This window comes from Pleurodeles waltl, chromosome 4_1 (assembly GCF_031143425.1).
Source record: "Pleurodeles waltl isolate 20211129_DDA chromosome 4_1, aPleWal1.hap1.20221129, whole genome shotgun sequence".
In the NCBI taxonomy this organism is placed as follows: Eukaryota; Metazoa; Chordata; class Amphibia; order Caudata; family Salamandridae; genus Pleurodeles; species Pleurodeles waltl.
The window spans coordinates 652,097,873-652,242,051 of NC_090442.1; the positions used below are offsets into that span (position 1 = coordinate 652,097,873).

The following is a 144,179-nucleotide window of genomic DNA, read 5'->3' on the forward strand; positions in this document are numbered from 1 at the left end:
TGCGTGTAGTGTTATGTACGTGTGTAGTGAATATACGTGTAGTGTTTGTGTTATGGTGTTATTTGGGCTTTAGGGCGGAGCGGTGGTTTACGTTGGGGTGACTGAGGGAGGGGTGTTTTTTTTTTTTTTTTTTGCGAAATGGAGCGGCACTTCGCTCCACTACTTTAAAAAGGTATAAACCGTTGCTGCATTTAGTCCTGTTTATTTTTTTAATAGAACCAGCACCTCCAAAATACATTTTCAAGTGGACTGTTGCGTGTCTCGCAAACCTGCTAACATAGTTAAACGCTATTTATAAAACTACGAGGTGGCAAGTGAGAAGTATGTTTTCATTTTTATAATTTAAAGATGGGTGCCAGTTACTTTTAGAAGCGATGTTTTGAATTTTAAAAGTAAATAATAATACCCAAAACGTAATGCTTATATTTCACTTGATTTCTCGTTCCGCGAGCACTGACTGTGATTGTAGAAGCGGATAGAGCGCCCACTGGTGGTTGGAATATCGACTTCTAGGAACTGTATTGCCCCGGAACTGTTTACACACGTCTCGGCAGGGACAAATTACTCAGCTGCACAGCTCACCGGTTAATTTCAACAGCAAAGATGGCAGAGTACCTCCAGGTTTTGCGGCGCGCCTGGGGCCAGGTCACCGGTCACGGCGGAGTCCGTGGGACCATCTGGCAGCTCCTCAGGTAAAGGCAAGCGGCTGCGCATCGTGCCTATAACATGCCCTTAGATGAATTCAGACTTTCGAGTGCATCGCTTCCCCTATGTCACTTGTGTCACCTTGCATGGTACAAACTAATTGAAATGAAAAAGGGACTATATTGCTAAATAAGAGAGTGCTTTTTGGAATAGCAAGAGTCCCGGTACTCATAGCAGGATCTAACTTAAAAAGGTTCACTTTAAAGTTTTATTTTGTATTCGTGTGAGTAAAACAGGTTGAGATTAGATTTTGAGAGTCCCTGTATTTTGACCCTTTTTTCGGTAAGCATACCATCTAATAGTTTTGCTCGTAGAATGCTTATTTGTTATTACTCTAGAGGTAGCAGAGTTTGACATTGTTCGTAATGGTTAAGCGTTGTGCATACATAAGGCTTTCATATTTATTCTTTCTTGTCTTTTAACGTTTAGCACTTGGCAGAAACCCTCAACAATATGGCCTCCTCTGTTACGCTATTCTTAGTTTAACAGTCTGCAGTACCTTGGAAAGAGTATGCTCAAATCTAAAAGACAGTTTGATAGCTGTCATTCAGTAGCTTAAACGTTGTCTTAACTTATTGCTAAAAGTGTATGTGTGTATGTATGTGCTTCAGTAAGAAACTTGGTTGTCAAACGACATGTTAGATACAGTTTTCAACCCTATGAGCGTTTTAGGAATGTGAGAGCGAGTGGTACTGATGTGTAGCTCTGTTGAATTGGACAGAGATGTTTAAGAGTTCTTTAAAGGGTGACGTTTCGAGGTGTTCAGGGCGGATAATCCCCTTGTGGCCTACGTGAGGCGTTTGCTTGTTTGGAAGGTGAAGGTAATTTCAAGGAGAATGACCCTCTGACATAAGGATGAGTTCAGAGGCGTGTAAATAGCTACCAGGTTTTCAGTTTGCTTATGTGTGATATTTCCATGTTTATTTTGTGTTATGTCTGACATTATAATGCCTTGTATAGTTCGTCTCGTCATGATTATTAATTCTAATGCCCTGTGATTTAAAGTGGATACCACTTGAATGCATTAGCTTCCTCTCTCCCCCCTCTGTAGTTAGACGAGGACATTTCTTGAATAGATACGCCATTTCTATCGGGTATACATCAGAGGCAGAAGTTCGAGTTAACCCCTTCTCTGCCAGACCTTTCCCCCCTGTGCTGAGCCTTTTTCCCCCCCGCTATTTTTTTTTGGGGGGGGGGTTCACGCTTAGGCCCTCATAACTTTTTGTCCATATGAGCTACCCTCCCCAAATTTGCGTCCTTTTTTCCCAACGTCCTAGGGATTCTGGAGGTACCCAGAGTTTGTAGGTTCCCCTGCAGGAGACCAAGAAATTAGCCAAAATACAGCGAAAATGTCATTTTTTTAAAACAAAATGGGAAAAGGGGCTGCAGAAACAAGATTACGTTTTTCCCCCTGAAAATGGCATCAATAAAGGGTTTGAGGTGCTAAAATGACCATCTTCCCAGTTTTCAGGAACAGGCAGACTTGAATCAGACAACCACATTTTCCAACACAATTTTTGCATTTTATTGGGACAATACCCCATTTTTACTATTTTTTGGGCTTTCAGCCTCCTTCCAGTTAGTGACAGAAATGAGTGTGAAACCCATGCTTGATCCGGACAGCTAAACATTTCTGATTAGTAGACAAAATTCTGAATTCAGCAAGGGGTCATTTGTGTAGATCCTTCAAAGTGTTCCTACTGAAAGTAACAGCTAAAATAAAAAAAAATTGAAATTGAGGTGAAAAAAAGAGCAATTTCTGTTCACGTTTTCTTCTATAACTTTTTACAGCTATGGCAGATTTTTGAAAGCAATACACGTTATGTCTGCTGGACTCTTCTGGTTGCGGGGATATATAGAGCCAATAAAGGAGGTGCACCTTGCAGTGGGTTTTCACTATATACTTGATATGCAGCAATTAATTTGGTGAAATATAAAGAGTGAAAAATAGGTAGCAAGGAAATCTTTGAATTTCCAAAATGGGCACAAGATACGTTGTTGAGAAGCAGTGGTTATTTTCACATCTCTAAATTCCGGAGTTCCCATACTAGTATGTGAATTCCAGGGCATTTCTCAAATAGACATCTTTTTTACCCACTGTCATACATTTGGAAGGAAAAAATGTAGAGAAAGACAAGGGGCAATAACACTTGTTCTGCTATTCTGTGCTCCCCCAAGCCTCCCCCAAAAAAATGGTACCTCACTTGTGTGGGTAGGCCTAGGACCCGCAACAGGAAATGCAACATGGACACATCACATTTTTATATTGAAATCTGACATTTTTTTTTAGAAAGTGCCTAGGTGTGGATTTTGGCCTCTAGCTTATCGGGCTATGGAACCCTACCAAACCTGTGCATTTTTAAAAACTAGACGCCTAGGGGAACCCAGGATGGTGTAACTTGTGGCGCTCTTGCCAGGTTCTGTTACCCAGAATCCTTTGCAAAAACCTCAAAATATAGCAACAAACACTTTTCCCTCACTTTTCGGTGATTAAAAAGTTATGGAATCTGAGAGGAGCCACAAATTTCCTTCCACCCAGCATTCCCCCAAGTATCTCGATAAAAATCGTTCCTCACTTTTGTGGGGAGGCCTAGTTCCCGCAACAGGAAATGCCCTAAAACACAACATGGACACATCACAGTTTCCCAAAGAAAAACGACCTGTTTTTTGCAAAGTGCCTCCTAGCTGTGGATTTAGGCCTCTAGCTCATCCGGCACATAGGAAAACCCAGCAAACCTAGACATTTCTGTAAACTAGACACCTAGGGGAACACAGAATGGGGTAACTTGTGGCTCTCTCACCAGGTTCTGTTACCCACAATCCTTAGCAAACCTCAAAGTTTGGCAAAAAACACTTTTTCCTAACATTTCGGTGCTGCAAAGTTCTGGAATCTGAGGAGATTCACAAACTTCCTTCCACTATGCATTCCCACACATATCCTGAGAAAAATGGTACCTCACTCGTGTGGGTAGGCCTTGTGCCCGTGACAGGAAATGCCCCAAAACACTACATGGACACATCAAAATTATCAAATACAAAACTACCTGTTTTTGTGGTGGTGTGGAGGGGCACCTTAGTTCTTGGTCCTGGGCTCAGCAGTCATCTATGAAAACCTACCAAATCCAGACATTTCTGAAAACTAGACACCCGAGGGAGACCAGGGAGGTGTGACTTGTGTGGATCCCCAAGGGTTTTCTTACCCAGAATCCTCAGCAAACCTCAAATTTAGCTAAAAAAAAAATAAACCACATTTTCCCCACATTTCTGTGTGCGTGCACCACACTGGCACAAATTTCCTACCACCCAATGTTATCCTCAATCTCCCGATAAAAATGATACCTCACTTGTGTAGGTGGGCCAAGTGCCTATGACAGGGAAGAGCCAAAAACATACCGCAATTGAGGGGGAACCAAAGTGGGTCCAAAAGGGCAGTTTGGAAAAAGAAACGTTTTTAGGCTGACAAGTAGGGCAGAATCTTTATCAGTTTAGATACAACAATGCTGGGTGGTAGGAAGTTTGTGGATTCCGGAAGGTTCCATCACAAAAATGTGTGATTTCCAGCAAAGTTGGTGGGTTGCAGGGCATTGTGGGTAAGAAAATGGTGTGGGGTGCATGTGAAGCACACCACCCTGGACTCACTCAGATGTTTCGTTTTCAGATGTGTCTAGGTCTTGTAGATTTTTCTACATGGCAGCATCCAAAAGTCCAAAAAGTGCAGCCCTCACCATTCCAAGTGGGACGCTTTTGAGAGTGGGACAAATGTAAAACCAAAATCCAAAAATAATCAAATGTCATCTTGCTTGCCGTTTGGCTAAGATCTTTTAGTTTGCGGTGGGAGAGCTGAAAGACTGTTACCCCCTTCAGTTGGGGTGGGGGCATAACCATGCCCATACTGGTTGATAGCTACCACCCCACTATTTTTTTATTTCTTTTTAATTCCCTGGCATCTAGTAGCTTTCTGCCCCTCACCCCGGGAGAGGATCGGGGGTAATTGCCTCATCTGTCCACTGGTGGGCAGAACAACTTTGTCCCCATTTATTTGGGGTGGGGGTATGGCCACACCCTCACCCTCTTTTTTTTAAAACAATTCTTCCCTGGTCTCTGCTGGGCTTTCTGCCCCCCCTTTGGGGACAGGTGAGCCTTAAAAGGATAGGCTGATCTGCCCCCAAGAGGGGCAGAAATGGGCAACAGTAATGGGCCCCCACCCCAGGGAAAAAAAATATTTCTCTCTTTCTTTCTCTGTTTTGTTACAACACCTTCTGGGGGCAGATCGGCCTAATAGAAAGAGGCTGATCTTCCCCCGAGGGGGACAGAAATGTCCTAAAATAAATTCACTTCCCATCTGTAAACAAAAAAAGAAAGAAAAAAGCCCTGGTGCCTAGTGGTTTCTGCCCCCTCTTTGGGGCAGACCGGCCTAATTAAAATAGGCCGAACTGCCCCCAAGGGAGGGGGGGCAAAAATGGCCTAAAATAAATTTGCCTCCCAGGGGAGCGACCCTTGCCCAAGGGGTTGCTCCCCACTTATTAAAAAAATAAAAATCCCTCTAATTAAAATAGGCCGATCTGCCCCCGGGGGGACGGAAAAGGCCTAATTAAAAAATGCCCCACTTGGGAAGTGGCCCTGCCCAAGGGGCCACTCCCCTTATAAGTAAATATAAAAAGGGTGCCCTGGTGGCTAGTGGTGGGCATTTCTGCAGCCCGATCGCTTTAACCATTACGTCCCTGGCACAGAAGTGGTTAAGGCAATGCACACACTTCCCTTAGCCACAAGCCTCATGGTGGCTAGAGGAAAGCCATCCGTGCAAGAACGAGAAGGATTTTAAACCTCATTTAAAGCACTCACAACGAGTGGTGTCTTAAATTAAGGACTTAAAGAAGAAAACTGTGGTCTTTGGGCTCTACACTTGAACAGCACACAAGAGGGGTGGGCTTTACTCACTGCACCTGCACAGTATGTAAATTGGTTTTAGTGCATTTTGTTAACATAAAACAGTACCCCTGCAGGAGTACACAGACGAAAAGATACATCTAATGATTTGACATCTGACAATTGTTTCATAGAAGTAAGACATAACAACATAGACAATTGTGCAAAAGCATTTTCAAGGAAAGATCTGCATTTCCAGGCTAAGAAATAAACAAAGCGAATACCAAGTTACATCCCGTAGTTTTGTATATTTTGGAGGAGGAGGTTTGGAACGTTTTACTCCCTTCAATAGAAGACAGATTAATGGGTGTTCTCCCAGAGGTTTGTCATTGTTAAAATGATAATTCATGGAGATTGCTGATCTGTATATATTGATGGTTCTGTAGGACTTACCTGAGCTAGCTTCTGCAACTAGGAAATTAATGACATAGATTATATCCATTGAAAAAGAACTGATGCATCTTCCCACACTCCAGCGTGACCATAAAGCCCATGCTGATTTATAAGCCTTGGTTATTCCCGGGGCCTGGTGTTGTTAATGAATTCTGAAGCTTCTGACAAAATGAAGATGCCGTGTTGGGAAGACCTAAAACTTTCCAAGCTGAGAGTGTTAGGAAATTGTTGATTACAAGGTTGTGGGGAGATCCTGATGGATCAGGAAGAAGGTAAGGAAAAGACTGCAGAAGGACTGGGAAGTCCATTGTTAGTTCGAGAAGAGAGGGAAACCAGACTTGAGATTGCCAGAAGGGGACCACTATGACCAAAGTAGCTTTTTGACGTCTGACTTGGCCCAATACTCTGTTCATGATAAAAGGAGGAAAAGCACAATTGATTGCATTGGACCAGTCTTGCAAAAAAGCATCTGTTGCTCGCGCTAAGGGATCTCGCCACCAATGGAAGAAGCCTGGTAACTTGGAATTTAGGCAAGACGCAAAGAAATCTGTGTTGAAGGGGCCCCATTTGCCCATCACAATTTGAAATATCGAAGAATGGAGTTTCCAATCGCTTGAGTGTTTGAGATGGTGGGAGTGCCAGTCTGCAATGGAGTTTTGAATATCTGGAAGATACTCTGCTTCGAGAGAAATTATGTTGGAGAGACAGAACTCCCATAGGCTCTTTGCTAACTCTGCCAAAGGTTTTGATTTGGTACCCCCAAGGTGATTGATGTAGTGGACAGCAGAGACGTCCATGCAGAGAAGAATAGAACATTGTGCTTTGTGTTTTGCAAGGCTTTTGATTGCAAAGGAGCCTCCAAGCATCTCTAAACAATTGATGTGCAATTTCGACTCCTCTATGGACCATGTACCGCCAGTCGATATTGGTCAACAGTGGGCGCGCCAGCCCGTCAGGCTTGCATCTGATTTTAATACAATATCAGGTGCTGAGGCAAAGATGGTCTTGCCGTTTCAGGCGTCTAAATGGTCTATCCACCATTGACGCTCTAGACGGGACTCTGTGTCTAACTTTGAGGTCAGAATAGGCTAAACCTTTGCGTAGATGGAGAATTTTTAAACGTTGTAGAGCCTGATAGTGAAGGGGGTCCAGAAATATTGCTTGGATGGAGGAAGAAAGAAGACCTGCGATTCTTGCAAGGGATCTGAGGGGGATTTGATCTTTGAGGAGGGTGTCCAGGGGTTCTTTTTTGATTAAACTTACCTTTGAAATGGGAAGGTGAAGGGTAGAAGTAGAGGAATCTATTAAGAAACCTAGGAACTCTATTTGCTGAGTGGGAATCATTATTGATTTTTCAGAGTTTATCACAAAATCCAGATCTGAAAGAAGTGAGCTTAAGATGGGAGTAAAGTATTGGGAGTAAAGCATTTGAACAATTTGACTCATTAGGAGAATAACGTCTAGATATAGTATGAATCTTAGCTTCAGTATCTTCGTGAAATACCAGGGAGCCAAAGGAAGGGAGGAAAATTGATAGGCTTTTGTCTGCCACTGGAACTGAAGATATTTCCTGTGAGATGGATGAATGGGTATCGTGAGATAAGCATCTTTTAAATCTAGTCTCATCATCCAATCATCTGAGATTGTTCACAGGTCTTAGCTTTTTGTGTTTTTTTTGTACAAGAAAGATGAAACTTATGGGATCCGGAAGAGAGAGTTGAATTGCATTCTTCTTTTTTTTAAAGGGATTACATTTCTAAATATATGAGATTGGTCATTTCCGGGGAAAACTTTAGAGGGGGAGGAAAGACATTTTGAAATGGAGGAGAATAGAATTCTATGAGCTATCCCTGTATTGTATTTAGAACCCAAGGATCTGTTGTAATTGTTTACCATTTTGATAGAAAATATAGAAGAAGGGCTCCCTATGAAAAGGCCAGAAAAAAGGCTTACCTTGGAAAATATTGGACTTGAAATTCCATTGTCCATGGCCATGATATCTTCTGGACCTCTGAGGATAGAACTGGACGTTGTAGGTTGTGTTGAAGGAGCCTCTCCATCCCTGGTTGCGGTAGGCACAGCCTGTAAAGCTGATCCTGCCTCTACCGGCCCGTGCAAAAACCTGGTGATTGAAGACCTTTTTTAAAGATTGCTGTGCCTTGTCAATGGACGAAGATGTTGTGATGTCGTGACTGAGGTCTTAGAAGAATGAGTCGCCAAGAGTTGACCTTCTGCTTGTATAACAGGATCGAGGGTGGCTAGATTGGCGAGTTTCAGGTCTAATTTTAATAATAATAAACCTTTCCTTCCTTCATGGATAATAGCCTAGTTGCCATTGCCCAATAAAGAAAATGCTCTTTGAATCCATAAAAATAGGTCTGAAGGACTGATGTGGGCATTGTCCAATCCAGCTGATTCAGCCAAATCAAAAATATGTGCGAGTGGGCCCACCACATCCAAATAACTTATCCAGGCAGGTTGACCAGTATGTTGACACCTTTCTGCAGATCTTTTCCAAATTTGGAGAAAAAAGTAATTAGGAATTGGTCGATAGAAGGAGTAACAGTGATGTTGGAAGGTACAGAAGGTCTAATACATTCAGATTTTAGTTTTGCTCGTGTTTGTCTAATGGGAGATGAAGGCGAGAAGAAATATATTCCCCAGCATGGGAGGCCGGTAACCTCTCTGTATAATTAGGGTGGTGAATGAGGGAAACGTCAAACATAGGAACCCCTTCGGAATCCTTAATGGTATTGGAAAGAAAAGGATCAAGGTTGATTAATTTGCTTTTCCTAGAAGGAGGAGGGGAAGCGATAGCATCATTGTCACCAGCCATGTCGGATTTGTCCATATCGTCATCTGTGTCCAAGATTTTTGAAATAATTATTATTTTTGGCACTTCATCCACGTTTTATTTTAGAATGTAAATTGGAAGAATTTTTTTAAATCATCAAAAGTATTGTCCTCAGGGATGTGGAATTCCTATCACCTGACGCCCGGGACATCTTGTTTGGGGTCAAGGGCAACAAGTTTTTATGTTTACTTTGTCCTTGGGACAAGTAGGCCCAACCCCCTGCAGCACAACCCCTTTGGCTGCCTGTTTACAGAGAGTGGAACTCTCTGCAGTTGAGGTAATGTGTTTCCAAAAGATAATGCTGTTCGAACTTGTATTTATGGTTCATTATTTGAAAGCCTTCATTATTAGGGTGAGTGCTGTAAATAAATGTTTTAAGGTCACACTTCACTACTGACGTTGGTTCCAGTACAAAAAAAACAAAACGTGTACACACATGTTGTAAAAGTTTAGGCTAAGTATAATGCTCCCAGAATGCTCTCTGATTATATGCAAATGAAGTGTCATTTAGTAAAATGTGTTGATGCATGCTAGTATTTCCCAAAAATATTTCTAATGGAAAATCAGTGTAACCATTTTCAACACGATTATGGGAAGCATGAAAATAAACAAACACTGACAAAGCCAACTGATCTGACATATTTTTATAAGTCTTTTAGCTTCATCAATGCGTGTCTTGTTTTGACATGGCTTTTGTAACACTTTATTGTTGTGGGAGCTACCAGGCCCTCAACATTGTAACAAACATTGGCAAAACCCCCCCCAAAAAGTTTTTGAACTCTTAAAGCACACGTTGCCACCAGCGGCATAACGAAGGCCCCGCAGCCGCCCTCCTGGGGGCCCCTTCAGCACAGCACCTGCCCTGAGTGAGTCTGGAGAGGGGGCTCCTCCATGTTCTTTGCATAGGGGCACCCTCCAGTTTCGTTACGTCACTGATTGCCACTGTAGTTTCTGACACTGAACAAAACTACTTTGTGTGACAATATGCTCCTTGTGGAAGAGCAGAATGCGATCACTCACAGTAAACCCAGCGGAAAGAGCGAGAAATAGAAGTTTAATAAAAACAAAATGTCTTTGTTAACACCAGACCTAATTAGGGACCAAGACCCACATCTAGGTAGCTTTTTGCATGTCGCAAACAGCGACTTTCGCTGTTTGCGACGTGCAAAAAGCACATTGCGATGCACTAACCCAGTTTTGCGATTCAGTAACCTGGTTACCGAATCACAAAACGGGTTTGCGACTCGCAATTAGTAAGGGGTGTTCCCTTCCTAATTGCAACTCGCAGTGCAATGTAGGATTGTTTTGTGACCGCGAACGCAGGCGCAAACCATTCGCAGTTTGCACCCATTTCAAATGGGTGCTAACACTTTCGCAAAAGGGAAGGGATCCCCATGGGACCCCTTCCCCATTGTGAATGTCACTGTAAAAAAATTTTCAGAGCAGGCAGTGGTCCTGCGGACCACTGCCTGCTCTGAAAAAATGAAACGAAAACGTTTCATTTTTCGTTTTTGTTATGCATCTCGTTTTCCTTTAAGGAAAACGGGCTGCATTACAAAAAAAAACCCCAAAAACTGCTTTATTGAAAAGCAGTCACAAACATGGTGGTCTGCTGTCTCCAGCAGGCCACCATTCGCGAGGGGGTCACAAATTGCGACCCACCTCATGATTATTCATGATGTGGGCATTTGCGAAGCCCTTGCGAATCACAGATGGTGTCAAGGACACCATCCTACATTCGGATTTGCGACTCGCAATTTGCAGGTCACAAATCTGAACCTACCTACATGTGGCCCCAAATTCTTAAAGAAAGTCACAAAAGTGCACCCATGGTATATGTCGTACCCCTATAAAATATTTGTGAACTGTATTTTAGCATGGGTAAATATGATGTGTAGATTTGCTCATGTGAAAATCTATTGAGCATTTGCAAGTTCATTTTCCCTCCAGGCACTTTCTTCCCAACCCTGGAAGAAGTTCTAATTCTGCCATTGTCAGGAGTAAATGTCCAACCTTTCTTATTATGGGAAAATATTAGAGAGAAGCTGGTAAAAAAATTTAAAACATGCAGGTTGGTAGGTTTGCAGACTCAAAGGCATTCCAGCCCTGGAACTATTGCTTACTGCTTCCTCCAGCCCCAGTATGCAGATCTGCAGAAAGGTGGCAAAATAAGGAAATTGCTACAGTAGGGATTGAAACTCCAAGTATTCAAGCCCTACTATAGTAGTAGCCCTGGCATAATCAGAGAGGCTATTAATTGCTGCCATAATTTGTCGCCACACTACATGGCACCAAAGGGACAAGTAGATCTTTTTACAGGACAAGTAGATTTGAGAAGCAACCTGTCCCCTGGACAAGTAGATATTTTAATAAATTCCACACCCCTGCTCCTCCTTGGAAGGAGGCCTTGGAGGAAGTAAGTCCTCATTCTGGTGTGAGAAAACCTTACTATTCGATCGCGTGCTGTCGTTAGTGGTACATTTCTTTTTTTGTAGGTAGCGGTATTCGCGTTTTCTGCTCTCCCCCGCAGAATGGGCCAATAAAATCTTGGACATCATATTTATTACGATATTTTCAATGTTCTTAGAATTTTTTTCCATTGAAGCCTGAAGGGCTTGTTCCACAGAGGACTGACTAAAATTATTTAATTCTTCTTTATAAGCTTTCCCATCGTCATCCATGTTGGGCGTTAAAGGGGAGCTAGCTAATGCCATTTTAACTATGAGCAGGGTAAGATTGTTGGCAGGTAAGAGGCTAATCCAGCCAGAAAGCAAAGAGGCGGGGAAAAATGAAGAGAAAACACTCCCCTGAGGCGTGTTCTGGAGGATTGAAATGCCGGTTTCAAAGAAAAGAGGCAGTGACTGAGGCTGCATCCCTTCCGATGAAGCGGAGATCAGAAAAGACGGAAAACAGAGACCAACAGTGTGGCAATGAAGCAGGGAAGAGGAGTGTGAAGCAAACGGACAAAGCGGTAAGGCGTTGCAATGGTTGAAACCGTGCAGATGCGTGAGCTGTTAACAGAGGAAAATGGTGAGCGCGAGTCCCGCAGAAAGGAGGAATGGGGGCACGTCTGGAGGCAAAAATAAACAGAAGCGCAGTGCGTCAGAAAACGGAACGAACGGAAAACGTTCCGAGATTATAATACCAGTAGCACAACATACATAAATAAAATGATCATATAACCTTCAAATAATGAATTCACAAGGAAATTAGAGCACTTATCTTGACTGTGAGCAGCAAGAAAAGAGGGCTGCTTGCAGTTAAGAGTTTACTCTATAGTCAATTGTATTACCTTATTGGTGCTTACTATCGTTATGATCTTATCCCATTGGCCAGCCTGTTGCTGAGCATTTTGGGTATTTGTAGTTCTTGACTACTGCTGTAATATTATAGCAAGATTAGAAGGCATAATAGGAGGCTGTGGTCTTGACATAAAATTTAGGGTACCGACACATAGGGCCTGCAGCTTGCCAACGCATCATACTGAAATTATGACTAACAGAATAAAAGCCTTCCAGAAAAGCACATTCGTTCAGCAGGACATGTTATGTCCAAGACTAGGTTCAGATCAAAAGACCCCCTTTGCAGCTGCACTGGAGGAAATGGTTGCATCACGTCTGTCACATTACTTTGAGGACCTTACCTTGATTCCTGTTAAGGTAAGCCTTATGTGCTGTCTATAACTGTCCACCTGCACTTTTGATTTGTCCACAACCTGTGCTGTGAGGGGGTTTGACCATCCACAGAGCATGTGAGGAGAGAAATCTTCTTTGGAAGGGTCACATAACCAAATACTAGCTACTTGCTCCAGTGTCATGCTTTGGTGAAGGATTTTGTGCAGCTGCCAGATTGTCTAGATTTTCTTTGGAGGTCCCCAGATGAGCAAAGCCAATCTGTGGGAGCCAAATGCTCATGTTGAGCAATGGCAGGGAGGCAGAAGTGGTGGCCCACCTTTCATGGGGAGGATCTTCCTCTCCTAAGGAAGGCAGATATGCTTTCTCTGAAACATATGGAGAAGGTGTGAGAATCAGTCTTGGAAGCCCATTTCTGATCCACAGCAAATACTAAGCACCTTAGGTTGTTGTTTGTTCCTGGTATTTCTTGGGGCCCTGGTAATTAAAGATGTTGGAGGCAAGTCATAAAACATCTTTGTGGATCTCACACTAGTGGGAAGAGGGGAGACTAATGCTCAGGTTATTGGCCCTGGTGTTGTCACTCACATGAACAGACAACAGTAGAATTATGCCATGTTTGATAGCCTGTCCTACAGCTCCATTGCTACCCTCAGATTTAATGGATCATGAGCCCCTTAGTTTTCAAATAGAAGGCAGTGGTGCTTTCCGTGGGCACCATCCCAACTCTGGATGTAACCACTGGTTAAAAGCTTTAAGTGATATTGCTATGAGGGCCTTGCATGTTTATAGGAATCTAGGCATGGGATCCTAGTGCCAATCCTCAAGTATGTACCAAAGGACAGATGTAACCTCAAGTTTGTAATTTGACTCCAGTGGAAGCCTTTGTGCTCTTTTGGGGAAAATAGGGCATGGTATTGAGAGAAAGGAGGGAAAACAACTAGTGTCTCCCTGGGGTAAGTAAGGCTTTTTAGGCAGGCGGGCATTAACTTGCAGGTCTCATCAGGTCCGGATTCACACACTCCCCATACAACACAGAAATTATATTTAAATGATTGACAAGAATGATTAGCATGGGTAAACCAATGTCCACTCTTACAGAATGTTTGGATCCAGAAATGACTATGTTTTTCAACACAAACAACGGTAAGAAAGCAAAGGAGTACCAGTGATCCCTCCTGCAATGACATCACGCTAATTTAGTGGAGTGCAAGCTGTGGCTTGTTTTTATTAATGAAGTTCCCTAAATGCTACGCAGCAATGCTTTTTGCAGACCTGTGCATCCATATAACCAAATGCAACTAGCCACGACGTGAAAAGCCATGATTTCAGACTATTTATGTCTATTGATGAATAGCAGCCAGTGTGCTGGTTTGATGTTGAATTCTACATGCAGATTGTAACGAGGTTATAACACAGTGCACTAAAGCAGACTGATACCAACCGGTTGGATTATTACATGCTGCATGCCCAGGGCAGTGAAGGAGGCCTCCCCAGGCTTCTCGTTTATTTACCTATGGTAGTCTCCCCGTTTCTCATCGTGGAGAAAACGTCAGATAACATGAAAGGCGCACCAAGGCTTCTCCTTCACAGCAATATCAGGACCCAGTGATTACGTTGTCCTAAATGATGCATCTGGTATTACTTAAGATTTATCTTTATTTCGGAAGAGTTGGCACCTTTCCGAGAAAAAATACTGGTTATTTGTTTGCTGTTACTTGTGTTACATTTTCGAATTCTTTCGTAACATGGCAGTTATTTCGCTTTACATCTAATCCTTCTGAAACGTATTAGACAGCTGTGTTTTTTTTTTTAACCGATTTCTTTATGTACGCTATTTAGGTTCATGTTTAAGAATAGAAACAATAATTTTCCCAGTATTTTTACTGTCCTGCGCGTAAAAATACAGGCCAGGCTGGTACAGATCCAGCCAGATGGCAATCCTATTTGAGAGTTATTTGCAGAAACATTTCTTCCATGAGTTATTGCATTTGGTGAGGAAATAGCATAAACTAAATTATGATACATCTCTCTGAGCCCTATGTAATTATTTGTTTTTATGGACTAGATTTTTTTGCAGTTTTAGATTTTTTTTGGCTTATCAGCCGAATAAAGGACAATAGCTCACCGAGTTAGCAAAAGCTTTTTCGAGGTGCTGAAATTGTTTTCTTGTGCTGCATGCATGCCAACAGTCCCGATATTTTTTTTAAGCCACGTACATAATCCTCCATTTCATTGTACGTCAATAAGGAATTAATTTCGCACAAATAGTTTTGTAAATCTTCCTCATCTATTTCTCAAATATTGGCATGTATCTGTTGCAATATGAATCTTTCATACATTTGTTCTATGTTATATCATTACTTCTGAACATTGCTATACGATCCCTCTCAGACAGTAAGGAAAAAAGCCAAGAGATTAACAGTTATATGGGCTGAGGTGTATTTTTGCAAGCCCAATGCAAGTAAAACAAAACTGACCGATTGTAGGGACGTACTGTGGTGACCTCATTATCCCCCCCTCCCACAAATCATGAAAGTGACAACTTCTGTGATGGCCTGGATCTTCCTATGAGTAGAAACACTATGACTTGAGTAGTGACCGCTAACGTGATGTGGTCTAGTGGCACTCTGAAGTAGCATTGCTGCTGCGTAGGATTTCAAAGCCACCCAACATCCCGACCTTTCCCATCTTCTCAATACATATCATCCTCTACTTTCCTTTACTTCCTGTTTAGCACGAAAAAGCAGCCTTCAGGTGGCATAGCCACAAATGTTCTCTTTTCCTTTCTCTGCCTTCCCACATTCCTTTTTTCTAGTTACTATATCTGTTCTCTCTCAATGCTTTGAAGCCATCTTGGAAAGTAGCATCATTGCCAAAGGAACAACTAGCTTGTTCCCTTTTTCCTTATTCCTCCTTTCTTTTCTTTCATAGCACTGTAAAGCAGCTTAAGGGTGTCCTAAGGCGTATGCAAGCAAAAGCATGTATGTAGTGATAAAGGTCGAAGCTGCGTACATTTAATGCAGCTTATTGTAACTGTGCTAGACTACCCTGCTGTAGGATGAGAATCCAGGATTATGCACATTCAGTAGGTAATAAATGGGACCGTCTGTTTTGTTACAATTTTTTGAAGTCTTGTCTTCCTAATATCTGTGGAGTAAAATATCCATTACATCGTTGCTTTGCTTGTCAGACCATAGCCCTTAAAACCATGACATTAGTAAACTGCCTCAAAACCATGACATTAGTAAACTGCCTCAAAGCTACTTCCAGCTAAAATTAATACAAATCCAGAGTTTTTTTTCCAGATTTCAAGCAGATCTTTGGAGTGGTCAATACCGCTGGTTTTGGTAGATTATATGCTGCATTCGCTTGCTTAGTGAATTGTTGTACACATAGTCTTAATTGCAGTGAACAGAGACCCTTCTTTGCCACACGCATAGAAAAAATATTAGAGGGAACATTGCTTGTGGTTAGTGCGTTTGTCTTGTTCCGTTGCTTCTATGTAATGGTTATGGTTATGAGCTGTTACATAGGAGTTCCCTTGATGTTTTTGGGTTTGTAGTCTAATTGAGGGCTTCCTTTGCCTTTACCCCCTTTCTTCGTTATGATGATTCCCGGAGTCGTTAGGCTAGACAGGACTTTAGTCCTATTTTTCCTCTTTTGCAAATCGTTGATTCCTATGTTTATTGTTTTCAGGGAGATACTAGTCAGACTGGAACATTATTGCAGCTAGATAGCTACTATATTTGGAGTGTGCATGATATATTTAGAACATATGTTCTTCAGTAGCCATCTATCCTATAGTTCCCAGTTGGCTCCAGTCGGGGCTATACCAGTTTGCTTAGAGGGTGTTATTGAAGTTGTCCAGTGTGTGTTGCTGCCTAGGTTGGATTAGAATGGCCTCTGCTACCCCGAGTACCTATTTGTTATATTAGCGAAGGGTAATAGCTTAGGTAGCTAGATGTGTTCTAACCTAAGAAGGTTGTGTTAGTGGTCTCCTGTAGTTCTCGTGGTTCCCAGCTGGTTTCAGCTGGCTCTGTGCCACCTGACCAGACTGAATCTTGTAGCTCAGTGCAGTTCAAATGTAAATCCCCAGTTTAGTTTAATAATCCTGGGATGATTGCTCAGGACTAGTTGGAGCAGCCAGTTAGGGTAGCCCCTGTTTAGTTAGGCTTGCCTAATTTGTTTAACATGCTTAATTGTTCTAGCAGTGTATGAGTATCTACAATAAGTAAGTAGGTGCTGACAGTGTGGGTCAGGTGGTTTGGGGGGGGGGGGGAGGGGGAAGGAGAGCCTGCTGGTCAAGATGCATTATTTTCGATCTTTCTCGTTGCAGGTTCTTTCTTGGTAGCTTGGCATTTACATTTGCATGTCTACACCTTGTTGCTGCCTTTCCCTCGCTGTACATCAGTCCACCGGGACTCGTGGGTGGGGAGGTGTACTCTCAAATATGCTGGGGCTTCTGTTTGGGATGCTTTGCCCCTGCAGCTCATTGTTTGCCATTCCCAGTCCTGCTGTTCGCAGTAGCTGCTTGTCTTCTCCGATTGTGAGGAAGTGAGATGTAGCCTTTTGTGATGCAAGGGAGCGCCAATCCACTAATCTGCATCGGTCCAAGTTAGGTGCACCTGCCTTGCCATGTGCATCGTCCCAAATAGAGCTGCACCTGCCTTGCTTTATGCATTGGCCCGAGGTTAGGATGCACTTACTTTGCCGAGCATCTGCTCAGAAGTAGACCACGATTGAGGAGGATGCCAGTCTACAGCACTAGAGCCATCCGAGTGACACTTGCTAACGCGTCCCTTTATGATTAATTTACTCACTTTGGGACTTGTTTTAGGCCAATAAATCTTTTGACCCTGATTGAAGACACCTTAGGACGAGATAGCTAATCAGCATGTCAATCAATATGTCAATAACGTCATCAATATTTATTATAACAATGCAATTCACCTTAGTTAATGACATTTAATGAAACTCATAAACACCATGACCTTTCAGTCATGAATAACCACACCAGAATAATATGAATTTTGTGATATTTATTCCCTATTGATTACAATTCTACTAGTAAGTTTATTAGTCTCAAAACCAAGAAACACATTAGCATAGTCACAATATGGCAACACTGATAAGATTTCATCAAAGCAAGAATCACGAACATTAGAATATAACACGGCGTCAGCATAGGTTATCCTCAGCAGAATATCATTATCACGTTATTCAACAAAGCATAGATTCAGTCATTTGTCTATTTGCGTCAGTTTAGTGAACCCCTCTCGACTAACCTCTAATTAGCATTGGCATGTTGGGCTTCATGCAAGACAATATAGTAACATCAATTTGGAAAAACATCTAACTATGGTCTCTGTCAAAAGAAGCAGTTGGTACCTAGAAAGGAAAAGCAAACAGATAATCACAATTTCATTGTCATATAGTTACCCTCAGTTTGGGGTCAGCACTCAGGTTCGGTCTTCGTCCTCAGGACATCAGTTGAGTTGCCATCAGGAATTCAGCAATCAGGTAAAAGGGGGCACTTCCCTCATAAGGGGGTAAAGTGTATACGGGCAATCTAAGGGCAAGGATGGTTCTAACAAAAAATAGCAAGTCACTAAGCAAAGTGACAAAGTGTCTGGATCATAGCAAAGCGCATCAGCATCTCCCCCTCTCCTAGTCTCCTACTCCCTAGTTCTAATTTACTTCCTGGTGTCAAGGGTTTTTATCCCCTTTTCGTTGTACATTCCCCTAAAATCTGGTTGGACAAGGGGTTGCACCCCACTATCTTTAACCAATTAACTTCACATTAGCTCATCGAATTTGTCACCCCATAACAGTTCTCACGTATTTTATTGGTCCTTATGATTGACGTCTTTAGCGGGTGGAATGTCCGGTATGATTTCATAGTCTTGTGGTCCTTTGCACATCTTCGGTCAGTGGCTCCATTGTCTGTACCGGTTCAGGCGACCTTGTACCTATGACTGGTCTACGGTGTTGCATTCAGCGAAAATGTTTCTATAAGCAAGTCGAATTTCATGAGAAAGGATCTACTACAGTTACATTCAGCTGCTAGTCTAGAGAAAAAAAAACAAGAGTTCATGTCCTTCAGCAAGTCAGCACACTGCACGTTAGAAAAACATAATTTAATATGAGAGTCAGGCAGCTAGGCCTTGACTCATGCTAACTAAGGCCTAATGATTTATTAGCAAAACTCTTACATATGTCTATTATTATTAGTGTAAAATCATATAATTTCAACATTATTAGTCAGTTTTTTTTAGTCCCCGTATATATTGGCGGCCACCCCCCGTGGGCACATTTTAAGCGCACGTTATAACAAAATATATTAATACAGTTTCTATGCGGCATTATTATACATTAGTTCATAAACATTTCATGTTAATATAGATTATATAAGCTACGCTCTCTGTCCCTCCTCTGATGACACTTGTCATCACACAAACCTTTCCCTTAACCTTTCACCTTGCACATAATGCGCATTTCAATATCCTTCCTTTGTGTGAGCTTTCCCAAATTTCATTAAACATTTTCTCCCTTTCATTTTCTTAATTTCTTTTATTTCGTTTTGTCAAATTTCGTTTAATTCTTTCATTAATTTTGCATGATCCCCATAATCCCAATAAACAAATCAGATCAATAGGCCCCCTAATATTTTTGCAAGAACCCCATTCCAAATATTACTAAACCAATTCCCTACTCTGGTAATTCCTTTCCAAACTTTCTCCCAAACTCCAGGTTCCTTCAGTTCCTTCAAATCTGCACTATCTCTTGTTAGGTTAGGAAGCATACTTCTAATCTTTTTGCTATTATCTGGTATGAACGCACAACAATGGCGCTCATTAAGCATCTTACAGACTCCGCCGCTCTTCGCTAAAAGAATGTCTAAAGCAAGCTGTTTTTGAAGAGTCATAGCCCTCTCCGCAGCAAGTTCAGTATCCATCAGGAGCCCCTGTGAAGTTTGTCAGCATGTTATCCACAATAGTAGACAATTTTTGAATCTTTATGGAGTTTAAGATAACCCCTACTAAAGGAATTATGGCTCAAAATATGTCAACAACGACAGCAGCCGCTGTCTCTCGTTTTTGTCTAGCATGTTGTAATTCATACATTTTAGGAATTTGCTTTAAGTCATCAATCTGGTAGATCTTTGGGAAAACTATTCCCAAATAACATGTCCCATACCATCCCTTTGGAAGACGGTAATAAACATTAAGTCCACATATGTAATAGATCCCAGGGATCGCTGTATCCTGTCCATTTAACATGAATGTCCATTTACTCTGAAACAAAAACACATGCCTGCATTCACTCGTTCCCACAAATGAAGTGTTGTGCTAAGATTTTGGACTATATATACAAAGCCTACCTGCATGTAATGCATCTATAGCTAACTTGCCCTGTGTCTTTATTGCAGTGCAAGCATAATCATTTGCATGCGTGCGTTTTTCGAATCCATTTTCTAGCCTTTCTTTTAATGCCTTTCGTCTATCATCAGTGTGATCTAAAAAGCTCTTCTCTGCAGGTGTTAGCAAGGAGGTTAGATTATTGCGGTGCGCATAAGCTGTCCCAAATGTTCGTGTCGGCTCAAATAAACCTCTAACTAATTTTATGCTGTGTTCTTTAGCTAATTTGTTTAGAAACTCAATCACAGGTACAAAAGAAAACACTACATCGAGGTTAGAGTAGAAGTATTGCACATGCTCTTGATCATAGAATCTTGTTAGTAGCAAGCTACAGCTTATCCTGTAAGTTAGCGACCAGCTATGATAGGTAACCCCTTATTGTACTGACGAAGGAATCTTTGTGCACACATAACAATTCTTTGCATCCATTGTGTCAACATATTCATTCAACAAGCGATAGAAAACATTAGTAGATAGTTCCCCTTTTGAATTAGTTCCCTCATGCAAGTATTTTGCATCTTGCCCAAACTTTTTCCACGGTGTTAGTGTAGCAGTCTCACGTTTTGAAGCATTGTTCGTCACTTTCTTTTCTATCCATGGCATTCCCACAATCACACCTATAATTATTATTGCACACACAATACCTAGAATAACACTCAACCAACCACACATTCTACCCTTTTTACTCTTACTCTTAGTGTAACTCATGATCTGTAAAGAATCAGATAGCAGAATAATATAAGGCAAACAATCAACTTGAGGACGATATAAAAGCTCTTTTTTTTTGTCTTGTGCAAAGTCTCTCTCTCTCTCTCTGCGAATATTTATAGCGTTTCACTCACTCCAGGACCCTTTGTCAAATCAGGTTTAGCAGTTTGTCATAATCGGTTTTTAAAGTCAATTCAGGTATCAGTGTCACATCCGGTAATTTATCAGTCTCTTTTTTCAGCTTCTCAGCTTTCAATTTTAATTTCGATTATTTTAACACAGTCTCTTTCTAAAGCTGAATTCAGGTGCCGTAGTATTGACCTGGTACCTCACGATCAAAACAGAATGCCAAGAATTCCTGTTGCCATTCAGCTGTTGTTGCGTATGCCCATTCAGGACCTGCGTACCTCCTGTTTGCGACTCTTTTTCTTTTCAGTCTGCGTTCACTTTGTAACTCTCCTTCACTGAGATCCTCTTTTCTGGTTGTGTCAACTTCTTCCTCTATTGTGTCTCCTGGGATCACTTTCTCTATTGCAGCTTGTTGTTTCGGCCAGTTATCTCCTTTATGCGTTTTCTTCTTGCTTGACTTTTCAGAACGTTGAACAGCGCCCTCCTCTTGTGCTATGGTTTTTTCTCTTGATGGACCTGCAACCGGCTCAGGAGGAGTCAGTTCACTTTGACCTCCCTCTGCTTCTTCCCCCTCGCCTTCAGGGTCTGTTACGGGCTCAACTTCAAACCCAAATCCGTCTGCTTCTGGGAGAACCTCTCTTTGCGTCGGTTCCCCTGTTACCTCAGCTGAGATAGGCTCATTGTCATCCCTCTGGAACTCACTTTGAGTGACCGAGCCGTCCTCAGTGGGCTCTCCTTCAGTCTCAGTTCCCCTTTGAATACTCTCCGGCCCTGAGACTTCCTTTTCTGCAACTGTTGTCTTGGATACTTCAAGTTCCTCATCAGTTGGACACGTCACCCTCTTTGTGTGACTGGCATGTATCCAATTCGGAACACCTGCACATTTCACAGCAGTAGTGGTAGTCAGTATTACTTGATATGGCCCCTTCCAACGCGGCTCCAAACACGACTTCCTCACGTGTTTCTTGACAACAACCCAGTCACTGGCTTTCAAGGTGTGAGCTGGATCACTGATCGTGGCAATGTGTTAGACTCCACCTGGTGAGAAAAAGAGCGGACCACATCAGCCAGACCCTTGCAGCAGTCCAACACCCTATCATCCGTGATATTTACAAGAGCATTTGCAGGTACTGCGGGCAATCTCATCACTCTGCCCATCAGTATCTCATGAGGAGATAGTCCTGTTTTCTTGTCAGGTGTATTTCTCATTGACATCAGCACTAAGGGCAATGCATCTGGCCATTTCAAATTGGTAGCTGCGCACATTTTTGCCATTTGTGACTTCAAGGTACCATTCATCTGTTCCACTAGTCCTGATGCTTCAGGGCGATAGCTACAATGCAGCTTCTGCTTAATGTTCAGTGCAGCACACAAGAGCTTTATCACCTCATTTTCGAAGTGTCTGCCCCTATCGGATTCTAAAGAGATCGGGAATCCAAAACGTGGTATTAACTCTCTAAGCAACAGCTTTGCTACTGTGAGACTGTCATTCCTAGGTGTGGGGTAAGCTTCAATCCAATGACTGAACACACACACAATCACCAACACATATCTCAGTCCTCCACACACAGGCATCTCAATGAAGTCCATCTGCATCCTGCTAAATGGACCGCCAGCTCTCCCAACGTGGCTCATATTCACCACCGTCCCTTTTCCTGCATTGATCTGTTGACAGATGATGCACCTGTGACAGATAACTTCTGCAGCTTGTCTGAATTTTGGATTGAACCAATCAATTTTGAACAATCTGATCATTGCATCTCTCCCTATATGGGCTTGGCCATTATAGAACCTTGCAAACTGTGATAGGAGACTGTTTGGCAAAACCATTTTCCCCTCATCTGAGACCCATATATCATCAGCTCTTTGTACACAGTGCATTCTCTGCCAGGAACGTTTCTCTTCTTTGCCAGCACGTCCCTGCAGTAATTTTAGCTCGTCTAATGTGTCAACCACCGTCAATGCGAAATTCACACATGTTTCATTTTCAGTTTCAGGTAACAATTCCCACTGATCTTGGAACGATATACAGTTCAATGCGCAAAACCTTGCGACTTGATCTGCATAGCCGTTTCCCATTGACGCAAAGTCCTGTGACTTAACATGAGCATTGCATTTCATCACGGCAATTTCAAGAGGTAACTGAATCGCATGCAACAAATCCTTAATCTTTTCACCATTTTTCACTGGTGAACCAGAAGAGGTCATGAAACCCCTCTGTGACCATAGTTGGCCAAGATCATGTACAATGCCGAATCCGTATCTGCTGTCAGTATAGATAGTGACTTTCAGGTTTTCAGCTGCGTGGCATGCCTTAGTAAGGGCAATTAATTCAGCCACTTGTGCAGAGTACACTCTTTCGAGCCAGGAAGCTTCTAGAATACTGGTGATTGTACACACGGCATACCCAGCTCTCAGTACTCCCACTGAGTCTCTCAAGCATGAACCATCAACAAATAGAATGTAATCATTTTCTTCCGAGTGTCTTTGATGTCAGGTATTGGTTTGGTGCATAGTTCTGTTACCTCAAGACAATCATGTTCACTTCCTCAGCATCATTAATGTCTGCATTTTCAATAGGAAGTAAAGTTGCCGGGTTCAATACAGTACATCTCTTGAGGGAAACATTCTGAGACCCCAGTAGAACGGTCTTGTATCTAGTCAGCCTAGCATTTGTCATATGCTGTGTTTTGGTTCGGGTTAGCAAAATTTCAACTGAATGAGGAACCATTACAGTTAAGGGATGTCCAATCACTATGCCTTCACACTGTGTGAGGCTTTGACCAACTGCTGCAACTGCACGCAAACAACCCGGTAAGGCTGCTGCGACTGGGTCCAAAGTAGCTGAAGAATATGCTACTGGACGGTTTGCACCTCCATGGACCTGTGTTAAAACAGACAAAACATGCATCACGTTCATGACAAAACAGTAGAAAAGGCTTTGTGTAATCAGGCATACCTAAAGCTGGTGCCCTGCACATACATTCCCTCAACTCCATGAATGCTTTCATTTCTTTTTTGGACAAGATTATGTTACCCGGGTCATCCTGATCTTCCCTGCCTGTCAGTTTTATCAGTGGGTTGGAGATAATCGAGAAGTTGGGAATCCACTGACGACAGTAGCCCACCATTCCCAGAAACATTCTGACATCTCTCTTGGTTGTCGGGGGATTCATCTGCAGTATGGCTGTCACTCTTTCTTTGGATATTTTTCTCGACCCTTTCTCAATTAGGTGACCTAAGTACTTCACCTCTCTCTGGCAGTATAGCAGGTTTTTTTGGAGACACTTTGTCTGTTCTTTCCCAAATGGTTCAGTAGGGCAATTGTGTCATACCTGCAGTCGTCTTTTGTTTTGGACGCAATTAACAAATCATCAATGTACTGTACTCGAGTCAAACTGAAAGGCAGTTCTAAGGACTCCAAGTCCTTCTTCAATATCTGATTGAAGATGGAAGGTGACTCAGAAAACCCTTGAGGAATTCTGCACCAACTGTACACTTTATCCAGGCATTTGAAACTGAAGAGAAATTGGCTGTCCTCATGAAGAGGCAGCGAAAAGAATGCTTGAGACAGGTCCACAACCGTGAACCACTCTGCATCACACGGAACCTGAAACATGATCACAGTTGTGTTTGGCACTATGAGGCAGCATTTTACCACAATCTTGTTTATTTTCCTCATGTCCTGCACAATTCAAACCTTCCCACAAGGCTTTTTCAAACCCATTATTGGTGAATTACACGGGCTGCTCATCACTTCTTTCAGACCTTGCTTCACAAAGTCTGCAATTATCTGCGCTACCTGAATGAGGACATCTTGTGTCATGTGGTACTACGGCACCTGCGGAAACACTGCATTTGGCTTAACCCGTACTTTGACCGGTTCTACTCCTTTTATCAATCCCACTTCTTTTCCTGTCAGGTCCCAGACTTTCTCTGTTACTGTTCCTTGCAACTCTGGTGGCAAGTCAAGTACTGTAAGCATCGGGAATAAGGTTTTCAGAGGGTAATCTTCATTTGTAGTCTCTGTCTCTGAAAACTGCCCATCGTCCGCTTCATCATCACTGTTTGTCTGGACTTCAATTCCTTCATTGGAACAGGTAATGGAACACCTAGTTTTGCACAGCAAGTCTCCTCCCAGTAGGGATACTGGACTAGAATCACAAACTACAAATTTGTGCAGTCCCTGGAAGTTGCCAATCTCAACTTGGACCGGGTCTGCAATTGGATTTGTCAGGAACAGATTTGCTACTCCTACTACCCTTATGGTACGCCCCGAAAGTGGTAATTTCGGAACCTCTGCACTTCTGACTGTAGAGCGTGTAGCTCCTGTATTGACTAGGAATGAAACCTTATGACCCATCACCTTCCCCTCTACATAGGGACCCCTCTGATCTATCTCTAGGGATGCTGCAAGCCTGCACTCCTCAATGTCTAAACAATCATCCAACCATTCATCGTTTATTCCATCCTCACCACGCAATGGGAACTGTTGTACTGTATTATTTTGACTCATCATTTGGCCTGTGACCTGTTGAGGAAGCATCACCTGTTGCTGTCCCATTGGAGCTAATGGTAATTGCATTTGCTGTCTAGGTACCATGGGAACCTGCTGTTGTACCTGCTGCATTTGTGCTGGTTGAACACGCGACATTTGCATTTGCTGCATGGGCTGTAACCCCTGCATCTGTACCATGTTATTCTGGAAGTTCTGATTTTGACCCCTCAGTTTTGGACCCCTCACATTTTGAAAGGTAACGACATCATTGCTTTGTTGAACAACACCATCCTGCACCATCATTGGGCATTCCCGCTTCCAATGCCCCACGCCCCCGCACGCGTGACATGGTGACACCTTTTTCATCCCTTGCACATCGTTTTGAACCACAACAGTATTCAGGTCTGGACCACAGTTCACAAAACCCCAACCTCGACCTCTCGGTTGTGCCTGAAACATGCCATTCCCTTGCGGTTGCTGCTGTATCACCTGCTGTACTCCATTTCCCTACATCCCTGCTTGCGCTGCCTTAATCTGCATCACCATCACCTTCCCTTTCAACTTTCTCTGCTTCAGCTCAATCTCGTCACTACAGTATTTTGCATACTGCAATACCTCATCAATCGGCTTTGCTTGCCAACAGATCAAATGATTCTTAATCATCTGGCTAATCTCTGGTCTCAGCCCTTCAACAAATCTGAACACAAGAGGGTTCATGACTTTCGGCTCAATAGTCTCAGTGTCACTGTAGTGTTTGAATGCTTTCAACAATCTCTCATAGTAGGCATGAATTGACTCTTTGGCCTCCTGTGAGGTTCGATCGATTTTCTGCCGATCAGTCACTTTTGGCGACACTTTCTGCTTCAAAAACTCAATCACTTTATGATAATACTTCATCACCTCCTCAGATGGTGCTCCAGTAACCTTATCCCTTGCCGGTTCCTGTGTCGGCCAATCCACACCTCTCTTACACTCAAGCCATAAGTCAGGTGGAACTATAATCTCAAACAGGGTATTCAAATCCTCCCAGAGACATTTCGCCAGCTTCACAAATCTGTCTGTTTGCTGGTACCTTTCTATCGGCTTCTCCCTCAACCTGGGATAATCATTTGTGAATGACAGGATGTCTCCCCTAGACCACGGTACATGGACTAGCACCCCTCCGGCTGTTTCTCTCATTGGTAACATTTTTATTGTTCCCGTGTCCGGTGCGGCTTTAGCCTGCTTTGGTTCCGGATCATCCCCTTTCTCTTTATCTCTTTTCTTTGTCCATCTGCCTTCCCATTTCTCTAAGGCACCCCAAATTTGCGCACTTTGCAGTATTTCTTTAAGATGCGCTTTCATTCCGATAGACCTTGTGTGATAAAAATCTTTAGAACCAAAGTCTAATCTGTAGCTTCTTTTCAAATGTGTAGTATTCTCAATATCAATGTTGTATTTATCCGCCAGGTTTGCCAACCTTGGTGCACCTTACTCACTTATTTTGGAATTTTGGGGCACAGGTACCTCAATTCTGCTTCTGTGTATGTCTCTAATCTATTCACCCCAATTGATCCTTCCACCAGTTCTGCAGCTTCTACACCCAGTCTCACAAAATCCAGGTACTCATCCCTTTCTGACCTCTCTGCGGTCACTGTAGTAGTTTGTGAAGCGTTGATCTTTTCTAACTACTCATTCAACTGTTGCACGGAAAAGCCTTGCAACAAAATGTTTCCTGACTGCCTCAATGGTGACTGTGACGTATTTGTACTCAGTGTCTGCGGGGCTAGCACACTTAGCCCTGCTTGTCTCATTGCCTCTAAAGGAGCCCCAATCGGACTGAGGTCTAGCAAAGATCTGAGTCCTTCTGCTGCTTGTTCCCTTGGTGTCATTAGCTGGGGAGTTCCTGTGAACCCTCCTCTTATTACCTCTTGGGTCCTCACTCCCTGATCACACACACCAGGCTTACCCTGCGCATACAACAGTACTGGTGGGCCAACAGTAATTGGTAATGATATGGCAGCTGGTGTCTGACCAGGTCCCAAACCCCGTGGAGCAGTAACTCCCAAAGCTTGACTCACCGTGGCTGGTGCATGTACTGACTGAGGTCCTGCCACTGGATTATAACTCGGAATCAGCTGTTGCTGAGGCAGCAATTGCGGAGTTGGCTCAATCTGCACTAGCTTTGATCTCGTATAAATCGGATCAGGCGGCACCATCAGACTAGTATTTGTCTCTAGTACTGGGACATCTGGATAAATCCTCTGTATCTGTGGCGGAGGTTGCAACTGTGTCTGCATATCTGGTGCAGTGGGTACACTGTCACCATTCCGTATCAAAACTGTATCGCTTGTCTGCACTGTACTTGTAATTCTCTTACTCTGTGTCGAATCCTCAGGACCTGCACTAGTGCTCGGAGCAGTGTCATTTATAGCATATAGTGGTGGGCGATCATGTAACAACTGATTAAGAAACTCTTCATCATCTGAATCATCTTCATCTACCCAAGACCTCTGAGTCTCTTTTGTCTTGCTAGAGCCCTTGTCTGTTTTACAGGTGGCTTTCTTTCCCTGTGCCTCATCTTGTGTTCTTGCCAGAAGCAATTTAAGTCCGTCAACTATTCCCCTTCTCCACATCCTGCTCTTGTTGTCCCATCTAGCCTCAGCTAAAGTTTTCTCTGCCCTTTTTATTCTCCTTTCAAGTTTTTGCTGTCTTTGTCGTATGGCCATTAAATCCCAGACTGCTAATCCCTCATACTGAGGTGGTCTCGGAGGAGGTTTCTGTACACTTAACATCCACCTCAAGTTCTCTTGTATTAAATGTTACATGCTCCGGAAATGCTAAACATCCCTCCTTCTCTGTTAATTTACGCCACTGCTTCATCCAAAGACATGGCGCGACTCCCTTTTCCTCCATTACAATATAAGCTGGAGTACCCTCAGGCGGTGTAGGCTCCCCTTCACTCGGCCTAATATATGTATCTCCCTTCCAGGCACTCTTTAAAGCCTTGAAAAACTTCATTTTTGCGTCTTTTATTTTGTTTTGAATCTACTCAGAAAGTGACTTTAATTCCCAGAACACTCTTCACCCACCTATCTCGACCTATTGCCTCTCATGGACGGCTGCCAATCCGTGCGTGATCCCTCTCGGCAACTAACCTATCCCAGCGCGGCACCACTGACGTCACACACACTGCAGCTGAGAAAGTCTTGCGGCTTGTCCTCTTCACACACAAACTAATGCAATATATTGCAAGCACCTTTTAACAACAACACCCAAATTTGCCGGTTTACTATGGGAAGAACTTTACAGAGATTTCACTTGAAGCCTCAGCCGCTACTCTCTCCTTCTCAGCTCCTGCACTTGCAAGCAGAATTCGACCCACAAATCCTACTCTCGACTTGTCAATGGTTTGCTCTAGTGCACTTTAGAACGTGCCAAATCTCCATCGAAGGTTTCACTCACACAATTGACTCAAACTCGACTTGTCAACCATGCCCAATTGACCTATTAAACCGCACAAATTACAACATAAACCCAAGTGTCTCCTACACTTATCAATATACTCCGGAGTCTTAGACCAAGACGGGTCCGTACATCACCAACAACAACCATGTGGATAATTTTTTAGCACAAAGCGCCACACTCACATGTAGTTCGCCAACTTCCCTACTCTCATACTGCGGAGTACACCCACTCCTAGTAAAACAACATTACCTGACCTAAATCCACACAAACTTCACAAAACACCTGCAATATGCATAAGCTGAGCAAGCGCAAATTCTATACCACACATGCTAAAACTCTGAGAACATACCCAACTCACTTAGGCAGGCTCCGAGATTCCGGGAAAGTCATGGGGAATTTAGAAACACATCATACCTCTAATTTGCGTTATCTCGAAAAAATAATTTAAACAATAGTCCTCCGTCCTAGGGCCCCAAAAGGCCTAAACCGTCGCTCTGCTACCAGAAATGCTAACGCCACCCTTTATGATTAATTTACTCACTTTGGGACTTGTTTTAGGCCAATGAATCTTTTGACCCTGATTGAAGACACCTTAGGACGAGATAGCTAATCAGCATGTCAATCAATATGTCAATAACGTCATCAATATTTAATATAACAATACAATTCACCTTAGTCAATGACATTTAATGAAACTCAGAAACACCATGACCTTTCAGTCATGAATAACCACACCAGAATAATATGAATTTTGTGATATTTATTCTCTATTGATTACAATTCTACTAGTAAGTTTATTAGTCTCAAAACCAAGAAATACATTAGCATAGTCACAATATGGCAACTCTGATAAGATTTCATCAAAGCAAGAATCACGACCATTAGAATATAACAAGGCGTCAGCATAGGTTATCCTCAGCAGAATATCATTATCACGTTATTCAACAAAGCATAGATTCAGTCATTTGTCTATTTGCGTCAGTTTAGTGAACCCCTCTCGACTAACCTCTAATTAGCATTGGCATGTTGGGCTTCATGCAAAACAATTTAGTAACATCAATTTGGAAAAACATCTAACTATGGTCTCTGTCAAAAGAAGCAGTTGGTACCTAGAAAGGAAAAGCAAACAGACAATCACAATTTCATTGTCATATAGTTACCCTCCGTTTGGGGTCAGCACTCAGGTTCGGTCTTCGTCCTCAGGACATCAGTTGATTTGCCATCAGGAATTCAGCAATCAGGTAAAAGGGGGCACTTCCCTCATAAGGGGGTAAAGTGTATACGGGCAATCTAAGGGCAAGGATGGTTCTAAGTAAAATTAGCAAGTCACTAAGCAAAGTGACAAAGTGTCTGGATCATAGCAAATCGCATCAGCATCTACCCCTCTCCTAGTCTCCTACTCCCTATTTCTAATTTACTTCCTGGTGTCAAGGGTTTTTATCCCCTTTTCGTTGTACATTCCCCTAAAATCTGGTTGGACAAGGGGTTGCACCCCACCATCTTTAACCAATTAACTTCACATAAGCTCATCGAATTTGTCACCCCATAACAGTTCTCACGTATTTTATTGGTCCTTATGATTGACGTCTTTAGCGGGTGGAATGTCCGGTATGATTTCATAGTCTTGTGGTCCTTTGCACATCTTCGGTCAGTGGCTCCATTGTCTGTCTGTACCGGTTCAGGTGACCTTGTACCTACGACTGGTCTACAGTGTTGCATTCAGCTAAAATGTTTCTATAAGCAAGGCGAATTTCATTAGAAAGGATCTACTACAGTTACATTCAGCTTCTAGTCTAGAGAAAAAAAACAAGAGTTCATGTCCTTCAGCAAGTCAGCACACTGCACGTTAGAAAAACACAATTTAATATGAGATTCAGGCAGCTAGACCTTGACTCATGCTAACTAAGGCCTAATGATTTATTAGCAAAACTCTTACATATGTCTATTATTATTAGTGTAAAATCATATAATTTCAACATTATTAGTCAGTTTCATTAGTCTCCATATAAATTTGAGGCCACCCCCGTGGGCACATTTCAAGCGCACGTTATAGCAAAATATATTAATACAGTTTCTATGCGTCATTATTATACATTAGTTCATAAACATTTAATGTTAATATAGATTATATAAGCTATGCTCTCTCACACTCATCTGTCCTGGGAGGCTACACTTGTCAAAGACGTGGGCTGCTCCTACCCTCCTACTTTGACCACCCCAGGGCAGCACATGAACACAAGGGCCTTCCCCTTTAGTCAGACCATGCTGCAACAACACATTTTTCTGGACACATGGACTTAAGACTGCTCCGTCAAATTAAACTTATGCCTACAACCAGATGGAGACATAGTTAAATTTAAATTATGTGGGTCAACCAAATGGTCAACTGGTTAGACAGAGATCTGAAGTGCTGAACCAACACCTCTGGAGTAATCACATTGTCTGGCTCAGAGCAAGGTGTTGCTTTGCACCACCCTCTACTCACTAAATACCAGAATTTAGTATGGTCAGCCAATTCACATGCAACTTTAAGATCCTGCCATCTATTTTCCTCCTAGACTTTCGTGGCATGCACCTGGGCCACCTTATAAGATGCCCTAAGCCTGGAAACACTATTCCCTTCCTTTGAATCTCATGGCCTTAATCAAATCTGCCCTAGCTAGTCTACAACGTTTATCATCCCAACTTGCATGATTGCATGTTTGAGATTTTCTTTTCTTAGATACCTCTTGGGCTGTGAAATATAGTCTAATACCATCAGAGGGCTGCATGGATGTTAGCCGAATCAGCCCAGCTCCCCTCTCCTGATGGCGTCACATTCAACACACACAGCCTGGAATTAACTTGAGTAGAAATCTCTCGGAGTACTTAAGTTTTTAGGGCAACTTTCTGCTACTTAAGGCGGAGTCGATCATTAGTGAGGTAAGGCTCTTGGGTACAACTAAAAAGGCGTACATCACGTATGCAAAGCCCCAATATTGGTTTCATTAAGAGGCACAGAGGACAATGATCACTCTCAACAATTTCTCTTATTGCTATATAAATAACAAAGGCCCTCGATCTAAGGTCCAGCAACGTATAATCTATTCTGCTAGAGCACTTATGACCACAGAAGGTACGCAACCCAGCCTGGTCACTCGTGGTTCTATCATTCAAGGCTCTTAGCCCGAATTCAAGAGTAATGGCCTTCAACTGTATTGCCACCCTAGTCAAATTTTTTTATAGGTGCTAAGCTGAGACCATTGTTTATCTTTCTCTGCCGTAAGGTTTACATCATCGCTGTCTAAGGGTTTGAACGTGGTGTTGAAGTCGCCACCAATAATTAAAGAATGCCAGGGCAGCATCTAATCTAAACTAGCCTCTAACCACTGCAATGTGTCAGACTGGAAGCCACCTCTCACGCCCCTCACATTGATTATAGATGTCTAACCCATTATTTGACCCTTTTTTTTTTTTTTTTTTTTTTTTTTTTTACCCGAATGGCCAAAATATCTTGGTGAGCCACCAAAAGCAATTGAAAAGTACACTTCAATTCAATTTTGGCCGAAAGCAATAGCCCACCAGGAGGCCTGCCTTATGGGCCAGAAATGGCAGGACAGGAAAAAGTCAAACAGCCTTGTCGGTTCAGTACGCCAAGTCTCCCGGAGCAAACATGCAGTGCTTATTGGACCTGTATGGCATTTCTGTTTGGGCTTAACAAGGGCATTTGGCAGGAGGACAGGCAACTCTCATTTTGTTTGATGCCATTCGTCATGGTATGTGGGCGTCGTGCCCTCTTCTTGTTATTTGGCCCTCCCTTAGTGCAAGAACCAAGTACACGTCTCTTCCACTGCGCCAGGTTCAGGCCATCTCTCTTATCCGTGGTTCTGCTTTTCTCTTTAACCCCTCTGCCCCCGTCTGTTCCTCCTCTACCCTCCCTCCGCTTTTCACCACCCGTGTAGAACACACCTGTATACATGTGGACACACAGCCCATGAGTGTAAACTATACATATGTGTACACATACTTAAATGCATGCTCGTGTACATAAATGAATGCATTTCTGACAAAGTGGTTAAATCAAGAAACACTACTTGCTGGCCAAAATGACAAGGCAAGCTAAGTTTTACATAGAACACATAGGTACCGTAATATAGATGTTTTACTGTTCTCATTTTACGTGTGGGGTTGATAGCACCCACTTACAAAGTTTGGCTCAATGATAAAACATTCAAAAACTCCTCCAACACTTCAGCATATGCTCAGAGCAGGTTTCCAAGGCAACGGCGTGCCCAGGTTGCATTATGTAAATTTGTTTTTTTAATTTGTCCTGACATGTGCATGCTCCTCTCACTGTTTTCAGTGATGTGCGGGTATATTTGCCTCGTTTCATGTATTATTTGTTTTATCACGGTGTAAGATTACAGCGGATTATTAGCAGTTTTTTGCTGTAAACAACTTTCCTGTCGCACTCATTGTCTAAGAGCTGCTATAGCAGCTCTCCACGAGCCGCAACCTTTTCAGAGATACAAAGAAGTCTGTAGCCCTGGGCTGCGCACTCAAGGCAGAGCTGCAAGCAGCCTGGGAGCTGCAGTCGCAACTGAAATACCAGTTTGGCTGTCTCCCTTATCCGTGTGGCTGCTTTTCTCTTTAACCCCTCTAATCTGTCTGTTTCTGCTCTTCCCTCCCTCTCGCACCCCTGCCCTTGATTGAGTTCGACTTTTCTCCACCCATTTCCCTGCCTTTCATTACAGTTATCGGTGTGTGAAGCACTTGTCCGCTATTTGGTCAGTCAAACCCAGTTTACAACGAGCGTCAGTTATAATCCGGCCATATATGTACCTGGCGGAGTCAGCTGTAAAGGCATGTTCCATACGTGTAGTTAAAAAACATTAACATTCACACCACTAATAGGCCTTGGATTGTCAAGACCTATTGGCCTTGGCAATGCTTGTTTTAGGGTAGTGATGCCTTTGTCACTTTTTTGAACCAAGAAGCCACATGACCATTTGCATAGGTTTTTGGAATCCAGACTGGGGCAAATCCGGGCTAGATGGAGGTGTCTAAAACCTGAACATCACAGGAATTCTGAGCACTGAGAAAAAAGCCCATGTATCACTTGTAGTTGAGGTCCAGTGATGGTGCTGGAGAGAAAGCCTTCCTGGGACAGAGAAGACCTCCAGCAGTGCTGCTGAGGAAGGTTAGGAATCCCTGGGATAGTCAAGGGCAAGTCTTGGCTTCTTCCAAGGCAAGATGTTAGTCATGTCCTTCTATCAGAAGCTGCCCTCTTGGACAGCTGAGTGAAGCCTAAGGAAGAGCGACATTCGCCAGATGCTTGGAGACTACTGGGCTCCAAACACAGTTTTTGACGTTGATTGCCAGTGGCGTCGGTCCTTCTATGGCTCTGTAAACTTAGCCAAGTCCAACACTGTCTACAGTGGACTCTAAGCATAACGCAGAAGAGCAGTCACTAGCTTCTCAGGGAGCTAGCATCGGTGGCACGAGCTTACGAACAATCAACCAATCAATCAATCAATCAATCAACCAACCAACCAGCAGACACAATAACTTGCGATCCAGCCCAGTGCTTGTGTTTTTGACAAAGTACTGTTAATCATTCAACAACCCACCGCAGGCTGAGAGGAAATTTCTGGAGCAGTCTGCATGACGTTTTTCTTTATGCTCTGAGTGCAGGAAGGAATCTGATTTAGGGAATGAGGACTGCACAAGGCAATGCATGCATTTGGATCCAGTTGGAGCTGGCAGCCACCTACTCTTGATTCTTTGGATTAATTAGTTCTAACAGTTACATCTTGAAAGTAGGTATTGGTTATTTTTATTAAATCAGTAGAATTCCCCTTGGTTGTCTGCAACAAGTACAGTCCACAGTCCAAAACAAATATTCTGCAGATGGACCCGTAAATAATATTTGTATTCAATATGTTCAATACGGTGACCAAATATGCTTGAAATACATTATTATAGAAACATATAGGGTCAGTATGGGGAATTGGAGATGAGGATAGTGCCAGTAACAACCATGCAGCGCTTATTGGGCGTGCAAACTAGTTCTGTTTAGGCTTAACAAGAACGTTTAGCAGGACGACAGGTAAATGCTTTTAAAATCCTTTCCTTTTTGAAATCTTCCATCTTGTGTCATGTAAGAATTAGCACTATAAACTTATGAAGTATTTTTTGTGGCTAAATTCCTGATTGAAAATGGTGAATGTTGGATTGAATGTTTTAGAGCAGTAGTTCCTAACCTGTGGTCCAGAAACCCCTTGGGGTCCGCAAGGCCTCTTCAAGGGGTTTGCAACTGTTTTACAAAATTAAATAATACTAAAATTAATAAAGTGTATATACATTTTAAAACTTTTCCAAATGTGATTCTGAATTAAACTAAATATTCCAATATTTGAACATTTGTTTGGTGTATAGTATTTTTGTATTTGTGTATATAGTTTTATGGTTCAAATGATAGAAATTGCTTAGCTTGGGGATCCCCGGCTTCCAATAATGACTCGGTGAGGGGGGAATCCCTAGATTCCAGGAATGATTCAGTGGGGGGCCCAGCAGTCTAAATGTTAAGAATTGCAGCTCTGAAGTATGCAGAACAAAAGGTGACTCTGTGTGTGCCAGACAAAAGCTAACCTTATGCATTTTCTTTCAGGGTCAATGATCTGAAGACTGGGCCACTGGTTGGAGTTGACAAGTATGGAAACAAATACTTTGAAGACCAGAGATATTTTTTTGGTAAGTGTCCTACAATTGTCGCAGAATTATTAGCGATTTGTTTTTCTTCATTTAAAGAGGTATGATTTATCAACAGGTTAAATACACAGATCTAACAAAATCGAAACCGTATAGTGTTTAGGTTGGCTATGTTCTTCTTAAATACATGCACACAAGTTTATCTCTTTGTGATCCAGTGCCTTTTATGCAGTAAATTGGAGTCAAAGAGATTAAATGTCAGTACTATGCACAATATAAAAAGTGGCTCAGATGCAGCAAAGACAATGTTATTCTTATTGTACAACTTTTCTGACTACTTCTCCGGTGATCCATCATATTTCTACTACATGGTTCATGGACATTTTGTTTGCTCTTTTTTTAAAAACAGAGCTCTACCTAGAGGGAAATCTTTAGTTTGAAAATTTTTCACGTTGTGGCTGCCAGCATAGAAGGCTTTCTAACAGGCCGTGTGATATCTGAAATAATCTGCAGCCGACTTTTTCATTATGATTTTGATCTAGCGACCTTTTATGTTGTGTTGATTTGTGTAGCGCACTAATTACCCGAGATGGTATCCAGGCGCTTGGGCAGGGTGTGTAGGTGTGTGGTCTCAAGGTGCTTATATGAAGAGCCTGGTTTTCAGCTTCTTGCGGGACTCCAGTAGTGGGGAGGAGGCTTTGATGTGTTAAGGGAGGTCATTCTATGTCATGGGTGCAATGTAGGAGGATGAGCGTTCTCCAGTTTTGCTTTTGCGGATGCAGGGAATGAGTGAGATTGAGGCAGAGCACTGCTGTCTGGTCGGTTGGTAAAAGTGTATGCAGCTGTTCAGGTATTCTGGTCCTGTGATGTCAGATTTGTGAAAGCAATATACTGTTACGTCTGCTGGACTCTTCTGGTTGCGGGAATATATAGGGCTTGTAGGTTTGTCAAGAACCCTAGGTCCCAGAGCCAATAAATGAGCTGCATCTTGCAATGGGTTTTCATTTTATACCGGGTATACAAAAATTCATTTGGTGAAATATAAAGAGTGAAAAATAGGTATCAAGAAAACCTTTGTGTTTCCAAAATGAGAACAAGATAAGGTGTTGAGAAGCAGTGGTTATTTGCACATCTTTGAATTCTGGGGTTCCCATACTAGCATGTGGATTACAGGGTATTTCTCAAATAGATGTCTTTTTTTACACACTGTCTTACATTTGGAAGGAAAAAATGTAGAGGAAGACAAGGGGCATTTTTGGTCCTGGGCTCAGCAGCCATACAGGGAAACCTAACAAACACAGACATTTCTGAAAACTAGACACAGAGGGAGTCCAGGAAGGTGTGACTTGCGTGGATCCCCTAGTGTTTTCTTACCCAGAATCCTCAGCAAACCTCACATTTTTCCCACATTTCTGTGTGGGATCACCGCACCAGGACAAATTTCCTACCACCCAATGTTCCCCTCAGTCTCCCAGTAAAAATGATACCTCACTTATGTAGGTGAACCAAGTGCCTGTGACAAGGAAGAGCCAAAAACATATCAAAATTGAGGGGGAACCAAAGCAAGTCCAAAAGAGCAGTTTGGAAAAAAACATTTTTAGGCTGACGAGTGGGGTAGAATTTTTATCGGTATAGATGAGACAATGCTGGGTGGTAGGAATTTTGTGGATCCCTGTGAAGCGTAAATGGATTCGGCTGGACCACTAGACACGAAACATGTTGACCTTTTGATTAGAGGTTCTATGATAGTTTTGGGCCTCTACGTTTTTTTCCGAAAGTACATGAGCATCACCACTCAACCTTTACTTTCAATTTGTTTTTAATCTTGGCCTATATCTCATTCTAGCTGATTAAACCTGTGATGTTTTTTTGAGATTTAGAGCCAATTTTAGCTTTTCTCTCCTGATTTTCTAAGTGCCTGTAGAAATGTGTTGGCCTCTATATAGTCAATCACGCCAGTCACTATAAGAGAACTTTGGCAATGAGCCCCCCCCCCTCTGGGGAGCCCGTCAGACATTGCAGTGATGAAGCTAGACATCCATTGTGATGCGTAAGGGCTCTTTCTCCTGAAGAGTCAGGTTTCCCTGTTTTTCTATTCTGGAACAGTGTCCTCTTTTGGTTTTTGTGATTAATTACTTTGGGAGACTGTACACTGGACCACTAACCTCCCTGTCCCTCCTTTGGTGTTTGATTTAGTATCGATTGTAGCCTTCTGTAACTGCCAGGGAATACAGTAGTATGTAATATTTTATTATAATGTAGTATATAGAGTCTTTTAAATTATTGCTGTCTACTAGCGGATATATGACATCTTTTAGTGTGTGTCGTGCGGGCAGTTCTCCGGCCTTTGCACTTGTTTTCTTGTCCGAAAAAACACAGTTTTAATTATTCTATTTCCCCATCCTTGGAGAACTATCCAGGACGACAACTCACGGATGTTTGCGTCTGGTTTGGTTTCTTAATAATAAAAGCAAATTCTTGTTTCAGTAACTTTATCTTAAATCTTTACCTGCAGTGTAAGTATGCGCCTTTCTGTTTCATCAAATGTCTGTTTGTTTGATGTTCCAGGTCGCCATCGATGGGTAGAATACACTAAGGAGATGAATGGAAAAAACACTTTCTGGGAGGTGGATGGAAGCATGGTTCCCCCTGAATGGTAAATAAGTTCACTCATGGTAAAATGTAGAAGTGTGACTGCCCTCATCTTTGTAGAAACATGGTTTGCTTCGTGCAACATCAGCATTTACCACATCGCTTACATTCTGGGATTTTACATCTGCATTCAAAGGTATGTTCACACGTTAAGAACATCTGTTCGTGTCTGATACTTCTATTAATTCATCTGTCACTTCTTTCAGTTTTAAGAAGACCACTGCTGTCTTAGCCCGGCATCCTCTGTAGTTTAGTTTAGTTAAGTTTAGTTCAGGTTTTTCAATGCGGCTAATACATGACTTGGGTCTGTCTGGGGACACCAAGCTAAATACCAAATCAAGGTCTACTTAACATATAAGAATCTGTAGCCATAACATGAATCGCTGGGTTTTCACTTCCAAAATCTTTTGCTTTCACCTGTACTAACATGTTACATATTTTTAGACCCAGGTTCCTGCAACTCTTGCACTCATTATGCTTTTCTGAAAATGTTAAGTAGTCGTTTTTCCTGTAGATAATGATCTTAGGATTCTGCCTGGGACGTGAAAAGGAGAGAGGTATTTTATAGACAACTGAGAAATAGAATTCCAAATCCTTTATCACACTATGAATATGTTTGCTCTATTAAGATGTTACACAAATGAAACCTAGGGTGAATATAAACATCCCTTTAATCCTAAATGAAGTGTAACAGCTTGATATGCTATTCAGATTCTTCGTACGCCCGATCAACATTGGCTCAGTTTTAAGCCATGTAAGATTGATCTGTAATTTTGAATCCTTGTTTTTATTGCAAGGCATGGAATGTTTGCTCCCTAGCATCCTTACCATAGTGTTCTGAAATTGTAAAGAGTAATAACATATCATCTCAGCTGTTAAAATCGGTTATCAAAGGCCATTATGTTTATCTTGGAGAGCAATGAGGAAACTGGCGGCCCTTGTGACACTTTGCCCGGACTCCATTCTTTATTGTCTGCTTTACCATTTTCTACTTGCCACCCATCTGGAGTCTCCAGGCAGCTGTTATTGGGGGTGTATTTATTTTGGATGTGCTTTACTTTAAATGATTGAGTCAAAGAATGAGAGGCGAGGAATTAGTTTGGCAACAGCTTATTGTTTTACGAGGTATTCCCTGGCACTCTTCTGTTTTTTGTGTAGCAGTTTTTCTCTGGCACCTGTGCACTGTATGCCCACTCAGATTCCTCTTCCTCAGGTTCTCTTGCATGGTAGAAGACTGACTCACCTGCTTCTGAAAGCTATGAAACATACAGCTATCTGGCACAGTGACAGATGCATTGGCTAGGTTCGCCATTCACTGATCTAACTGGCCAAAGTGAACTACTGTATTAGTCAGTTTCAAGCCATCTTGGTCTATGGCTCTTTCTGAAGGCTATTTGGCTAAGTCTCACCATTTTCTGAGATGTGACTTACTGCTTGGAATATGTAGTTCCCTTCCACGTGGGCCGACCAAACAAGCTGGATCTCTAATACCTGCTCTGTTACTCAACAGTTCTCATTTCTGTGCCTCTCACCCCGATCTCTGCTGCTCACACATATCCCAGCACACCTTATGCATTATACCAGTTATAAGCATTTCCCTGTTCTGGACTGAGGGGAGCAGAGTTTTATGGCATTGTATTGGAAGGACTCGTGCATGCAGCAGGTCTTCACCTGAGGCACTCTAGTCATGCCTCTCTATGAAATGGAAGTGATTTCACCAAATTTATTTTTAAGTTGAATTTGTGTAGTCAGATCTTGAAAGATTTTAAAGGATGTCTAGGACCTTGTCCACTAAGCAGGCAACTTGGTTCATGCCTCTCTGGAGGTCCATGAATTCTTTAATCCAACACACCAAACTGGTGTAAGTGTGTCACTTATGGACAAACTAAAGGTATGGTGGATGCCAGACAAATCCTGCCACATTTTTGGTTGCCTTCATCTGACTTATCTATAAAATGGGCCAGCTTTATTAGTGGCTTATCCGCCACAGAGCAGCTGGCTTGTTAGCATAGGAAGGCCTCTTTTTTGTGTGCTGAGTTTTCCGTCCCGGAAACAGCCGTGAAAGGTGACTGTCCTTAGCAGAAAAAAAATTAAAATGTCTCCGAAGTGCATGAAGAAAACTTCTACCATTGTTGGGGCATTTTTTTCTTTAATTTTCGGAAACACATCCTCCCTTTGTTGTCAGACTCCACATTTGAAAAGAATGGATGAAAAGCACTATTATTTTAACATTGGTAGGCCTTGGCATGGTTTTGAAAGATTCTACAAAGTTGTGATCTGAACCCACAAATACCGTTAAAGCGGATGCAAAGCATAATGTTACCCTTGTTGCCTGATTTTGCAAGCATGTACAACACCCTGATGCTTTAACTGACCTGATCGCTCTATCACAACAATACATATGAAGTAAGGTTGGTAAGAAGAAAGTCTCATCACCTGTAAATGGAGTGTTTTGCTGACATTATGTTGGTTCATTAAGAACCAACTATATGAATCCACTTCCAGTTGACATTGTTAATCTTGTTATTTGGAAAGTTCACTCTTCACCCCAATATATCATGTCTTCTTTCAAACAGACATGAGGGAAAGCTATGAAAATTCCACTCATGCATCAGCATCTGCATTGTTAGACCAGCAATTCTATGGTATAATTATGCCATAAACATTGTAAACTGCTTCTATTCTGGTGTGTCCCCCCTATATATTTCGAGGGAAAAGTAAAACCTGCAAAGACGGAAAGGGACAAGGGTGGTTAAATTCTTCAGCTAGGACACTGGGATTCACTGGTGCCTATGTCCACGCTATCTTCCACTATTTTTGAACCTCCTCCTCCTCTGACATATGTAGACCACAAATATAGGGTTACTCTGACCCTGCCTTGTCCTTCTCATCTCACTTTCGAGCTCGCTTTCTGTACCTAAGTACCACCTGTATAAGATCCAAAGGATTTCTCACTGGGTAGCCTCTCCTCGAAATAAGGTACCGGGTAGCTGTATGAAAGATGGCTGTGATGGGCATGCCACTGGGCACATTGTATGAAAGAATCCAAACAAAGTGCCATGTGACATATGGGGATACTATTCTGGCTGTGTAGTAGGGTGTTGTATGGGACAAGTTGTGCATGCTGGGCTCAGAACTTGTAACAATGTAGGTAGTACCTTGTAACAGAGTAAGACTGGCCTTGGTATTGTGTGTTTATGCTTCATGTATAGGCAGATAATGAAATAGGGAAAGTGAGTTGGTTGGTAGTTACTGAGAAGCAGCAGAGCTTATAGAAGCTGCATTCAATATTGCTCTTGAGCCCTGTCAGTGTTTGGAGGGCCCCAAGGGCTATCACTATTTTTTAGATGTTCTGGGTCCTCTCCTTAAAAAAAAGTTGAATTCCGCGTACCTTGACCCTGGAGCAGACGATGGGGAGTAGCTGCTGATTTAATTGGTTTCAGGCAAATTACACAATTTCAGTCTTATGCTCCATTGAGTACAAAGCTTGGGGAGGGAAGACAGTGATGGACGCTGACGAGTGAATATGAGGGAATATTTCATATACCAACTTCACAGTTGCCCAGGGGGGTGTGAATGTAGTGGGAAGGTAAATTCAGTATATGCAGCTGTGGTTTCATTAGGTGTGTTGGTCAGATACTTCTCTTGAATGGGATGGTGGGCAGACCAGTAAACTTGTTTTTGTATTACAGAGCAGACTCCAGAACAGAAATGTTTTCATTGCTTTGAAAGACTGGTTTCTTAATGTTGAATTTGCATTTGGTGTGGTAGCGAGGATGAAGTTGAAGACACTTTGGCCCTCATTCTGACCCTGGCGGTCGGCGGAGAGACGGCGGTCGGACCGCGAACAGACCGGCGGTATTAAAAATGGCATTCTGACCGCGGCGGTCCCCGCCGCGACCGACCGCTACTTCTCCACTCTGACCGCCACGGCGGTCATGACCGCGGGGCTGGAGTTAGCGCACTCCGGCCCGGCGGTCGTCCCAAGACCGCCAAGGGTATTATGACCCTGCCTACCGCCGCGGTTTCTTGCGGGCGGGAACCGCCGTGCGAACCATGGCGGTAAGCACTATCGGGGCCAGGGAATTCCTTCCCTGGCACTGATAGGGGTCTCCCCCACCCCCCACTACCCACCCGAGTCCTCCCCCCACACCCTCAACCCCCCTGCCACCCCCCAGAGGTGGTACGAACCCCCTCCCCACCCCCACCCCGACATGCACATACATGTACCCCGACATGCACACACCCCCAACATGCACATATACACACCCCCTACACACACATACACAACGGGGACACATACCCGCACACATACATGCCGACATGCGCACCTGCCGAACAGCACACATTACCCATAGACACAGCAGCACCCCCCGCCCGCATACACGCACTCACACACCCCCTCTACACACTCACACGCACACCCCCATGCACGCACACATCACACAACACCCCCCCACCCCCTCCCCTCACGGACGATCAACTTACCTTGTGCGTTGGTCCTCCGGGAGGCGACGGGAGCCATAGGGACGTGACCGCCAACAGAAGACCGCCAACAGAAGACCGCCACACAGAAATGTGGGTCGTAATTCTGTGGGCGGTGTTCTGCTGGCGTGGCGGTGGAGGTTGACCAGTCTCCACTTTCCCGCCGACCGCCAGTGTGGCTGCTGGCGGTTTTCCGGCGGAACGCTCCCAGCGGTCAGAATGCGCACAGCGGCACACCGCCGCGGTCGGCGGTCTTCACCGCGGCGGTAACTCAGCGGTCTTGCGAAAAGACCGCCAAGTTCAGAATGAGGGCCTTTATATGCTGGTGTAAACTGGAGGAAACAGCCGTTTCTCCAGCTGTACCAAGAAGAGGGGCAAACTATCAACTTGCTGGAGGAAGGATGCACCTTGTGCAAAAGCGTTAGAGCTGCCAAATTACTCCAATAAATGAAGGAAGTAATTGTACTCAAGCCACGAAGGCGCTCGTTATGAGTCCATTAATTCCCGCTGGGGTGGATAACACTGGTTCCGGCCCAATTAGGAATTATGAGCCCTTTGAAAAGACTGTAAAGCTCTTGTGTTTCTCCTGGAGATTTTGAATTTCAGGGGAAACTGCAGTTGAAAATGAGAAATTATCTGGGGAATGGATCTGGAGTTACCGAGTTTAATGGTAATTCCTCATTTTTTTGGGGGGGGGATTCTCAACGTTCAATCAGGAATCCTTGCTACTTCTGTGTTCCTGGAGTTAGCAGGTCCCTTGGTTTTGTTGTTTTCCGGCATGCAGAATTAACATGTCTTGATCCCGGGAACTTGCAAGGAATCCATAAACGTGATAGAACCTAAACACGAAAGCCACATATTAAACTCAATGGACAGTGCAACTGCGTCCTGTAGTGTCCGGCTGGACACATTCTAGTGTTTACACCAGCCACTCAGCTGAGGGCTGGTCTTACATACTTACCCCACACCCACCCAACACAGGCGTCACCGGTCAGGTGACCCTGCCAATAAAAGAGGCCGGTCGCACGTGCCTGGGGCCAGTTTGCAGAACCCTACCTCTAGGTCATATCTTTTAGTAGCATGAGGGCCTAGGGCCCCAACACTACATCAGACCTGAGAGTGGGCGCTACAGCCCCACTTGGCTGCCGACAAGAACTTTGCCGTTGGGTGTTGGGGGGAGGGGGGGAATGCGTCTGCATAAGGCGCCCCCATGTATCCTGCCGGCACAACACCGACCGGCGCAGGAAGAACAGTAGAAGGGAGAAGAAGGCCATTGCAGCCCCAGCCCCGCAGGTACATGGGGAAGTGGTAGGTGCCTGGTGACCCACCATAGAGCGGCCCGCAGAATTCTGGATATGGCGGAGGTTTCTGCAAAGAAGAAAGCGCTACTACGGCCACGAAAGCAGAAGCACTATGGTGCAGACACGCACCACAAGGAACGGTGAGAAAGATACCGTCCCGCAGCACTGCCAGTACGTCTGCGGTCGCCGTAAATGAGGCACGAGGAGCCCTCCCCTCCCGTGTCAGCTGAAGCACAGCCCTCAGCGTGTGAAGGCTGCTGGGGCCGTGCATAAGGTGGGCAAATGGTGCTGTCGGGAAACTTGATTAATTAATGGCCGAGGCCGGCCGCCCCCATCTCCACCCCAAGAAGGCAGCACGGCCCGTAGCGTCAGCTATACTGCTACGGCCGCGCAACAAAAATGGTGCTGTTGCGCACTGTAGATTATCAGAAAAACAAAACAAAGGGAACCTCAAACTATGGCCAGGGCCCGCCGCCCCCGCCACCAACCCCGAGAAGGTAACGTGGCCCACAGTGGGAGAAATGCCCCTGCCGCCGCGTAACAAAAAAAAAGTACTGCTGTGTGGTGAGGTGCTGCCAGGCACCACAAGAAGAAAAGAAAAGTGCCTAGGACAGTCCCCCCCCCCCCCCCCTTCCAAATGCAAAGCCAAAGAGAAATGCCCAGGGCCGCCCCCTCTGCACAAGTGACCCGATCGAGCGGTGCTGCCATGCACCGGCAGAGGAAAACAAAAGTACATTCAAAGTGAACAGCTGCCTGCCTCTTCATCATGAGGCAGTGTGTGAAGAAAAAAATTTAAGAAAAAAGAGAGAGAAAAGTGAAAATAAATAAAAATGCAACTTACCTGCAGCTCCTGCAGCCCCCTACAGCCTGGTGAACTCCTCCTGGCAGCATGGCTCCTCTCCGGTGTCTGCAGGCAACAAATGAGGCATGGTGGGAGGAAAGACTGTCTTCCAGCTGGAAAGAAGTGCAGTAGTGGCACCTAGTGGCCAAAGTAGGTACTGCACCCTTGTTTCTGCTTTTCCAGGGAAACAAGCTGGGTTGTAAGACAAGTTCACAGCAACACCCCAGAGAGTGACTGTGCCAGACCAACAGCGCACCCGCAGACGGAAACAGTGCAGAAGACGGAAACAGCGCAGAAGATGGAAACGACATGTACGACGCTGCACAGCGAAGGAGAAGACTTCAGCTGTCCCAGCCAAGCTGCAATGGTGAGAAAAGGATGCAAGTGCCACGTGAGGCACAAGGAGAGTGTGCATGGACTGTGCAACCCCTGGCGGGCGTCCGCTGCCACTGCCAAAAGAACGCCACATGCCCCAGGAGTGATGGACATCATCGCTAGATAAGAGAGGGACATGCCAGGCATCAACAAAAGCCGCCCAGAAGGAAAAGGGACAAGGTCAGAGGTACACAGAGAGCTGCGCCATCAAAGCTGACAACACGGGCAGGAGCCCGAGAAGATGGACAGAGACCCGAGAGCGTGACATAATGCACAGGAAATGAGGCTGTGCCAGCCGGCCTTACTACGGTACAAGATGGCCACCGTTGGCCCATCACACAGCAGGTCGAGAGAAGCGACCAGCCCTGAAAAGTAGCCCAGGTTCAAGCAGGACCTAGCGCTGCGACGGTGCTGCCTTGAGGCGCATGCACTGTGCCCTCAAGTGAAGAGGAGGCGGGAAAGGGACGTGACCCGCCGTCACTACCCTGTAATGGGCCCGAGACTAATCAAGGAGTGTCCTCCCCCACACTGCCTCAAGACGGACTTGGCAGCAACTCGCAAGAGGAGAGTCACACACCCTGAGTGGCATGATGCCACCACTGCAACTCGGGGAAGACCCCCTATTCCTTGGACAGGACAGGACCTTCAAAAGGTCCGCACAAAAGGAAGAGAGGTGGCCAGATGCCACAACAAAGGAGAAGAAAGGGATGCGCAACACCACGCTGTAAAGAAGGAAGAAAGGAAATTGTGTGAGAACACCTGTCACACTGCAACACCTAACGACCACAGGAGAACAAGAGCGTAAGATCACAGGGTGGAGAGATGGAGGACTCATGCCACGAAGGAAGAGTACACCCACAGACAAGACAGCCACCAGGGTGCAGCGATGTCACTGGAGACAGCTCAGCAGGAGTACCAAATTTAAGATGCCATGCATGAACCGCATACTTGCCCCACGCTTCACAGTGTGACTGTCCAAGCCACCTGTCACCGGCTGCTTGAAGCAGATGGCTCCACTGCTAACATGTGTACATGAGGAAAAAAAAAAAACTACAGTCCCTCCAGTCAACCTCACCCCAGCAACTTCCCTCATCGTCCAGGTCTCCGAATGGCAAGCACCATCATTGCCATGTGCATCACAGTATCCATCCTTGGGCCAGTTTGCAGAATCCTACCACTGTGTCTGTGTCATATCTTTTAGTAGCATGAGGGCCTAGGGCCTCAACACTACATGCTCAACACCGTATACTTATTGGAGGCTAGAAGTGTAACCTTATGCTCGTGATGCAATATGGTAAAATGTAATATCAAATTATGTGGAGTGCTAGAATATTATGGAAAAAATATTTGCTGCAAAATTATGAAAAAAACTAAATATTAAGGTAAATATATTATGTGGGTTATCTACATTAACCACCACATATACCTTGATATATAAATCTTTGAGGTAGCTGTTGAGTTAAGAATAGTAAACCTGTATTTACTTTAGTATACGTATCTTGACGATATTTAGGCTGCAACATTTTTGTAGCACAATATTTATGGCCACGATACTCTGGCATATAAATGTCCCAGTCCTTATGACAGATGGCTATAAAGTATACCACCCATGTGTGAAGTTAATAATTCTTTTATTGGTTGATAAACATTCAATATTTGGCTCTTTTACTCAGAGAATTCACTGACGCGGCATAGCTTCAGGCCGGTTCCCTGTGGCGATGACCTGTTGAGCTGTAAGTTCTGGCTTCTCACTTTAGCATTCGGTGAGACGGGTCTCGGCGCAGCCCGGCTGGGTCCCACTTAGGGTAGAACAGGGTATACCGTACTGAAAAATAGAAAAGAAACCAGTATAGGGTTTGAAATAATAAACTTGCGTGCTGAATTCATGTAGTTACTTTGGCTCCTTCACCGAATCATCTGCCGCAGTGAATCCACTTTCATAGTTTCTCCATTCTGTACCTGATTTGAAGTTAAACATGAGAACATTTCTATTTACTTAAATTTCCTCCAGTTATTCTTCTCTTCGTTTTCTTTTCGTATCGTTGTTGGCCAAGTTCTGCATTGCCAAGACACGTGTGGTACACTCGTTGCACTCTCGGAAAACTGCCATCAATCAGTATAATCGAAACAGAATTGTCAGTGAGTCAAAGCTACTCAGAAAAGAAATGGCGGCACTGAAACCGCTTTACTCCATCCAGCTTATTGGTACCTCTCACTGCATGGTGTCACAGAGTAAAGAGCTCGAGCCTCCTATGCCTAGCCGTGTGTCAGAGGATGAGGAGATAATTCCTTAGTAACAGGAGCGAAAGACACTCGCCTTACTCAGGCCTTACTCAGGTCCAAGATGGACTATTGTTCCTCTCTTCACCTTGGCGAACCCACTTATTCTTTTTACACCGTTTCAGCTCATTTCTAACTCCCTTCCTTTGTTCGAACTTTCATGTTCACATTTTTTTTAATTTTGCCTCCTCACTACAGTATTCAAGTGAGCTAATAGCCTTGCACAGTATCTGTCTGCCTTGATTTCTGTTACCAGTCACGACACTCACCCAACAGGTTTCACTGAGTTCTCATTCTCCCTGTGTTTAATCATACAATGCTGTCTGAAGGTGTTTAAAATGGGATTATGTACCCATTTCATTTATTTCCACACCCATTCTATGTTTTAGTTATGCCTTAAAATATACTCTGTACATGTACCCTTTCCGTATAGTTTATTGTGTAATCTCTCATGTTATGCAGATGTGTACGTGTCTCTCATCTGGGGCAATATCCTGGTGCCTTAAAATAGGGGAAACTGCTCTGACCAGGGCCCAGGGGAAAAAAACGTTTTTCAGTTTTTGCAAAATTGTGTATTTACCATGGAGCCTATGGTTAGCAGGGGCGCTTTTTTAAAAACATTATCATTTTCAGCAAGCCACAAGAACATACAAGAAACCACCCACAGCGTGGATAACATTGCATAATGATTGTAGGGCTCTCATAAATTCAGAAGGGCCAGTAAAAGTAGTAAGCATACCACAACAACCTAAATGTGTTCGGGGTAAGGGAAGGGAGATGGGGGTGATGGTAGGCTTAGCACATTAGAGAACGATTACAACAATACGTAGGTGAATATGACCAGTTCAGTTAGTGATATTCAGAGGTCTGTCATCAAGCCATCTCTGTAATCTGCTTACAGTGCCCTTTCATTCACAATCCTTTTCCTTTCCATTCATGTCCTGGAAAAGGTCGAGGAGCTGCCAGAGCTGTTCCTTTTCATTCAGCACAGTCGGTTTCCTAGCAACTGTCTTCTCATTATTATCGAAATGTCCCAGTTCATCAGTAGTTATCATTTTCTGTAATTTTGTCTGGTTCGCAAATGAAAATGCCTCTAAGGTCTGTCTGTAGCAGTGAGAGAGCTTGCAGCCGATCAGTAGACCCACTGTACTGTATCTGTTTACAAATCCACTAATGACTTGAACACATCACACCCAGCAGCAAGGTGAGAGGCTAATTCTAAAAAGTATTGTTGGCGTGTACATAAACCTGCTTTCTAGTTCATTGAAAAGATAATTTATACACAAGCACCAGTCCTGAGTTGTCCATGGTTTATCGTGTTGTTGTTAAATATTAGCTCTTCCTTTTGTAGCCAGGTGTCCTCCTTCCTGATCAACTTGGGTGATTTCTGTAGTAGATCCCATACCTTTTGCTTAAATGCCTCTCATGGTTCTGTTGGAAGAGCTGAAAAAAAAAAATTGTCATTACGTAAACAACATTAAATGACAAATTTGTCTTTACTGCCATTGACTAGGCCATCTTGATTGACAGTGTGGCACAGACCTTGTGTACTGGAGAACTGCCCTTTCCTTTGTCACCTTTTTTCAAACTGAACCCTTTTTACTCCATCTCTGCTATCATCATTTGAGATGCTCTTTTAGGAATCTGCTCTTGCTGATTGTTTTTAATTGATCAAGACGCTACTTGCTTATCTGACTGAAACCTACGTCAGTTATCACTGTATATGAACACGGTCAACTCCATCCTAACCTAAATTAGGCTTACCAAGTATTAAAACCAGTTCACAGTCTGCCTGCAGCACATACATCGTTCAATGCATCAAAGCAGATTTCTCCTATGTAATGCTCCTGCTCCGGGGCTCAGTTGATTTAGTGTTTCTCCTATTACACTACCAAGATCAGCTCGGTCTGCCATCTATACCAGCACAGGGTTGCCATTTGGGAGTTCAGTTTGAGTGCACTCACCCCTCTGTACCTCAAAATGAACATAATCCTCAAAACCCATCCACCATCCATGGCTGCTATGTGAGCTCCTCTAGGGCCAGATGTAGCAAAGGGTTTTTCCCGTTCTGTGTCAATGGGAAAATGTGTTCGTACATATGGCCCCTAATTTCTTCAGCTACAGCAGACAATTGCATTGATCTCTGAAGTGGTAATTCCCCACCCCTTTGGACTCCTATACTGACTTAAACCCACATAGACATTCGGTTGATCACATAACCATTTCACCCAGATCATATTGGATCTCCGATGTTTAATCATATCGCATACAAATTGAAGACGCTCTGTTGGCTGCCCAGCAAAGAATGGCCACAATTCAAGGCTATTTGTTTAATAGAAAAATCACTAAACAGTCAAACCTCTGTAGCTTTATAAGAATACTGAAGCCTGTGGCCTGCTTCCTTAACCTCTACGCATACACCACCACCAGTAAGACATTTGGCGGTAGATCTATGCATGTGATGTTCACAGCCTTCTCCACCACCCTAGCAAAGCATCTAAGACATAAAGATGGCATCTTGAGATTCCACAGGGATTTGAAGACCGACTTTTTTGGGGTACCTCCTGGAGAAGAGCATACAACAGAAAGAGACCACCTAAAGGCATTGAAGAGACAACAATCAATTCTGTGATGGCTAGGGATAGAAGAAGCTGTGCAGTGAAACGTTTTCTGGTAAAATACGTCCTTGTAATGGAGTAGTGGTGTTCTGATGGGTTTGAAGCCACTGCCCCATTACCCAGATCAATCATCTCTCTTCATCTAGAGATGGTGAAATAGGCAATTAGAGGGATGCTGTGTCAGTTCATCTGAAGGGTAAGAGGTGGGCATAAGTGGTCTTACTATGGCCATGCAAGACATTGTCAAAACAGAACTGTTTACGTAGTTCCTCCTCTATCTAGTTACTGAAATGTAAAGGAGTGGAAAGTGCAGAATAAAGGACCGACTAAAGAGTACTGCATTCTAATGAGAAATTGGATGTAATGCACATGGGCCTATGGAATAGTGCAGTTCGATAGTGTGAAGGATTTTAACTAGTACTGGGTCTGTCACGGTGAGGTGAGGTCTACCACTATTTATCTAAGCAGGAGAGGCTTATTTTCTGCCCTTAGCTGACTACAATATTAACTCTATTCCCACCAGTTTCCCCACTGCCATCACAGAGCCGTTCTGATGATTTTGAATTGTGTTTTGCAAAATGAGAGGGATATCTATCCCTGAATTTGTATGTAAATTAAGACTGCCATCCCCAGTTTACATCCCTTTTCTGGAACAAATACTTTCACATTGAGTCTATTCACAATACTGGGAAAGCCTCCCCTAAGCAATTCCCCACAAGTGACCTTTGTTGTTAAATTGTTAGGCCATGTGTCGATTTCAATTGCACAAGCTTTGGTTTCTAACCAACTTCCTGCTTTAGATTACTGTAGCATAGATGAAAGTTGTGTTCCTCTTGCATGCCTTTTTTGCACTTCTTGTATGGCAAGAATGTTGTTCTTTATTGACATACATCAACAAGCAAGTGGTGCATGACAGCTTTATTATCTGTGGAACTGAGCTCTTTCCCTGTGCATGTATGTGGACGTTGAGAATCTATTTAGCAAGGTCTTAAGGGCCTGATTTAGATGTCGGCAGAGGGGAATGCTCTATCTCAAAAGTGATGGATATCCTGCATGCTGTATTACCATCCCGCTATATCCTATGGGGATTGTAATTGGGCGGACGGGATGTTCGTCATTTTTGTGATGGAGTATTCTATCCACCAACATCTAAATCAGGTCCACAGTCTGTTTAGACTTGTGCACCTCAAAATTAGTGGGATCGCCCCAACTCGATAGTATTCTTCTTCTGTCACTGTGGATTTATCTACATTCACCAGCCTCTAGAGGCAAGATTCTTCTGTCCTGAACTTCTGGTACCTTTTATGAAATCTCCATTTAAGAGAATTTGGGTGACATCGTTCTCGACAAATTACTTGTCAGCATTGAACCGGATTCATCTGATGTTGGTGGGTTTGATTCTCTTTCTAGGTGCAACTTGCCTCTTGCAGGATTTTTTTTCCTCACAAAGGTAATTGAAAGCTATGTAGCTTCATCACTAAAAACAAAACAACTGACAATGAACTTGAAGCCGAATTTTTATCAGTTTTTAGATCGGGTTGTATCAACGTCATGACTTTATTTATTTATATATTTATGCACAGACTGCCACCCAATGGGATCATGTTGCTAGGCCAGAAAATGAAGCAGATGAAAAAGAAACAGCAAAAAAGTGAAACGAGCAGTGGGAAACTGGGATCAACAGAAAAGTCAAGTTTTCAGCTTTTACAGAAAGTCATAAATTGAAAGGTCTGTTACAGTTCCAGTGGCAGGCTGTTTCAAAGTTCGGAGTCTTAGACCCAGAAAGCTCTACCTCTAGCATGTGTCTTTCTGTAGCACAGGTTATTCAGTGCAAAATAAATGTAATGTAAAGGTCTGGAAGGAGCATGTATTGCCAGCATCTGTAAAAGATTTTTGGTTCTTTCTGGTAGATGGTCCAATGACTTGGCAAAGGGCCCTAAATTGAATCCGCTGCTTGACTGGGGAGCAGTGTAGATTATGGTGAGCAATTCTAAATGTCAGATTTGTACAGGCCAGTGACTAGCAGAATTCCCATAGTCTGAATCTTCTGTAATTATTTTTATCTGAGCCTCTGGGAGTCCAATGTAGACGATTGTCATAATATAAGTGAGGGAGAATTAGCCACCTATCAGAGCACAAGGCATTTATGGGAGGAAGTGAGTGTGTTTCTCAAGGCCCAGAGGACCTGGAAACAGAAAGTCTGGAATTCGTGGATTTGGAAGTAAAAAAAAAAAAAAAGATAGTTATTGAACCAAGCATCTAGGTTTTTGACCCTTTGTGCGGGAATAGGTAAACTACCTGATGAAGGCTGACGAGAAGTCACCAGGCAGTAGAATCATCCCTGCTGGTAAAGATTTTAGTCTGCTTACCATTGAGCCTTACCAAGGGGGGAGCCATCTGTCCCTTAACTCCAAGAAGACAGTCCTTAAGTGTTTGGACCTCAGTGTCCAGTGGACAAGCCAGTTTAAGGGGCAGGCAGGTGCCATCTGCATAGGATGGAGAACACCCAAACTTACTATTTCCCCAGTGGTTGGACATGCACATTTAAAAGAATAGGGGATAGTATGGAATCCTGGTGGAACCCATTGCAGACAATGATGTCCTTGGAATGGAATTGAGATAGTGTAACCAGATGGGTCTGGCGTTTAAGAAAGGAAAAACACAACAGGGAGTATGGGGTTCATTTATTACAACGAGGGATGGATCAATGGTGCATCAATTGTGCCACCAGATCCCTCGTGATCCTCTAATCTATCTATCTAGATGAAGGTCACCCTGTGAGTCCTTGTTCTCACAGAGGTGTCCCAATCTTCATTTTTAACCACACCAAACAGAACCTTTTATTAAATACTTACACAGGTATCTGTTTAGGCGTTTTTATTCCTTAGATTAGCTGGATCCCTCTATTTCCAGAACCAGAATTAATTTACGCACTCCCTCCTGTTCCTTTAACAGTGCGGTTGAGTCCGCCCAGGTGGCACTGTCCTACCTGGGTGGGGCTAGGTGGTCATATGATGAAGCATGACACTATATAGTGTGTGAGACCACCTAGTCCGTAAAGGAAATTCCTCCCCCCCTGTTCTCCAGACCCTCTGCAGTACCACGGCTTACTGACACCCCGCCTCCATTAGAGGATCATGAGGGATCTGGTGGCACAATTGATGCACCATTGATCCATCCCTCGTTGTAATAAATGAACCCCGTACTCCCTGTTGTGTTTTTGTAGCTATTTTGGGAGCAGCGTACGGTTGTGGTCTCCTTTTCTCCCCCCCTCTCTCCCTCCCCCCCCTCTCTCCCACTTACTCTCTCGTTGTGTATTGATGGCCTTTAAGAAAGGAACAAAAATACTTCAGAGCCAGTCAAACATAGATTCCCCAGCCATGTAATAACTCCAGAAGTCAGAGAGACCACTTACTAGAAAAATTGGCATCTGCTGTATGGTGAGAGAGTTCTGGTGCCAGTGATTTTAAGATAGATTATGGACCCCTCTCTCCCTGAGCGATTAATAGCACTGGGGACTCCACCACCCCCGAGCCAGCTCAGTAACTATGTCTCGGGGAGCCCACCCCAGGGACATAGCGGTTTTCCAGCCTGCACTTTCGTGGTTAAGGAAACCTTTGCCAAAACAAACTCCAGGTGTGCTCCCGGGGGCGGGAGCTTTAAAAATGATCCTGCCTGTTGGGTGTGGATTTTTGATCGGTTTCCCTGTAGCACTGATGCAGACATGGAAACAGATCAAAATATTTCTCCAGTCTGGAGGAAGCAGCATTAGTAGTAGCTCACTGCTTGGGGTGGGGGAGGCAATGCCGTCTCCCGCTGCATGCGGGGAGCCGGCTGGGGATGTGGGGGCCTTTGGGCTCTCACTGTGGCCCCAGAAAATGTATGGCCTAATGAGACTTGGGCAAGAGCGCCACACAACCCCCACCCTATAAAATATATATGGCTCTGGGGGATGTAGTTCCATAATTGGGGATGGGGGCGAACGCACCCCACCCTCTTTATAAAAAATAAAAAAAAGCCATGGGGGATAAACTCCCTAGGGCCAGGCCCTATGGGGCCAACCTCCGCGCCGTGCATTGCCAAAGGTCCTGCACATGATGTTGGATACATGTCTGGCGGGGGAGGGGGTTGTGTTTACATATGGTAATTAAATATTACTTTAAAAACCCTAGAAATTCACTGTAAAAAAACTAAGGTTAAACTAACGTTAAAGTTAGGTGTGATTAAAAAGATCTGTTTTTGTCTAGGAGAAAAAAAACTTAAAAATTCACAGAAAGAAACTAAGGTTAAAGTAATGTCGGGGACAACATTAACATTTGAACTTAAAAAACAAACCGCATACTTTCACCAGTTAGTTAACAGAGCTAACTATATCTTGTGCTTCGGCCATGCACTGCTTATGACCTCACATATTACTTCACTCATGACTTGTTTTATGACATCACTGATGAACTCTCAAATGACATCACTGATGACATCATCCACGTTTCTTTTGTACACATTGCTCTATAAACAGTTACAGCATTAGAGCTCTGAAAGTAGGTACAAAATAGCTCAGAAGAATAGGAGGGATCATTAATGCCATCATAGAAACAACTCCCTTCAGTGTGGAAAGCATGGGTTATGTTCTACATTGACCATATACCATACACTTCACAGGGAGCGTAGTTTACATAAACAACCACAGATATATGGAAAACCTTAATGCATACAGTGTTCAGTCTGTATACAACTGTTCGGAGGAATCCAAGTTCTTATAAATACTGACCGTCTGTTCCAAAACAAATTTCCTACTGTGGACAGATTTTATCTGCATCAAACCCCTGACTGTCACCAAACCTACAGTGAGAAATAAAGTTGATATGAGTAGAGAAGTGGGTACTGTAAACCGTGTTTATTCTTTTGAGAGACATTACCTTGTACCACACCCTTTGCAGACAGCTAAACTCTCATGAGAAATTCACTACAGAGCTGCAGATACACATGCTATGCATATCCATTCCGACATCTAGTGTTGGGCTTGGAATGTTACAAGTTGTTTTTCTTCGAAGAAGTCTTTTCGGAGTCACTGGATCGAGTGACTCCTCCACTCAGTTCCATTGCGCATGGGCATCGACTCCAATGTTAGATTGTTTTCTTTTCGCCGTTGGGTTTGGACGTGTTCCTCTCGCTCAGAGATTTCGATTTGGAAAACTTTAGAAAACCTTCCCTTTTTGTTGGTATTGTCTCGATTGCGTTCTCCATCTAGCATCGAACCGGTAGTACCGTCGGAAAATCACTTTGTTCGCCCTTCGGGGCACTCGCGCCCAACTCTGGTCTATTTGGGCCGACCGTGTGGAGAGCCTGATGGATCGGACTCCATTCCGATTCTGCCCTCGGTGCCACACCAAGTACCCATATACAGACCAACATTTGGTTTGCAACTTATGCCTTTCTCCAGACCATCGGAAGGAAAACTGTGAGGCCTGTCGATCGTTTCCATCAAAAAAGACTGTTAGAGATCGAAGAGCACGAAGGCTTGAAATGGCGTCGAAAAGCAGTGAACATCTCAACGCCACCGAAGAAGAGCAGGCGCAGACAGCAGTCCCTGTCTGAGACACAGACTCCGAACAGGAATCCGAAGACGACAGACCTATCGCAGCTGGCCAGCATGTGAGTACATCTGCCCCTGCACCCCCACACAAGAAACATCCTAAGGCTTTGGGTACAACACTGCCGGAAGGCCATGGTTTAGCCCGAAAAAAAGACTGTCGGCGACAGACCTCTGGGTTCGGCACCGAAAACGGCACCTCGTCCGACTACTTCGGAGTTGAGTAAATCTATAAAGAGCTCCATTTTGGACTCCAGCAGGAAACACCAAGTTTCTGAGTCGAAAATTAGAAAGGCAGCTTCGGAGCCAAGGCCTTCCACAACATTTTCGAAACTGAAAAAACAACAGACTTCGGAACCGAAAAAGACATCTTACAGAGGAGCAAGGACTTTCCAAAAAATTACGAGAAAGCCATAAAACCTCTGAGGAAGAGTCTGACATTGAGCCCATTCTACACATTATGGATGAGAGACAATCTAGAATACACATCCATAAAGAGACAGGGAGAATTATTACAGCACCTCCTCTAAAAACAAAGAGAAAGCTGGCATTCCAAGATGAACTGGACACTGCACATCCACCAGCTAAAGTGCAAAAGCAAAAAGAAAAGCCAGTACCTCCTCAATCTTCTCCTCCTCATTCTCCACAGCTATCTGTCTCTCCTCACACCAGCCCTCCACCAATGCCTTCTCCAACACACTATTTTTATTAGCATGAAGACATAGTAGATCCGTGGGACCTTTATGATCCTGATCCCATCCCAGATAACGACCCAGATATCTACCCATCCAAACCTTCTCCACCTGAAGATACCACAGTATACAATCAGGTCATAGCCAGGGCTGCAGCTTATCATGGGGTAACAATGCACACTGAACCATTGGAGGAAGATTGTTTTGTTTAATACATTATCTTCAACACATTTTAGGTACCAATGCCTCCCAATGTTAACAGGCATGGTAAAACACGCAGGCCAAATTTTTAATGAGCCATGAAATCCAGAATAATCACACCTAGAATAGAAAAGAAATATAAGCCTGCACCCTCTGACCGAGATTATATTACTCATCAGGTGCCTTCTGATTCAGTGGTAGTTAGTGCAGCACGAAAGAGGGCAAATAGCCAGTCTTCAGGAGATGCACCCCCTCCTGATACAGAGAGCAGGAAATTTGATGCTGCGGGGAAAAGAGTTGCATCTCAAGTGGCAAATCAATGGAGAATAGCTGATGAGATGCAGGATATCATACAGCATCTCGCTAAAGAACACCAAAAGCGGGCACAACAAGTAGTAGAGGAAGGGCAAGCCACCAGTAACAATCAAATAATGTTTGCCCTTGATGCTGCTGATACAGCTGCAAGGAGCGTTAACACAGCCATTACCATCAGAAGATATGCATGGCTGCGATCCCCTGGTTTTAAACCAGAAATCCAACAGGCTGTGTTAAACATGCCTTTTGATAAAAAGCTCCTCTTTGGGCCAGAAGTGGACACTACAATAGAGAAATTACTAAAAGACTGATACAGCAAAGGCAGTGGGTGCTCTGTATAGTACACCATATAGGGGGTCATTTCATAAGCCTTAGCAGCTACCTGGTCAAACCCTTATACATTTACTAAACACTACTGTGTTGATGTTTTCTCACAACAACAAGCCACTGTAGGACAAGCTGTCCTAAGAACATTATTTCAAACAACTTCAACTCGTACAGGCTAGCCACTGTTTTTTCGGAGGGCTAACTGCTTTGTAGTCTATGCATAGCATGTGTGTTGGAAATGGCCCTTTTTGCAGGGTCATCCCCAGTCTTTTTGCCTCCTTCCTCTTATTTTTTCTGACCTGTTTTTGTTGGCTTTAGGACTCCGGGCACTTTACCACTGCTAACCAGTGCTAAAGTGCATATGCTCTCTGTTTAAAGTGTACTGTTGATTGGGTTATCCATAAGTGGCATATTTGATATACCTGTAAGTCCCTAGTAAAGTGCACTAAAAGCGCCCAGGGCCTGTAAATCAAATGCTACTACTTAGCCTGCAGCACTGGTTGTGCCACCCACGTTAGTAGCCCTGAAAACATGACTCAGACCTGCCACTGAAGTGTCTGTGTGTGCAGTTTTAAACTGCCAATTCGACTTGGCAAGTGTACCCACTTGCCAGTCCTCAACCTTCCCTTTTACTATATGTAAGGCACCCATAGGTTGGGCCCTAGGTTGCCCCATGGGCAGGGTACAGTGTATGTTTAAGATAGGACATATACTAGTGTGTTTTATATGTCCTAACAGTGAAATACTGCCAAATTCGGTTTTCACTGTGCAAGGCCTATCTCTCTCATAGGTTAACATGGGGGCTGCCTTTAAATATTATTAAAGCGCAGTTTCTCTTTGAGAGCAGATAAAAGTCTGGAGTTTAGGGTCTCTAAGCTCACAATTTAAAAATACATCTTTTAGTGAAGTTGGTTTTTAGATTGTTAGTTTGAAAATGCCACTTTTAGAAAGTAGCCATTTTCTTGTTTAATCCATTCTGTGACTCTGCCTGTTTGTGGATTCCCCGTCTAGGTCAGTTTGACAGTGGGGCTGTTCACACCTCTCCTGTAGACAGTGACACAAAGGGGGCTGGGGTGTAGCCTGCATATCTTGATTAGTCATCTGTGCTGGAGGGGAGGGGTGGGAAGGGGAGGAGTGGCCACTCACACCTGAAAGGACTGTGCCTGGCCTCACACAATGCCGTCTCCGACCCTCTGGTGAGTGTCTGGGGCCTAGCCTGGACAAGGAAGGATCTTGCAAACACTTGAGACTTTGCTTTGAAATTTGCCAACTTCAAAGGCAGAACTGGGTATAAGAAGAAGACCCAAGACCCCAGACTTTTAAAATCTTTCTGGAATCAAGAGGAACCTCTGCCCAGGAGAAGAGCTGAAGAGCTGAAGGAGGAGCACTGTCCCTTTGCTGTGTTGCTTTGCTGGACTGGCCTGCAGTTGCTGCTTCTGCCTGAAAAGAGTGCAAATGGTGAACTTTGCTGTGTGTCCTGCTTGAGAAAGTTCTCCAAGGGCTTGGAGTAGAGCTTGCCTCCTGTTGGAAGTCTCAGGGACACCAAAGACTTCCGTTTCCTCGACCTGCAGCACTGGGAACTGTGTGTTTTGTGTTGTTCAAGAGGAGAAACTACTGTGCCGCCTCCAAGGACACTGCTGGCCTGCAGTGTGACCTGCCGAAGCCACACAGAGTCGCATTTCCCCTTCTTCACACCGCAACCCTGGTCTCCCCGACGCCGTCATTGTACGACTTCACCGAGCCGCTGCTCGCACCGCGACCTATGGGCCCCGCACTCCGGCATCGCCTGCTCACACTGCAGCCTGGGCGTCCCCGGCGCCGCCTCTCCTGCTGACACCGGCGCTGCTGTCTGCACCATGGCCTGCGGACACCGCTCGTGAGGTACACAAAGCACCGTCCCATCCCGCACTGCAGCCCCGGTCCACCGACGCCAGCACCATCGACTCCTGTGTCATCACCAGGCATCCTGTCTGCACCGTGGCCTGTGGACACTGCTCGTAAGGGTCACAAAGCACTGTCCCTTCCCTTCCCGCTGGCTTGGGCTTACCGACAACAGTGCTTCAGCAATGACTATGCCGCTGCCTGCACTGTGACATGTGGATACAGCACGTCGCACTGCCCTGCTTCACACCGCAGCCCTGGTCTCACCAACGCCGCTGGACGCCCTCACCGAGCTGCTGCCTGCACCGTGACCTGTGGGCACCGCACGTCGCATCGTTCCACTGCCCTGCACCGCAGCCCCGATGCCATCCACGCCGGCGCACCTGACTTCATCAGCCTGAAGTTCGACCTGCAACGCGTGTGACCTCAAGGGCCCGATGACTCCTGCACTGACTCAGGAACCGACACCGCAATGTCAGTGATGCCGCTCTCCGGATCTCACCGCGAGGATCATGACGCCCTGCAAATCCAAGGTACTGTTTGCGGGTCTTCCCGACACCATAGATGGCCCGCAACGCCGCGGCCGGCCTGAACTGTTGGTTTTGTTGATCACAACGCCATGATAGCCCCAGGTGGAGCTATCGACTTCAAGGAACTGTATTTTTAGTAAATCTTGCAGAATTCATATTTTTCTTACTGTATGTTGGATTTTCATCATATTTGGTCTCGTTTTATATAGATAAATATTGGCTATTTTTTCTAAAACTGGTGTGGTGTCCTTTTGTAGTGTTTTCCCTTATTACTGTGTGTTATTTGCAAATGCTTTACACATTGCTTCTGAGATAAGCCTGACTGCTTGTGCCAAGCTACCAAGGGGGTGAGCAGGGGTTATCTGAGCGGGTATCTCCCTTATCCTAACTAGGGTGAGGGTCCCTACTTGGACAGGGTGCAAACTGACTGCCAACTAGGGACCCCATTTCTAACAATGTGTATCTGCAGCTACACATGCCATCGAAAGGAGGAAAATGTGACTTACCCAATGTACATCTGTTCGTGGCATGTTGTACTGCAGATTCACAAGCACCCTCCCTCCTCCCCGGAAGCCTGTAGTCGTTTAAGTTAATAACATTTGTACATAGGTATAAACATTTACATTTGCATGGACATCTTTTTTAGGATCGAGGCTGCGTTGCATGCGTATCGCAGCGAGACGCTTTAGGTATTAGAAAAGGGCTCGGAGCCCTTTCGATGTCAGGTCAGTGCTTTTCATTGGTTCGTGGGCTTGCCTATTAAAATCTGCTTGCTTTCATTAGTCGAAGGAATGCATACGTCATGCCTTTTCCGGTGGCTAGCCCTCCTCAAGCGCATCAACCAAGTACAGAAAACATGCGAGGCTCGCTGTTTTCTGTCCGGCTCGTGGACTACTTTTTTTCTCTATTTTACTAGCACGATTTCGCTTGGCAGAAATCGAGCGCTTTACACAGTTAATTGTACTTTTTCGGGCTCCGTACATAAATGCACTTTTGCCGATAGGTGAAAAGTCGGGTTAGGAGTTTACAACGCTATCAGCTCTAACATGAGCAAACACGAGACCCGTTGCATTGCAAATGCTTGTTCTCTTATATACTCTATCACTCCTTTCTTCACCCACTGCGGGAAAACAATCTAACAATGGAGTCGATGCCCATGCGCAATGGAAACGAGAGGAGGAGTCACTCAATCCCGTGACTCTGAAAAGACTTCTTCGAAGAAAAACAACTTGGAACACTCCGAGCCCAACACTAGATTTTGGAATGGATATGCTTAGCATGTGAATCTGCAGCACAACATGCCACGAACAGATGTACACTGGGTAAGTAACATTTTCCATATATTTACCAAATGCCACAAACATGATGCCGAACTATTAATGAATGGGTGCTCTTTTTGTGGCTGTGGCTACCACACGGTTAAATGTCCAACAATGCTCCTCATGGAGTTTAAAGAGCACTCAACGGGTTTTTCTCATACAGCTTTAATAACCCCAAACACGTTTCGGCTTCTCGCTTTTTTCAGTGCCAGTTAAGACCAACTGATGTCACATTTCAGGTTTAAATGCACCAAAAGTTATTCTCATTGGATGGCAATTCATGGTAATCAATGACAGACCAATGTCTCTGCATTCCTTAACCAGCCGCCGCCATCATTACATGTGGAATAGTTTACTTTAATATACATGCATACGGGTTATTTTTCCTTAAGTAGATGTATTTTCCTTTTTGTAAATACAAGCCCAGTTTGTGTCTTTAAAATATGCGTGCTGGGTATTTTTATAACATTCACTGCCATTCAGTCAATCTTCAAGCAAAGGTGCTTATTCCTGTGAAGTTCAGGTTTGTACCCTCATTCAGCCGCTCAGTGGCAACTTCCATTTGCCACATACCTTCAAGCGCTTTTCATCGTGATTCACGCCTGGTCATTTAGTAATGACCTGATATTGCATCAGCTGGTGTGCCAACTTGCTCCTGGCTTTGCGACAGTTCTGGCATTGCTTCACCAATAATGTTTACCAAATGTCGAACTCCTTTTAATGAACGGGTTCTCTTTTTGTGGCTGTGGCTGTGGCTGTCACACGGTTAAATGTTGAACAGTGCGCCTCATGGGGTTTATAGAGCACTCAACAGGGTTTTCTCAAATAGCTTTAATAACCACAGACGCCTGATATATATACCCATCTTACTAGTAGGTAGTTAGACTTAGGACCTAATTTCAATAGGAAAAGCGTTTTTTTGACTTGCCTATAACTTTGGCAACGTTTGATGAATCTTCACAAAATGTTCCCCCAAAAGTTTACTACTATGTCTTATTGTGCATGGTACGTTTTGGGGTGATTAATTGAGTGGGGGCTGAGAAAAAGGGGGGAGGTCAAAAAAGGTGCATTTCCCATCTTATTTCCCATAGGGATTTTGAACACGATTACAGCGGAATTAATCCAAATTTGGCAGAAAGCTAGCTCTTGGTCCAGAAAGCGTGCTTTTAGTGATTTGGTGAAAATTTGCTCAGTAGTTTTTGAAATATTAAAGGAAAAAGAAATGATGTCTGGGTGGAGCCTAAACAGATCTCATTGTGAGATCTGATTGTCTGTCAGCACTTCAACAAGAAATTGCTGGCAGCCATCTTGGGATCAATATACATGATAGCACCCATTGAAATGCATTGTAGTGAATGGCAGGTTTTAGAGTCCCAAAAAGGAGAATGTATTATGGGTGATAGAAGATTTTAATTGCAATATAAATCATTTGTTGCTAAGGTGATTTTACCCTGTGGAAAAGCCTTCTGCTGGGATTCCATGAATCACGGTTGAACGAAAACAGTTTTCTCATGATTTTCCCGTAGAGGTTATGGAAGGCGCTCTAGCAGCAAAAATGAGAGCATATTTTATGTAAAGTCACACTATCGTTTTCAGCCATATGAGAGTAAGGTCTGACATTCTCAGTAAAGCGTGTACTTACAACAGGAGCAGCCTGTCATTTGATTCCCTTGTGTTCTACTGCAGGCTTTGTGTTTTCTAAATAACAACTAGAGGGCTAACAGTCTTTCCTAAGACAATTGTGGCACACCTGAAACCATCTTCATTGAATCAAACTGATACAACTTAAAACATTTAATTTAGAAAGGAAGAAAATGAGGGGTTTCATTTTGTCATAGAAATTATGGTTAGTGCTGTACAAAGAAAAATGAGGACATGTTTTGAGTGAGTTGTCAAATTATCTTCCTTGTCTATTTCATTAAAACATTCTGACGTGTAGACCGACACATGGACTTTTAACACCAGCAGCAGACTACCATTTAACTTCCTGATGATAAGTAGCTTTACTACAGTGTTGTAATGAGCAACTAGAGTGCTAACATTCTGAATTTATGTCAAAGGTGTGGCACATCTAACCGCCATCTTGATGGAATTTAACTAGAAAACTGAAAGCACATTCTACTGAGGATACTGCAATAAATGAGAAGATTAGGGAGCTTCATAACAAATAAGTCTCCCAGAGAAAAAAGAACCCAAATGTAGCCCAAGTATAGCCCATTGACAGAAGTGTACAAAACACTTTTTTTGTTTCTTTATTTGCAGTTTTACTTAGTGCAGACTTGACCCGAAGTCATTGGAGTGCTTTACATAAACATCAGTTACATTACACAAGGGCACATTCCTTTTGGGTTTTTAGGCATGGGGAGGTTAAGTGATTTTCCCAGAATCACAGGATGTCAAGCTGACGCCGAAACGCAAACCTGGTTCCCCAGTTGCAAAGTATGCAGCTCTGGCCATAACGCCACATTCTCTCCCCTAAGAGTAACATATAATCAGGTGATCAACTGTTTAAAAAACATCAAGATAACAAATACAGGAAGCTCAACACACCATGGAGGCTAATAGTGAGGCTATAATTGCATACACACAGACAATGGAAGAAAGGTGGGAGGTGGTCAGGGACAACAAGCTGACCACACAGTGCAGTTCAGAGGGGCTTTGTCAGCACAGAAGGCCATGCATGGCAAGCGGGAGGGTTAGTGGCATCACAACAGCCATGGTGGATAAGAGGGAGGGGTCAGAGGCATGCATAACAGGGATTGGTTCGGGACAGTACACAGATGAGAGGGCAGAGGAAGGGGCTTCACAACAAACCACGCAGGGTGGGCAGGAGGAGAAGTTGCAGCACAACAGAGCATGGAGTGCAGATGCAAGTGGCAGCAAAAAGGACCATGGAGGACAGGAGGGAAGAAATAGGGGTATGGAACTCAGAGGCAGGTGGAGATGTCGGGGATAAGCAGCCAGTCATCTGCCCATGCTAGGCAGGTGAAAGGGGCAGTGTGCAGCTCAACAAAAAACACTCAGAGTATACGGCAGGAGCATTGGTAGGTCCATAGAACGTGGTGGGCAAAAAGGAGGGAGCAGGGGCAAGCACACAGACATCAGAGGGCATGGGGAAGGAGGGAACGGGCAGGAAGCTAAGCACAGAGGCCAAGCAGGAGGGCAATAATGGGACATAGAGTTGGGCAATGGAGAGCAGGAGGAGCAGGAGGAGCAGGCAGAGACATCAAGCTAAATGGAGGGCAGTGGCAGCACATCAGACTATGCAGGGTGGGGGTTGGGGTGAGGTGGGAGTTGATAGATGGACTCGGACAACAGAGGGTAGGGAGGAGGTGAATGGGGCAGCAAGCTAACTGTTCAGGGCAGGCAGGTGGGAAGGGCAGAACAACAGCCACACAATGATGTAATGAGGGAGCAGGGGCATCGACTTGGACAATAGATAGTAAGGAGGAGGGGCGGTCACCCATTGTGCATTGCCATGACGTTATGTTCAATATTTTAAAAAATAAATTCACTGAAAAAAACATAGGTTACAGGGACATTATATTTAGGAAATAGAAATTAAAAAAACAAAACACTTAGAAATTCACTGACGATGACACGAGTAATAGTTACCTTAGGGCACAAGTTAGTTACTTGAAATAACTCTGACTCTAGCAGCTGAATTTCTATGGTTTTGTGCTGTTCTGTTAAAATCTGAATCTAACTATAACACCCCTGTAACCATTGTGTTTTTGTGTGTGTGTGTGTGTGTATGTGTATATATATATGTCAGCTCTTGCCATGGTTTCCCCTGTCTTTTTTGGCTTCTGGCCTCCTGTTTTTGATCTGTGCTAAATTTATTTTAAATAATTTTTGCCGGCATTAGGGCACTCCACCACTGCTGACCAGTGCTAAAGTATTGTATTGTATTGTAAGGTATTTGTAAAGCGCATTCCGGCCACAGCATCGAAGCGCTGAGGAGAAACCGGTGAGTCACAAGGATCGAAAACAGAAAGGAAACCGTCGCCACGACCGTTCCATAGTCACCGCCTCCCTAATGGGAGAACAGCCAAGTTTTCAATTGCTTTCTGAAACGGAAATATGACTCTACCTGCCTGATGGCTGGAGGGAGGGCGTTCCAGAGATTTGCTGTCCCCCCCCCCCCACCCCCATCTCGCCCTATGGCAGCGAGGCACAGAGATGAGCTGCAGAGAAGATCTAAGCAACCGGACAGGCTGATAAGGCTGCAAAGCCGAACTAAGATAATCACAGCCATCTTGATGGTGGGCCTTAGAAGTTAAGCAGAGTGTCTTAAACTTAATCTGTTGTTCACTGGAAGTCAGTGGAGTTGTCTAAGACTCCTGCTGGCTGATGCGGAGCGTGGTAAATCTAGGACCAAATGGGCCGCTGCATTCTGAATAAGCTGTGGCCTATGGAGTGCGGACTTGCTAATATTTAACATTAAGGCATTGCAGTAATCCAGTTTAGACATCACAAGCGCCAGGACCACCACAACTTTCAGGTCTCCCTGAATAAAGGGAAAAATATTCTTAAGCATTCTCAATGCCCACTAACAGCATTTAACCACCTGGTTAACTTGTTCCTCAAATGAATCTGTCAGAAAGTGCAAGTGCTTTCTGTCTAAGTGGTATTGGCAATTGGTTTATCCATGACTGGCATATTTGATTTGCTAGAAAGTCCTTAGTACAGTGCACAGAGTGTTCCCCTGTAAATCAAATGCTACTACTGGGCCTGCATTACTGATTGTGCCACCCACATGAATAGCCCGGTAAACATATCTCAGACCTGCCACTGCATTGTCTGTGTGTGCAGTTTTAAAACTGCCATGTTGACCCTGCAAGTGCACCCACTTGTCAGGCCCATACCTTCCCTTTTACTACATGTAAGTCATCCCTAGCGTAGGCCCTAGGCAGCCCGCAGGGTATTTAGTTAGGTAGGACATGTGCTGATGTGTTTTATATGTCCTGATAGTGAAAGTGGTTTTCAGTATTGCAAGGCCTATATCTCCCATGGGTTAACATGGGGATTGCCTTGAAATATCTTTCAAGTGTATTTCCCATTGGGAGGAGATAGAGATTTGGAGTTTGGGGTCTCTGAACTCACAATTTAAAAATACATATTTTGGCGAAGTTGGTTTTTAAATTGTAAGTTTGAAAATGCTACTTTTAGAAAGGGTGACGTTTTCTTGCTTAACCATTCTGTGCCTCTGCCTGGCTGTGGAATACACATTTGTGTCAAGATGACAGTTGAGCTGTTTGTGTATTCACTCTAGACAGTCACACAAAGGGGGCTGAGGTGTGCCCTGCATATCCTGATGGGTCTCCCTGGGCTAGTGTGTTGGGAGGAGCCGACACTTGAACAGGGCTGTGCCGGTCCTTACACAAAGCAATTGCTACCCCCCTGGAGTATGTCTGGAGCCAGGGCAAGAAAGAGAGGATCCTGTGCACTACATAGATGTTCCTTTGAAGTTTAGCTTCTTCAAAGGCAGAACTGAGTATAAGTACTGGACCTCTGAGACCACAACTTTAGAATTCTTCCGGACTGAGGACATTCTGCCAGGAAGAAGAGCTAGATTCTGTAGGAGGGACTGTCACTCTGCCTGCTACTTTGCTGTGCCGGCCTGCTGCTTCTGCCTTGGGAGTGAAAGGACTGGACTTTGCTTTCTACATCCTGCTTCCAAAAGTTCTCCAAGGGCTTGGACCGAGCGTGCCTTCTGTTAGAAGTCTCAGGGACATCAAAGACTTCCATCGGTCAGTACCTGGTATTCCTTGCGGAGAGTTCTGACTTGCCAAGTGGCACCATATCCATTCCTTGGGAGCAAGTCCTGGTGTAAACAACAAGAAATCAAGTACATCTACTCCAGAGCGACTTAGAAACCAGTGCTGTTGTCTGACTCCACAGTGCTGCCTGCACCGGAGCAGTGGTCCCTGCTGAGTGCAGCAACTGTGACCATTGCCGCAGGCCCGTTGCCACAGCGCCTCTGAAGTCCTGCCAGGGCATGAGTCCAAAACGCCATGGCACTGATGTCTGGGACACATGACTCCACTGCAGCACCTGTGGCCCCGCAGTGTGGTTATGACACTGTGAATTTGACGCCTTGCATCTTGATCTGCTGGATTCATCGACACCCCCCCCCCTTGGGATAGTAAGGAACAGACGCCTCGCCACCAATGGTGCATCACCTCCACTGCAGCTGTAAGCCTTACCTCCCCTGCCTAGCAATAAGGAACCAACGCCTTACCTCCACTGGATCCAGCGACCCCTCGCCTCCCCGAATCTAGACAACATCTTTGTTTCCTCGTTTTCCAAAGGTATTGTACTTGGGGTCTGTGCGACTCCGTGACCTGCCTGCACTCCCTTATAAGTAACATCGGACTGTTGGGAATGACTCAGTCAAGATGTTGTGCTAGCCCTGGTTGGAGCTATTGTGTATCTAAGCTCTTTGCTGAAATGTAATCTTTAAAAATGAATACCTTTGCTTGTGTGTGTTGGATTTTTTATGTTTATGGTGTTGTTTTGCTTAGATAAATATTGTCTGTTTGTCTAAACTGGTGTGGAATACTTATGTGGTGTTTTCACTGTTACTGTGTGTCTATACCAATACTTTACACATTGCCTCTGAGAAAAGCCTAACTGCTCGTGCTAAGCTACCATGAGGTTGAACAGGGGTTATCTTAGCTGTGTGGCTCCCTTACTTTGACTAGAGTGAGGGTCCCTGCTTGGACAGGGTGCAAACCACTGCCAACTAGAGACCTCATTTCTAACATATATATATATATATATATATATAATTCTCTCTTGTCGCATAAAAAGCAGGTCTCCAGGTCCTTCATTTCTGGTTGGGTTGTTTCTTGCAACCACACTACAACAAGGTTGTTGGTCTCCCTCAGAAATACATTGATGCACATTTGGTCAGGTCCAAACCTCTATTGTGCACCTTCCAACTTCAGTAAGTCATCTACAAGACAGTAATGTAGAAACTCACTTGTGAATTCATTAAACTCTTTAGCAATTGATTTTCTGTGCAGTCAGGCTATTTACTTGAAAACAGCTGTTGCTGTTAAAGTTGTCTACCCCATTAAATTGTTATGCTTTCCAGCATTCCTCTGAGTTTGAAGCAGCTGAGTCTTGATATACCAGTAAGTTACATGCCATGTGACTGTTGCAGTGCAGTCCTCTGGCCACCTTCATACTTATGAATCTGCCACCTATTCCCTCAGCGTCTGTACTCGTGAGTATGGAAGGATAGAAAATCTAGGTATGAGGGCTGGCAGAAGTGCATGTAAGCTAAAGAGTCTGTGGAGCTCATACCATTATCTGCCAAAAATGGCACAGCGGACCCATCTGGAGGAAGCGCTTCCGATGTAGGAGCCTTTAGAAATACCAGTATATGAGGAAAATGATTTCAAAACTTGAACCTTAACCCTTATTCTGGTTTCAGTAAAAGTTTTAAACATATTTATAATTTATGGTTGTGGAGAATAGGGGCAGAGCAAGGCTTTAGTCTGCCAAGAGGCACACTTATTTAATGAGATTTTATGTTCTCATCGGATGTGAGAACTCATCTTCAGGGATGAGAAGATAATCTAAAGCAACGGCATGACAACTTCTTAGTTAATAAGCAAATTGTTGTTAGTAATCTGTCTTCTTCAGAAAGAAAATTAGTGTGTCTTTGTACAAGAGAGCACACACTGAACAGAGCTGTCCTCCACTCACCTCTCACTCAAAATCTTGCCACCTGGCACCTTCCATACACCACATCTCTCCTCCCACCAACTGATGTGTAACAGTTCCCTCTGCTGAAGTGATACATTCATGAATCCTAGTTGTTTGTGATGCATTTCATTAATCAATTTTGTTGTGTTGAATTGAAATTGGATGTTGGGACGGAAAAGTCCCTTGCACGGTGATGGATGTGTACCCTTGCTGCAAAGAGATCTGGATCCCTGGTGCTGATTTTTGCTATAGTTGAACACCAATCATACGTGTCTGCCATGACATACGCCTGTCTCACGGACTGCGGTCTCTTTGGACAGGGAAAGGTACCCACAGCACTAGCCTCATGATGGTGAAAGTGTACTGTCTTTATCGTGAGTTAAGTACCACTAGCTCAGTAGTGACAGCATAACGTGTAGAGGTCAGTAGAAGTGAACAGACCTTCTACCTATGTCATTAGAATGAGACCTACAGGCCCACTCAGTAAAGTTATGCTGCTGTATGCTTAACTCGCCAGTGGCCTACTTCAAGTTAGCATGTAGTGCTGTGCAGCATGTGTTGGTTGAATGCATGTGCTGTGTGCTTGTGAGTGGTATAATACATGGAAGACTCTGGGTTCCATTTTGAGAGGCCCAGAGCTGACTGAAGAAGCATCAGGAGGTAAAGGTTTGCCAACCTCCCAAACAGATGTGTGGATTGTTCCATTCCCGATAGCTGGGTGGGACACACACTAGAACCAAGTTCTTCAGTACACTTCAAAGGCTGCTCCATGATTCAGAGAAAAGTAACTGGGAAGGGGCCTGATCACATGTTAGAGAAGATGGAGCTGATAAGAGAAACATAAAGAGTAGAGTATGGGCCCTTGGATATCCTTTTGATGCACATCACTGTGGAAGACATTCTTGTCACTCTGTGGTGTGTGTTGTGGGTCTGTCACATTTGGAGTCACTCTTCTTGTGATGGACTGATTTTGGAGGAAAGGAAGAGCAGAGGAGTGGGCACTTCAAAAGGAAACAGACCCTAAGCACAAACTTCAAAGACTCAGACCCTAAATCTCTTCTGTTGTCTTGAAATGGACTTTAAGAAGGGAAGCTTGTGGCCCTCAAAATTGTCAACTGCCAAGCAGATAGTTGGGCTGTATATTGAGGAGAAGCTCTGCAAGACTACCTGTGACCAGGGCTGGGGGCTAAAGTCTGTCAGTTTCCTAGCTGGGAAGGGGGAATATCACCCAGGGATATCCAAGACCACCTGCCCTGAACCACCTGCCTGCTTGCCAAGACCATAGTGCCCAATGAAGAAGAGAGCCCTTGGATAGCGCAAGCTCCAGTGGGGGTTATTGGTGAGCAGATAACCATCGCCCGGTTTGAGGAAGCGACTGCTGCATCCATCGGACCATTGCCCGTGTGCAGAGAAAAGCCATTGACCCTGTATGGCAGAGGGGGCTGCCTTGAAGCTAGACATCGCTTCCCTGGTCTGGCCGTTGACTGTGCGCAGAGGAAAGTCAGTGACCTTGTATGCCAGAGGGGGCCAGTGAAGCTAGCCATTGGTGCCCTGATCGGGCTGTCACCTGTGTGCAGAGGAAAGTCAGCAACGCAGCCTTGAAGACTGCATTACTGCCATGCCTGTTGGGCCTTCGTCTTTGTGTGGGTAAAGTTGACGACCTCCTATACGGAGGGGGACACCATGAAGATTGCATTACTGCCGTACCGATCGTGCCATCACCCTTGTATGGAGTAAAGTCTGCGACCCTGTATGTCAGAGGCGACCATGGTGAAGAGCAAGGATTGTTGCCTGGTTTCACCACCGTCCAGACTAGAGGACCCTGTGGTATCCTGTGCATACCTGAGCCCCAACTGAAGTATAGGAACCCGGGCGATAGCCCCTTACCTGTGAGACGGATCAGAGTAACTTACCGTTTCACTGGAGGAAATGCCATGTACAACCAGACACTTCTCCTGTCGAGCTGAGAGTACTGCTCAACATCAGCAGCTGCTGCAGAACTCTGCAATGTCTTGCAAGAGCTGGGAAGACTGAGCAAAGAGCCCTAACCAGTGACTTGCAGAATGTGTTCTTTTTAGAGCAGTGCACTTTAAAGAAGCAAAGCCCTCTAACATCTACTTCCCTCCAGTGTTTCTTTTCAAACTGATACTTAATATTCCCTCCTGAACTCACGGTGACTAGTTCTAGGTACTATCTGGAGTGTAGCTGGAAAAACCCCTGATGACGTTTATTTCGATGAAGCATGAAAATCGAAAGGCAGAGCCGTCCCGCTGTTTGTTGAACAGATTTCTTCAGTGTGCATGCAACGCATAGAGCAGTCTTGCCACCATACAGCTACAAAATGTTCTCTGCGGTGTTCTTAGAGTAGAACAATATCATCCCACCCACTTGCCTGCTGTCTGAATCTCCCTTTCCAGTGCCTGCTTGCCACAGAGTAATGTTTGTCTTCTTATAGTTATCTTTAGCTAAGATGTAACCTTGAGCCCAGAGCCTAATGCAGTGTTGGTACACCTCATTAGCGAGAGGTTCCCTCATTCAGCAAACATTTGTCAAAATTGACTACACTTTCGCCCCTTGCGGCCCTCGCGCCTTAGTGCCACCTACCCTGGTGACGCACTAAATCATTTCCATTTATCATATCATTTTTAGGTCGAGGGTAGGCAGCACGCAGCTCTGCATTCTCGACATTTTGTATTGAGTTTGTGTACTTTGATAGGCACAGCGCTTTCCATTGGTTGTTTCGAATGCCTTTCTAAATCTCTTTGTCTTCAGTGGTTAATCGTGGCCATTTGTTCCTGCGGCGTTCCCTCCCATGGAACTGGCCTTGTTACATTTGTGAACTTCATGTCATTTAAGTTAGTTACCGTGCACTTTTTTTCCTTTTCATTGTCTGCTTGTGTGATTGGAAAGTGTTTGCTGGATTTCCGAAGCAGAGCCCTCCCATGACCCATTGCTGCCGCAGGTCACTTTTTTCACTTTCAGAAAAATGCCATGTGCGCGCCAATATGAGGCTCTCAATGAAAGATTGTTATTCCACTAGTTTTGCCGAGGGCCGTACTATTTTACACAAAGTGCGTGGATAAGGGCTCTGAAACTAGGCTATACTCCTAATAACAGTGCTTTGCGTGTGGCTGACCTTGTGAAACATATGCCCGCAGCCGTCAGGTTTGGACTCCTGTTTCTTTTTGGCACCTTTTCCTCTTGCTTTTCCCCACAATGCCTTATGCCAATTCAGTGACATCAGCACTTCATACACAGGGACTGGCTGCCAGTTGAATTACACCACGGGCCACGGCTGAAAGGCGGTGGAGGTGTGTGCGTCCATGGTAGGCACACCTCTCAGCAGCATGCCCAAGACACTTTGCTTATGTACGTGCGGCATGGCTGACTGGGCTGTGAAGAGCACGCTGCCTGTAACATTGATTGATTTGCACAAAGTTCGCTTCCCGGTGCAACAGCGTTACCAGACATCCAACACAAAGCGGAGCAAGGCGCTAGGAGACTAACTGGTTTAATAGCACGTTGTGTTCCATTTCCCCCAAGTCTGTTTTAGCATTTCTTTTTAGGGCCCAATCCAGTCAGCCTTGGGATAGCATCTTGACAGCGCCGCACACTTCACATGTAATTCATTCCTACACAATTGGTTTCGGTCAGAAATTACACAGTTAGCAAATGTTGGCACACACCGTTGGCCAAGTTATGTTAAACAGTCCCACCTCATTAGAAGCCCAGAGTGTGAGTCAGGACTTTTGAGGCTCCTCGCAATTGAAGTGAAGGTGAAAATACAACTTGCAATACTTATCCTATGCATTTAATTTGTGTGAGGGAAGGTTACATTGCTGAAGCCACTGATGTGAATCCACTGTATGTGAGGAAATCGGCATCGCTGCGGATGCCCAAGATGCAGGAGAAGATGCGGCTGTACAGTTGTCATGCGTGCCTTGGAGTGTTTGTGCTGCCACTGCATGCTTGGTTGATCTAAAGTAGGCCCTTTTCTAACTCTTTATGCCTCAGGTGCTGAACCGTCGTTAATCCCGTTAGTGTCAACGAGTGATAGCGTTTAAAGAGGTGTTACAATAAGGTGGCAGAAGTTATGAAAAGAGAATTAACAGTAGATGCAGAACCGAGTTCTCTAACCCAGGGTTTGTAGGAAGGGTGGTCTCCTCCTGTCAACTGGCCCGATCCCGGGGGCAGCATGCACGTTTACTCTGGTTCAGTGATGTGACCGCACATTGAGGTATTATGAGCATCCACCTCCTGCTTCCTGAATTTTTGGGGCCTTTGTATAAGGGCTGCATGCCAGAGGAATGTTCCCTCTCTTTTTCCCCCAAATGGTATTTCATACAGAAGGTTTTGCCCTATACAAAGTAGTAGGGAATGGTGTCTTAGCATGGGTTGGAAAAGATGTTCTGGGTCTGCCCTGTTTGCTGGCTTGCTTCACATTTTACCTTGCTGCACTAAAAAAAACTGTCTCTGGAGGTGCTCCATGATCTTTTGTGGCACATGACACTAAAGCATATGCTGTACACATCAGGAGGTGATCCTAAAGTGTAGCACACCCCTTCGCTGCTCCCTGCTGCCTCTTCATGCTACGCCATGTGTGACTGTTTCAAGCTTTCTTATTTGCACTTCTGATGATAATGCGGTCATCTCTGTGTACGTTCCAACTCGTTATTTATAATTGGTGTCCTTGTCTTCCAAAGAGTGGGCGTGATGTGTTATATGTGATCTGCTTGCTTTTTAAATATATGCGAAACCAGGAGACCATGTCCAGGGCACGCATAACACTGAGGGCCAGATGTAGGAAACACTTTGCGAGTCGCAAACGGCAAAATCTGCCGTTTGCGACTCGCAAATGCGTGTTTCCTATGCAGAAATGCATTTTGCGAGTCGTTACCGACTCGCAAAATGCATTTCCGAATCGCAAATAGGAAGGGGTGTTCCCTTCCTATTTGCGAGTCGCAGTGGTATGCAACTCCATTTGCGACCGCGTACGCGGTCGCAAATGGAGTCGCAGTTACCATCCACTTCAAGTGGATGGTAACCCACTCGCAAATTGGAAGGGGTCACCATGGGACCCCTTCCAGTTTGAGACTGGACCCCAAAACATTTTTTCAGGGCAGGGAGTGGTCCAAGGGACCACTCCCTGCCCTGAAAAAAACGAAACAAAAGGTTTCGGATTTTTTTTAAATGCAGCTCGTTTTCCCTTAGGGAAAACGGGTTACATTTCAAAAAAAAAAAAACTGCTTTATTTAAAAGCAGGTCGCTAACATGGAGGTCTGCTGACGTCAGCAGGCCTCCATGTTAGCGAGTGCCTATACTCGCAATGGGGCCGCAATTTGCGACCCACCTCATGAATATTCATGAGGTGGGTCATTGGGACCCCATTGCGAGTTGCAGTCGGTGTCTGAGACACCGTACTGCATAGCAATTTGCGACTTGCAAATTGCGAGTCGCAGGGACTCGCAGTTTGCAAGTCGCAAATTGCTTTTTTGCTACATCTGGCCCTATATGCGGTTGGCAATGAATGGTAGTTCTGCGGAGGTGACATGTTGCATAGTTTATTTTAATATAAATACTGTCATTAGTGTCACATGGACTCAAAGGTACGGTAGCCCTGTACCATAAAGCACAACAGAAAGGGAAAAAAAAACTATTGGTAAGTACTAATAACGCATAAAAACAACACAATACAACATTTAAGAAAAACAACTCGCCAAGAAAAGTAATCATAGGAAACCAGTAAATGCTGCGTTTAGAACTTTTTATGAACGATCAGAGAAAATTCCAATCTCGGAGACGCTGGCAGAGAATTCCACACTACTGTGGCCATATCCATAAACAAGTGTTTCATAAATCTTGAAATCTCAAGCCTTAAAATTAGTTTTTTTTTTACTTTACATTTTGGGTCAAGGAAAGTGGTATTGTATTCTAATTAGCATAGCAGATTTAAATTAGGATGCTAAATGGCAATATTTGCATTTTTGCTCCAGATAGAGGAACAAGGTAAATCGAAGTGCTTTAATTATGTGCAGGGCCACTGGAATTATGTGGCAGGGAAGATGAAATTATGCTTCAGAGTTGACCAACGTATGTGGCAAGAAAAGTCAAGTTGTGAAATTACAACGCCAATAGCTCTAACTCTCGCAGATGGACCATGCTCTCCTCTCCACCATGACCCAATTTTCTCTCTGTCAAGCCCCACCTACACAGTGCTGTTTAAGGGATTTGACGCCCCTCCCTGAACACCCCACTGTGGCAGCAGTTCACATCTTGCCAAATCTCTTTTAGGATAAGCCCACATCACCCTCATGATTACGTTTAAGGGAGGACCTAACACTTTGACCAAAAGTGTTTCCCTTATCACATTCTGCAGTATCTTTGATTTAGTAGTTTTGGGTAACACTTCATAAATTCTAGTATCGTGGAGGATTTGAGCGACATTAATGCAACACTTTTCCAGCGCTTGTTTATTTATGATTTGTTTTTAATTACAGAAAGGCTGGCGAGACTGCAGTCCTAACAGCACACCCTACAAGGGATAAAATATATTTTTGATGGCAAACCTTTAATGGGGTAAAAATTCCTCAAATTCTTTATGATCTATCAAAGTGGTAAAATTATGTCCTCCTTGTAGTTTGAATGAAGATATTTTTAACATTAATAACCAGAAGCATGTCAGTGACGTGGAATTAGTTGCTAAAGTACAGGCTTGGAACGGGAAATTTGAAAGTCGGTACTTTTTCTTGTGTAGCGCATAGAGGTAGTCCTCAGATAATGGGGGAAGCTATTAACACTCAGGAAACGATTGGTCAATATAAGGCCAGGCTGAGTGGTTCTAAAAAGGTATTTTGTGAATCCCAGAGCCAGACAGTGGCAATTGTATGACACAAAGTGTATACCTATAACTCAGATGTACAGGAGAAGGATTTAAGAATAGCAAGAGTAAATAACTCCTGGCAGGGATTAAAGACTCCAGCAATTTGAAAATGAATATTAAAAGTTTTAGTCTGCATCCAGAACATTTTACAGTGTGTTACGCTCTGAGATCAACCAAAAACGTATTGTGGCATTAAAAGCAATGGCACTAATTCACATCAGTCCTGTGGAGAAAACGTATTCTTTATAGGGGAACCACGATAATTATTTACGTCCATTGATTTTAAAGTACCGTGTCACCGTTCGTAAAGTTTCTGGTATACATTAAAGCCAACAGTCCTTGCTTTGTTTTGCTTTTGCTTTGAGCAAATATTTTTATAACGTAGAGAAATATTTTATTGTGTAAATAATTTTATTTTTTCAGATTCCCCTTGTAATATCTTGTGCGTTTCGGAGCCAACAACCAAACGAAAATGTATAATTAAAACTAGCAGTAGCCCAAAGTTCCGACGTTCCCCTACTTTCCTTCTACATTGTAACTATCGATTAGAAATCTTGGTGAAGAGATCTTGTACCACTTCAGTCTCGCAAAGCAAAAGACCACTTCAGAGACAAAAACCTATTGAGGGTGACGTATCTGCGACAACGAACACTTGCTTGACCACAGGGGCAAATTAATTTGGAAGGCATACTATGGAGATGTAACAGATGCTGCATGAGTTTTTGAATCAAAAGGCCAGGGAATGCTTAACTTGGTGCTCAATCTGGCTCGCAATCATTAAAATGTGTTTCATGCTATTACCTCAGAATATAGTTTTTCACTTGATGACGGAAGACAAGAAGTGGGAACATGGGCTCGGAAAGGGATCAGTTTCGGTTCTGGAATCACAGTTGTGAAACTCAATCCAAGCAAAATAAAAGTTCTTAATGACGGAGTCTTAATACGAGCTGTAAAATCCCAGTATTATCACTCTTTGCTGCAGTTGTTATGTTGTTGGGTAGAAGGTTGCTCAGTGGGTCCCTATGGTGGCACGGGTCGCTCCAAAGGAGAAAAAAACACCATAATTTGGCATAAGGCAGAATTATTTAATTCTTTGACTAGGCTGAAGCCATTTGTGCAAACCAGGAGGTAAAAAGGCGCTTCGGCGCCTTTACCTGTGCTGTAGGATAATGATTACAAAGGCTCTGTCCCACAGGATTCCTCATAGCCTTGCTAAGGATATGATCCGAGGGGGGACCATACTTGCCAGATCATGGGCTGGAGCCCGGATTAATTGAATTTGTTGGCAAAACTCCATCCTTCACTTCCTCCTCGTTCCTACAGTCTCTGTCCACTGGGTACCTTCGCACGCTCACCTCTATGCAGCTGAGATTGAATTGTAACCTGTGGTAAACTGGTCTAAATCCCAGAAAGTCTGACACAGACTCTAATCCTTCCTAGATCAATAAAATTAGAATCACGCAGGTTCTTCTTATTAACAGCTGTTCCTTAGAGTCACAAAAGTGAAACACTTTGGTAGTCAGAGTTGTGTGAAAACAATCTTGAAGCAGTATATTAGTCATGAAAGAGAACGCACTTCTCTGGAGGGCATCACGGGACAGCCCCCTGATATTTCCTTCACACCCCCATAGTACCTAATCTCTCAGGTATCTCAGTGAGTTAATCTCTCGCAGCTGTAGTCATCTGAACGTAACCCACAGGTCACCGGCTTGAAGATCAGCCACCCTGACTCATTCATCAGTGGTCAGAAAAATGGGTTATGGTAGGATCTATTATTTGCAGCATCACAAAAGTGCAGCAAAATAAAGAATAACCTGTGATTTTTATGAAGTTTGGCCATGTGTAAAGGCACTCTAAATCTGATGCAGTCACTTGTAGTTCAGTATAAAAGGGACAGAGGACCTTTCTTTTTTTTTTTTTAACCCCCTAAATTCGAGGGTCCTTGCGCCCAGAACACTTTTGCTGTGGTTATGCTTTTAAAAAGCTCCCGAAGTAACACAAACATGGGGACCACCATGAGGTATCCAATACTTTACCGTACCAAATCTACAACTACAATGCTGCTAAGTATTCCTTGGAATACTGTCTTCTGCTGAACATCGTATTCCGTTTTACATAGTTTGTTCTTTTGTCCATTAGGTGGCGCTGTTTGCATATGTTCGTGAAGGTTTGTGGTTTGGACGGTACTGCAACGGGAAGATGGTGTGCGTTACGGTGTGCTGGTTTTTATGCATAAAAAGACCCAGAGCTTGACAGGCGGCCAGAGAGACTGGGCACGTACAGTTACAGTGGGTGATGAATAGAGAGACGCATAAGCGAAGATCACTTGTTTCGTGAGCGGGAGAATAAAGCAACAGACGATGAGGGTTTAGTTGGAGGATAGCGCCTTGGCCGGGTGTAGCACATGGGCTGCTGTGTGGAATGTTTCAAGTGGACAATGCAGATTTTCCTTGACAGTTGTGAAGAAAAGTCTACATTTTATTAACGACACAGAGGCGAGTATTATGCTTATTTATCCTGCTTTACCTCAATAGCAGGAAAAACAACAAAACTACGTTTCCTATCAGGATGAGGAAAAAAATAGCCAAGTGGAAACAGAAACTGCCAATTAGCATGTAGAGTTGGGTATAATTATCCTGTCTGTAGGCAACAAGTCGTCTTTTCTTGCGTGAGGAGCTTTTTAAGGACAAGCAACGAGAAGAAAAAGAATCATCGCAATAACAAATAGTATAGCAAGTATCCTGAAAACGTAAATCAGAACATTAGAGACAGGGCTGATGAAGGTTAGGACCGAGTCACATTATCTGAGAACTTGAGAACCATATTTTCTCCGTTGTGAAATGGGGTAATTTCAGCACCCGAATCCAACTCCCAAACTATCCCAGTTGACCTTGGAGGAGGTGCTGAAACAGTAAAGGGGGTGGAATTACACTACTGGGGCGGGGTGATACTCTACCTGTGTCTTTAGTAAAATGTAGACTTTCCTTCACAGTTGGCTACGAAATTCTGCATTTTATGGCAAAACTGAAGGATCAACTTATGTTTGTTTAAATCATATCAACAACACTAGAAATGACGTTAAAATTGGCTTACAGTAAAAGGTACGAAACGCCGATACATTAGCTCATCAGCTGATTTAAGAATCTCCTCCCAACATGGTGCCAGATAAAAAGGATTTAGATGCCCCGGCTCCCCTAGTAGAATGTACTCCGAATATAGAGATTACACCAGCCAGAGACATGACCCACTTAACGCAGCCTGCTAAAGGCGGAGATGATTGTGTGCTTTTTTCAAGAAATAAGTAACTGATCGGAGGAGGGTTATTACTGAGGCTAGTCTCTGTTCCTAACATTTCAAACAAGGACCTATGGATAACTTCGGTTGATTTGGGAAATTAAGGTAAAACATGGAATTTAAATTAGTTTTAGTTCTTATTGAAACTGTGAATTAGACTCCAGAAGGAGTGTACGGTCTGCTAGGAATATCAAGAGCCCGAACAGCGGAAAGCTTTTTAATCGGCACAACCCAACAGCATTGCAAGTTTTGCAGATAACGTTTTTATAGACCACTTATCAGTAGTTTACTCAAGAACAAAGTAATCATTGTATTTACATCCCATGGAGATACATATTTAACAGCTGGAGGATTTGAAAACCTTACTCCATTTAATATGTGGCAGATGAGTGAACGTTTCACTGCTGGTTTTCCTTCTGATCTGACATGATCAGCCACATTTGCTGACCTATCTATAAGTGTTGACACTTCTGCAGGACTTACCTGCCTTGCTACTGATGCTAGAAATGTAACAACCATTGCTATATATGTTGAAATGGAATTTGTATTCTGTTTCACTCACCAGCTAACCCAGTTTGACCATGCAGATTGATAAGCTTCTGAAGCGCCCGGTGCCCATGATATTTTTGAAGAATTGTGTAGCTTCTGGTGAAATGCTTGGGGTTCTCCATGTCACCCCGAAATGTTCCAAGCTATCAGGGTGGGAGAATGATTAAGGAGTAGAGTTGTGAACCAAACTCGAGAACACAACATGGGGTAATAAACACTAGAGCAGACTGTTGACGTCCTGTCTGAGCTAGTATATTGGTGATCTTTATGAAAGGAGGTACTGCATAATTGAGACCATGGAATCAATCCTGGAGAAAGACATCCATTATGGTAGCCAGAGTACCTGGTCTCCAGCTGTAAAATGAGGGAAGCTGGATATTTAATTGAGCACAAAAAGGTCTACGGAGAAGGGACCTGAACGTTAAGAAGTCTTTTTGAATATTGACGAAGCAACATCAGTATCTGGTGTATAGGATATGTTTGGAATACGAGTCTTCCACCATGTTGAGTTTTCCTGGTACATATTCTCCGTAAATGGAAATTTTGCTTTGTATGCAAAATTCCACACATTCGTTTGCTAATTCTGCTTGAGGTTTAGAATTTGTGCTCTCTAGATTTATATATCTGACAGCTGTCAGACTTTCCATTCTTAACAAGACTGCTTACACTACTTTGTCTATGGCAGCTGTTTTGATCGCAAACGATCCTACAAATATCGCTAAACAATTGGTGTGCAGATCTGACTCCTGAACTGACCATGTGCCACCAGTCAGTATTACACTGTATCTTGCACATTCTGTCAGGCTTGCATCTGAAGGTAATACAAGATCTGGGCGGAAGCAAAAATAGCTCACCCATTCCAGGCTTCCAAATGCTGTAGCTACTAGTGGTGTACTAAGGCGGAATCCTGATCTAAAATGTTTGTGTATGACAGGCCTTTACATAGGTGTTGAATTATGAGATTTTTTAAGCCCTGGTAGTGAAGGGGACAGGGAAGATTGCTTGTATTGCAGATGCCAGAAAGCCCACTTTCCTGGCTAGGACTTTGAATGAGATTGTAGACCTTATTTAAAAAAAAGGATAAATATCCATCTGAACAGTGTTTTCTTTTGTTTGATGCAATTGTAAGATTGTTCTCTCTTAGGCTTCCAACGATTCCAAGAATTTTGCTATCAAGCATGGGACTGACAAAGCCTTCTCTCATTTAATTATGAAACCTAGAGATTGTAGTAGGGGATTAACAACATATGATTCTGAGCTGTTGATACACTTTGAACTGATTAACATTTTGACTAAGTAAATGTTAATCTGATACCATAGACTCTTATAGAAGCGACCAAGTCCAAAAGGAAAACAAATGAATTGGAAGGTTTGGTCCTCCTACGGTAACTGAGGATACTTCCTATAATTCCTGTGAGTGGGAATTGTCAGATATTTGTTCTGTAAGTCCACGCTTACCATCCAGTCTCCTTGAAGAAGTATACCTCTCAAATGCAGGATTGTTTTCGTTCTGAAGTAACGGTAAATCACCAGTTGATTGAACTGTTAGAAAGTTATTACAAGATGCATCTTTTTGTTTCTTCTCTACACTAAAATAAATTGCTTAAAAACCTGAAGGACTTTAAAAAGTTGGTTTTATTGCCTCTTTGATTAGTAAAGTTTGAAGCTCCTGAGCCACTAAGAATCTTAGCTCCTGAGAAAAATGAAGTGGCTGCAGAGGGAAGGGCTGAAATTGTAGAGCATAGAACTCTTGAACAGTTGATAGGACCCAGGGATAGGACCCAGCATAATCCTAAACAGTTGATAGGACCCAGGAATCCTTTGTTATGGATCTCTAAGCATTTGTAAACTTTGATAGATGCCACCTGGTTGAAGATGGCCAGAATGTGCACCTACCGGTAATGGCAGCTGCCCTTTGTTCTTTTGATCCTCTGAACCTCAATCATGTGTGTCTATGTGGGTAGAACTGAGGGCAGTGTTCTTGAATAGTATTGAAAGAACCTCTGAAGGAAGTAAATCTAGAGTTGAAACTGCTAGGAGAATGGATCCGGCCCTGGCAAGAGCACATTGTCTGAACAGCATCCTTAAAGAAGATTGAGGTTTTTCTAACAATGCAAAAGAGGTGACATATTTACTTTGTTTCTTGATGGAAAAAGTGTCCAAACAATAGTCTTTAGCTTGAGAGCCACCGTCTGAACTAGCTATGGCTCCTAGTTTGTGATCAAATTTTAATAGGAGCCCTGTGCACCTCTAATGACAAATTGCAATTGACATTTCCCAACAGCCATATTTCCCTTTGTGTCTGATTTGATAGCACTTCTGGGTCCACTGGTTTATTCTGACCAAGCTCTAGCTATCCCTTTTCTGGGGTCTTTGCCAACTTTACTAAAATATCTGCATATTTAAATCAATGGATGGTGTTTCAGTAGCATTAGTAGAGCGAGTGGGCGGGGACATTCACAACGCAGTCTTGATTGAGTTTGCTTGTGTAACAGTTTCTTACTTTGGACGAAACATATGTGTTCTACGGGAAATCATTTGGTAGAATTGGGTTGAAACATGGATATGGGATCAAACATGGGTGGGAGATCCTTAGCATCCAAGTTTATTATTTTATTACTGCCAACTTGATCTACATCCACCTCAATTTTAGACTACTTATGAAGGGGAGGAATAATCGGAGTCTTTTTTATCATCGTCTGTATCATGCCAACAAACGTCATCATCAGTGTCACATGATTGGTCAACAGCAATCTTGATATGGGCTTTTTAAGTCGTTTGAGTAATTTCACCTCTGAGATGTCAAAAAGAAGAAGACATTTCTTCATTAGTCAACATCTCAGAATTCTGAGCACCTCCATGTAAGAAATTAAGATCCTTTTGAGGCAATCTGCTAAAATTAGCATTTTTGACATATTCACCATAACATCAGAAGAAATTGTGGGCAGATTCTTTGAAGAAGATAGCATAGTGGATCTGACAAGTGTAGTAACTGTGCAGACTATTTGCGAATCATAGAGCTTAAAGCACTACGATTCAATATATTTTTTAAAAATGTCATTCATAACAGAAGTTATGTCTTGCGTGACAGATGACATAATAAAATAATTTGTCTTTCCTGAATTACTCTATTTTCCATCATCAGTATAAAATACGAACATTTGTTCTGATGTGATATTTAACAATATATGTATATCAAAACACAGATAAATATATATTTGAAAAGGTAAAAGTACCAGATAGTTAACATACTCCTTTTGAAATGGTCTTTTGACATATATATTAGGGAAATTGCTGAAAGGCCTTGAATAGGAAGTAAACCAAAAGGATTAGAAAGGGGAATTTCCCTAAGACATGGAAATTCATGTTCAGCCCACCTTTAAGGCAAAATACTCAATAAAATGATCAATGGGCAGGTCGATTAAGATAAACTTGCCCCCCACTGAAAGTACAGAGCACGTCTTTGTAAGTCCTGAGGAGAATGGGGGGTGCAGCCTTGAGGAGAGTGACCCCACCAGAGAAAAAAAGCAGAGAAAAGCCTTTGGGAAGACATCTGTCCTTGTGTGAAGATCATTAGCAAGGTCTGGGGCTTCAAGAGCTTTGAAGGCTTGTGAAGGGAGGCCATACAGGCAACTTCACATTGAAGAGGCCGGATAAGGTTTAAAAGATTGTTGTGTAGCTATTTTAGCCATGTTCTGAGCACGTTATTTTAGCTAACTAGGCCTGCAGGTGTGCACTTTCACCCGTCTACATTTTATTCAGCATTGCTTTGTTTTTTCTAGCAATAGCTTCATTTGCGGTGCTGTTCTACTTCTCTCTATCTTATTGTTCTTTCGCCTAGGAAAGCATTGCGTTCTTAGTTGGACATATAGTTCGCCTTGTGCTTTCTCCAAGGCTACAGTCACATAGGGTTGCCGACAGACTTGGTATGCTGTGTCTCCAACATTCACAGAAAACACATACTCATATGTGGAGACCATTTCTTTGAATGTCAGCTGTTTTATTATAAAGCGCCCCTTAGTCCCAAACACCTTAGAGGGAGATTCCAGCCAGATGACCATGACTGTATGCTGATTGCTGCAAGCTTCACTACAGCTACCTGCTTAGATGACCAAGCCCTCATCCAGATGGGGACTGTGTCTTTTTAAACTTCAGGCCTCTTCTTCAGTTATGAGGGATGATGTTCTCCCAGGGAGAAACATGAAGGGCAGATTAGGTTTAGGATGCTGTGCTCATACTTAGCTTAGCGTTGGTGAGGGGTTATAGATCCACTCCCCTGTTTAGACAACATGGTAGGACTGTTCTTGTGTTTTACATTTTAAGTCAAATGCCTGCTCATATTGTCTCATTATCCTTGTTATTACTATGCACTTGCTTTTATCTAAGGTGCAGATACTTTAAAAAATGCTTATTTAAATATATTCTGCCTCTATTGTCTTTGCCTGAGTGAGATCTGAGTAACTGAGAGAACAGGATGCGCTCTGATGTATCAGAATTCCCTGGGGAGCGTATCTTATCATGAGCTCCTTTGCCACAATCATCTCGGTCAGAGATGGGGCGCCGCTAGCTAGCCAGAAAACCCCAAATTAGGCCGACAGGTGTCACCGGGTGTGGAACTGTACTCAATAGGCACAACCTAGGCGATCCTACCGCCCAAATCCAGTAGCCTCATTATCCTAGTGAGAACCTACGTGACAAGGTAAACAACCCTTGCACATGCTCACTGTTGGTACAGTAACATTAGGCTGCTGAGCATGTGGTAAAAGCTAGGAGCACAAGATGATTAACCCAAAAAGGGGAAAAAAAGATAATGAATAAAAAACCTTCAAATACAATAAATGTTAATCACAAGCTATAATAATATAAGTTAAGAATGTACCTACCTTGACTGTGAGTAGCAAGAAGAGAGGACTTGTTACTTGCAGATAAGACAAATATACTTAATACTACATACTGATTGGTTCATAGTTTCTTTGTTTCCCATTGGCTATTTTTCTCTTACGCCTGATGGGAAATGTAGTTTATGTTGGCTGCTATTGAATTAACGTAGGAAAAGTAAGCATAATATGAGCATCCGGTCTTGCCATAAAATCGGACCTAAATGTATAAAATATGATGGGTATAGTCTATGGTGCAGATACCTTGGATTTGGTTTACAGATAAATACAGATGTCATATGTTTAGTGTCAATTTTTCTAGTGCAGTTGTTGTATACTCCATTATATCTCCCTGCTGGATTTGTGAACTAGTGAGTGTTGGATTGATTTTGGTAATTTTGGATTGCGACATCAGAGGAATGATTTCTCTCGGTGAGGCCTGTACTGTAGGCATGCAAATGAATTACATGAATTGTGCTCCGTGTGATCATGGGTCTGTAATATGGTGCAGGGTCATGCACACCCAAAACTGTGCTCCTGTCCTGATTAGGAATGGTTTTACAAAAGCGTAGAATGACTGTCAGCAGCCAGCTCCAGCCTTGAAGTCAACAGAGTGAAGGGGGATTGGTTTTTACTTTTGTGATTTTTCTTGAACGCTATTTTTTCCTTAGTGGTATGTTCACATTGGGGTTTTATTCAGTTGTAGGGTCCCTCACTTCAATGAAAGGTCACAATTGCAAAAGAAGTACAGTATTGTCCCTTTCTCTTTTTCCTAATTCCATCAATTACGGGGTCTATTGTTGATGCCTTTTCTATTGCACTGCTGGTGATTAAATCCTAGCAATAGAAAAGACCAGTCATGATTGGCACCAGATTTTAATCCTGGACTCTTTGCTGTCAGTGTTTGACTTGTCACACTCATTAAGCTTTGCACTCAAAAAATCCTGATGGGATTGGAGCATCTAAAAAGCTAAGAGGCAATCTTCTTCCTGGGTTTTCTGTGCATTTTGATAAAGGTCACTGTGCAGTATCTCCGGCACATAAAAACATTGTCTTCAGCCTCTGCAGATCCCATGATATGTAACAGCCCCCACCTCTAAGTTCCAATTCCCATACCCATTTCGGCCAAAGTGCACTGCATTTTGGCTGTGGCTTGAGTACCAATGGTCATGCCACCATGCTTAGTTGTAGGAGAGAAGGGGACTGTCTGTCTGGAATTTACTACTATAGTTGTAGAATAAATCTTGGTGTTGAATCTGAGCACGTGATGAAGCTTAACACATCTGACGCGCAAACATTCTATACAATTAGGACATTCCTCAATTGAAATTGCCAAAATTCTCCCTACTAGATAAGCTTTATTTATTGTCCTTCATCTTCTGTGTCCAAACAAATCTGCATCATATTTGAACTCGAGTTTAGCCACGCATGTGACCTCAACAATTTAACTGCATTGTTGACTAACTATGAATTCGTGGGTCCGTCCTACCTTATATTTGTTTTAGTAATTTATTTTATAAGGGGACACGTAAGGGTAACCAACCATCTACCCTCATGAGTTTGAATGAACCTTTGGACTCAGATAGGTGTGAGTGTTTGGCTTTGAACAAAGTGAAGTCAACATTAAACAAAACCAAACAATTCCATATTTAATCAACATTAGAGTCAGTAATTTAAACACACCATGACCTATTTGGGCATGAATCACCACACCAGTTTAGTAAAGTTCAAACATTTATTGCCCTTTAGATTAACAATGCTAAGATCACATAAACCAAGCTCAAAACCAAATTATAAAGATACATGAATAACACAGGTTGACCAAACATTCTAAAGAATCTCAACTTTGACTAAATATGAATCATTAGGCACTCAAGAATCACCATAAAGAATGACAGCAATATCAGATGCACAGTTGAGATTGAATCCATTGAGTTAACACAGATGTATTATTCACAATCGGTTATTTTGCGCAGCCAGATTCAGAATGTGACATTCTAACTATTATCCTAATTAGAATAAGCATGTTGGACTTCTTGTAAAAAGAAAAAGAAGATAAAAACTAATTTGGAAAACATCTATCTATAGCGCTAGCAAAAATAGCGTTTGGGTTTCTAGAAGAGAAAACATGAAAATCTGCAAGAAAGACAAATGCACAATTTGTGTTACACCTCTCCTTAATAAGTTCGGCAGGCAGCAAATTCTTCTTCAGTGAAGCATCTTCTGGTCTGCTTCATTGGACAGTGGCATATAGGGAAACCGTTCAGTAATGTTTGTCCTTAATGCATCTAAACTGTCAGTGACACATAGCACATTATTTCACAAGCAGAAATAAAAGCACATCTGAACACAGCCAGGAACAAGGAAGAACTGTACTCTAATCAACAAGGAAGAGTTCTGCATAAGACTGATCACAGCAAAGGACAAAGTAAAAATCTCCCCCAAGTCTGAGCTTACATCACAATATTAAAGTCCCAAAAGTAACTAGATACTCTACCATTGATTAGACTATAGCGTAGTTATGGACAGAACCAATTAAAACTAAAGCATGTTTCTTCATGTTGCACTTCTTGTGTTCTTTTCTCCCTTTTCCCCCTCATTGGTTCAGTTGCCTTCGCTGCCGTTACCAGTTATCGCAGAAATAAAATGTTTTAAACTACTTTTCTGTGGAACACTATCTGGCAGGAACTAAACAAATGTTTCAAAATACAGCACAAGAACATTTCTCTCGGACCATCACACAGTATGCTTCAGAAAGAACAGAAAACTTCCTAAGCATCATATTTATTTCATTCTGAATTAGCTTAACATAGGCCTGCTTAAAAACGCAGTAAAATGTGCAGTGTACAATATTTCCTAAAACTCAAACTATTTATTTTCAGAACATGTAATTATTATTTTTTTATTACTCTGTTAGTAAAACATAAAATACATTTAATTAGGTAGTGATTTAGTTTCATTTTCAAAATATCTGTGTCAATAATCAGTGTAGGCCTCATTTTTATTTCAGCCTTGCACTTTTAAACGCACGTTTTTCTTTCAGTTAATCATGCAATTTTATTAATACTTTTCACACTCTAACAAATTCTTCTCATTTTTTGGTAATTCTCTGGCGGTTTCCTTTCTGAAACTACATCAAAGCGTTGGGATTCCGAGCTGATGCAACCCGTTTTTATGGGAATGCTCATGACCAAAATGAAATACTTTCTTTACTTTGTCTCCTGCCTTAAGTAGCAAAGAGAGAGATTGAGGGATATCTCTTAAACACACCTGTGTACCGTTTATCCCCAAAGTATTATGATACTGTTAACAGATCTAAGGGGAGATGCAGGGAAGAAGACTTTTGAGTTGGACAACAGCATTGGGGACCAAGAAAGAGAAAAAATTAATAGCGAGAAGGCAGTGAATGTCTCCAGAGTAAATTGAGCAAGTGGAACTGGAAAGTGGGCTGCTAGAGAATGGAAAAGGAGAAAGTGCACAATGAAAGGATTATTATTGAGGCACAGTTGAGAGATAATGGCGAGGGCTAAAATGGGAGAAGGTAGATGCAACCAAGCTGAGAGATCATATAATGGAGCTTGCAGGAAACTTTCTTGGTAATGATGACATAATAGGATGAAAGTACACAATTTTCCTTTCCACAAATTCAATTGAGAGTATGACCTAAGCAGGCCACGAAAAATCATAAAAATGTTACTAGACCTGCAGGTCGAGTAGCTTGAATAATCTGCTTGACCTAACTGTAATGTACTTGAACTGGAAATGTGTCTCAGATTGTGTGATCATAGGCAAGTATTGTATTTTACAGTAGCCTTTTTCTTCATTCTCGCAAGTGCACCTTCGAATATGTGAGTTCGGCATTTTTTTGCTATAAAAAATATATCCTCTTTTGTTTGATTAAATACACTAAACGTTTGCTCAATGTATAATTAATTTAGCCCACATATAGGATACACATGATCCATGAATGACTTATCTCTTAGTTTACTAATAGATTTGCCATCAGGGCAGGAGTGTGTCTCAGTTTAAATAAATATATTACTAAACCATGATGTGGTAGGGCACTGCCATTTACAGATAGTATATTTCCAAGAAATGTCAAACCTTCCGACTAACTTGCAGCTTTACTGATAAAATTATATAGTCTATTAACAGTAATCTGAAAATTGGGTTTCAGAACACATCATTTGCACATCACCAAGTAAAGTGTTCTGACTTTTTTTTTTTCATCCTATTAAAATATTTTTTTCATCACACACAAGTTGAAAAAATGGTCTTTCACAGCTACTGAAATATATTTTGAAATGTTTCTTAAGTTGACTTAGTTATATAAATGTTGTGTGCTAGGAAAAACCTGATACCAAAAGCCTTTCATTTCACATAGGTTAGACAGTTCACCTTACAAAATCCCGGAACTCTGCAGTCACAAGGAAAAGTATTTGCATTGCAAGAAGACAAACTGACTTTTGACTTCTGTCTCTGAACACAGTGCAGATGTGACCAGAATAAGATTTAAAGGCATCTTAATTGCTAATTCAGTTTCTGACTGAACAGAACACCTTATCTTTGTCCACAGCCAGAAGGGTCTGGAATCTAAAAACAGCTCCACTTCATAAAATAACTCACCATAGCAAGTGGAGTAGATTGAGTGGAGTAGATTTTTCTATCCCTCATAAGTGAGTATGGCACATGGTTGAGTTATTCTCCCATTTTGTGCTGCAGGTGATATACTGTCAGCACTTCATCGTGGCCAATCATACATAATGATTATTTTGTTCTTGATTTCCCCACTTCCTTGTATGATGCAGTTATTTTTGTGTTTTCTGAAGTTAAGCTGTTCTGTTATTGGACTATAGTGTAACAAGTGATGCTCACCTACCTATATTGTGTGGTAGAGTAAGCTCAATAAGTTATCATCACCCTGCTGTTGTGCTCTTGTTATTCTAACCCTCTTTAGTTTAGTGCTTGGGGCATTTGCGGTTTGCTATTGATATGTACAGTTGTATTTTTAAGGGTGTAAAATTCCTATATTCCGATGGCCAGGACATATTGTTTGGGGTCAAGGACAAAAGTTTTCATGTTTATTTTGTTCTTGAGACAAGTAGACCCAACCCCTTGCAGCACAAGCCCTTTGGCTGACAGTTTACAGTGCCACATTTTAGAGCAGGGAAGGGATTTCTCAGGAGTCGAGGTAATTTTTGTTTCCATTTCCTAGAGGCAATATTTGTGTCCATATCTTAATGCTGTTTGAGCTTGTATTTACAGTTTAATAATGTAATGCCTTTATTATTAGGGTGAGCGCTCTAAATACATGTTGGAAGCTCGGAGTGGACTACTGACAGTGGTTTCAGTAAAAAAAAAAAATGTGTGTACACGTTTAAAAAAATTAACAATGAGGTGACTTAATGTTCTCAGAATGCTCTCTGATTTAGATGCAAATATTTACAGAAGCTTGAAAGCACCTTTGCTTTCAAAATAAAATGTTCACAAAAAATGCAACTAAGAAAAAGAACGTTTTTCTAAATTACTCTGAAATTTTAGGGACTATTTCTTTGAAGCATCATTCAGTGAAATGTTTTGATGCATGCTGTTATTTCCAAAAAATATTCATAATGGAAAACCGGTTTCAACAAGATTATTTGAAACATGAAATTAAACAAGCACTGGCAAGGCCAATACATCTTGTGTTGGTGGTCAGAGTTTTGGTTTTGTCAATGCGTGTCTTTTTTTTTACTTGACTTTTGTAAAACTTTAGTGTTGTGGGAGCTGCTGGGCCTTTACCATAATAACAAACATTGGCAAAAAGCAAAAATATGTTTTGGTCTCAAAAAGCACATGTTGCTTCTGTAGTTTCTAACACTGAACAAAACTACTTTTTTTGCCCATATGCTCCTTGTGAAAGAGCAGATTGCTATAACTCAAAGTGAAGCCAGCCGATGGATAGAGAGAAAGATAGAATTGTATTCAAAGCAAATGGTCATGGTTAACACCAGAACTAATTATGGGCTCAATTGTTAGTCACAAAAGTGCACCTGTACTATATTAGTGAAGATTTATATATTTCATGAATTCATGTGAATTTACAGAAGTAGACCATGAAATCGTACTCTTGGAGAATATTTGTGAACTGCATTTTAGCACTAGCAAATGTGCATGTGTAGATATGCTCATGCGAAAATATGTTGTGTGTTTACAAATTCATCTTCCCTTTAACCACTTTTTTTCCTAACCCTGGAAGAAGTTCTACTTCTGCCTTTGTCAGGAGTACATTTCCAACCTTTCCCAGTATGGAAAAAGATTAGGGAAGAGCTTGTGAAAACCCATAAAACATGAAGGTTGGTAGGTTTGCAGAGGCTCAAAAGGGCATTCCAACCCTAGAATTTATGCTTACCACTGCCTCCAGCCCCAGCATATAGATCTGCAGAAAGGTGGCAAAATAAGGAAACTACTTGTATTCAAGCTGTACTATAGTATTGGCCCTGGCATATTCAGAGAGGCTATTATCAGAGCTCTTATATAATGAGATTGCTGCCATAACGTGTCGCCGCTCTACATAGCACAAAAGGAACAAGTATATTTTTATTTTTACAGGACAAGTAGATTTATGAAGGAACATGTCCTATGGACAAGTACACATTTTACTAAATTCCACAACCCTGATTTTTCATCTTAATTTTAAAAGCACAAAAATGTGTGGTTGATGCAGTGACCAGTTTTCTGCATTCCCTTTAATTTTGTACTTGTTTAAGTGCCTGTCAGAGCCCCTTTCAGAGGGCCATAGGGCATGTAGATGGTACTGGGACCAACCGCGGTGTGTAGGCCTTTTACTTCAGATTTCCCTGTGCCCAACCTACTATGGATCCTGAGCAGTTGGACCAAGTCCCCCTTCTGCACTTAATTTTCGGGGTTAGCATGGTCCGAGCAGTCCAAGGCTCCCTGGTGGGAGGTGGATACAGGATAGTGAAAACAGGGTCGGAAATCAAAATGTGCGCAACATCAGCAATAAATCATTGTCCAGCTAAAAACTCACTTTTATGAAAAGAGTAAAGTATTTTATTTTCTAATGCAATCAACACAAAAGTAAAATATGACATCCAGAAACAATTAAACAGTCCTCTCATGAGGTCGGGTGTCCCACTCACTCCACGCCTTAGCTTTCATGGTTATTTCCCACTCACTATTGGTAACATCCAGGGTATGCCCCAGTAGTAGCCCAAGTCTCAAGAGTCCACTATGAATCTAACTTAAAGTCAATAGTGTTCCAGCGCCACTGCGCACATTTTAGTAGCAATTTTCCCCAGGGCTTACATGCCCGAAACCAGTCTTACTCCCACCAGCAAGTGTAAAGCGTTTGAAGTTCTTGAGAGCGCCTTTCTGTGGTGCTTGCAAGACTGCAGCTGACTTCAGGTGAGTGGGCTGTATGTGGGCCCGGCTGCAGCACTCTAAGGGTGCAGAGTCTTTTACTCGTGCTCCTGAAGCGACAGGAGACTCTCTGCAGTTCCTCCTTCTGGGTAAGTGTTTGCTTGGTCTCCTGATGGGGGTATCTATGACAATCCGATCTGAGATGGTCCCTAATCTGGGCAATGGTCTGCAGGTGCTCCCATGGTGCTCTCACTTCTCCAGCAGGGGCAAAACAAGTCACAGTCCTTGGTGCTCCTGGTTACCCCCACTGACATATAGGGTCACTGCAACTTACAGTTGTTCTACTTAGCTTCAAACTAAGAGGGAAAGAAGCCAAAGAATTGTCAAGACGGGCCACTCACCTGAAAAGCAGGATGTCTGCAGGGGCGATGGTATGCCCCCCAACCTCCTGGAACACCTCTCTGCACTTCCTGGTGGACACAGAAACCCTGGCAGGTGTCCAAAAAGGAAAGGGGGAGTGGAAGAGAAAGAGACAAAACACTGCCACGTCTAGCCGGTCCAGCCAGGCACCCTGTATCTTCGGGGCAGGTCGTTGTTGACAGAGTGATAGTAGAGTTAGTGCACTCAACTTCCTTGAAACTGAATCTCTCTTTCTGATATGGGCGCGGTAGAAGAACACCGGGATGCTCCAGCACTTTTCTTGGATAATAATAACTGTTGGCACAATTACTAACACTGCATTACCAAAAACCCAAACTCAGTACCATAACAATAAGTACTGCAACACTAGGGCTGGCTTAACAGAGATTCACTGTTGCACACTACAATTGGAACTCTGGTTGCACTTATAATGCACAAGAAAGACAAACAAGAGCATTAATTATATCACATATAACTTTCCTGCATGCATAGGGTTGAACTAAAAGGAACAAAAACAATCCAAGAAATACAAATGTCCACCTTGGGTTTAAACAGTTAGGGTGGCACAGTTTGGTTTGGTTTCACTGTATGTGTGAAAAACCCTTCAAAAGCAAATTCCTCAAACCTGAAACATAGGCATGAATGACACAATTTAAATCCAAGAGTTATGCTATTAGAGAAAGAAAAGTCACGTAAATGCTCTTTTAAAATTGCACTGTCACTTTTTGTAGCACTTGAGCTCAAGCAGATTTCCTGAAGCACATTTAGGCAAGTAACTACAATAGTAATGTAGAATGTTCAAAAATGCATTTGTCTCTTCAAGATAAGCACTCTGCCAAAATACGAGGTCTGAAATACACCAGCTGTTCTAGGAAAGCGTGGCGCTCAAAGAACAAACTCCCTGGAGAATACTAGTCACCTAGCTGCAGTCTTTTCCGAGTGCTGGAGTAATGCCCGGAGTCAGCTGGTACAGGAACGAAAAAAAGAATTGCCTCAAAAATCCTGAATACGAGGATGACAGCAGGGGCTGGACTTCTAGATCAGATGCTGAGATCAGGAAGCAAAACAAAGCCAAGCAGGGAGGCATGCTTCATTCTGCTATTTATAGCCAATCAGGAAAGCAGTTGAGTTTCCACATGTGGATGAGTCACTACACCCAATTAGAAGCACGTGTCTACACCTCACCCAATTAGAAGCACATGTCTACACCTGCTCACATGAGCAAGCAAGCATTGGTAAAACAAGCATTGATAAAACCAATTGTGTAACACAGCACATTATGTTTACTTAGAAACATGAAGGTTTAACCAAGAACAGAGATATGATTTAACCCTAATTCCTGGGGATGCTGACAGATAACGCAGGAGGCACCTTGGGGATTCCTGACAAGAATGGAGCACTCTTAGTCTGAGTAATTAACTTTTTAAGGCACTTCCCAGATCTCAAACGAAAGCACACAAAAATATAAAAAAGAGTATTTAACTTGAATACAGGGAGTGCAGAATTATTAGGCAAGTTGTATTTTTGAGGATTAATTTTATTATTGAACAACAACCATGTTCTCAATGAACCCAAAAAACTCATTAATATCAAAGCTGAATATTTTTGGAAGTAGTTTTTAGTTTGTTTTTAGTTTTAGCTATGTTAGGGGGATATCTGTGTGTGCAGGTGACTATTACTGTGCATAATTATTAGGCAACTTAACAAAAAAAATATATATACCCATTTCAATTATTTATTACCAGTGAAACCAATATAACATCTCAACATTCACAAATATACATTTCTCACATTCAAAAACAAAAAAAAAACAAATCGGTGACCAATATAGCCACCTTTCTTTGCAAGGACACTCAAAAGCCTGCCATCCATGGATTCTGTCAGTGTTTTGATCTGTTCACCATCAACATTGCGTGCAGCAGCAACCACAGCCTCCCAGACACTGTTCAGAGAGGTGTACTGTTTTCCCTCCTTGTAAATCTCACATTTGATGATGGACCACAGGTTCTCAATGGGGTTCAGATCAGGTGAACAAGGAGGCCATGTCATTAGATTTCCTTCTTTTATACCCTTTCTTGCCAGCCACGCTGTGGAGTACTTGGACGCGTGTGATGGAGCATTGTCCTGCATGAAAATCATGTTTTTCTTGAAGGATGCAGACTTCTTCCTGTACCACTGCTTGAAGAAGGTGTCTTCCAGGAACTGGCAGTAGGACTGGGAGTTGAGCTTGACTCCATCCTCAACCCGAAAAGGCCCCACAAGCTCATCTTTGATGATACCAGCCCAAACCAGTACTCCACCTCCACCTTGCTGGCGTCTGAGTCGGACTGGAGCTCTCTGCCCTTTACCAATCCAGCCACGGGCCTATCCATCTGGCCCATCAAGACTCACTCTCATTTCATCAGTCCATAAAACCTTAGAAAAATCAGTCTTGAGATATTTATTGGCCCACTCTGCAGGGCTCCCCACTGAACCTCGCTCCCTCCAACGCTTTCCTCTTCCTAACAGAGCACAGTGGTCTTGACAAGTAGGCAGTTGCTGGCATTCCCAGCTCCAAGCCTAGTGGTCTTAGATTCCCTGGGTGTGACCTCTCACCCAGCAGGGACACTAGCAGGCCTTGGCCCCCAGTCCTAGTCTCAAGCAGAATTATTGCATCCTGTCTGGCTGCTTGTCTACTCCTCTGCTCCCTCTTGAAAAGCAGTCTGTCAAAGGAGGAATGTCTCAAAAGCTGTCCCACAACACAGGCCACAGGAGTGACTTGAGTTTGCACCTGGATGTCAGCCACAGTGATATGTGCCACGAAATGTTAGCCAAGGCCCCCTGCCCTACTTTTTATGATTCTCTTATAAGTCTCATCTCAATCCTGAGATGTAACCAGGCACTTTCCTTCCGACCTTTCACTGAATCAAAGAGCACCCTTTGAAGTGTACAGGGATGCCTCACTCTCCCCTCCCCAGTGTGGCCTCCACCCAGCTTACCGAAATGCAGCAGTACACAAATCCGTCTCAGGAGGTGAGGAAAAATCTCTCTACCGCCTCACTGTTTCACCATGCATGTGTAGGTCTCTCAGGAACTCAGGACCTCCATGTTTTGTACTATCCAGGGGCACACAAACAACCAGTTCATGTACACAGCATACATGCACCTCATAGTACTGTATCCTCTATGTTCTGTACCACTCACAGGCGCACATACATTGAGCCTATGCATTTAACACGAGCACACTGTATCCTTGGTACACGTATACTCAGCACATGCATGTGTCCTGCACGCACTGCACAACACTACAGCCTTCAGGGACTGTTCCACTCATAGGCACATGTACATCTAGCACATGGATTCACCATGAATGCACTCCTCAGTACTGCATTAACCCTGTATTGTACCCTTTCTATGTGCACACGCACCCACCTAGAGTGGATGCAACAGTGTGCAGCACTTCACACAAATCTGATGTAGGCCATGGATGAGTTAAGCACACAGCAGCTGAACTTTGTCACTGGAGTGAGGACCATAGGCTCACTCACTTTTAGAGATTAAAAAGGATGCAAGGACTTCTACTGCTTAGTGCATGGTATGTTGCCACCACCAGGCCTGTGCTGCTTAACTCCTTCTGAAGGTGCTAGCCTTCCACCACTATAACGGTAGTGCTTTGGGCACCCCTGCCTGTCCAACAAAACCAAAATCCTTGAGACGGCCTTTGTCATAGCGCACATGCATGATCCATGTTTGCCTATGACACCTAAGATCAGCGTTTGGGATCCAGCCATCGATCCTGTTGGGCACTCAGAGCAGAGGGTGGACATCTGTTACTATGCAGAGGACTTTCCATCCCAACCCGTTCATAATAAGTGTCATGAATGTTCAAATGTAATTGTATCTCCTCCCTTTCAAGAAGATTAATTATTGGAAGTGGTAAAAATAGCAATTTCACCTCTAGCAAGAACATTAAATGCATATTATAGTGAGCATAACAAAATTAGTTTGGCTATGCTTCTCTGTTGGATGTAATAACCGGACATCGTAATTATCCTATGTGTGCAGCAGAAAAGAGATGTGAAGAGGAGACTGAAATGAAGAGATGCCCTTATTACAGACCTGAGCCTTAAAGTAAGGACATTGCCCATTGATGATGTAATCGTGTCAGTGCTATTGTAGAGAAGAGTTTTATAGCCATGTATTCAAAGAGGCAAGATTTATCCCCAGTTCTGGGGCCGAAGTGCATCAACCTTTTACGATTGATCTAAAATTATTTCTTTTACTAAATGTATTTCATTTTTGCAAAGCCAAACTTGGACCTCTCGCCACAGGGCAAGCTGTCCTACAAGTTTTGATTGCCCCATGCCTTCTTTTTTGCAGAGCAAGCACCTTGTTTTTAGGCCAAGCCCAAAAAAATAGTACTAGGCTTAAAACCAAGGATGCCTTTAGACTGGATGGTCACCTTGAGTGGCTTAGTTACTGTGGCACAGAATAGTTGTTTGATTCTGAATATATCCTCTTTTCGGCTCCATCCGAAATTTGGAAATTAAAGGTACATTTTGATTAAAACATTCTGTGTACTAAATATGGTAATGTACCAGCAGAATTCACTCCCTGTAATGGAACATTTTCAAGTTTTTGAAACTTTGCTCAGTGATCCGCTTCTGCCCCTGTAGCCTCTGTGGGCTGACTGATTGTTGCCGAGTCTAGGGCATTGCAGGTTGTTTTTCGCGCCCTCTGTCCTCCGCTGTTTCCGGGGGGAGGGCCCTCTTCACTTCTGGCCCCCTGGTCTATGCTGACCCCTCCTTATGGTGGACTGCTATTACTCCCTTTTGCTGCACTCTCCTTTTTGCGTGAACACCCTTTTGCTTCGGTCTTTCAACCAGGTTTTTGCTCTTGCCTGCTTATATTTTTTTAAAATAATTGTTATTGCAATTTACAGTAGAAATTGCAAACAGGGGAATCGGAGCCTTCTTATGCCTGCTTTGCGGGCTGGGGTCTGTCATAACCCAGGCAATTGGTCCACTCCATAAAACTGATGCTATAGATGAATACAACCCGAAACAGATTGAATGGAGACAACACTCTGGGGAGTTGACGTATAGGCCACAGCTTAATTTCGATTTGCAGCAGCGCTCGCAGACTGCGTGTTATTCATCACTCCAGTCCGAGTTTTCCACATCGTTCTCAGGTCTTCAGAACAGGTAAACCACCCAGGGCTTTTTCTTTCATTTATCGCAATGTCTAAACTACCTCATTTTTTGTTCAAAGTTGCCTTTTATTACTAAATTTCCCCATTATGTCTGAAGTTTAACATTGCTTATGAGGACCTTTCATATGCAATGTCAATAATTATTTTTATTTTTTTATGTTAAGAGAAAGATGTAACTTTGCAATATGTGGCTTCATATTTAGTGAAAAACATTACCCAGACCCCGTTGGCGGGATGTTCATAATATTTGGGTATTTCCAATTAGATGTCATGGGCCTATGTGAATTATGTTATGAAGGAATTAATCAATGTGTTCTGCATTGCTAAGGGTTCTGATTTTATAATTCATTTACATTTTTCCTAATAACTGGTAGTTAAGACACTTCACGGAGTAAACAGAAGCAAACTTCCTTGATTAAACAGCATTCTTTTATTCCTTTTCTCCGCTGCACCTGGTGCTCTTCTGGTGTAATTCAACAACATAACTTTTACTTAATTGAGTGTGAATATGTGTTCCAGATTTTCTTTCAAGTTCCTTTGGGTTTGGTCTGGATCATTTCGTTTTAGGTCATGCCAATGTAGCCCATATGTTGCCTGGTGCATGACATTGTTATCTTAGATTGGGCCCGGAGCCCACCCATTTCTTACCTTCTGTTTAACTTTGTTGTCACTGTTATTTGTCTACTTCTTACTCATTTGCTGTGTGGGCTTTTCTTCCTCTTCTTGTGTTTGCTCTGCCCCTGGAGCATGGACGCAATTTGGTGTCCTTTCACTGGTCGCTTTTTCAGGTGATACTTTTTAGGTTTTGCCTGCCCAGCGCTTGCGCCGCGGCGAAATCTATTGTGTTACAAAACAAAATCTTAAAAGGGGCTTACGGCCGCCCCCACCTTCCCATTTACTTAACATTCGTAGGCTACCCCTGTCAGTTTCCTTTTCTTACTTCTAATTGGCCAGCAGCAGCCTCTGACGTTACCTGGCTGCACTTTATCTCTTTGTTCCTCTGCTTCGTGGGCTTTGTCTGTTTCTTGGAGTTTGGACAAAGTATCGTTTCCGTTGGCGATGAGTGTCTGGCGCCCAGTGTCCTTCCACTAGAGTCGATTCTGAGGTATTTTTTTTCTTTCTTCATTCAATACCCACACTTTATACGAGTAGATGTGTTCTGCCTTTACAGTGCTCCAGTGTCTTTCAGGATGCTGCAGTATGTCTGCTCTGCCACAAACTGCAAAAATCTCATTCTGGCGCCCAGGGAATCCTCTACATATGAAACCAACCAACAGTTTCAACAATTGTTTTATTAAGTAATTGGTATGTGTATGGACTACCGTTCGCCCTACAACTTTCACTGCAATCGAATTGAATTACTCTGATTAGCAGTTTTGTCAGTTGCTGATGATATTTCATTTTTTTGCGTGCTTTTTAATTTTTAGCTGAGACGCCCCTGTCAGCTTTCACTAAAACTCCACCCAGGTGAACACGCACAATAGTATAAGACGTTGTCTTACAGGAGGGTGCAACAACTCATGGGAAGCTGACATTTATCGGTCCAAATTTTGAATTCTGTTATTGGCCTTTACTCCCGGGTAGCGCGATATGACGGTGGAGCATACTGGATTAGTTCCCAGCAAGGGCAGACAACTTCGGGAGTGCTGCGGAGAGCCGTAGTTACACCAGATTCCAAGGCGCAAGCGCTACAATCTCCAACCACTACAACATTACAGATCCTATTAGACTCAGACAGAAATGTTTCTTCCCCTGAAACCATCGTGAGAATGGGGCTTTCAAAATAAAATACTTAAAGGGGTAACCCTTTTGAAGGCGTTTTATATTGGAATGATAAGTCGAGATGTGTAATGCTTACAGTATTCAGGCACTGTTTGGGGGGGGCGGGAGCTAAATGTACCTACATGGTGTATCAGTGCACTTCATCCCCATAATTAGTTTTCAGCACAATGCACAAGTCAACATTGTTTCATTTGGTCGTCACAGAACGCTCCACACCGTGTCCTCGAGGCCCGACAGTGTATGACAAACCCATGCTACACTGCACCACACACTGCACAGGGCACACGGCTCTACAAAACAAGCATTTGCAATGCAATAGGTCTCGCATTTGTAAGCATTAGAGCTATTGGTGTTGTTGATGTTAATGTATTATGATACAAATAGTATTGTGAGCATTTAATAAAATATTTTCTGCAACAATGAAGTGTAATCTCAGAAAATGGTATACTTTTTATTGACATTTTAATTCAAGTTTTGTATCAGTGGGAAAGAAACAGTGCTGTTTGTAAATAAGGGATGCCAAAAGAGGGATAAAAAGAGAGTGCTATGTAAATAAGAGAGCTAGATGAGAGAAAACAAGCGGAAATTCCAAAATGTTTGATTGACAGAAAGTGTTAAAAAGTTATGTTGTGTATTTCTGTGAGACCATATATGTTTAGTAGAGCGCATGTGTATTATTAATAGCAAGCTAACTGTCTAAACGCATGCTAAATATCTATGTACAGTAATTATGCCTTAGAAATGTAAAATCCCAAAATGTAAACGATCGTACAGTCTGCTATATGTAAACCTGTAAGAAAATATTTCAAAAATAAACGTGCAACCAGGAAATGAATCAAAGCGGCCGCAGCAGGATTGTAATAACATACTACAAACTTCTCCAATTTAATGTTTGCAAATCTAGCATTGTGCATACACAACGAGAATTCCACCCTCGCAGTGCTCTGTTTTCTGGCTAAATAGCTTTTCTGCCTCGCAACTTTTTGCAGCAGATGCCTTTAAGAATCCGAAAGAAAAAAGTCATTACTGGCCTTTACCTTGATGCTACTAAATAATATTTTAGAAACAGGCACAGCTAAACGTTAACCGCTTTTATTTGTAGCTGTGCTGAAGTAAAATACAAGTGGACATTAGCACTTGTAAGCTTTTAAATGCCAAAACATCTCAAAATATTAAGAAGGCACAACTAAGCCTGTACTGGCCATGTTGTAAAATGTGTCAGTGTGTAATTAAAACTAGGTTAACACTGTAATAATTTGTCAATTTAAAGAACGAAAAATCAGCCTTAAATGGCTTCGAAGTAAGTACTAACACAACAGGTACACATTCGTGTCTAAAGACAAACAAGCGCAGCAGTATGAAGGTTATAAACTCGAATAAAGTAAATGTAACTGAATGATAACTGTGATTAATATACCGGCGAAATATTAAAATTAAACCCAATAAATCAAGTGAACATTCGTCTATATTTAATAGCGTTTCAAATTTGAGTAACGAAATAAATTTACCAAAACACCACATGCAAGCTAATATGCGCCCTGCTGTATTGAAGTACGTTTTTCACTGTAGCAAACAAACGAACAAAATCCTCAAAATATGCACCTAAAACAACACTGTAATGTTGAGAAATACATTAGTTCTCAATGTGTCTGTGAGTGCTGTGCTACCACAGAGTACGTGTGGGGAAAAGAGAGGACTTCTATGTGTAGTGTATTTGTCTAACAAAGTGTATGTGACCCAAAGCATGAATATGTTAGGATGTGAAATAAAAATGTACTTTCATTTAGCTTAATGTCGCCGCAAAGTTATTATGCACGTAAACTTTGCTTAATGTCGCGCTGGAAAGTAATTATGCACGTAAACTTTGCTTAATGCCGCCGCAATGGGATGAAATATGTAAATTGTGCAAACAGTACCTAACAATTAGGCACGTTTAAATATAACCAAAAGAATCAAACACCCGCACTGCTATCTTTAAACACGTTAAATTAAGCATGTTGAAAAATAACCAAAAGAATCAAACACCCGCACTGCTATCTTTCAAAACGTTACATTAAGCACGTTTTAAAATAACCACAAGAATCAAGAAGAATCAAACACACGCACTGCTATCTTTACACGTGTTAAAAAAAAAAACCAATGCAAGCCATGCTTAAACAGACTAATCGCTACAATGCCAGGACACAAAGTAAGAAAAAAAAGTTCCACACACATATAACAAATGAACCGGTGTAATAAGATTGTACTTGGTCGCTGCGCTTTGGGAGGGATAATCCAAAAGAAGGCATGCCAAATGCATGCCAGAAACCAATAGCGACAACAGAATTAGATTACAAAAAGCACACAGCCAATAAAAAGCCAGTAGGTGGGCATTGAGCCCACATAGCAATTACAACAGTCCGAGAGACAGCGCATGCGCGCTGCCTAGGCTCGACCTAAAAATAGGATACTAATTAGCTTATGTAGTTCAAAGTATTTTCAGGGAGAGATCATATGATTTGCCCAGAATCACTGGGTGTTGTTCCAAAGTTGGCAGCTGTGGCTATTAGACCACATCTTCTTTGTTTTACGTTTGTCTCACTCCCTGTGGTTCCAGCCAATCCCCATACCTTCCTCCCACTCTCCGATGTCTCTCATACCTTTCTCCCTCATTTAGCTTGACCTCCCCTCCCCCTGTTTTTTACATGTTGCACAGCAGCAGGACTGTCTGTGCAACATGGCGTAAAGTAACATTTAAGACTACTATTATGCAGTGAGTTCCGGACACTTCATAGTGCTTTTTTTTTTTTTTTTTTTTTTTTTTTTAACTTAAAGCCAGCAGTTTTCGCTGCTGTTCAACATGAAAAAAAAAAAAAAATGACCGTTAATAGATTTCGCATTGACCCTGTGTAGTGGTTGATATTTTTTCTAGTTTCCATATAGCATGTAGAGCAGTGTACCGAAAGATTCAAATGGGATTCAGTTCCCTCTCTTCTAAAGATATGTTTTAAGCGTTTTTACCAAGGTATTCATTTGTACTTATTTGTCTTTTTCTGGATTGAATTTCCTAAAGTAACAAACCCTTCGCAAAGCTTTTATGATTGATTATCCTTCTCTTGAGTGCAAACAGTAGCTTTGTCAAAACAATCAAAGAAAACTAGACATTCTGTATCACATGTTCTACTGTACTGTTCACTAATTTGAGTCATCAAAGGCAGACGTACTGAACCCCAGTTGTAATTACCTCTGTTCCAGTGTCCCATTTAAACTCTATTGTGGCTACATGAAATGACGTTTGAAGCACTTTAAGATTTGTGAAATCTGCAGTTGACTTCATCTTTAGCTTCATAATGGCTTCAGTGTTGTCTGAAATGGTGCAAAGTTAATTTGTAATTGCAAATTACACTTATGACGCATCAAGAAGTGTTGATGCACTTTACCCAGGCCAGCATGCTATCCTGTAAAGTAAGGTTGATGGTTAATCCAGTAGTTATCGGTGGTTGTGGTTATTAGGATTAGTTTTATGCTTTGATGGAGGCAATTATACACATTTACTCTAACATCTTTGTGGTGGATTAAATTGGTAGAGTCATGTGTGATCTTTAGTGGGAGGAAATGTGAGCTCATGCCGGTGGATGGTTAGTTTAGTGAATCAACTAAAGGAGACTAGGTAGTGCTAGGTTGCAGGGTATGACTTTCAAAGAAGGACAGGTTATGATCATTGAAATGAGATGTTGGTAATTTACCAAAATATAGTAGAGATTATGACAAATATGTAGAAGAATTAGAGTAGGCTGTACTCCAAGAGCAGTGCACAGCCTAGAAAGTAAGGAGCCAGTCATTCAAAGAAAACAAGAGTGGAGCCAATCAAAGGGCTAGAAACCGAGGTCAAAATCTTTCATGCAGAAATTTAGGAAAATAGAGTAGACATGTGAAATATCATTCGCTCTGAAGATGCAGAATTGCAGAAAGTAACAATTATTTGCATTTGGGATAGTGCTCTATTAGGTACTCCTTGATAGACAATAGAATAAGTTGAATAGTCCGTCCACTGCTGGGCTATTGCTACTGCTTCGGTAAGGACAGTTGATCAGCTCAGCAGTCTTACGCATAAAGTAATGGCTGGATGTGTATGTAGCTAAATATTGAGAGCTTTAGGCAGTACTTGAATTCATGACTTCAAGATCAAAGCAAATTGGACAGGATATACGGGTAAGTAATGCAAACATTGAATACATACATTGAAATTGAGATTCTGCAAATACTGGAGTTAATGTCCGCTAATGTTTACCTTTAAAGACAACCTTGCCAACAAAATTCAAAAGCAAAGTGAGATCCATATGGATGCCCCTAGTTTAGTTTAGGTGTGTGGATAGTGTCCCTCCTCCCCTCAGACAGTTAAAGTGTATTGCCTACATTGCTGTAGCTGGAGAGAGGAGACCCATGCGCTGGGAGGTAGGAGCTCTTTTGTTTAACTAGGAGATGCAGATTAGTCTGTTTCTGCACTGTCATTTGGTGGATGGCAGTTTCTGTCTTTCAAGAAGAGGAAGTTTTTAGGCCAGGCCTGATCTTTGTCTGTCTCCGATTGCTGCTTCAGGAAGCTTCAGCCCAGAATCAGCCCCAGTACTTTCTGCTATGAGAAACACAACTTTACACAAAGGCTGTCTCTCCAGGGCAGCCTAGAAAACATATTTGAAAAGGAACCACCCCACCTCAGTGTGCGCTTTTACTAGAAGCACACTACTTTCCAGCATAGCTGAACATTATTCCACTGAACACATTTATTATTTATATGTGGTATTACAAGACATTTTAAGATTAAAAATCCCAGATCTTAAACAGATACAAAATCTTTGTAAATCTGCTAAACTATTATGGCAGTGTAGATAAGTACTACTTTGAGAACACATAAAGTAAACACACTAGGACAGTATGAGCTGTGAGTGAAAAAAAGTTTACAAAACAAATCATTCTTTTCACCTTGTTTAAATTACCTTTTAATGTTTACATGTTTTCTTTGATACTATAGCTAAATACCATTGGCCTATCTATTATATTAACAGGGCTGGCTGGACATATGTACTCACTCTAAGACTCAAGTAATGTCTGGATTCCTCAGATCCACATCTGTCAAGCCTGCCTGGTGGGTTGTCCGGAAAAATCTATAGCACCTCTTGGATACCGCGGAGTTCAGTGTGCTGCACAAATATCCAAATAATTTTGAATTTGGGAATTTGGCCAGAAATTATCATAACATAAGATTAGATGTATGGCCTCTGACACAACTTTTACCAATAAAGCAATACGGCCTATAACCTTTATCACTGGCTTAAACCATCTCAGGCCTATCTTTCTCAATATAAGCTTTTCCACAAAGAAAGTCCTGTAATACAGTCAAAAAATACAAATATATTCAACCTTTCTTAAAATGCCATAAAAGTAACTCTCAAAGTGTAAACCTTCTACCCTGAGGAAGTTTCATAGATGGTGACCAATACCAAAACCCTTGCATACCAGTGCTATCTGGGAGGTTCTCTGTAACGGAATGTATGTCTACAGGCTTTAACTCACTGTATGACAATCCACCCTAAAAGGCCTGTTGGCTTTAACACATGATTTCCATTGAAAATGTTGACACAGAAAAAGCCCCCTTCACAATAATGTTTCCTAAAGCTCTTTTCTATTGATCATGTAAGGTGTTACAACACCATGTCGAGCCAGATATAAAAAGGTGGAAAGACCAAATGTGGATTTTGAAAGACATGTGGTACTCCCGTTACCACATTGTTTACATTGACTAAATGTGCAGACCACAGCACACGATCTACTGTTTTTAGCAATATGTTAATGACTAGCCACTAAATATTTGTAATCCAAAATTGAGGTATAGCCCCTAAAGAATGTTTATGATGAACTTACTGTATGCGTTTTATTGTGGCCTGGTTTTAGGTGTATGTGCACCTATACCATTTCTAATTATCTGATTACATTTTATGTTTTAATTGAGCACCACAGATAAATTATTGTGTGTGCTTTAGAGCTAAAACGCATATCTATTGTCAAACATACATCACAAGCCTCAGTCAGGATTCTCTTTAGGCTGTTGAATTTGGTAACAGGAGGGACTGGTTGGTGTAACACTAAGAAAGATTGTTGTGTGCTAGTCCTGTGCTGGTCTGGACAAACGAAAATGCATGATAAGTTATTTCTTGTTATGTGAGGGTTTCTTAAAGTCTATAACTTTTGTCACTAGATGACTTCTGGTTGCTAGAGGGCCTTTGTCTTTTAGCACCCAAAGTACACAACACTAGACAGGTAGGGAAATGTTAGGATTTACGGCTATACCTAAAAGTAACCAGAGGTGTTGGTGGGTGGCCAGACATTGCCATAGTATCTTCTCACTAACCTTTGAAGCTGCTAAAAAAGCGTAGTCTTTCTTCAGTGAGTCCAGCTGAACTAAAGTTTTGCAAGCCATTGTGTTGGCAAAGTTGAGATACTGCAGTTTATAAGTGAGACTACTATCAAGCAAAATATATAGCAGGAAGGGGTCTACAGTTAGTACCTAGAAAAAAATAGTAGAATTTGTGCAACACTAGGCTTAGAGAAGAGGGATCATGTGCATTATTGTTGGCTCTTCTTTAGGTTAAGGATGCCAAAGAAGTGAGCATACTCTCTTTAAGTCTAAATGCCATTGAAACATTCAGTAGACTTTGTCCTTCTGGCTCACATACTCAGCCATCCCTGAGAAACCCAGCCCACCACACGTCATTTGGATAGCCCAGTTTCCTCTTCTAGAAAGGATCACTAGGCCTGCCGAGGGGCAAAGCTATCCTTGGCTGCCAGTGCTTATCAGTGTTTGAACACCCAATTAATGTAGCAAAATGATATCCATATCACAGTCCGTGTTAAATAAATTGAAGCTTGGATAAACAAAAGTTCAAAACACGCACGAGGCAATACACCTACCACAAGTAAAAGCAAAGAAAAACCCTGCAAGTGTTACAAATTTGATACACTCACATTATTGAAAGGCTACCAAGTCTCATTCTAACATTCTTTAGATTTTCATTAGATGCCATCGGACTGCACAAATGTCATGTAGATAAATACTGTTTTTGCTACCTAATTGCAAACTGGTGTACATAAGTTATTTTTTCATATATCTGAAGCAAGTGAGAATATCTCACTCTTTCTTCCTCCTCCAGATTGTTTAATCTGAAGTTGTCCACTGATCCGCTCAAGGCTGATGTGTCAAATTCTTTTTAGGCTATTATTTTGGTATTGTTGAAGAGATTAGTGTGGTGTCTTTGTGGTGATTGGTTAGATTATTTTGAATATCTATTAAACTGTAGGTCAATAAAATAAACCATTTTAATTGAGCCCCCCCCAGCACAACTATCATATAAGTCAATAAATACTCCTGCTGAGAAATAGTGACTTTGACTGTTAGATGTCTCTTTTTAACAGTATGCCTTATAAGCAAAACATTAAATCTAAGTATATCCTTTCCGTCCAATGTTTGTGCCCTGAGGTTCCTCTGGATGCACCTGCCACTCGGACGTCTTCCTGGAAATGACGACAAATACCGTGGAAGTGAGAAGGTGTCTTCTCCTTGACCCAGAATCGCACTCCATGAGCCAAGAGAGCAAACGTGCGGATTACTGCTCCTATGCACTTAGTTGAGGCAGGTCATGTAAGCAGTTTTTGTGGAATGGCACATCAGAGCCCAAGGACTGTAGGTTGGACTATTGTTCCTACTAGAAGGGGGTAAACGTTAATCTATGCGCGGATGAAAGCCAATAAACTATGAAGTACAATGTCAATGCCAGTAAGCATGGTAGGAGGTGCAAACCGACTATCATAAGCTTTGCACTATGTGATTGTGGAGCTAGTGGATATGTTGTAAATGGGCTGCTGCCTCAGAAAATGTCATTCTGAAAATTTCAGCTGGACTGGGGCATTTGGCTGTCAGTTTATCCTGGTGAAGTTCAAATTTCAAAAACCGCTTAGCATTGAGGCTGGTGTAATCTATTCACGGGGCGCATTTGAATACTGCAGAAATTAGATGACATCAAAATTCAGAGAGTGTGGCAATTAGTAATTAATACTCAGCATAAGAATACAGCTCACCTATGGCCAAGTCATAAAAAGATTAACCATTTAATAGAACAGTTATGGATATGTATTTGAGCAGTTAAATACACTTTTCCGATTTCCGTTGGTGCTTCCGGTCATGTCGGGCATCTGCACCTCTCTGTTCAGACCATAAAGGATGCAGGCCGGCGGTCTCTGCTCATCTCAGGTTGCAGCTCGGTTACAGCCGCTGCGCGGGGAGAGCTTCATTAAACGGCAGCTGAAGGGTGCCTGCTGTGCTGCAGAGAGGTGACTGATGACTCCGTGCGCAGTCCGTAATCGCCCCTAACCATCTGAAGAGGCGGGGGTCTGCTGGCAGTACAATGTTCTTGTTCTTTCCTCGGACGCTGACCGGTGACGCAGCACGCATTACCGACTTTAGCCTGAAAATCGCAGCTATAATTCTTACTGTCCTCACATGTTGTACGCTGCTTATGGAGACCTTAACTCCAGAGGGAAGGTGCTTATTTGAAGGCAAAGTGCTCTGTTGGGCTCGAACTGTAAGGAAACTGCCAGCATCTCTGTTAAATACTACTATTGTGGAGAAACCTGTAGAGAAGTAAACTTTAGGGGGCAGAGAGTACACTCAGGGCAGGATTGTTCATGTTTCTGGACACCAGAAACAATGAAGAAACCACAAGGTGTTCTGGATTAAAAAGGGGGCTTACTTTTTTAAGCAGTCTCTCCCAAGACGCAACCAGTGCCATGAGGCGTGTGGAGTGTGCTGTACAGGGGGTCACTGCCCTTTCACTGGAGTATGTTTATTACACTCCAAGGCTTGCATACCAATAAGAGGTATCTTTGGACTTCAATCCCCCAAGCCATTTGTAAATTCTTCCTCCTGTCCTTTCCCTTTCTGCATGAACCTTGGGTGATTCTGGGCTTTCTATCCCATCTATCCTGACTCTCAAATTTGGGACTGCTTAGAAATTGCTCAGGTTTCTTAATTTTTTTCTTTACTATGTCAATGTTATTTTGGTATTTGTATTTATTAGTGTTTGCATTTGTTTAACTAAGGATCACTATATTCAGCATAATCGTGCGCGCTTTAGAAAATATCATATTGAGAAAAATGTGTATATATGAGGGCTGTGCAACGAATGAGTGGAACGAAACATGGCTGAACACTTTACTGATTCCGGTCGGGTAGCCTGTCGCCCATCTGGCAGCTCTCATGGGGGCTGTTGTGTGACACTAGCATGCAGCGACAAAGCAGAAGTAGTCTGCTTGGAGGGCCCCCTACCTAGAGCGGTAAGTGAGAATGTGGCTTCAGTGTAGGGGCACTGGGGTTGCATACGTGATAAACCCCCTCGCCAGAAAACAGCTACCAATATTTCAATCCTATTGTCTTGTTTAACACTATGCTCTGTGTGGGTCGGCTGGCTTTCTAATGCAAATTTGTTGCAGCTACCAATATAAAATTCGAGCAATGTTACGTATCTAGGAACAGAGAAGCCTGTATATCGTCTTTTCAGAACCTGCCATAGTCATATTTGTGATAGTTAGTATCATTTTGTGGCTTTTATACAATCTGTCTGAAATAGGTAGCGGTGCAGTAGCTCCTTCTTGGCATTTGCCAGTTTGTTGCAACCACTTTCCTTGCCTGATGGCAGTTTCAGGTTTTGGACTCCTGGTGCATTGATTTATTGAGTGGAATAAGAACTAAGATCATAGGTTTTGAAAAGCATGGATGTTACTGCATGGTTTAGGGAATGCTGGACGATGTAGGGCCACATCCACCATGAAATCATAGCTGTATCCAGCGATCTGTAGCATCTGATCAAAGGTACCAATGATAATAGACGAGATAAACTATTCCTAACCTTACGGAATAAGAATATTCCTCATCATTACGTGTTCTGTCTATATACTTACATAGATATGTAGTCCATGAAAAATTGAAACTGAAAGGGATTTGGGTGTGATAGAGGCTACAACAACACACTTAACAAAACATGAAATTAGCAAATTACTTTAATATTCCACCTCCACCCATTGGCAATATTCCCTTTGTTTTAGCCCGCACTAAACTTTGTTTTATGGAATTGTGTTCCTTTTTAAATGTCTGGCTCTTGTAACGTTTGAGGGGAGCCACTTTCATAATATGCCATGTCTCTGTTGTGTACAGCGTGTCGGGCACTTGACTGTTGTTTTAGCCCTCTTTTCCTACTCACGGTTTTGCTCGTAAAAGGAGTCTGTGACATCTGCCAACTGGTCAGTGCTGTGTTGCCAGTTACAAACAGGATGCAGGACCAGTTGTCAGATTTGCAGACATGGCAGCCGGACAGTCGGAAGCTGTCGTGCCCTCCGCCATTAACGCAATGAGAGAGGGGCAGCTGGCGGAGGTCCGTCTACTGTCTTTGCAGTGTGACTTTTGGGAGCCCACAAGCTCAACCCATTCTTGAACAAAGGGGGAGGGTGGTGTTTAAGCAAACTTCCCAACATTGTATGCCCTATCTTTGAGTCACAATTACCTTATGTCCCTCCTTCGGAAAGTCGCCCACTCTCACCGAGAACTTGGACTCGAGTCTCTTATTACAATGCGTTGTAAAATAAATGAAAAAAAATGCCTGGATTGGAAACATAGGGCCTGATTACGAATTTAGAGGAGGGGATTACTCTGTCCCAAAAGTGACGGATATCCCGTCCGCTGTTTTTCAAGTTCCATAGGAAATAATGGAACTTGTAATACGGCGGGTAGGATATCCGTCACTTTTGGGACGGAGTAATTCCCTCCACCAAGGTTGTAATCAGGCCCATAGTGTCCTTGTGACATGGACAGAGTTATCTGCCAACTCTACAGTAGGTAACCTTCAACTAACATTTCTCATTTTGGACAATTTTAGTGTTTGACTGTGTCCTATATAAGCATCCGTGTGTATACGTATATCAAACCTTAAGTGCTTTATTAAAATGGCATAAGCTTCCAGTGCTCTTGCACCTTTCAATACCACAAGAATAATAATCAGAACAAGTAATTAGATCAGATTTGACAATAGCACATCATGAAGGAAAGTGAAATACATCTTGTGATAATACTCTTGTACACATAAAACGCAGAGTATACAGATATGTGTTTAATCTTCTGTAGGAAGTCTGCCTGCAGCAGCTCCAGGTACAATCCTCCACTGTAATAATGTTTAATTACTCTCAGGTTGCTTTTTACAAGAGGAATACTAGGGTGATAACACTGTGTTAATAGCATACTCGGGTTACTGTGCATATGAGGCCATAATTCAGTGTACTTAAATAAGAAAAGATGAGATTAAGTAATACAAAAACGTCGCTTCAAAAGATGTCTTCCTTTTGATCAAATTTTTTCCAGCTATTTTCAGCTTACTCGCTGAAGCCTATCATAGTTAAATAACGTTGAAGCATTGCTTTACTAGCATTTTTTATGTTAAAAAGAACAGCTGATTTTAATGGCTAAAAGGACCTCGTTTGTGTGAGTTACACTGAATGCAAGTTGGCATTCTTCCCAATTATAAGTTGTCCTTTGGATAGAATCAACCAACTAATATACATTTGCCATTCATTTTTCAGCAGATTTTCAGTCTACGAAAATGGAAGATAGTTCTGTGTACAATCCTTTTTGTCTGTAATTAGTACGAACGAATTAAAATGTGTTTCCAACCAGGATCTGAACCTGTGATCATTCTTCAAAGGCACAGCTTGCTTCTGTGTGGAAAAATATTATAATAAATCATGCAGTATTGTGTCTCCTTTTTAAAATACTGAAGTATACAAAAAAAAGTGATGGATAAAATGTCTGAATTGATATCAGCCACTAGCAATTACTTAGGACCACATCCCAGTCCATTGTTTTTCTGCACACCATGCTAACTCAGTTTGGACCCAGCCATTTGCAAATCAGTCTTGCCCTTGCTTCAGTGGGATCAGTCTATCCCAAAATGTCTGGCTCTCCCTGAACCAGAATACAAGCAACTCAGGACCAGTTTCACCCTAATTAGGGATCGGTGGGCAGGTATGGCTTGGTTCTAGTGACACAAGGCCTCATTATGAACTTGGCGGGAAAACCTGCTGAGTTTGGCGCTGGTGGTCTACAAAAGACCGCCAGCGCGTTGACGACCCCGCCGGCCACATTACTAACATTCTGCTGGACCGGCGGGCAGAAACAGTGTTTCCGCCAGCCAGCCCAGCGGAATGCAGGGCCTGTACATTGATGCTGGCTCCACATGGAGCTGGCGGCAATGTAGCAGTGCGGCGGGTGCAGCGGCACCTGTCGTGCATATCTGGCAGTGACATGCACGATGGGGCTGTGCACGGGGGCCCCTGCACTGCCCATGCCAAGCGCATGAGCAGTGCAGGGGGGCCCGAGGCACACATGCCGCCAGCCTTTCCCTGGCGGAGTAAACCAACAGGGAAAGGCTGGTGGAATCAGGTACATTATCCGGTGGGCAGCGCTGCACTGTCGGATATGCAACTCCGCCATCGCCAGGCTGCCTGGCGGCAGTAGCGGAGTTACGCCAGTGGCGGTCCTGCCACGTATATTATATGGTGGTCTGGGCCGCCATGCCAGTGGCGGTAATTACCGCCACCGCCAGCATGGTGGCCCAGACCCCCATGTTCATAATGAGGGCCACAGTGTGCTTGGGACCCATGTCTGGTCATAACCACCCCACTTAGAGTGACACACTAAAGTAACAAAAAGGTGATGATTAGAATGCTTGAATTGAAACCAGCCACTGGTAATTACTCAGGACCACACCCCAGTCAATTGTTATTCTGCACACCATGCCACCTCAGTTTGTACCCAGCCATATGCAAAACAGTTTTGAGCCTGCTCCAGTGGGAACAGTCAGACCCAAACTGTCAGACCAGGTCCTCCCTGAACTGAAACTCAAGCAACCCTGGTCTAGTATCGCCCTAGTTGGGGTCCTCAGCCAGGAATAGCTTGGTTGAAGTGACCAAAAAATGTTTCTGAATCTCCCACCCATTCAACTGCATGAAAAAACCAAGTACAACAAAAAGAATGAAATGGGTGAGGGTTTGAAATGGCATTTTATGTTACATCAATTTATCGTGACTTATCGTGATCATGACTTTCCTCGTGAGGGCTTCCCAGCGCACCTGATGTACCAGCGGAAAAGATGCAAGATCTAGAATTGAATTAGCCAGGCCTTCAGCTGCTCCCTGAAACTGGAAGGATTTGAATTGTTCATCAAGCTAGTCGAACGTTTATTCCAAAGTCTGTGCTAAAACATGGAAAGAACTTTCTCCCTTTCTGGCAAGATTGAAACGTGGAATCACCGGCAAATTGCAGTCTTACGGTCTTAACCTGTTTGGGCGATAAGGCTGAAGTAGAGTGAACAGAATAGACACGCCCACTTTATTGAGAACCTGATGAGTCACTCAAAAAACCTTGTATTGAATTTGCTTCTCCACCGGGAGCCAGTATAGATTATGCAGCGGATTCAACACTAAGCGAGTTCTCGGCAAGTGACATAACCTTTGAATGATCTGCAATCTCTTCTTAACATGTATCATGGAGCCCAGGTACAGTAATCTAGGCAAGCAATAATTAGGGCCTTTCCGATCATCTTTAAAACTGATAGAGAAAAAAAACTAACATTTTCTTCAGCGTCTTAGTACCCCAAAACAGCTGGACATAACCATTTTAATTTGTGGCTCAAAAGACAGCCTATTGTCAACCCAAACTCCCAAGTTCTTAACTGCTAGTTTCGGTGCAGGGGGTTGACCTATCCCACTAGGCCACCTGTGAGGATCACACTCAAGAGAGTTTGCTGATAGTTAAAACCTCAGTTTTGTTGGGGGTTAACTTCAAACCGTGGGAGTTCATCCATTGTGCCACCACCAACAGAAACCCTACCCAGACTAATTCCCCCATTCTTCACCCAATAGACCATTGAGATCACTTATCTGAATGTAAGAGGCCGATGATGCTACAGCCCAGTATCCTTTCCAACACCTGTTGAAAATCTGCAAAGATGACTGCTCGATGTTCTTTCAGTGGCAGTGTCTAATGATGAACATTTTAGAAGAAGCATACTACTGTACGGATTTCTTCCAAGACAATGGTGTAGGAGTGGTACCAAAAAACCTTTGCCATCTAGTGCAACAAATTACCAATAAGCTTGTGCTTAAGGAAGCCCAACCAACTAAGTGCAGAGCTGAAAGGGTGAAAAAAGGAGAGTTGATGAGTCTCCACTCACTATGCAACAACATCTTGGAGCAGGGCAAAAGAGAAAAAAAAATGTCATTTGTGGAAGATCAATATTATGTGCTATCCTGGTCTTGTGGTGATCACATGCCCTTGTTGTCATGTTTCATTTTTGCTTCCTCGAATCAGTTGCTGTTACGGGGCTCCCACAGCTTTTGGAAGCTGACACAACATTGATCAAAACATTGCCACCAGTGAGTGGGGGTGCGTGCAAGCGCCATGGGAGGTGGTATGCTGCCATTGTCTTTTCCTCCCTCTTACAGTGGGTGACAGGCCACTCCCCAAAGCACGATGGGGAGTGCATTTGTTCCATAGCTGTAAGTAAAACTAAGGTTGTATCTATAAAATGTTACAAAATATAGAAAAGATACAGGAGGTAAAATGTTTACTTGCCTAAAAGAACTTTTGCTTCACTCAGACTTGTGCTGTATTCCTAAATGTCTGGTAAAAAAGCGGAGTTCACTAAAAACCTCAAGTATTAAGGTGGATAGGACACAAAAGATACGGTCAAAGACAGTCTAGCTGGTGAGACTAGACGAGGTGGGGGTGGCAAGAGGCCTTTGGGCTACAGTTGACTGATTTCCCTAGAATATTTGAAGGGCCATCCAAACAGTACTTCAAAATAATTCAGAGATGTGAAGATTACTCCTCAAATGCAATTGAATTGAAATAGGTGAGGTAAAAACATGTAATGTCTTCATAATTGTACAGGGAATTAATTAAAATGTGGGCATCCAAAGGTTGCGTGGCTGTAGTCATAACAGATTTGTTACAAGCTGACATTGGTGTGCAAAAAACAAATAAGGATTGTCCTTACGGAAATCGACTGATAACTCTACCCTGTTGACAATTCGAGTTTAAAAGTATCATAATGCTGTATAACACTGCACTGCCACTTTCTGCATCTCATCCCTAGCAACAGAAGGAAATAAAGTTCCCTGGTTGCACCATTGATGTGCATTTTTACTTTCAAGGTCAGACTCACTGTGCTGCTTGCCTTAAGACCATAGCTGGAATTTCGCACTGTGTAAAGTTTTTTTACTTACGTTTTCTAACCTAAGAATCCATCTGCTCCCAAACATTTGCAGTTGCCCTAGTATCCCTTCCAGTTCTGTGGGTAGCAAACAGTGCTACTGATATATTGTGTGGCTCCTGTTTAGTCCTTAACCATTTTGGTGTGCGTGTTGGCCAATCCTCACACCCGCACTACCTCCCTGGCATTTCCTCACTTGTGCCTATAAAAGCGCTTCCCCACCTCTGTAGTTGGGCCTTGTGCCCGTGACACGAACGGATCAGACCAAGGTCAATAGGAGTCCCAGAAGTGGGGCAGCGTTTTTATCAGCACAAGTGGGGTAATGCTGGGTGGTAGGTATTATGTGAATTCCTGCGGCTGTTTAGAAGTTTCGATCAGAGAAATTTAAGGAAAATCCATTATTTCAGCTATAATTTGAGGTTTGCATGGCATTGAGGTTTGCCCTAGTTGTTTAGTTTTCAAAAATGTAAAGGTTTGCTAGGTTTCCCTAGGTGCTGGCTGAACTACCCACTTTGGAAAACAAAATAAGCAGTTTTCAGTGGAAAAATGTGATGTATCTATGTTGCATTTAGGGCCGTTTCCTTTCGCGGGCACTAGGCCTACCCACACAATTGAGATGCCATTTTATTCATCCGATGAAGGGGAATGCTGAGTGGAATATAGTGTGTGGCTCCCCGCAGGTTCCAGAACTTTCCATCACAGAAATGTGAGAAAATGTGTTTTTAGTCAAAGATTGAGGTTTGAAACGGATTCTGGGTAGAACAACCTGGTGAGAGCCATGTAAGTCAAGAATCAGCTGACTCAAAATAGCTTGTGACAATTGAAACGTGCTTCTACATAGCACACAGACACAATGTGTAGCAATTCTTTATTTAACTAAGACTACCTCGTTAGAAAAACAGGCTACTGTGTTGCTGGGTGAGGTGCAGAGTGAATAAATAAAATCATTGCACTGTACCGCAGGTTACATACACCGCTGCTCGCAAGTTTCCACAGCATTGTGGTTGAGAGATTGTGACAGTTCACCTCATGGTTTCCATAGACTAAAGCCAACCCTAAATGGAAAAGGCAATAGAAAGAAAACAAGTCTAAGACTGCAATGACCATGAGGCAGTGAAACCTTAACCCCTTAATTGCTGGGGTTTTACGCTCAGTGCTGAGCCCTTTTTTGGCTGTTCAGGGTAGTTCGGGCATTGGCGTCTATAAGTTTTAGTCCACATAAGCTATCCATGCCAACTTTGCACCTCCCCCCCAATGTCCTGGGGATTCTAAAGGTACTCCGGGTTTGTGGATTCCCCTTGATGCAACTGAGAAAATAGCCAAAATGTAGTTACATTTTGAACAATCCTATTTCGATATGCCTGTTATAACCCTTAAACATGTACCAGTGATTTTAATCAACACATTAAAAAACAGGCATATATTTTATATAATTGTCATATTTTTGTGACCTTGTTTCCATTTCTTAGCACTCTGAAGCTTTATACCCTGTATTATATTTTGTTATAGCTCAGCAACTGTCAGCTTTGTGCGTCCTGCCGAGGCTTGTTTTCCCCTCCTCCCTGAAAAAAGCAGTCAAGGTTGTCTGAAATACTGCATAGTGTGTCTAAAAACATTTCTCCCAATTCGTGTCCAGTATTTCTTGACCCCCCTTCGGTAGCAGAAATATTTTTTGTTGTGTGATGGGGCAGATAAGCCAGTATTCTTACAAACTATAGTATTTCTTTACTGCAGCGCTCCGAAGAAGGTTGTGAAGGAACATCCAGCTGCAATCAAACTATTTCCAGTTTAAAACAATGAAAAAATAAATGTCCCGCTTCTAGCTAAAAAAAAAAAAATGCTTTTACTTTGCCATCCACATAGATATTGCTTACATTTAAATTAAAATTAAACATACGTTCCCCTTTAAAGTTCAAGACTTAAATCATATTTCGTTTTCTACCCTGGAAGTTTTACTTGCAGATATGAGGAATTGCAATGGGAACAACAAATAGCTGGTAAACGGCTAAATATTTATGTTTAAAAATGTTTTGATTTGAGCAATACGGTGTCGAAAATATACAAAATGGTGTGTTAGTTATGTATCACAAATATTTTGTATTTAATGTGGCACTCGATATTAAAAGTTGTGTATAACTGTTCTCTTAGAAAAAAAAATTAGGTTGATAATGACAGTGGGAAATATCAATTGAAACTCTTGATTGAATGGAATAGAGCACATTTAGCACCAATTTACATACAAATGTAATGGATCATAAAATTAGTTTAGTGTTTAGTAAACGGGCTACCACAAGTTGATTTATTTGTGAATTTCTTTTTCAGATCCAGGTTTTGTATAAACGTAGAGAGAGTTTTAAAAATCATTTGTCATTTTAAAATGTTTTATTGATTTAATTTTCAATTAAATAAACTGTAACAAAACTTATTCGGGTATCACAGGCATCAAAGAATGGACTACAGAAGCCAAGCGTTTTCACCAGACATTATGGTTAGTACAACAGACTGGTAATTAAGAAGGCGTTCTTCAATGGCAGAGTGCCCCATGCACAATAGGCCACATGACTTCAGATATCTCTACAGCCAGTCATGAGCTTTTAGCCATGCCGCATCTATTTAACTGAGTCTGTCAAGCCTAATAAGTTATCCTACGTTTTTTGAAGTCAGATTTATAGTACATTTATGAAACAATTGTTGACTGGGTTAGTAGGGGTCAACAACTAAGTGCTTTAGCTAAAACTGTCCTGAGGATGGTCGTGCCTACTGAGGACTTCAGAGGCCTGCGCCGATGTGGCACCTATGTACAACCCCGACGTCATCACAGTGACCACAATGCCAACAACAGACACGGAGTCTACCAACGCCACCTGACATTTTTGGGCAGTTCACCCTCACAAAGTGGAGCTTCGTACAAGGGCCTCTTTCCTTCCCAAGGTTGTTACACCTTTTCACGTAGATCAATCTATCACTTTGCCCACTTTTTACGCACCACCACATCCTTCTCATGAAGAAGAGACTCCATCGCCTGGATCCAAAATGAGCGTTGGCATTCTACCACAGTCGTAATAAAGATATCCAGGTGGGCAATCATTTCTTTGTTGGATATGTGGGTGGGAAGAAAGGGAAAGCGATGCAAAAGCATACCATCTCATGATCGGTTCTGCTTTGCATCAAAATGTGCTACGCTTTGGCAAAGAAGCAACCCCCTGAGGGCTTGCGTGCTCACTCCACCAGAGGAACTGCTGCTTCCACAGCATTTGCACGCAGAGTTCCTATCCTGGACATCTGCCAGGCAGCAACGTGGGCATCCCTCCACACATTCACAAGACATTACTAGCTGGACAGTCAGGTCCGCAGAGATGGCTACTTCGTCATTTGGTCCTGCAGGACCTTTTAGTATGATCTTGGTTCACAGCCCTCCTCCGTGGATGGTATTGCTTGGGTATCTATTCTAAGGTAAGGTATATGCAATTAGAAATCTATGTCAGATGAGCAAGTTTCTTACCTTTGGTAACGATTTATCTGATAGAGACATATTCTAGTTGCAGATTCCTTACCAACCCACCCATCCTCCCTGCTTGCAAACTGATTTCTAGGCACAGGGATTTCCCTTTCAGGGCCTTAGCTCTGAAGCACCATTTTCAGTGTTTTTCATGGCTCTGCACTCTGGCATGGAGAGTTGTGAAAAGAAACTGACGTCACCGTGCCGAGGTGGCAGCTGTGTACGACCCCAACATCATTACGGTGACCACAATGCCAACGAGGGACGCGGAGTCCACCGATGTCACCTGATGGCACACAAGGGTACTGCTCGAAGAAAAATCTCTGGATCCAGTCTGACTGACGCCTGGAGGAAAATTATAAGGCAAGGAATCTGCAACTACAATATGTCTCTACCATATAAGTCATTACTGAAGGTAAGTAATTTTTTAATCCGGTAACTTCATTAAGAATATATAATTTTTCACATACGCCTAGTTTCATCTTTGTGATCAGCTCCATATTACACAATACTTTTATTTCATTGATATGCAACGTATTATTTAATCTTGATGCCACCTTTAGGCGGCATTAAATATGAGTAATTGGTACATTTTTGTAGTAAATGCTCTCTGATGGCTAAAGCCAGAAGGCTGGCAGCCAATGCAAGGCCTGTTGGCTTTGCCATTGCTTGTTAAATGAAGTAGCAAACTGTGTGCACTGCAAAAAGTGCTCATTTCACTGCGTTTAGACAGACTGCCCAAGCCATTTAGATAGAAGGCATCATTTAAAGATTGACAGATGTTCCCATAAACCGCGGTTGTAGTGGAGGAGAAAAATCGACCACACCCACAGTGGAGCATCTGCCCTCTGTAGATTCCTGCTAGTGCGGTAGGTATTTCCTCACTTTCGTGGCTTTGCTATCATGGCAACAACTATCTGGAGGGAGGCGCATGCATTTTTCCATGGCAGCTCTCCTGAAGTTGAGCCCCATCTGACTCTACCCTTCCTAACGTTTGACATGATGTCTGCCCCTATCACCCGAGGACAGTCTTCAGATTGTTATTGCACCGTTTCTGCTGTTGCTCCACTGTCTCTGCCTGCATCTGCCAGTCTCGCCCGACTATGTGCGTGGCCCACAACAAGAGGGATACATTTATTACCCGCATCTGAAACCTACTCACCTTTTGCATTTTCATGAACAATGGGGTATACTGTTATTCTACTAACATGAGTTATTTAGAGTCTACTCTGCCCCATTTTCCAGGCACTTATCGGGATTTCAGCTGAGGAGGCAAGCTTCTCAGGCACAATCACGAATGCTGTTCTTCCTATTTTATAGCATATAATGCATTTTATAAAGCACAGCGTTACTTGGGAAGGGTTAAAGTCTGCACAGAGAACAACTAGGGATATACATTATTTTTAAAAAAATCCAGAGAGACAGCCATTTAAACAGTAGAGGTTACTCAAAGATAAAGGGCCAGTGGCACAGCAAAACAACTGCCAAACGAGTTGAAAAGCAAAGGATGGAAAGGTAGAGGTAAAAGGGGAGGTACTTTACTGCAGTATAGGTGAAAGCGCACTTGCGGCACAAGGTGGGGTATTTGAATGCAGGGTTGTGAGGTGAGAAAGATGCTGAGGGAGACCATATCAGGAAATGGATCCGAGTGCCTTGATTTGTCGAAGGGCCGCCCTCCTCTCTGTCAGTGCTCATAGTTTTCTCTGTACAGTTTGATAGACTGGGCAGATTCTGCACTAGTTCGTGCCTGTTCTATATTACAACAGTATATGTCATTGCTGTAAATGTAAAGCCTTGGGATAGGCATGAGTTACACAAATGCACTACATTTAACAAATAATAAACGCCCTTTAACTCCTCCCGCTATCGAAGAAAGGTTTGTGGATACGTTTTGGTCTCAAACATGACTTTTTGAAAACATGTTTTGTATTGCTACTGCCTTAAATAAAATACTGTTTGTAGCAACGAATACTGGACGTGTACATTAAGTTGAAGAACTGTATAACCAGTAGCTGTAATTTCTCATTACATTTAGGCATCGGTGGCTTCATTCCATTGCTGATGAACCCCCAACAACCCACCCACCAGTTCCTCATAAGTTCATCTGGGAGAACCACAAATTCAACATGAGTGCTACTCCGGGGCAGTATGTTCCCTTCTCAACTACTCGCAAGAAGATACACGAGTGGGTCCCGCCGCAGGCATCTAACAAGTAAAACACTGAAGAGACAAACCTCAATTGCCATGTACATTTTTCCTGCAAATAAAACCAAGTTTAAATACATCTTTAGTGAGTCGTTTCCTTTTATTAGATGAGTATGTGTTGCAAATGCGTCCAGCATGTCAGTGTAGTAGGTCTGTGTGACTGCTGGTTCTTCTATTGTCTGCTGCAGTGCAGTTGATTAAGATAGCAATAAAAATGGGACTATAAATAAAAGGGCCATAGGGCCATATTACTATAACTAACATAACCGGTTACAAACAACTCTAAGTGCAAACAATCCATTGGTGGTAAACACCTCGATTATCCTTGGTTTTAAGTAGAATTATTAGAGAAAGTATTACAGGAAATCCCCAATTAAAACAGAGTAATATAATCTCATTTGAAGAATCATCTCAATAGAATTGTGTTCTTGACAGCTAGCATGGCAGACTACTGCTGACATTCTTTTAGATGTTTTTCACTTAAAACATTTATTTCTGCTTTCTAAAAGGCGCACTGTCATTTTCTATTTGGCTTCTCTGAGACCGAGGACTTTGTGTCCATACCCTCTCACCCCTCCCAGCGAGCATAAAATGTGCATGTGAACGCATCCGCCAGGTTTTGAAAGCACGCTGGAGTTTGTTTCCTAGTTGATTTTACTGTTTAATAACATCCATCATCTTTTCAGTTTTGCTTTGTTGCTTCTTTAAATATTAATATTATAATTGCATTTTAGATTGCCTTATTGATAAGTGTTCCAAGCTGATTTTGTTTTTTAAAATTTATTTAGTCATTTTTCCTCACTTGGGTTCCTTTTTCTTAGTCTGTGAAGCCAATGGAGCGGCAGTGGTTTGGTTTTTGATTCAAATACATTGCTCCCAGTGATTTTAGTTTCTAATAGTTCTGTGCCCTACCCTCCATTGCACTGCTTTGCAGTGTCATTGATACACACTTATCGGAATCCTCAGATGCTAAACATTTCTGCAAGTACCTCTTCAGTCTGTCTAGCACAGGGTGTATGAGAAAAGTGTGGTAGGTAAGAAACAGAGATGAGTGTGAATTAATGGAAAATGAATACTGAGAGACCGCTTTTGGAGGAAACCAATAATGGTTTAAAGGAAACCAAAGAATGGTTTGGAGGAAACCAAATAATGGAGAACCAATTTTAAGGAAATACAAAAAAAATCGAAAACATTTCAAAGTAAAGATAATTTTAAGGAAAAACCCAACATTACACTAAGCTTGGGTGGAGTTTAGGACTACTGTGAGATTTTTGAGTTCAGGTATGAGTTATGCGAACGGTGATGAGGGGCTTTTAGGGGTCAGGAATAATTTGGGTTCAGGCATAGAAAGGGATTTTTAGGGTGCAAGGATGAGTGGAGTTTAGGTGTGTGAAGGGTTTCTAGGTTTTAGGGATTGGTAGAATTTAAGGGTATTGAGTTTTAGGGTTCGTGGATGGAAGATTTTAAGGCTTGTGAGGGTTTTTGAGGTTTAAGTATGGGTAGTGACAGGTGGGGAAAGGTATGTAGGGTTCAGGATGAGGTGTGGTTTAGGGTGGTGAGGGGTTTTAAGGATTCAGGGGCTGGTGGAGTTTAAATGTAGAAATTAGTTTTTTTAGGATTCAGAGAGGAGTAGTGTGGGGTGATGAGGTGTTCTTATGGGTCATGGATGGCTGGTGTAAGGGTTTTTTAGGGTCCAGATTTGGGTGGAGTTTGGGTGTGCTGAGGTGTTTTAAAGGTATGGGATGGGTGGGGTTTTAGTGTAAAAAGGTGGTTTTAGGGTTCAGCAATTGGGGAAGTTAGGTGTAGTGAGTGATTTTATGTTTCAGGGTTTGTAGACTTTTGGGGTAGAAAGGGCTTTTAAGCTTCAGGGATGAGTGTAGCTTAAATGTGGTGAGGTATATTGGGGGTACAACTGGATGGTGTTTAGGAGTTGTGAGGGGTCAGCGATGGATGGTGTTTATAGGTCGTGATGGGTCAGCAAATTAATAGCATCCAAAATAATTGTTTCACAGTATGAAAGATAACTATGAAATATTGTCCCCTGAAGTAAAGCACTGAAATAAATAACTCGGACAAAACAGTTTCTAAACGTAAGAACTCCAACCATTGCATTTACATTTATAAAATAATCATTCAAAAGCCAATTTCGGCCAAAAAGATTCTATGAATTTGTTTCTACAAAAATGTAAATACCATTCAGTATGAAAATTACCATTAAACTGTTCAGATAAAATGGTTTCTCAGTGATTGTATTCCATGAAACGGGTTTTCTATGAAATCACATACAACAGAGAAACAGGTGTGGCACTAATTGGATGACTAGTGCCAAGGCCATAGGTTAAATATTGGATGAGGGCGCTGAAATTGGTTCTGACACCGAGACTGTATCTGAGAGAAGAGGATCATCTATTAGAATCTGGAAGTGATTTTTCATTTGAAGGAGTTCAATCAGAAAAACTAAGCATCCTCTTCCAATAATTCTGAAGTACATGGCCATACAGCACAGCAAGACAGTTGTGGCGTCCCTTCAAAAGCACAAACTGTGCTGCTGGTAGACATTGGCAGTGAGTACAATCCAGAATGCAATCAGGCACCACAGAGAGCACAGCAGGAGTGCTCACTTGGCAGCCTGCTATTAGATTCTTGCATCCGATTAATAATTTCTCTGCAGATGTTGGATGTAAAATAAATGCTACAAACCTTTTGTCCATTGACTACTGCTGGCTTTTTGCGGATGACATGTTCCTTGACAAAACTGTGCAGAAAAACAATTTGTGTGCTAACAGGATTTGAGGGCACATGGAGGCACTCAGGAGCCTCATTGTAGGGCACCCCTGTGGTCCTCCACTTCACAAGGGGAGTTAAAAAAAAATAAAAAATTCTTGGGCTTCACATTGCTCATGGGAATATTGCAAAAGTCATCATCAGTACAGTCCTTCAAAGCCTTCAGTTATGGTTTGCTCAACACTAGACTTTCCATCTTAACATACAGAGATCGCTGTTTTGTTTCTCCAATTTATGCTGCATTTCACTGATAATGCTTATAACAAAAACAGTAGTTCCCCTGGTGGAAGTTTTTAGCCCACACTTCCTAGGCAAGACCAATAAACAAATGTGGGAAAAACTAGAAACAATTGTTATTTTAATTGTCTTTGTGCAGTTAAATAATGAAATAATACATGAAGTAGAGGCTCCCGAAAATTGCGCAATGATGGCGATTATGACGAGTCAACAAAGAGTATGCTGATGTCCCTTGTGTCCTTCTTCCTTCTGCTTATGGCTTCCCTAGAGGGTGTCTTGCACACTTTTATTTCATCTTTTTTAATGCAGCCAGAAAGTTCTTGTGTGCCACTGAGCAGGCTGAATCAAACTGTCTTAAGACAGCCGTCCTTTGGAAGTAGAGGTAGAGGCGAAATGTCAAAGATGAACAAAATTAATGTCAAAATTAGTTTGGCTATGCTTCTCTGTTGGATGTAATAACCGGACATCGTAATTATCCTATGTGTGCAGCAGAAAAGAGATGTGAAGAGGAGACTGAAATGAAGAGATGCCCTTATTACAGACCTGAGCCTTAAAGTAAGGACATTGCCCATTGATGATGTAATCGTGTCAGTGCTATTGTAGAGAAGAGTTTTATAGCCATGTATTCAAAGAGGCAAGATTTATCCCCAGTTCTGGGGCCGAAGTGCATCAACCTTTTACGATTGATCTAAAATTATTTCTTTTACTAAATGTATTTCATTTTTGCAAAGCCAAACTTGGACCTCTCGCCACAGGGCAAGCTGTCCTACAAGTTTTGATTGCCCCATGCCTTCTTTTTTGCAGAGCAAGCACCTTGTTTTTAGGCCAAGCCCAAAAAAATAGTACTAGGCTTAAAACCAAGGATGCCTTTAGACTGGATGGTCACCTTGAGTGGCTTAGTTACTGTGGCACAGAATAGTTGTTTGATTCTGAATATATCCTCTTTTCGGCTCCATCCGAAATTTGGAAATTAAAGGTACATTTTGATTAAAACATTCTGTGTACTAAATATGGTAATGTACCAGCAGAATTCACTCCCTGTAATGGAACATTTTCAAGTTTTTGAAACTTTGCTCAGTGATCCGCTTCTGCCCCTGTAGCCTCTGTGGGCTGACTGATTGTTGCCGAGTCTAGGGCATTGCAGGTTGTTTTTCGCGCCCTCTGTCCTCCGCTGTTTCCGGGGGGAGGGCCCTCTTCACTTCTGGCCCCCTGGTCTATGCTGACCCCTCCTTATGGTGGACTGCTATTACTCCCTTTTGCTGCACTCTCCTTTTTGCGTGAACACCCTTTTGCTTCGGTCTTTCAACCAGGTTTTTGCTCTTGCCTGCTTATATTTTTTTAAAATAATTGTTATTGCAATTTACAGTAGAAATTGCAAACAGGGGAATCGGAGCCTTCTTATGCCTGCTTTGCGGGCTGGGGTCTGTCATAACCCAGGCAATTGGTCCACTCCATAAAACTGATGCTATAGATGAATACAACCCGAAACAGATTGAATGGAGACAACACTCTGGGGAGTTGACGTATAGGCCACAGCTTAATTTCGATTTGCAGCAGCGCTCGCAGACTGCGTGTTATTCATCACTCCAGTCCGAGTTTTCCACATCGTTCTCAGGTCTTCAGAACAGGTAAACCACCCAGGGCTTTTTCTTTCATTTATCGCAATGTCTAAACTACCTCATTTTTTGTTCAAAGTTGCCTTTTATTACTAAATTTCCCCATTATGTCTGAAGTTTAACATTGCTTATGAGGACCTTTCATATGCAATGTCAATAATTATTTTTATTTTTTTATGTTAAGAGAAAGATGTAACTTTGCAATATGTGGCTTCATATTTAGTGAAAAACATTACCCAGACCCCGTTGGCGGGATGTTCATAATATTTGGGTATTTCCAATTAGATGTCATGGGCCTATGTGAATTATGTTATGAAGGAATTAATCAATGTGTTCTGCATTGCTAAGGGTTCTGATTTTATAATTCATTTACATTTTTCCTAATAACTGGTAGTTAAGACACTTCACGGAGTAAACAGAAGCAAACTTCCTTGATTAAACAGCATTCTTTTATTCCTTTTCTCCGCTGCACCTGGTGCTCTTCTGGTGTAATTCAACAACATAACTTTTACTTAATTGAGTGTGAATATGTGTTCCAGATTTTCTTTCAAGTTCCTTTGGGTTTGGTCTGGATCATTTCGTTTTAGGTCATGCCAATGTAGCCCATATGTTGCCTGGTGCATGACATTGTTATCTTAGATTGGGCCCGGAGCCCACCCATTTCTTACCTTCTGTTTAACTTTGTTGTCACTGTTATTTGTCTACTTCTTACTCATTTGCTGTGTGGGCTTTTCTTCCTCTTCTTGTGTTTGCTCTGCCCCTGGAGCATGGACGCAATTTGGTGTCCTTTCACTGGTCGCTTTTTCAGGTGATACTTTTTAGGTTTTGCCTGCCCAGCGCTTGCGCCGCGGCGAAATCTATTGTGTTACAAAACAAAATCTTAAAAGGGGCTTACGGCCGCCCCCACCTTCCCATTTACTTAACATTCGTAGGCTACCCCTGTCAGTTTCCTTTTCTTACTTCTAATTGGCCAGCAGCAGCCTCTGACGTTACCTGGCTGCACTTTATCTCTTTGTTCCTCTGCTTCGTGGGCTTTGTCTGTTTCTTGGAGTTTGGACAAAGTATCGTTTCCGTTGGCGATGAGTGTCTGGCGCCCAGTGTCCTTCCACTAGAGTCGATTCTGAGGTATTTTTTTTCTTTCTTCATTCAATACCCACACTTTATACGAGTAGATGTGTTCTGCCTTTACAGTGCTCCAGTGTCTTTCAGGATGCTGCAGTATGTCTGCTCTGCCACAAACTGCAAAAATCTCATTCTGGCGCCCAGGGAATCCTCTACATATGAAACCAACCAACAGTTTCAACAATTGTTTTATTAAGTAATTGGTATGTGTATGGACTACCGTTCGCCCTACAACTTTCACTGCAATCGAATTGAATTACTCTGATTAGCAGTTTTGTCAGTTGCTGATGATATTTCATTTTTTTGCGTGCTTTTTAATTTTTAGCTGAGACGCCCCTGTCAGCTTTCACTAAAACTCCACCCAGGTGAACACGCACAATAGTATAAGACGTTGTCTTACAGGAGGGTGCAACAACTCATGGGAAGCTGACATTTATCGGTCCAAATTTTGAATTCTGTTATTGGCCTTTACTCCCGGGTAGCGCGATATGACGGTGGAGCATACTGGATTAGTTCCCAGCAAGGGCAGACAACTTCGGGAGTGCTGCGGAGAGCCGTAGTTACACCAGATTCCAAGGCGCAAGCGCTACAATCTCCAACCACTACAACATTACAGATCCTATTAGACTCAGACAGAAATGTTTCTTCCCCTGAAACCATCGTGAGAATGGGGCTTTCAAAATAAAATACTTAAAGGGGTAACCCTTTTGAAGGCGTTTTATATTGGAATGATAAGTCGAGATGTGTAATGCTTACAGTATTCAGGCACTGTTTGGGGGGGGCGGGAGCTAAATGTACCTACATGGTGTATCAGTGCACTTCATCCCCATAATTAGTTTTCAGCACAATGCACAAGTCAACATTGTTTCATTTGGTCGTCACAGAACGCTCCACACCGTGTCCTCGAGGCCCGACAGTGTATGACAAACCCATGCTACACTGCACCACACACTGCACAGGGCACACGGCTCTACAAAACAAGCATTTGCAATGCAATAGGTCTCGCATTTGTAAGCATTAGAGCTATTGGTGTTGTTGATGTTAATGTATTATGATACAAATAGTATTGTGAGCATTTAATAAAATATTTTCTGCAACAATGAAGTGTAATCTCAGAAAATGGTATACTTTTTATTGACATTTTAATTCAAGTTTTGTATCAGTGGGAAAGAAACAGTGCTGTTTGTAAATAAGGGATGCCAAAAGAGGGATAAAAAGAGAGTGCTATGTAAATAAGAGAGCTAGATGAGAGAAAACAAGCGGAAATTCCAAAATGTTTGATTGACAGAAAGTGTTAAAAAGTTATGTTGTGTATTTCTGTGAGACCATATATGTTTAGTAGAGCGCATGTGTATTATTAATAGCAAGCTAACTGTCTAAACGCATGCTAAATATCTATGTACAGTAATTATGCCTTAGAAATGTAAAATCCCAAAATGTAAACGATCGTACAGTCTGCTATATGTAAACCTGTAAGAAAATATTTCAAAAATAAACGTGCAACCAGGAAATGAATCAAAGCGGCCGCAGCAGGATTGTAATAACATACTACAAACTTCTCCAATTTAATGTTTGCAAATCTAGCATTGTGCATACACAACGAGAATTCCACCCTCGCAGTGCTCTGTTTTCTGGCTAAATAGCTTTTCTGCCTCGCAACTTTTTGCAGCAGATGCCTTTAAGAATCCGAAAGAAAAAAGTCATTACTGGCCTTTACCTTGATGCTACTAAATAATATTTTAGAAACAGGCACAGCTAAACGTTAACCGCTTTTATTTGTAGCTGTGCTGAAGTAAAATACAAGTGGACATTAGCACTTGTAAGCTTTTAAATGCCAAAACATCTCAAAATATTAAGAAGGCACAACTAAGCCTGTACTGGCCATGTTGTAAAATGTGTCAGTGTGTAATTAAAACTAGGTTAACACTGTAATAATTTGTCAATTTAAAGAACGAAAAATCAGCCTTAAATGGCTTCGAAGTAAGTACTAACACAACAGGTACACATTCGTGTCTAAAGACAAACAAGCGCAGCAGTATGAAGGTTATAAACTCGAATAAAGTAAATGTAACTGAATGATAACTGTGATTAATATACCGGCGAAATATTAAAATTAAACCCAATAAATCAAGTGAACATTCGTCTATATTTAATAGCGTTTCAAATTTGAGTAACGAAATAAATTTACCAAAACACCACATGCAAGCTAATATGCGCCCTGCTGTATTGAAGTACGTTTTTCACTGTAGCAAACAAACGAACAAAATCCTCAAAATATGCACCTAAAACAACACTGTAATGTTGAGAAATACATTAGTTCTCAATGTGTCTGTGAGTGCTGTGCTACCACAGAGTACGTGTGGGGAAAAGAGAGGACTTCTATGTGTAGTGTATTTGTCTAACAAAGTGTATGTGACCCAAAGCATGAATATGTTAGGATGTGAAATAAAAATGTACTTTCATTTAGCTTAATGTCGCCGCAAAGTTATTATGCACGTAAACTTTGCTTAATGTCGCGCTGGAAAGTAATTATGCACGTAAACTTTGCTTAATGCCGCCGCAATGGGATGAAATATGTAAATTGTGCAAACAGTACCTAACAATTAGGCACGTTTAAATATAACCAAAAGAATCAAACACCCGCACTGCTATCTTTAAACACGTTAAATTAAGCATGTTGAAAAATAACCAAAAGAATCAAACACCCGCACTGCTATCTTTCAAAACGTTACATTAAGCACGTTTTAAAATAACCACAAGAATCAAGAAGAATCAAACACACGCACTGCTATCTTTACACGTGTTAAAAAAAAAAACCAATGCAAGCCATGCTTAAACAGACTAATCGCTACAATGCCAGGACACAAAGTAAGAAAAAAAAGTTCCACACACATATAACAAATGAACCGGTGTAATAAGATTGTACTTGGTCGCTGCGCTTTGGGAGGGATAATCCAAAAGAAGGCATGCCAAATGCATGCCAGAAACCAATAGCGACAACAGAATTAGATTACAAAAAGCACACAGCCAATAAAAAGCCAGTAGGTGGGCATTGAGCCCACATAGCAATTACAACAGTCCGAGAGACAGCGCATGCGCGCTGCCTAGGCTCGACCTAAAAATAGGATACTAATTAGCTTATGTAGTTCAAAGTATTTTCAGGGAGAGATCATATGATTTGCCCAGAATCACTGGGTGTTGTTCCAAAGTTGGCAGCTGTGGCTATTAGACCACATCTTCTTTGTTTTACGTTTGTCTCACTCCCTGTGGTTCCAGCCAATCCCCATACCTTCCTCCCACTCTCCGATGTCTCTCATACCTTTCTCCCTCATTTAGCTTGACCTCCCCTCCCCCTGTTTTTTACATGTTGCACAGCAGCAGGACTGTCTGTGCAACATGGCGTAAAGTAACATTTAAGACTACTATTATGCAGTGAGTTCCGGACACTTCATAGTGCTTTTTTTTTTTTTTTTTTTTTTTTTTTTAACTTAAAGCCAGCAGTTTTCGCTGCTGTTCAACATGAAAAAAAAAAAAAAATGACCGTTAATAGATTTCGCATTGACCCTGTGTAGTGGTTGATATTTTTTCTAGTTTCCATATAGCATGTAGAGCAGTGTACCGAAAGATTCAAATGGGATTCAGTTCCCTCTCTTCTAAAGATATGTTTTAAGCGTTTTTACCAAGGTATTCATTTGTACTTATTTGTCTTTTTCTGGATTGAATTTCCTAAAGTAACAAACCCTTCGCAAAGCTTTTATGATTGATTATCCTTCTCTTGAGTGCAAACAGTAGCTTTGTCAAAACAATCAAAGAAAACTAGACATTCTGTATCACATGTTCTACTGTACTGTTCACTAATTTGAGTCATCAAAGGCAGACGTACTGAACCCCAGTTGTAATTACCTCTGTTCCAGTGTCCCATTTAAACTCTATTGTGGCTACATGAAATGACGTTTGAAGCACTTTAAGATTTGTGAAATCTGCAGTTGACTTCATCTTTAGCTTCATAATGGCTTCAGTGTTGTCTGAAATGGTGCAAAGTTAATTTGTAATTGCAAATTACACTTATGACGCATCAAGAAGTGTTGATGCACTTTACCCAGGCCAGCATGCTATCCTGTAAAGTAAGGTTGATGGTTAATCCAGTAGTTATCGGTGGTTGTGGTTATTAGGATTAGTTTTATGCTTTGATGGAGGCAATTATACACATTTACTCTAACATCTTTGTGGTGGATTAAATTGGTAGAGTCATGTGTGATCTTTAGTGGGAGGAAATGTGAGCTCATGCCGGTGGATGGTTAGTTTAGTGAATCAACTAAAGGAGACTAGGTAGTGCTAGGTTGCAGGGTATGACTTTCAAAGAAGGACAGGTTATGATCATTGAAATGAGATGTTGGTAATTTACCAAAATATAGTAGAGATTATGACAAATATGTAGAAGAATTAGAGTAGGCTGTACTCCAAGAGCAGTGCACAGCCTAGAAAGTAAGGAGCCAGTCATTCAAAGAAAACAAGAGTGGAGCCAATCAAAGGGCTAGAAACCGAGGTCAAAATCTTTCATGCAGAAATTTAGGAAAATAGAGTAGACATGTGAAATATCATTCGCTCTGAAGATGCAGAATTGCAGAAAGTAACAATTATTTGCATTTGGGATAGTGCTCTATTAGGTACTCCTTGATAGACAATAGAATAAGTTGAATAGTCCGTCCACTGCTGGGCTATTGCTACTGCTTCGGTAAGGACAGTTGATCAGCTCAGCAGTCTTACGCATAAAGTAATGGCTGGATGTGTATGTAGCTAAATATTGAGAGCTTTAGGCAGTACTTGAATTCATGACTTCAAGATCAAAGCAAATTGGACAGGATATACGGGTAAGTAATGCAAACATTGAATACATACATTGAAATTGAGATTCTGCAAATACTGGAGTTAATGTCCGCTAATGTTTACCTTTAAAGACAACCTTGCCAACAAAATTCAAAAGCAAAGTGAGATCCATATGGATGCCCCTAGTTTAGTTTAGGTGTGTGGATAGTGTCCCTCCTCCCCTCAGACAGTTAAAGTGTATTGCCTACATTGCTGTAGCTGGAGAGAGGAGACCCATGCGCTGGGAGGTAGGAGCTCTTTTGTTTAACTAGGAGATGCAGATTAGTCTGTTTCTGCACTGTCATTTGGTGGATGGCAGTTTCTGTCTTTCAAGAAGAGGAAGTTTTTAGGCCAGGCCTGATCTTTGTCTGTCTCCGATTGCTGCTTCAGGAAGCTTCAGCCCAGAATCAGCCCCAGTACTTTCTGCTATGAGAAACACAACTTTACACAAAGGCTGTCTCTCCAGGGCAGCCTAGAAAACATATTTGAAAAGGAACCACCCCACCTCAGTGTGCGCTTTTACTAGAAGCACACTACTTTCCAGCATAGCTGAACATTATTCCACTGAACACATTTATTATTTATATGTGGTATTACAAGACATTTTAAGATTAAAAATCCCAGATCTTAAACAGATACAAAATCTTTGTAAATCTGCTAAACTATTATGGCAGTGTAGATAAGTACTACTTTGAGAACACATAAAGTAAACACACTAGGACAGTATGAGCTGTGAGTGAAAAAAAGTTTACAAAACAAATCATTCTTTTCACCTTGTTTAAATTACCTTTTAATGTTTACATGTTTTCTTTGATACTATAGCTAAATACCATTGGCCTATCTATTATATTAACAGGGCTGGCTGGACATATGTACTCACTCTAAGACTCAAGTAATGTCTGGATTCCTCAGATCCACATCTGTCAAGCCTGCCTGGTGGGTTGTCCGGAAAAATCTATAGCACCTCTTGGATACCGCGGAGTTCAGTGTGCTGCACAAATATCCAAATAATTTTGAATTTGGGAATTTGGCCAGAAATTATCATAACATAAGATTAGATGTATGGCCTCTGACACAACTTTTACCAATAAAGCAATACGGCCTATAACCTTTATCACTGGCTTAAACCATCTCAGGCCTATCTTTCTCAATATAAGCTTTTCCACAAAGAAAGTCCTGTAATACAGTCAAAAAATACAAATATATTCAACCTTTCTTAAAATGCCATAAAAGTAACTCTCAAAGTGTAAACCTTCTACCCTGAGGAAGTTTCATAGATGGTGACCAATACCAAAACCCTTGCATACCAGTGCTATCTGGGAGGTTCTCTGTAACGGAATGTATGTCTACAGGCTTTAACTCACTGTATGACAATCCACCCTAAAAGGCCTGTTGGCTTTAACACATGATTTCCATTGAAAATGTTGACACAGAAAAAGCCCCCTTCACAATAATGTTTCCTAAAGCTCTTTTCTATTGATCATGTAAGGTGTTACAACACCATGTCGAGCCAGATATAAAAAGGTGGAAAGACCAAATGTGGATTTTGAAAGACATGTGGTACTCCCGTTACCACATTGTTTACATTGACTAAATGTGCAGACCACAGCACACGATCTACTGTTTTTAGCAATATGTTAATGACTAGCCACTAAATATTTGTAATCCAAAATTGAGGTATAGCCCCTAAAGAATGTTTATGATGAACTTACTGTATGCGTTTTATTGTGGCCTGGTTTTAGGTGTATGTGCACCTATACCATTTCTAATTATCTGATTACATTTTATGTTTTAATTGAGCACCACAGATAAATTATTGTGTGTGCTTTAGAGCTAAAACGCATATCTATTGTCAAACATACATCACAAGCCTCAGTCAGGATTCTCTTTAGGCTGTTGAATTTGGTAACAGGAGGGACTGGTTGGTGTAACACTAAGAAAGATTGTTGTGTGCTAGTCCTGTGCTGGTCTGGACAAACGAAAATGCATGATAAGTTATTTCTTGTTATGTGAGGGTTTCTTAAAGTCTATAACTTTTGTCACTAGATGACTTCTGGTTGCTAGAGGGCCTTTGTCTTTTAGCACCCAAAGTACACAACACTAGACAGGTAGGGAAATGTTAGGATTTACGGCTATACCTAAAAGTAACCAGAGGTGTTGGTGGGTGGCCAGACATTGCCATAGTATCTTCTCACTAACCTTTGAAGCTGCTAAAAAAGCGTAGTCTTTCTTCAGTGAGTCCAGCTGAACTAAAGTTTTGCAAGCCATTGTGTTGGCAAAGTTGAGATACTGCAGTTTATAAGTGAGACTACTATCAAGCAAAATATATAGCAGGAAGGGGTCTACAGTTAGTACCTAGAAAAAAATAGTAGAATTTGTGCAACACTAGGCTTAGAGAAGAGGGATCATGTGCATTATTGTTGGCTCTTCTTTAGGTTAAGGATGCCAAAGAAGTGAGCATACTCTCTTTAAGTCTAAATGCCATTGAAACATTCAGTAGACTTTGTCCTTCTGGCTCACATACTCAGCCATCCCTGAGAAACCCAGCCCACCACACGTCATTTGGATAGCCCAGTTTCCTCTTCTAGAAAGGATCACTAGGCCTGCCGAGGGGCAAAGCTATCCTTGGCTGCCAGTGCTTATCAGTGTTTGAACACCCAATTAATGTAGCAAAATGATATCCATATCACAGTCCGTGTTAAATAAATTGAAGCTTGGATAAACAAAAGTTCAAAACACGCACGAGGCAATACACCTACCACAAGTAAAAGCAAAGAAAAACCCTGCAAGTGTTACAAATTTGATACACTCACATTATTGAAAGGCTACCAAGTCTCATTCTAACATTCTTTAGATTTTCATTAGATGCCATCGGACTGCACAAATGTCATGTAGATAAATACTGTTTTTGCTACCTAATTGCAAACTGGTGTACATAAGTTATTTTTTCATATATCTGAAGCAAGTGAGAATATCTCACTCTTTCTTCCTCCTCCAGATTGTTTAATCTGAAGTTGTCCACTGATCCGCTCAAGGCTGATGTGTCAAATTCTTTTTAGGCTATTATTTTGGTATTGTTGAAGAGATTAGTGTGGTGTCTTTGTGGTGATTGGTTAGATTATTTTGAATATCTATTAAACTGTAGGTCAATAAAATAAACCATTTTAATTGAGCCCCCCCCAGCACAACTATCATATAAGTCAATAAATACTCCTGCTGAGAAATAGTGACTTTGACTGTTAGATGTCTCTTTTTAACAGTATGCCTTATAAGCAAAACATTAAATCTAAGTATATCCTTTCCGTCCAATGTTTGTGCCCTGAGGTTCCTCTGGATGCACCTGCCACTCGGACGTCTTCCTGGAAATGACGACAAATACCGTGGAAGTGAGAAGGTGTCTTCTCCTTGACCCAGAATCGCACTCCATGAGCCAAGAGAGCAAACGTGCGGATTACTGCTCCTATGCACTTAGTTGAGGCAGGTCATGTAAGCAGTTTTTGTGGAATGGCACATCAGAGCCCAAGGACTGTAGGTTGGACTATTGTTCCTACTAGAAGGGGGTAAACGTTAATCTATGCGCGGATGAAAGCCAATAAACTATGAAGTACAATGTCAATGCCAGTAAGCATGGTAGGAGGTGCAAACCGACTATCATAAGCTTTGCACTATGTGATTGTGGAGCTAGTGGATATGTTGTAAATGGGCTGCTGCCTCAGAAAATGTCATTCTGAAAATTTCAGCTGGACTGGGGCATTTGGCTGTCAGTTTATCCTGGTGAAGTTCAAATTTCAAAAACCGCTTAGCATTGAGGCTGGTGTAATCTATTCACGGGGCGCATTTGAATACTGCAGAAATTAGATGACATCAAAATTCAGAGAGTGTGGCAATTAGTAATTAATACTCAGCATAAGAATACAGCTCACCTATGGCCAAGTCATAAAAAGATTAACCATTTAATAGAACAGTTATGGATATGTATTTGAGCAGTTAAATACACTTTTCCGATTTCCGTTGGTGCTTCCGGTCATGTCGGGCATCTGCACCTCTCTGTTCAGACCATAAAGGATGCAGGCCGGCGGTCTCTGCTCATCTCAGGTTGCAGCTCGGTTACAGCCGCTGCGCGGGGAGAGCTTCATTAAACGGCAGCTGAAGGGTGCCTGCTGTGCTGCAGAGAGGTGACTGATGACTCCGTGCGCAGTCCGTAATCGCCCCTAACCATCTGAAGAGGCGGGGGTCTGCTGGCAGTACAATGTTCTTGTTCTTTCCTCGGACGCTGACCGGTGACGCAGCACGCATTACCGACTTTAGCCTGAAAATCGCAGCTATAATTCTTACTGTCCTCACATGTTGTACGCTGCTTATGGAGACCTTAACTCCAGAGGGAAGGTGCTTATTTGAAGGCAAAGTGCTCTGTTGGGCTCGAACTGTAAGGAAACTGCCAGCATCTCTGTTAAATACTACTATTGTGGAGAAACCTGTAGAGAAGTAAACTTTAGGGGGCAGAGAGTACACTCAGGGCAGGATTGTTCATGTTTCTGGACACCAGAAACAATGAAGAAACCACAAGGTGTTCTGGATTAAAAAGGGGGCTTACTTTTTTAAGCAGTCTCTCCCAAGACGCAACCAGTGCCATGAGGCGTGTGGAGTGTGCTGTACAGGGGGTCACTGCCCTTTCACTGGAGTATGTTTATTACACTCCAAGGCTTGCATACCAATAAGAGGTATCTTTGGACTTCAATCCCCCAAGCCATTTGTAAATTCTTCCTCCTGTCCTTTCCCTTTCTGCATGAACCTTGGGTGATTCTGGGCTTTCTATCCCATCTATCCTGACTCTCAAATTTGGGACTGCTTAGAAATTGCTCAGGTTTCTTAATTTTTTTCTTTACTATGTCAATGTTATTTTGGTATTTGTATTTATTAGTGTTTGCATTTGTTTAACTAAGGATCACTATATTCAGCATAATCGTGCGCGCTTTAGAAAATATCATATTGAGAAAAATGTGTATATATGAGGGCTGTGCAACGAATGAGTGGAACGAAACATGGCTGAACACTTTACTGATTCCGGTCGGGTAGCCTGTCGCCCATCTGGCAGCTCTCATGGGGGCTGTTGTGTGACACTAGCATGCAGCGACAAAGCAGAAGTAGTCTGCTTGGAGGGCCCCCTACCTAGAGCGGTAAGTGAGAATGTGGCTTCAGTGTAGGGGCACTGGGGTTGCATACGTGATAAACCCCCTCGCCAGAAAACAGCTACCAATATTTCAATCCTATTGTCTTGTTTAACACTATGCTCTGTGTGGGTCGGCTGGCTTTCTAATGCAAATTTGTTGCAGCTACCAATATAAAATTCGAGCAATGTTACGTATCTAGGAACAGAGAAGCCTGTATATCGTCTTTTCAGAACCTGCCATAGTCATATTTGTGATAGTTAGTATCATTTTGTGGCTTTTATACAATCTGTCTGAAATAGGTAGCGGTGCAGTAGCTCCTTCTTGGCATTTGCCAGTTTGTTGCAACCACTTTCCTTGCCTGATGGCAGTTTCAGGTTTTGGACTCCTGGTGCATTGATTTATTGAGTGGAATAAGAACTAAGATCATAGGTTTTGAAAAGCATGGATGTTACTGCATGGTTTAGGGAATGCTGGACGATGTAGGGCCACATCCACCATGAAATCATAGCTGTATCCAGCGATCTGTAGCATCTGATCAAAGGTACCAATGATAATAGACGAGATAAACTATTCCTAACCTTACGGAATAAGAATATTCCTCATCATTACGTGTTCTGTCTATATACTTACATAGATATGTAGTCCATGAAAAATTGAAACTGAAAGGGATTTGGGTGTGATAGAGGCTACAACAACACACTTAACAAAACATGAAATTAGCAAATTACTTTAATATTCCACCTCCACCCATTGGCAATATTCCCTTTGTTTTAGCCCGCACTAAACTTTGTTTTATGGAATTGTGTTCCTTTTTAAATGTCTGGCTCTTGTAACGTTTGAGGGGAGCCACTTTCATAATATGCCATGTCTCTGTTGTGTACAGCGTGTCGGGCACTTGACTGTTGTTTTAGCCCTCTTTTCCTACTCACGGTTTTGCTCGTAAAAGGAGTCTGTGACATCTGCCAACTGGTCAGTGCTGTGTTGCCAGTTACAAACAGGATGCAGGACCAGTTGTCAGATTTGCAGACATGGCAGCCGGACAGTCGGAAGCTGTCGTGCCCTCCGCCATTAACGCAATGAGAGAGGGGCAGCTGGCGGAGGTCCGTCTACTGTCTTTGCAGTGTGACTTTTGGGAGCCCACAAGCTCAACCCATTCTTGAACAAAGGGGGAGGGTGGTGTTTAAGCAAACTTCCCAACATTGTATGCCCTATCTTTGAGTCACAATTACCTTATGTCCCTCCTTCGGAAAGTCGCCCACTCTCACCGAGAACTTGGACTCGAGTCTCTTATTACAATGCGTTGTAAAATAAATGAAAAAAAATGCCTGGATTGGAAACATAGGGCCTGATTACGAATTTAGAGGAGGGGATTACTCTGTCCCAAAAGTGACGGATATCCCGTCCGCTGTTTTTCAAGTTCCATAGGAAATAATGGAACTTGTAATACGGCGGGTAGGATATCCGTCACTTTTGGGACGGAGTAATTCCCTCCACCAAGGTTGTAATCAGGCCCATAGTGTCCTTGTGACATGGACAGAGTTATCTGCCAACTCTACAGTAGGTAACCTTCAACTAACATTTCTCATTTTGGACAATTTTAGTGTTTGACTGTGTCCTATATAAGCATCCGTGTGTATACGTATATCAAACCTTAAGTGCTTTATTAAAATGGCATAAGCTTCCAGTGCTCTTGCACCTTTCAATACCACAAGAATAATAATCAGAACAAGTAATTAGATCAGATTTGACAATAGCACATCATGAAGGAAAGTGAAATACATCTTGTGATAATACTCTTGTACACATAAAACGCAGAGTATACAGATATGTGTTTAATCTTCTGTAGGAAGTCTGCCTGCAGCAGCTCCAGGTACAATCCTCCACTGTAATAATGTTTAATTACTCTCAGGTTGCTTTTTACAAGAGGAATACTAGGGTGATAACACTGTGTTAATAGCATACTCGGGTTACTGTGCATATGAGGCCATAATTCAGTGTACTTAAATAAGAAAAGATGAGATTAAGTAATACAAAAACGTCGCTTCAAAAGATGTCTTCCTTTTGATCAAATTTTTTCCAGCTATTTTCAGCTTACTCGCTGAAGCCTATCATAGTTAAATAACGTTGAAGCATTGCTTTACTAGCATTTTTTATGTTAAAAAGAACAGCTGATTTTAATGGCTAAAAGGACCTCGTTTGTGTGAGTTACACTGAATGCAAGTTGGCATTCTTCCCAATTATAAGTTGTCCTTTGGATAGAATCAACCAACTAATATACATTTGCCATTCATTTTTCAGCAGATTTTCAGTCTACGAAAATGGAAGATAGTTCTGTGTACAATCCTTTTTGTCTGTAATTAGTACGAACGAATTAAAATGTGTTTCCAACCAGGATCTGAACCTGTGATCATTCTTCAAAGGCACAGCTTGCTTCTGTGTGGAAAAATATTATAATAAATCATGCAGTATTGTGTCTCCTTTTTAAAATACTGAAGTATACAAAAAAAAGTGATGGATAAAATGTCTGAATTGATATCAGCCACTAGCAATTACTTAGGACCACATCCCAGTCCATTGTTTTTCTGCACACCATGCTAACTCAGTTTGGACCCAGCCATTTGCAAATCAGTCTTGCCCTTGCTTCAGTGGGATCAGTCTATCCCAAAATGTCTGGCTCTCCCTGAACCAGAATACAAGCAACTCAGGACCAGTTTCACCCTAATTAGGGATCGGTGGGCAGGTATGGCTTGGTTCTAGTGACACAAGGCCTCATTATGAACTTGGCGGGAAAACCTGCTGAGTTTGGCGCTGGTGGTCTACAAAAGACCGCCAGCGCGTTGACGACCCCGCCGGCCACATTACTAACATTCTGCTGGACCGGCGGGCAGAAACAGTGTTTCCGCCAGCCAGCCCAGCGGAATGCAGGGCCTGTACATTGATGCTGGCTCCACATGGAGCTGGCGGCAATGTAGCAGTGCGGCGGGTGCAGCGGCACCTGTCGTGCATATCTGGCAGTGACATGCACGATGGGGCTGTGCACGGGGGCCCCTGCACTGCCCATGCCAAGCGCATGAGCAGTGCAGGGGGGCCCGAGGCACACATGCCGCCAGCCTTTCCCTGGCGGAGTAAACCAACAGGGAAAGGCTGGTGGAATCAGGTACATTATCCGGTGGGCAGCGCTGCACTGTCGGATATGCAACTCCGCCATCGCCAGGCTGCCTGGCGGCAGTAGCGGAGTTACGCCAGTGGCGGTCCTGCCACGTATATTATATGGTGGTCTGGGCCGCCATGCCAGTGGCGGTAATTACCGCCACCGCCAGCATGGTGGCCCAGACCCCCATGTTCATAATGAGGGCCACAGTGTGCTTGGGACCCATGTCTGGTCATAACCACCCCACTTAGAGTGACACACTAAAGTAACAAAAAGGTGATGATTAGAATGCTTGAATTGAAACCAGCCACTGGTAATTACTCAGGACCACACCCCAGTCAATTGTTATTCTGCACACCATGCCACCTCAGTTTGTACCCAGCCATATGCAAAACAGTTTTGAGCCTGCTCCAGTGGGAACAGTCAGACCCAAACTGTCAGACCAGGTCCTCCCTGAACTGAAACTCAAGCAACCCTGGTCTAGTATCGCCCTAGTTGGGGTCCTCAGCCAGGAATAGCTTGGTTGAAGTGACCAAAAAATGTTTCTGAATCTCCCACCCATTCAACTGCATGAAAAAACCAAGTACAACAAAAAGAATGAAATGGGTGAGGGTTTGAAATGGCATTTTATGTTACATCAATTTATCGTGACTTATCGTGATCATGACTTTCCTCGTGAGGGCTTCCCAGCGCACCTGATGTACCAGCGGAAAAGATGCAAGATCTAGAATTGAATTAGCCAGGCCTTCAGCTGCTCCCTGAAACTGGAAGGATTTGAATTGTTCATCAAGCTAGTCGAACGTTTATTCCAAAGTCTGTGCTAAAACATGGAAAGAACTTTCTCCCTTTCTGGCAAGATTGAAACGTGGAATCACCGGCAAATTGCAGTCTTACGGTCTTAACCTGTTTGGGCGATAAGGCTGAAGTAGAGTGAACAGAATAGACACGCCCACTTTATTGAGAACCTGATGAGTCACTCAAAAAACCTTGTATTGAATTTGCTTCTCCACCGGGAGCCAGTATAGATTATGCAGCGGATTCAACACTAAGCGAGTTCTCGGCAAGTGACATAACCTTTGAATGATCTGCAATCTCTTCTTAACATGTATCATGGAGCCCAGGTACAGTAATCTAGGCAAGCAATAATTAGGGCCTTTCCGATCATCTTTAAAACTGATAGAGAAAAAAAACTAACATTTTCTTCAGCGTCTTAGTACCCCAAAACAGCTGGACATAACCATTTTAATTTGTGGCTCAAAAGACAGCCTATTGTCAACCCAAACTCCCAAGTTCTTAACTGCTAGTTTCGGTGCAGGGGGTTGACCTATCCCACTAGGCCACCTGTGAGGATCACACTCAAGAGAGTTTGCTGATAGTTAAAACCTCAGTTTTGTTGGGGGTTAACTTCAAACCGTGGGAGTTCATCCATTGTGCCACCACCAACAGAAACCCTACCCAGACTAATTCCCCCATTCTTCACCCAATAGACCATTGAGATCACTTATCTGAATGTAAGAGGCCGATGATGCTACAGCCCAGTATCCTTTCCAACACCTGTTGAAAATCTGCAAAGATGACTGCTCGATGTTCTTTCAGTGGCAGTGTCTAATGATGAACATTTTAGAAGAAGCATACTACTGTACGGATTTCTTCCAAGACAATGGTGTAGGAGTGGTACCAAAAAACCTTTGCCATCTAGTGCAACAAATTACCAATAAGCTTGTGCTTAAGGAAGCCCAACCAACTAAGTGCAGAGCTGAAAGGGTGAAAAAAGGAGAGTTGATGAGTCTCCACTCACTATGCAACAACATCTTGGAGCAGGGCAAAAGAGAAAAAAAAATGTCATTTGTGGAAGATCAATATTATGTGCTATCCTGGTCTTGTGGTGATCACATGCCCTTGTTGTCATGTTTCATTTTTGCTTCCTCGAATCAGTTGCTGTTACGGGGCTCCCACAGCTTTTGGAAGCTGACACAACATTGATCAAAACATTGCCACCAGTGAGTGGGGGTGCGTGCAAGCGCCATGGGAGGTGGTATGCTGCCATTGTCTTTTCCTCCCTCTTACAGTGGGTGACAGGCCACTCCCCAAAGCACGATGGGGAGTGCATTTGTTCCATAGCTGTAAGTAAAACTAAGGTTGTATCTATAAAATGTTACAAAATATAGAAAAGATACAGGAGGTAAAATGTTTACTTGCCTAAAAGAACTTTTGCTTCACTCAGACTTGTGCTGTATTCCTAAATGTCTGGTAAAAAAGCGGAGTTCACTAAAAACCTCAAGTATTAAGGTGGATAGGACACAAAAGATACGGTCAAAGACAGTCTAGCTGGTGAGACTAGACGAGGTGGGGGTGGCAAGAGGCCTTTGGGCTACAGTTGACTGATTTCCCTAGAATATTTGAAGGGCCATCCAAACAGTACTTCAAAATAATTCAGAGATGTGAAGATTACTCCTCAAATGCAATTGAATTGAAATAGGTGAGGTAAAAACATGTAATGTCTTCATAATTGTACAGGGAATTAATTAAAATGTGGGCATCCAAAGGTTGCGTGGCTGTAGTCATAACAGATTTGTTACAAGCTGACATTGGTGTGCAAAAAACAAATAAGGATTGTCCTTACGGAAATCGACTGATAACTCTACCCTGTTGACAATTCGAGTTTAAAAGTATCATAATGCTGTATAACACTGCACTGCCACTTTCTGCATCTCATCCCTAGCAACAGAAGGAAATAAAGTTCCCTGGTTGCACCATTGATGTGCATTTTTACTTTCAAGGTCAGACTCACTGTGCTGCTTGCCTTAAGACCATAGCTGGAATTTCGCACTGTGTAAAGTTTTTTTACTTACGTTTTCTAACCTAAGAATCCATCTGCTCCCAAACATTTGCAGTTGCCCTAGTATCCCTTCCAGTTCTGTGGGTAGCAAACAGTGCTACTGATATATTGTGTGGCTCCTGTTTAGTCCTTAACCATTTTGGTGTGCGTGTTGGCCAATCCTCACACCCGCACTACCTCCCTGGCATTTCCTCACTTGTGCCTATAAAAGCGCTTCCCCACCTCTGTAGTTGGGCCTTGTGCCCGTGACACGAACGGATCAGACCAAGGTCAATAGGAGTCCCAGAAGTGGGGCAGCGTTTTTATCAGCACAAGTGGGGTAATGCTGGGTGGTAGGTATTATGTGAATTCCTGCGGCTGTTTAGAAGTTTCGATCAGAGAAATTTAAGGAAAATCCATTATTTCAGCTATAATTTGAGGTTTGCATGGCATTGAGGTTTGCCCTAGTTGTTTAGTTTTCAAAAATGTAAAGGTTTGCTAGGTTTCCCTAGGTGCTGGCTGAACTACCCACTTTGGAAAACAAAATAAGCAGTTTTCAGTGGAAAAATGTGATGTATCTATGTTGCATTTAGGGCCGTTTCCTTTCGCGGGCACTAGGCCTACCCACACAATTGAGATGCCATTTTATTCATCCGATGAAGGGGAATGCTGAGTGGAATATAGTGTGTGGCTCCCCGCAGGTTCCAGAACTTTCCATCACAGAAATGTGAGAAAATGTGTTTTTAGTCAAAGATTGAGGTTTGAAACGGATTCTGGGTAGAACAACCTGGTGAGAGCCATGTAAGTCAAGAATCAGCTGACTCAAAATAGCTTGTGACAATTGAAACGTGCTTCTACATAGCACACAGACACAATGTGTAGCAATTCTTTATTTAACTAAGACTACCTCGTTAGAAAAACAGGCTACTGTGTTGCTGGGTGAGGTGCAGAGTGAATAAATAAAATCATTGCACTGTACCGCAGGTTACATACACCGCTGCTCGCAAGTTTCCACAGCATTGTGGTTGAGAGATTGTGACAGTTCACCTCATGGTTTCCATAGACTAAAGCCAACCCTAAATGGAAAAGGCAATAGAAAGAAAACAAGTCTAAGACTGCAATGACCATGAGGCAGTGAAACCTTAACCCCTTAATTGCTGGGGTTTTACGCTCAGTGCTGAGCCCTTTTTTGGCTGTTCAGGGTAGTTCGGGCATTGGCGTCTATAAGTTTTAGTCCACATAAGCTATCCATGCCAACTTTGCACCTCCCCCCCAATGTCCTGGGGATTCTAAAGGTACTCCGGGTTTGTGGATTCCCCTTGATGCAACTGAGAAAATAGCCAAAATGTAGTTACATTTTGAACAATCCTATTTCGATATGCCTGTTATAACCCTTAAACATGTACCAGTGATTTTAATCAACACATTAAAAAACAGGCATATATTTTATATAATTGTCATATTTTTGTGACCTTGTTTCCATTTCTTAGCACTCTGAAGCTTTATACCCTGTATTATATTTTGTTATAGCTCAGCAACTGTCAGCTTTGTGCGTCCTGCCGAGGCTTGTTTTCCCCTCCTCCCTGAAAAAAGCAGTCAAGGTTGTCTGAAATACTGCATAGTGTGTCTAAAAACATTTCTCCCAATTCGTGTCCAGTATTTCTTGACCCCCCTTCGGTAGCAGAAATATTTTTTGTTGTGTGATGGGGCAGATAAGCCAGTATTCTTACAAACTATAGTATTTCTTTACTGCAGCGCTCCGAAGAAGGTTGTGAAGGAACATCCAGCTGCAATCAAACTATTTCCAGTTTAAAACAATGAAAAAATAAATGTCCCGCTTCTAGCTAAAAAAAAAAAAATGCTTTTACTTTGCCATCCACATAGATATTGCTTACATTTAAATTAAAATTAAACATACGTTCCCCTTTAAAGTTCAAGACTTAAATCATATTTCGTTTTCTACCCTGGAAGTTTTACTTGCAGATATGAGGAATTGCAATGGGAACAACAAATAGCTGGTAAACGGCTAAATATTTATGTTTAAAAATGTTTTGATTTGAGCAATACGGTGTCGAAAATATACAAAATGGTGTGTTAGTTATGTATCACAAATATTTTGTATTTAATGTGGCACTCGATATTAAAAGTTGTGTATAACTGTTCTCTTAGAAAAAAAAATTAGGTTGATAATGACAGTGGGAAATATCAATTGAAACTCTTGATTGAATGGAATAGAGCACATTTAGCACCAATTTACATACAAATGTAATGGATCATAAAATTAGTTTAGTGTTTAGTAAACGGGCTACCACAAGTTGATTTATTTGTGAATTTCTTTTTCAGATCCAGGTTTTGTATAAACGTAGAGAGAGTTTTAAAAATCATTTGTCATTTTAAAATGTTTTATTGATTTAATTTTCAATTAAATAAACTGTAACAAAACTTATTCGGGTATCACAGGCATCAAAGAATGGACTAC

At 42.5% G+C, this 144,179-nt stretch overlaps 1 protein-coding gene across 1 annotated transcript; it reads left to right on the top strand.

Moving 5' to 3' along the window:
• Positions 1–464: 464 nt before the first annotated feature.
• Positions 465–120,014, top strand: NDUFA12 (NADH:ubiquinone oxidoreductase subunit A12). Its single transcript, XM_069229108.1, has 4 exons — positions 465–692; positions 35,363–35,445; positions 37,972–38,059; positions 119,766–120,014. Exons 1-4 carry the CDS (start codon positions 604–606, stop codon positions 119,944–119,946), a joined length of 441 nt encoding a protein of 146 aa, XP_069085209.1. The 5' UTR covers positions 465–603; the 3' UTR covers positions 119,947–120,014.
• Positions 120,015–144,179: the final 24,165 nt, after the last annotated feature.

Bases quoted from the DNA above. Each gene is read 5' to 3' on its own strand.
- NDUFA12 (XM_069229108.1), top strand. From the start codon at position 604: ATGGCAGAGTACCTCCAGGTTTTGCGGCGCGCCTGGGGCCAGGTCACC. The intron at 693-35,362 runs GTAAAGGCAAGC...ATTTTCTTTCAG, and splicing joins ACCATCTGGCAGCTCCTCAG to GGTCAATGATCTGAAGACTG. The intron at 38,060-119,765 runs GTAAATAAGTTC...CATTACATTTAG, and splicing joins AGCATGGTTCCCCCTGAATG to GCATCGGTGGCTTCATTCCA.